This window comes from Schistocerca americana, chromosome 4, assembly GCF_021461395.2.
Source record: "Schistocerca americana isolate TAMUIC-IGC-003095 chromosome 4, iqSchAmer2.1, whole genome shotgun sequence".
NCBI classification, from domain to species: Eukaryota; Metazoa; Arthropoda; class Insecta; order Orthoptera; family Acrididae; genus Schistocerca; species Schistocerca americana.
In genome coordinates, this window is record NC_060122.1 from 95,405,483 (window position 1) to 95,549,661 (window position 144,179).

At 41.0% G+C, this 144,179-nt stretch overlaps 2 protein-coding genes across 2 annotated transcripts; one reads left to right on the forward strand and one right to left on the reverse strand.

The window, feature by feature from the left end:
- The first annotated feature begins 17,686 nt into the window (after positions 1-17,686).
- LOC124613277 (tubulin alpha-8 chain-like) lies at positions 17,687-83,325 on the forward strand. Its single transcript, XM_047141971.1, has 6 exons — positions 17,687-17,899; positions 21,246-21,480; positions 50,422-50,723; positions 56,586-57,113; positions 82,606-82,917; positions 83,000-83,325. Exons 1-5 carry the CDS (start codon positions 17,687-17,689, stop codon positions 82,894-82,896), a joined length of 1,569 nt encoding a protein of 522 aa, XP_046997927.1. The 3' UTR covers positions 82,897-82,917; positions 83,000-83,325.
- Positions 83,326-131,748: 48,423 nt separating this feature from the next.
- Positions 131,749-133,280, reverse strand: LOC124612913 (TBC1 domain family member 7). Its single transcript, XM_047141402.1, has one exon. The coding sequence runs from the start codon at positions 133,154-133,156 to the stop codon at positions 132,236-132,238; it is 921 nt and encodes a 306-aa protein (XP_046997358.1). The 5' UTR covers positions 133,157-133,280; the 3' UTR covers positions 131,749-132,235.
- Between the last annotated feature and the right edge of the window lie 10,899 nt (positions 133,281-144,179).

A 144,179-nucleotide genomic window follows, 5' to 3' on the forward strand; every position in this document is an offset into this window, starting at 1 on the left:
CGACTGACCAATTTTGATGTAGCACGGCGTGTAGTTTGAAGGAAGTTTGTGCGCCAAGCAATCTCCTTTTCTCACGAAAAGCAGATTGCTGTTTGATCTTATTTACTTACAACAGCGGTCCCTTAGGTATGAAAAGCTTCAAAAACTTGGGCTCAGGGCTATCAGCAATACGACCAAGTAACTAACAGAGTCGTATTTTAAACCTTAAAGAACAACAACTTCCTCCAAATTGTAATACGTCACCAACTGGTGCAGAAGCTGATCAATCAAGGAGGCAGCAACCAAAATTCAGGTACCAGTTACGACTTAAAGTAAAAAATCTCAATCAAAAATCAATCTCTCTCTCTCCAAACACACGTATAAATATTCATATTACTAAGATAAAAGTCATTTTATATGTCCTAACGGAAACATTCGTCGTACGTTCCACACTGATTTCTGCGGTTATTTGACGCTGCGTTGCTAGTCTGTTAGCAATGGCAAAGCTACGCAAACGCCGCTACTATCAGTCGTAAAGTCAAGGCCGTCGGCCACTGCGTTGTCCGTGGTGAGAGGTAATGCCTGAAATTTGGTACTCTCGGCACACTCTCGACACTACAGATTTCGTTTTATGGAATTCCCTAACGATTTCCGAAATGGAATGTCCCACGCGTGTAGCTCCAACTACCATTCTACGTCCAAAGTCTGTTATTTCCGTCGTGCGACCATAATCACGTCGGAAACCTCTTCACGTGAATCACCCAAGTACAAATGACAGCTCCGCCAATACAGTGTCCTTTTATACGTTGTGAGCGCGATACTGCCGTCATCCATGCATGTGTATAACTCTATCCCATGACTTTTGTCGCTACAGTGCAGATGAAATACTGAAAATCAAATTTTTGTTGTCGTTGGAGGCCATTAGATAGGCGACCGTTTAGGAAAACAAATAAAAGACCAGGTGCCCTAGAGAGACTTGAAGCAACAGTGAATCACTGTGACAGTGTAACCCTGCTATTCCTCAGACAAGATCGCTAAGGCACGCCTGTGCGGCGTCGTTCGAGTTTGAAGTAGCTGGTTACAAACCTGGCGGAATTTTTACTGCCAGCGCTGTGTAGTTGTTCTGTGCGTTCTCATATTTGCGCTCACGAGGATTAATCATATTCTTAACCCTATGAAAAGAACCGCTGGAAAGATGTTATAGCCCATACTGGTTTGCTTACGACGAATATACAGGATGGTCGGAAATTCCCGTTGGAAACTTCTAGGACTTGTAGAGGGGAGTGAGTACGTAATATTTTGAATAGGAACACATGTCCGGAAACGTACCGGTTTCGTGCTACAGCCGTTTGAAAACATGTTTGCTAGGTAGGTTTGCAACAGTATAGTCATAGTGACAGGTGCTTACGTCAGATCGGCTGATCTCATTTGACATCCTATCCTACCTCACTGACCCGGTTGAGCCTCATTCACGCGTCTGTCTGTGTTGGAGCAACATGGTTGAGTACAAGTTTGCAGAAAACACCGACATGATCTTCCTGAATGGCGAAGCTCACGGCAATCAAAGAGCTGCTCGTCGCCTTTATCAAGATAGATCTCCACAACCTGAGACTACATCACGTACCCTTTCCGCCACAATCACCCAGCGGCTTCGAAAAAGGGTATCTTCACCAGCAGCAGGCGTGACTGGCGCTCCACGGAGGCACCACTAGAGATGGGCAAAACTGTTCTTTTCAGAGATCGGATCATAACTGTTCACTCCCTGAAATGAACTAGCTCTTTTTCATGACTCACCACTCATTCACAATAGAAAATAAATGGAAGGCACATTGCCCTTTAAACTTGGTTTATTCCAGTACTATACCTGTATTTTGATCTTATTAGATCCTATTTTGAAGTAACACAGATAATGAGTAAGCATTTTGTATTGTTTATTGAAAGTTCCACGATATGACAAAGTTTTTGATTATTGATTTATTTTGCACTATCGTGGTTTTTTGGGTGATCGAAAAATGTTGTAACTTGAGATTTGCATTAAAAATATATTTGGCTATAAAGTATTAAAATTTCATTAACTTCGTACAAATACATCGCAAGCCATATATTTTTAAAGTGAACGTTTCCTTCCGAAGACGCCTAAAATCGCAAAATCCGTACCAGAATAAGAAAAAATATATATAAATTTGGCTGTAAGAGTAAAGTGCTGCATATAGCCTTACGCAGAATAAAACAAGGAAAGTATTGGTGTATCACATTTTGCGATACGTTTATCGGTTCACTCGTGATTAAAGCGTAAATTCGAGTGTCCATAATAAAAATCCTATAGTAAGAGGAGTCGCCAGGAACCTAATCTGATCAGTTTAAACAAATAAAAATAAAATAAAAACAAATGATGTAAACATAACATAATAATGTAATATACATAGCGGTATTACTACGAAGAACAATATCCAGTAGAGACGAACTCCGATGCAGTGGCGCTGAGTCAAGCAGGTCGAGCCGCGAGCTGTATTACTGCGTGAGCTAAGACCGCAAAGACCAGAGTGACACCTGAGTTTCTTTCCTCAACGCTCTGGCTAGAGTCGAGAATGGTGGGATGAGCGTTGAGCAGGCGAGTTCCGAGGGTGGGGGGAGCGGTGAACGGCCACCAGTCACCCGCTCCGAGACAAATCGTCCGTTCTCTTGCGAGCAGGTTGTTGCAAGTAGTTCTTATGTTCTCCGCTAGGAGGCTCTCTGTCCTGTTGCTCGCATCAACTGCCCAGAGAGCAAGACGTGCGACTGAAACGATCGCCGACGGAGTGCGATGCTAAGTTAAGCTGTGCCAGACACTGCACGCGGCAGAGGAAGCACAGAGATGGCACGGCATATGTGAAACACAAAATCCAATGGGGCACTGCACAATGCAGGCAGCCAAGATAGAAGCAGGGCAGAGGCCGGCGCTGGCTGTGTTGTGTGGCGTGTAGTGTGCTCAGCAGAGGCCCCGCTGATATGCTCCGTCTCTCTATCTCTCTCTCTCTCTCTCTCTCTCTCTCTCTCTCTCAGCTGCGAGAAACGTTTGGAGCTACCGTTCTTTTTTTCTGAATCACTGATTGTTCACTCCTTTGAAAGATTCAACTCTATGAATCAGTTCAGGAGCGGATCCCCCATCTCTAGGCCCCACACGCCCGGACTGGAAGAGGCGTTAGTGCATCACGTTAATGAGAACCCGTCAACAATTACACGAGCAGTCTCATTGCCTATTAATGAGTGGAACTGTAAAACAAGTGATTTACTGGATCGCGCCCAGTCAACTACTTGTAAACATGGTTGCATTAGCAAGACGTTTTCAAATGGTTGTAGCACGGAAATGGTACGTTTCTGAACATGGGTTCCTATTCAAAATATTATGTACTCACTCGCCACTACAAGTCCTAGAAGTTTGCAACGGGAATTTCCGACCCCAATCTGCATACTAGTATAATCCACAACAGAATTGTGAGCATAGCTGTTTGCTGGCGCATGTAATCGATTTCCAGGTTAAATAATTAGAACTATGGTCGTACAGATTATAGCACTATAACAAATTATTGACTCTGATATATGAAATGAATGCTCATCCTTACAAGTCAACCGTATCTACTTTAATTCCCTGGAAGATGTCAGTTTAGACCTTACGTCAATCAGCTCCAGTATTCGTAAATGTGTACGACAAACACTGGATTGTGTCATAGCGTGGCAATATGACAACAAAGAGCAAATGCTTTCTTTACTAACGATGATAATTTACTACAGTATCAAACAGAATCATCTGGTAAAGATCATGATGGCGACACTTTCAGTCACACGATCTTCTAAATACTACTACCATATACTGTGTGCGCCATGACCTGGATAGCCCAGAGCCATGGAGTGTTAAGAAGCATGAGATCCGGCGACGACAAGCAACATGCATAGCGCTACTCTGCACACCAAAAACGTGTAGTTAGCGGTGTACATGTCGTACAGTATCAGCCGAGATGTCTATAAAAATGCGAGATGCGGCTGGTACAGTTCCCAAGCTTGACAGCTGCATGGAAGATTGTGATAATGCAACGCTAGCCTGGAGGGTTATCATAATACATGAATGAATTTGATATCGTTTTAAGTATAACTACGACGTGTATTTTGGTGAAACAATACGCATAATCTACACTCGGGTGCTCAGTCCGCGTTTATGAACCCTCTGCAGCAGTGCTAAACGGCTCAGAATATATTATTTTCTATACGAGCACTCACCAGAACACACGTTTATGCAATCGATTTCCACGTTAAATAATTAAAATCATAGACAGATGGACAATATTCTACACATGTCAAACACATTTAGTCGATTATCCAGAAAGATAAGAAAAATTATGCGTAAAGATTCCAAATGACAGCACTTTCGCTCATAACCTCTAATAGTGGTTGTAATTACACTGTTTTACGTGAATACCACGATGCTGTGTGTAGAGTGGATGCGGTTTTATTATCTGTAGTCATGACATTCCGTTAAAAGATACCCATGCCACTTCGTAGCAAGAAAGTGATTGCTCAAGGTTTAAAATAATAATAATAATAATAATAATATCGTATGACGGTAAAAATTGTAATACCAGATGGCTACAGAAGACCACAAGTATGCAGGCAGATACAGCTATTAAACGATCCTGGCGATTCAGCTGCGAGAGCCATGATCTCCCGTTCAACATGGTAGCGTGGAGGGTACACAAAACAGAAATAGGGCTGACAGCAGCAGGACTCGTGTGTGTCTCTCTCTCTCCAGAGTGCGTTAATTCACATCCAAAACACTACATTGTATATGAGTCGAAAGCAGTAAGTTTCCCACTACTAATACCACCGGAGAGAACTATCGCAAAAAGTGTAAATGTACGACAAATGGGATTACAAATCAGATAAACACCGAACAATAGTATTAGCAGCTAATCCGAGTCATGTAGGTAAAGAGAATGCTACCCATGTTGTCCACAAAGTTCTCATAATTTCATCTATAGCAACATACATATGCAATCGGTATTCTTGATTTTTCGCTTCCGAATTATTTTTTTACGTTTGTAAATATATGACTTGCGAGTAACATGTACTGCGTGGGGAATGCCATAATATTCACACAACTAGTGGAAGCATGTCTCTCAAGAATGCACCATGGTTCCACTGCTAGGGCATAAGTGTTATCACTCCCTCTCTCATATATCGACTCATTACAGTCCCTCTCGACCAGTTATCCGATCTCTTTTGTCTTCCTCTCTAAGCATATCTATAACGCCATGTCCATCCATCAGCCGCGCGGGGTAGCCGCGCGGTCTGGTGGCCTTGCCACAGTTCGCGCGGTTCCCCCCGTCGGAGGTTCGAGTCCTCCCTCGGGCATGGGTGTGTGTTGTCTTTAGCGTAAGTTAGATGAAGTTAGATTAAGTAGTGTGTAAGCCTAGGGACCGATGGCCTCAACAGTTTCATCTCATTTAATTTATTAAAAAAAATCATCCATCGATCTGTATAAATAACAAAATCCATACACTTTTTTCGAAGGGGTTTATGAGGAGCCCTCTCCCTCAACCTTCAGTGCAGTTCTCCATCAGTTTCGAGGCAGATGGTGCTGTGATTATAATAGATCACTCATCTGTGCAACTATCTAGGAAAGTGTACAGGAGATCTCTCCAGACACTTTGATCTAGTGCTTATGTCACATATTGACTACACTCTAAGTGTAAATGCACGTATCATGTTTGACCATATCATATCTGGATTTTTTACCGAAATTTTGACATTGTCAACATTTATCCTTTTTTTCATATGTAAATGTACAAGACTGTACATGCTCTTATCGCTTACATAACCAGGCGTGGCTTGCTATGTTTCTATACCACACGAATTTCATGCAGAGTCCAAATCTGGCCAGGGATCGACTTATTCCTCCAATGGTCAACTTTAAGCGCCAAAGCCAACGCTAAAACACACATACACACATATACACATGGATTGGAAAGGTACCATCGGAGGCAGCATCCGCCCTAACACAGGAGGATTCATTTTTTGGACATTCCTCTGAATCATATGTGGGTGGAATCATACGGAACATCATCCAAGCATTTTTTTATGAAGATGGATCCATCAAAGACCATCCAAGCCTGAGCACACGTGTATCAAAAATGGTTCAAATGGCTCTGAGCACTATGGGACTCAACTGCTGAGGTCATTAGTCCCCTAGAACTTAGAACTAGTTAAACCTAACTAACCTAAGGACATCACAAATATCCATGCCCGAGGCAGGATTCGAACCTGCGACCGTAGCGGTCTTGCGGTTCCAGACTGCAGCGCCTTTAACCGCACGGCCACTTCGGCCGGCCACACGTGTATCCGACCCGAACAATATACCCACATGTGGCACATACTGGATCCACACTTCATAACATTCCCAGATGTATTGCATTGTGAACCCACCATTAGCAATATCGAACACATCACGCAGGCAGATCCACCTTTAAAATGCAACTCTAAACACGTCTCCGGCGACCCCACTCTCCCCACGGACCCTGGCGCCTCCCTCCCCCCCCCCTCCCCCTGTCACCCCTGCCATCGACACCCCCACCCCCCCTCCCGCCACTGATCACTGATGGGAACCAACACACGAAATAGCATAACTGTCCTCTGTGTGTGTGTGTGTGTGTGTGTGTGTGTGTGAGGACACGGTAATGTTATTTTATTCTTAATACTGTAGCATTCTTCACCCAGTACACGTTAGTCGCAAGTCTCACGTATTGGAAAGTCACACGCGAGGAGCAAGCATGCAATTGGGCCATTGTTGCCAAACTGCAGCACAGTACATTATTGAGAGAAGTTATGCGAAATGCAGAGAGGAAAATAACGTACTGCACAGAACTACACAATTATGCGCATATATACATGGCATAGACAAAGAATAAGATATGGAATATGTAATGTAGGGACCAAATTTTGGTTTGTGGTATGAGTTATCCGAAATTCTGTTTAAGCTGCAGATTCTTCGATGCACGTCGGTAGGAACCGAACAGTTAGTGTAGTTTAACTGAGTTTTCTGTTTATCCTATTACAAATTAAGGAGGGTCTACTGTACGATGTCAGTGAGTAAATTTTAAATCAATTATTCATAAGAGTACCTGGGAGTAACAATTTACAGGGATAAGAAATGCATAGGTTGGATAAAAAGTGTTGGCAACACTGTCATAACGATGTGCGGCAAATGGCGCGCCGCGCTGTCTGCAGCAGATAGTAAATCAGTTGAAGTAGTGCAGTGTTTGAGTCAGTTGCAGTGGTGTATACTGTATGAAACTGCAAGAGTCCAGTTCAAGCATCCTAACAGAAGGTCACTGCACCCTACTACTATAATTTCTTGCGACATCACGTTCGTCCCACACTGATAAGGAGAAGAAAGCGACGGCACCTTCTGACACAGCATCCCATCATCCTTCATGTCAATGAACGAAGCCACAAGGCGAACACCGAGCAGGTGCTGTAGCGTACGTTTGGGTGAGAGATACCGGAACTTCCACCGCATTCACCCGATATGAGTCCGTGAGATAACGACCTGGTCGCCAAAATGAAGGAACCTCTTCGTCGCACACGCTACAGCACAAGAGATGACAACATCCGTGACACAGGGCGGTCCGTGCGAGTCATCGACAGAAAATGACGCTCTGACGAACTACGCGTGGGGAATGGTGATCGAGATGCGGAGCGATTGTATTGAGGACACGTAAGACGCTAAACATCTGTCAGCAAAGTCTGGTATGAATTATAACAGTGTTGCCACTATTTTTTATCCAACCCACGTATAAAGATACATCAGATAGTCTCAGATACGTAAAGCAGGTTTGTTGGTGGGAAACCGGTCAAATGCAGTCGTTCTACAAAGGAGGCTGCTCCCGCAGGCACACAGGCGACTAATCTTAGATAGTTATCAAGAATGTAGGACATATACCAAATAGAAATATTGTCAAAGAAATGCTGGAAAATGTGAACAGGCAGATGGTTGAAGGTAGACGCCGATTACCCGACGAAAGCACTGAGACGTTTAAGTACTCATTCTTCCCACGCTCCGTTAGTGATTGAAACGCGAAGAAGAGTATCTAATTTGGAGAGATGAATCTTTGACGCAGTGTGGTAGAATTGACAGCCATAGTCTAATCGAGATCGAATTATCCCACGGTACATGGTGAGTAAAACACTCTGGTGCGCTTCCCACCAGACACGAGTGAGTGATCTGATTACATTTAAACCTTCTTCACACTTGGTAACGGTGGATCGGATGTGGGGCGCCCAGCAACCAACAGTTATATCTTGGATGTGATATCTGAATATATTCGCAGCACACGCACAGGCCGGACGATCCATTTGTTGTGGGTACCTTCCCACTCTGGTATCCTCTATAATGATGAAGTTGATGCATTAGCCAAACAAGCGGCAACTTTAGGCACCGTCCTGGATCTGCACCTTCCTTACACAGACTACTTACGTGAAGTCAAGGATAACGCAAGACAACAATGGCAGGACATGTGGAACGTGTCTCAACAGACAAAAGGCGGTTATTACGCAGTGCTACAACCTCGGATTCCTTCATAGCCGTGGTTCATGAGGACACATCTGGACCGATCCACGATTTCTACCATCATAAGACTCCGCTTCAATCATGCCTCTTTCCCACAACATCTACATCGGATCAACGTTTACAGTTCACCAGCATGTGAGTGTGATCCTGAGTCGGAAGCTGATGTCAACCACATCTTATTTATGTGCCCCAAATTTGACCGTTAACGGTTGGTCTTTCAGAAGACATTGCTGAGTATGGGCTACCATATTCCTCAATCAGCTTCTTCTCTTTTGTGTACTAAAGACGTTCGTCTATATAAAGTGATAGTTAACTTCATCAAGAGTACTGGTTACAATCTGTAGGTTTTAATGGTGTACGTAAATTATAAATATACCTTGCTGATGAAGATATTTCAGAATTGGTGTGAATTGTAAGCCAAGACACTTTTAATTATTTTCCAATTCAATTCAATTCAATTTTTAAAACATTATGTACAAAACTGTAACAGTTACGCCTTTTATTCTCGTAAATATGCATTTCTGTATTTGTTTATTCAATTATGTGTACATTGTAACTATGTGTTGCCGATGGCTAAATTGAGTACACACTCAAAGGCCAAATAAACAAAAAACAAAAAACGCGAAGAAACACTAACATGTGTTACCACGCTAAGTACCCTCTTCCATGCACTTCATAGTGCTTTGAAGAGTATGTACGTAGCTGTAGCTGACGATGTAGAGTTAGAGGGCCAAAATATGTCAAAAAACGTACAGCAAAATTCCCAGAGTAATCCGTGTCCATCTTTGTGCCTGCTTCATGGTCGTGACTTGGCGCATCCCTGTATCAAACTCTAGTAAAACGTTACAGGATACCTGACTAAGCCGCCATGTTGTCTAGACCAGAATTTCAAACGTTGTTGGAAGCGACTTCTTCACACTGGTATACTAAACTGTTACCACGAGCAGCAAATAGGTTTATAACTACAGAAAGTAAACCGGAAGTCTTTTTCTTCTTTCTAAATGGTTTCTGGCCTACAAGCCATCCATGCATTTCTTAGTAATTTAGGAATTTTGTTGGGCGTAAAAAGTTAAGGTTACATTTTCACCAACTTATGCTTTTAAAAATAATATACCATTTTGAAGAAGGAGATCGGTCATATTTAATGGATAATGTTTGGTGATATCTGCTTCACTGTTGTAAGAAATAAGTTTGTTGCTTTGCCCTAACTGTGTGGAGCAAGGCCTTGTAGGGAATGTATCTCTGTATTTGCTCATAATGTATTTAGTACCCTTCTTCTCATTGACGCTTTCCTCTGATATACAATGTAGTCTTCAGGTCTGATGATAATCTAAATGTGCCTTTTATTAGCGAGTGGTTTCCCTAAGTCAGTGACCATTTCATTATATTTTATTTTAGCATACACTGCATCCACACAAATTTTACCATCTCCCGGTTTTGGTTTCTTAGTAGTTTCCATAATGTCTGCTAACAGTGGGTCAGTTTGCTTGAGGAGAGGTGGAGGCCTGAAAGCTTAAAGCAAGCTTCTACATTTCTAGCACTTTTATTTTCACAAGTCCGTCTTGATCACATATTTCTTTACACTTTATGACCGGTTTCGGCTAACCACCATCTTCAGATCTGTTCTAAACATAAATATTGTGTAAGCGACCAGGTTCAATTAATTAAGATTAAATCTATACAAGTCTTAGTGATGCATGAAATATAAAATATTTATAGCCATGTATGGCAGTCATACATACCGTTAAAGTATTCTGATATATATCATCGTCAAGTTAAACATGTGCGTGCTAATACTCAGACTGCGTCAATATTTACACAAAAACCTAATGCCAGCAGAGGGCACTTTAGCCAGAGTACACAGTAAATCATTGTCGCCAATATATAGATTAAAATGCGGTATTCATTGTCTTAAGTTAAAAATTTTCCCCCTTTTTCTAAACGAGCGTCTGTCTTTAAAAAACATATACTGATATACTATATGTGAAATTAGACCCATACTTCAAATACATAAAAAGTACAAATAATATACAATACAGCCCTTAGCCTGGTTGGGTAACACACAACTTTTATGAATGACAGTATAAAAAGTATAAAATAAAAAATCACAAAATCTTCTATCCTAGGCCGCGCGGGATTAGCCGAGCGGTCTTAGGCGCTGCAGTTATGGACTGTGCTGCTGGTCCCGGCGGAGGTTCGAGTCCTCCCTCAGGCATGGGTGTGTGTGTTTGTCCTTAGGATAACTTGGGTTAAGTAGTGTGTAAGCTTAGGAACTGATGACCTTTGCAGTTAAGGCCCATAATTTTTGCATAATGTCTGATAGGATAACAGCAATCAGTGATTTTATAATGTTACTTATAATTCGTCTTGATTGCCAATTTTTTTATTCATATGACCAGTTTCGGTTCATTCAGAACCATCTTCAGATCTGATATTTCAGTCACAGGAGTAACCCGTCCAAATCCAGCAACTTTCACATGCTTTCACGTGACGCAGCATGTGAAAGTTGCTGGATTTGGACGGGTTACTCCTGTAACTGAAATATCAGATCTGAAGATGGTTCTGAATGAACCGGAACCGGTCATATGAATAAAAAATTTGGAATCAAGACGCATTATAAGTACAATTATAAGTCGCATAAGATTTCACATACTTTTTTTTCTGTCATCAGATCAGTTAACAGTGAACGAAATCATAATACAATTAATACATTAGTGGCCCGTAATTAAAAATAGAAAACTGATAATCGATATTATATTAGAGTGCAGTATCGATTGCGAATATGTCGTGGCTTCTCTGCGTGACTTCCTTGTTTTCCTGTGGTTGAGCTCACGGAGGACGGTCCAGTCTCCTCGTCGCCGGCGGCCGGCACACGCCAATCCGCTGGCGAATTGGAAGTATAACTTTTTTGGACCTTAGTTTAACTAACAGAGATGGAAGACATAAATTTAGCATATTTAGGAAGGCAGCGGCCGCTGACACTATTATAAATGCAAGGTCCTGTCACCCCAGTAAGCATAAACGGGCATACTTCAGAGCTATGTTTAGCACGATGCTAAAACTGCCGCTTACCCCTGATGGAGAGATAGAGGAATTAAGTGTGATTAAACAAGTAGCCAGGGCAAATGGATATAAAGATCGTGACGTAATGAAACTTTATTGTAAACTAATATCAAAAATATGTGACAGGAAGAAGCCAATAGAACCAGAGGGCAAGAAGTTTGTGGTTATGTCATACAATGGTGCGTTTTCTGACAGAACTGCGCAGGCCTTCGGAAAAACTAAAATAAAAATTGGGTTTCAAACGAAATGTACAGTTTGTTTTTTAGCTACATTCGATAGGACGTATAGATAGTAATATGAAAGTTTTGCATAGGGCGCGCCAAAAGGACAGTTAATGAACCTGCTCGAAGAAATGGAGATTAATGTGTACAGGAAACGACAACGGGAATTACTGCTGAATGAGCAGAACGAGTTTAACCTGAATGCTTACTCTGATATATTCAGAGACCTTCTAGTTTGAGTAGCGTCGAGCACCCCAGCGGAGCTCGACCACAGGAAAACAAGGAAGTCATGCAGACAAGCCACGACATATTCGCCGTCGATACTGCACTCTAATATGATATCGATTATCAATTTTCAATTTTTAGTTAAGGGTCACTAATGTAATAATTGTATTATGTTTTCGTTCACTGTAAACTGATCTTAGGTTAGAAGATTTTGTGATTTTTTATTTTTTATTTTATACTTTTTATACTGACATTCATACAAGTTGTATGTTACCCAACCAGGCTAAGGGCTGTATTGTATATTATTTGTACTTTTTATGTATTTGAAGTATGAGTCTAATTTCACATATGGTATATCAGTATATGTTTTTAATGGCAGACGCTCGTTTAGCCAAGGGGAAAAATTTTTCACTTAAGACAATGCATATCGCATTTTAATCTTTGTATTGGGGACACTAGTTTACTATGTTCTCTGGCTGAAGTGCCCTCTGGTGGCATTAGATTATTGTAAAAATACTGACGCAGTCTGAGTATTAGCATGCACATGTTTAACTTGGCGATGATTTATATCAGGATACGTTAACGGTATATATGACTGCCATACATGGCTATAAATATTTTATATTTCATGCATCACTAAGACTTGTATAGATTTAATATTAATTAATTGAACCTGGTCGCTTACACAATATATTTACAACAGATCTGAAGATGGTGATAAGCCGAAACCGGTCATGAAGGGTAAAGGAATATATGATCAAGACGAACTTGTGACAATAAAAGTGCTAAAAATAAAATGATCACGGATTCATACACAGGCTTTATGTCTTCAGTTGATAAACTTCTACATTTCGTCATAATAAAAATATTTTTATTGTACTGTTCTGTGTGTAATGCAAACGTACAGGTGCACTTGTAAGCCGAGATGGGAAATAGGAAAGCACAACTCACTCTGGAAACATCCGTGTACACTTCTACATACTCGACGAAGTTATCATTAAGACAGTTGGTTGCTACCTACTTCATTCCCGCCAATGTTCTCGACGGCAAGTAGAAAAACTTGGCTCCTACAGCAATGCGGGAATTGAAGGGCAGGAACTCTTGTTCTTACTTTGTCATCAGAAGTAAGGACGAACCAAGATAGTGACCATTCGAGATATGCCAACGTATCCATATTGAGCATAAATCATGGTGAAAGGTGCGGACCCTCCCGCCGGAGGTTCGAGTCCTCCCTCGGGCATGGGTGTGTGTGTTGTTCTTAGCCTAAGTTAGCTTAAGTAGTGTGTAAGGCTATTGACCGATGACCTCAGCAGTTTAGGAGTTCACACACATTTAAACATTTTTTACTTGCAAAAAACAGGCGGACAAACAACGACAGGAACTCGAAATTGTTACCTTCACGAGCAAGGGTGACCGCTTGTATGATGGGGATAAAGTTAAACCATATCGTCAACAACTGATGTTAGCCCCCAATAATGTCTTATATCAAATTCCTCTTATCCTCAGTCATTTTCCTGGCCTAAATGTTACCCAACATGGGAAAAATGTCAAAAATAGTGCTGAATGTGAATATGCTTTGATTTTACAGGGTAATCATAGTTGCCGTAACTTACGAGGAGTAAAATTCCATAGATCTTTGCACTAGGGCAAGAGACACGTAAATCTACTGTAGAGAGAATGTTTTATGTACAAGCCAACCTATAATAAAAAACCAAACTATAATAAACAGAAGACATTTATTTCGGTATTCAGTAGGCGACGCGCCTATTAACTTATATTGAAAAGCAATGTGTTTCACCGCTGTAATATTCGCTGACTAACAACAATCTACGTTGTCCATAGAAATTCTAGTTAAGACAAAAGCACGTCAGTCGTGCGGTTCCAAATTTTCGGCTTCACGTCTCACCGCCCACATCAAAATTTTTCAGCCTTCTAAATTTTACAGATAGCAGTACAAGTTTCTCCAACATGGTAAGAAGTTTTTTACTAATGTAATTGCTGTGCGGTGCGCTTCATTATGTATAATGAGCAAAACTTTAGCGAAATCTCGAGATGTGTCTTACTCATACATCCCCACCAACCAAACAAAGACCTTTATCGCCATTAATGGTAAGAATACACCCTGAAATCGTTTCAGGCAGCCCTGTTTCACATCATGATGTATATTTTTATGAAGGTAAAATTTTATTTACGGCAGCGGCGGCGTAGGAAGTTGATGTTGGCAACGACCGGCCATGAAGTAAATAATTAATGCTGTTCCTGCTCTATGGTTGACATGTTCTTGTATGTAAGCTTGTCCGCTCAGGAAATTAATTGTCCTCGTAAAGCGAACATTTTACAAGCAAACATTTGCATTAGTATGAACGTCGCGTAATTCCCATCATTCAACGGCCGTTGCCAACATCAGCACACTACGCCGTCGCTCCCGTAAGCAAAATTTAACCTTCATGACTTTAACAGTGAGACTTACAATTGAAGATCGGCTTCGAATTCAGCCTCACAGTTTTCTGTGTAGCTCCAAAATCGTCAATTTGACAGTTGAGCTCGCAGATACATAAGGTTTTTTTCACCTTAAGTAATCAGAATACGCATTTCTGATTAGTACTTCGTCGTGGTCTGAACCGTAATACTAAAATTAGAATTTCCAAATATAATTAACTGTTCTGACAACAATCAAAAGTACTTTTTATGTGAACTACACAAAATTGTATGTGGTGTATCTGAAACTGTTCGTAACATTAAACTTTTTGTTTTGGGTGCCATTCCGTCTCCAAACAATGGGACTGTCGTTCGCAGTAGTTCGTCATATTAAACTGAATGTAGGTAATCTTGTAATGCAACCGTCTAACAACCAGCCATATTTATGGAACCGTGTACCAATTTTCGGTATGAGCAACGTAGTGTCATTGCAATTTGGATGCAACAAACCGAAGTTACTGAATTTCTTATTAAAACGATACCGGTAACCTATAATGTTACGTTCGTCCATGCGCTATTACTTTACAACGCAAACCGAAATTCCTCGCGCAAGCTGTTAACAGTGTTTAGGTTAATTTTAATTATTCGATATTTATCAAAAGCCTCTAACCGTGTAACTAATGATTTAAATAATAAAACTATGCACCAGTGATGTTTTTTATGCATCTCATGACGTGTAACAGTAATTTATTCCCAGTTTCAAATGCAACACCCACGCAGGCTTCACACACAGTAACAATGTAAATATTGTACTTGAAAATAGGAATTAGTTCCCGAAACGTGTTGCGCCACGTATATAAAAATGTAACTAGTTGAGCGTTTTATTATTTAAATCATCAGCGTTTAGATGGTTGCACTTTATGAGCGAAAACAGAACAGTGTTGTTTGCACTCATTCTGAGCAAACAGTCTCGCAACGTTTCCGATTTTCACTTTGTGTACAGCTGATCGAATTCCTGACAACGAACACAACCGAGACCATCACTTGTAGCATAATGTCGACAAGGTCAGTTGTCAAACTACAGTACCGGCAAACAATTCATATGTATCTGCAACTGGTGGAAACTAGTTCGTATATTATCCAGTAGAGGTCATGCTACAGCACTTATTTATCATTGCCGATTTTCCTTCCGTTTTGAGTAATGTTCAAGTATAGCGTCAGACGCTACGAATTAATGATCTTGGCGTGTGCTCGCTGCCTGGACATCCGGAACCGAATCATCTGTCAATCACGTCGGGAAGATCACTGACAACTCAGATATAAAAATCTTTTTCTAAATGTTCAAATGTGTGTGAACTCCTAAGGGCCACACTCATGCACGCGGGAGGACTCGAACTTCCGGCGTGAGCGGCCGCACAATCCGTGACATAGCGCCTCAAACCACGCGGCAACTCCTCGCGACATCTTTTTCTACCTCAAAGTATTTGCTGCTTCGAAAATGTAATAGGATGTAACCTAAAACTGAAACATTCGGTGCCTGAAGTAAGCTAGCTATTACCTTTTGGGTTCAAAGGTTATTTCAAAACCAATGCTTTAATTTTAGCTGCAAGCGGATGTTTGTTGTTAAGTTATTTAGTATTCGTGTTTTTGGAAAAAAAAGTGTGAACTAAGACTTTTTCTGGAAGAATAAAACAACAATCGATGTGTTAAAATAGTGCCCCGTTTGACACCATATGGTCCTACTTTCTGTATTGACAACTTGTGAAATGGATTACCAAAATCAGGTGGCACTTGATGTGGACAGAGTGTAAGTCCTGAGAGTGTTACCGACGTGTACTTCAGTACACCGAAGAGGCTCAGAAAGAATTTTGATGTACTACGTTATAACAGGGACAATCTTTCAAGATCCTTGGTTTTCCCAGTTGTATCTTCACGAACCACTTGCCAAACGATTTCACTATCTGTGACTCAGAGGTTCATGAAATCTTGAGGACACTGAAGCATATGAGACCTATTCGAGCTAAAGAATCCCTTGTCTATTCTGATTTCCTTGAATATACTGCAAGCAATCCATTGCATGTACCCTTGTTGTCAAGAATGTCCATGACTCTCTCCTTCGCCTACAGGGCCTAGAAATGTGAGCTGTGGTTAAGCGCAGCCGAGAAGGCTCCTGTGACGCTTTGCACCCTCCCTTCACATGCACTGCCCTCAGGGCTGAGACAACAGGTACACTATCATTAGGATGAGGTGTCCCTAGAACTGAGCAACAACAAGCATCGGGTAGTGAATACAATAGCGACAAGCACAGATGCTGCCAAACATTCACAAGAACTTGGTAATATGTGAATATCGCCCATATTGCAATGATTTGACAATTTCTCGTATATTGTCTATGACACTGCTCCGTAGCCTTCCTGTATCACAATGACATCATCGTCTGAGAGGCAAGACTTTCACCGTGTTACCAGACATGACACAAGTAAGATAGGGCTGCCGAACCCCTTCTTGATTGTTGTGACAGACTGATCTGCAGCATAGCCAGGGTGTAACTTAGGCCAGAATGTGGCAGTGTGGTTCTGAATTGTTACAAAACAAGAAATATCCATATCCAACAACGGCGCTGATATTGATGTTGAACATCTTCACTTATTACTTTTTCACAATCGGTATCATCATACAGCCACAGAGACGAGATCAAGTCATTCTAACTGACCGCTGGATTGGATAATGTCCTCTGACACACGATTGCTTCCTCCAGGCCCATTTGAAAGAGTGTATCCTCTTCATTTATGAGGGAGCAGCTACGTTTTGATTGGTGACGAGGCATTTATTGAGGGTGTGTAGAGAGTGGAAGAAAGCATTCGGCAGCTTTTCATTTATTTGAGTGCATGTGTACAGTGGGAGAATACGTTTACTTTGATTATGAGAAGGCAACCCATGCATTGGTTGGGGACTAATATTTTATTTTGAATGCGCCTTTTTTCTTCTCATACCACAGGTGTTGACAGGAACAGTTAGTATTTTCCTGAGACTGCTTAATACAAACCATTTTCAAAATTTTTCAGTTCTATCTTTAGACACATTTTCGAAGAGCTTCATATGCTCCTCTATTTTTTTAAAGTTTCTTGCTGTCGTGAATTTCGTTCTCTTTGATTTATTTGCTTTATATTTAAATACTACGATGCCAGTCACAACCACCACGCGCTCTCTTAAACCAAATGATAACAACAAATTAGCTATTCTCAAAAGGCTAGCAAACTGTGCAGAATTAGTACATGCAATGACATTCGCATTGGCAGAAAGTGCCAGCCCAAGAGTGTCACTGACTGACCACAATCCCACAGGGGCTCTAACTGTCAAATACCAATGTACTCAAAAGTCTAGCTGCCCCTCAGTCAGTTTATGTTAATAAATGCATTTCTATTCTAAGAGTGTTTTTAAGAGGAGTCTTTAATTTTGTCAAATTAAAATAAATTTTAAAATACACATATGTGCCCGTTGTTCCGCCAATTTATCAGTGAAATTCTGCATTTGTAAACAATCGATGACTGTTGGTTAATGAATCGAAAACTGCAGCGCCACAGATCGCTGAAGAGACAATATCGATACTGTCTAACAGACAATTACGATTAGCTGATTCGCAAGAATCATGCATGCAGACTTTTCAAACAGAAGTTGCTGTTTTGTCGTATGTTCTTACCTTATTCATGATCGAAGTGCAGGTGTGGAGTTTAAATGAAGTTACAGTAGCACAGTGGAATACAAATGTATGGACACCTTACAAGAGGAATATGGTACTTGCAGTATCCGTATATCAAAAGCAATATTGATTAATTAATCCATATCTCTGCCACGAGCGCTTCCATTCTGCTTTGTTTTAATCACTTCATTCACACTCCATACCTCAAGCAGGAAAGAACGCACGACAACATAACTTCTGTTTTGAAAGTATGGTTCTAAAAGTACTGCAGTCGTTAAGGTATATTGCTTCAAGAAAATGTTTTAACATTTTGCCAAGTAATCTACATCTGTTCTCGGCAAACGACTGGGGAGTGCATGGTTGAGAGTACGTCCCACTGTACCAGTTATCAGTTTCTTCCCGTTCCATTCTCGTATTGATCGCAGGAAGAACGATTGTTTACATGCCTTCGTCTGTGCTGTAATTAATCTAAGCTTGTCATCACGATCCCTATGAGTGCGATACGCAAGGGTGTAGTATATTCCCAGAGCCCTCAATGAAGCCGTTCTTGAAACTTTGTTAGTGAAATTTCTCGGAAAAGTTGGCTTCTATCTTCAAGAGTCTGCCAGTTCAGTTTCTTCAGCATCTCTGTGATACTTCCTCAAGGGTCAAACAAACATGTGACCGTTCGTGTTACCCTTGTTTGTATAAGTTCAATATTCCCTGTTAGTCTTATTTGGTACGGGACTCACACATTTGGGCAATATTCTATAATGGGTTGCAGAGAGATTTGTAAGCAATCTCTTTTGTAGACTGCATTTCTCCAGCATTCTAGCAATAAAGCGACGACTACCACTCAGCTTATGTGAACGTTCCATTTCATATCCCTACAAAGTCTCACACTCTGTATTTGTATGAACTGACAGATTCCAGCGATGACTCACTGATACTATATTCATAGGATCCTACGCTTTTTTCGTTTTGTGAAGTGCACAATTTTACTTTTATGGACATTTAAAACAAGTTGTCAATCTTTGCATCACTTTGAAATCATATCAAGATCTGACTGAATATTAATGCTTCTTTCAGGCAGTACTTCATTATAGATAACTGCATTATCTGCGAAAGGTCTGGGATTATTATTATATTATCCACAACGTCTTGATTATACAACACGAACAGCAAAAGCCCCAACACGCTTGCCATCGGTACATTCGAATTTACATCTAAATCTGAGGATCACTCTCCATCCAAGATAATGTGCTGCATCCTCCCTGATAAAAATCTTCAATCCTGTGACAAATTTCGCTTGATGCCCCATATGATCGTACTTTTGAAAACACACGAAGATGTGGTATTGAGTCAAATGCTTTTTCGGAAATCAAGAAATAGTGCATCTGCCTGACTGCCTTAATCCAAGACTTACAGGACGTCATGTGAGAAAAGTGTGAGCTGCGTTCTGCATGAGCGATGTTTTCGGAAACCGTGCTGCTTGGGTGGAGTACATCATTCTAATCGAAACACTACATCTGTGACTCTTATGAATCTGTTGGTCGTAGTTGTCTGTTACACGGCGTTGTTTCTTCAGCGACTTGTTCTTCAGAATCGGTCATACGTTTGTGCGGTCAGGTCCACAAACGAGGGCGAAACTTTGACGTCAACGTGGCATGTCGATAACGTCATCGGGCAAACCCTCCGGTTTGTGTCGTAAACCGTAGTTAGCGTGTTCCCCCCCCCCTTTTTAATGGGTGTGGAGCGTGTGGCACCCCAACTCCAGGGTTTTACCCGCCTGCCTCCCTGGTTGCTCCAGAGGCCCAGTGTCCTTTTAGACTTGTCAGAGTACTGGAGGAGCTCCACTGCTGCGTTTGTTTTTACCTCCTTATTTTACGACATTTTAAACCAGCATCCCGACCATGTACCAGTATTTACGGATGGCTCTAAACAGGGGGACTCTGTTGGTTGTGCTGTTGTTTTCCCTGATCGAGTCGTCACGTTACAGCTTCCTGCGGCGTTTACCATTTTTGATGCCGAATTGTTTGCGATCTTGCGGGCATTGGAGCAGATGAGATGTGTTCCCAGTCTTAAGTTTCTCATCTGTTCTGACTCACTGAGTGCCCTTCAGACCATGCAACACTTGTACCCAGCGGATACGGTCGTCCAGAACATCCATGATGGCCTACTCCACCTGCAACGGCAGGGGAAGGAGGTTTCTTTCTGCTGGGTGCCGGGGCACGTGGGTATTAGGGGAAACGAACTGGCGGATGTGGCTGCCAAAGATGCATGTTCCCTCCCTCACGTTGTTGAATGTGCCGTCCCCCTCCATGCTGTTACCTCCCTCCTGCGTTTTCGTGTTACGCGTCAGTGGGAAGAGGAGTGGCTGGCAGTCGGTGAACATAAGCTGCGTCTGGTCAAGGCCACCACGCGGCCATGGCGTACGTCCTACCAGTCATGCAGGCGGGATGAGGTTCTCCTCACTCGCCTCCGCATCGGGCACAGTCCCTTAACGAACGGTTTTTTACTCCGGTGGGAGGACCCCCCAATCTGCAATGCTTGTGGCGTCCAGATTACTGTCCGCCACATTTTACTTGACTGTCCTTTATTGTCTGACTAGAGGGCGGTGGTTCCTTGCCACCGGATTTGCCCTCTATCTTGCAAGACGACGCAACGGCTGTGGTTAAGGCCTTACGGTTTTGTGTCCTGTCCAATTTGTTGCCTCGGATTTTAGGGAGAGGATTTTAATGTGCTGCTGGGTGACTGGTTCACCCAGGTTTTAGGTAAGAGGTCCGCCAGTCACGATTACCTACTTGTTTCACTTCGATTTCTGTTCTCTTTTCCTTGTGTTTCCTTTCCTTTTTAGTGCGTTTCTTCTCCTCTTGTCTTGCCTCAGTATGTGAGGATTTGGAACTGCGTCAGATCTGTGTCTTTTAGCCGTTCCCCTTGTTCGCTGTCCTTCTTCGTCCATTCACCGCAAGTGTTACTGTTTCTATGCGTTTGGGCGCTGATGACCACGCTGTTTAGCGCCCGGAAACCTCGAAGCACATACACACACATTAACGGGAAGGCGCTGTGTTCGCAGCGGGAGTGCGTGTCGGTGCACATCGGGCAGGCCGGCGTGCAGATCGGCAGCGCGTGCTGGGAGCTGTACTGCCTGGAGCACGGCATACAGCCCAACGGCCGCATCCCCTCCGACAAGGTGGCCATCGACACCGAGTGCTACACCACCTTCTTCTCGCAGACCGAGGCGGGCAAGATCTCGCCACGCGCGCTCATGATAGACCTCGAGCCCACCACCATTGGTAAGTCTGCCTCTGTCATGATGCTTCGAAATCTTTAATACATGAATACATTGTGACGAATCATAGAGCTGATTCAGCTGTCATTATTTAGAAAAGCACCTGGTATTCGACTCGCGCAGTATACATGGTGGTCCATTGATAGAGACCGGGCCAAATATCTCACGAAAGAAGCGTCAAACGAAAAAACTACAAAGAACGAGACTTGTCTAGCTTGAAGGGGGAAACAAGATGGCGCTATGGTTGGCCCGCTAGATGTCGCTGCCATAGGTCAAAAGGATATCAACTGCTTTTTTTTAGTAGGAACCCCCATTTTACCACATATTCGTGTATTACGAAAAATATATGAATGTTTTAGTTGGACCACTTTCTTCGCTTTGTGATAGATGGCGCTATAATAGTCACAAACGTATAAGTACGTGGTATCACGTAATATTCTGCCAGTGCGGACGGTATTTGCTTCGTGATATATTGTTGTTGTGGTCTTCAGTCCTGAGACTGGTTTGATGCAGCTCTCCATGCTACTCTATCGTGTGCAAGCTTCTTCATCTCCCAGTACCTACTGCAACCTACATCCTTCTGAATCTGCTTAGTGTATTCATCTCTTGGTCTCCCTCTACGATTTTTACCCTCCACGCTGCCCTCCAATGATAATTTGTGATCCCTTGATGCCTCAGAACATGTCCTACCAACCGATCCCTTCTTTTAGCCTCAAGTTGTGCCACAAACTTCTCCCCGATCCTATTCAATACCTCCTCATTAGTTATATGATCTACCCACCTAATCTTCAGCATTCTTCTGTAGCACCACATTTCGAAAGCTTCTATTCTCTTCTTGCCCATACTAGTTATCGTCCATGTTTCACTTCCATACATGGCTATACTCCATACAAATACTTTCAGAAACGATTTCCTGACATTTAAATCTATACTCGATGTTAACAAATTTCTCTTCTTCAGAAACGCTTTCCTTGCCATTGCAAGTCTACATTTTATATCCTCTCTACTTCGACCATCATCAGTTATTTTGCTCCCCAAACAGCAAAGCTCCTTTACTACTTTAAGTGTCTAATTTCCTAATCTAATTCCTTCAGCATCACCCGACTTAATTCGACTACATTCCATTATCCTCGCTTTGCTTTTCTTGATGTTCATCTTATATCCTCCTTTCAAGACACTATCCATTCCATTCAACTGCTCTTCCAAGTCTCTGACAGAATTACAATGTCATCGGCGAACCTCAAAGTTTTTATTTCTTCCCCATGGATTTTAATACTTACTCCGAATTTTTCTTTTGTTTCCTTTACTGCTTGCTCAATATACGTGATATATTACCCGTGTTAAAATGGACCGCTTACCAATTGCGGAAAAGGTCGATATCGTGTTGATGTATGGCTATTGCGATCAAAATGCCCAACGGGCGTGAGCTATGTATGCTGCTCGGTATCCAACGGCATCATCCAAGTGTCCGGACCGTTCGCCGGATAGTTACGTTATTTAAGGAAACAGGAAGTTTTCAGCCACATGTGAAATGTCAACCACGACCTGCAACAAATCGGGATGCCCAAGTAGGTGTTTTAGCTGCTGTCGCGGCTAATCCGCACATCATTAGCGGACAAATTGCGCGAGCATCGGGAATCTCAAAAACGTCGGTGTTGAGAATGCTACATCAACATCGATTGCACTAGTACCATATTTCTATGCACCAGGAATTGTATGGAGACGACTTTGAACGTCGTGTACAGTTCTGCCACTGGGCACAAGAGAAATTACGGGACGATGACAGACTTTTCGCACGCGTCCTATTTAACGACGAAGCGTCATTCACCAACAGCGGTAACGTAAACCGGCATAATATGCACTATTGGGCAACGGAAAATCCACTATGGCTGCCACAAGTGGGACATCAGCGACCTTGACGGGTTAATGTATGGTGCGGCATTATGGGAGGAAGGATAATTGGCCCCCATTTTATCACAATCCAAATAGTGCAATGTATGCTGATTTCCTACGTAACGTTCTTCCGATGTTACTACAAGATGTTTCACTGCATGACAGAATGGCGATGTACTTCCAACATGATGGATGTTCGGTACATAGCTCGCGTGCGGTTGAAGCGGTATTGAATAGCATATTTCATGACAGGTGAATTGTTCGTCGAAGCACCATACCATGACCCGCACGTTCACCGAAACTGACGTCCCCGGATTTCTTTCTGTGGGGAAAGTTGAAGGATATTTGCTATCGTGACCCACCGACAACGCCTGACAACATGCGTCAGCGCATTGTCAATGCATGTGCGAACATTACGGGAGGCGAACAACTCGCTGTTGAGAGGAATGTCGTTACACGTATTGCCAAATGAATTGAGGTTGACGGACATCATTTTGAGCATTTATTGCATTAATGTGGTATTTACATGTAATAACGCTGTAACAGCATGCGTTCTGAGAAATGCTAAGTTCACAAAGGTACATGTATCACATTGGGACAACCGAAGTAAAATGTTGCAAACTTACCTACGTTCTGTATCGTAATTTATAAAACCTACTTGTTACCAACTGTTCGTCTAAAATTGTCAGCCATATGTTTGTGACTATTACAGCGCCATCTATCACAAAGCGAAAAAAGTAGTCCAACTAAAACATTCATATTTCTTTACGTACTACACGAATATTTAATAAAAAAAGTTGGGGTTCCTATTTTAAAAAGCGCAATTGATATCCGTTCGACACGTGGCAGCGCCATCTATCGGGCCAACCATAACGCTATCTGGTTTCCCCCTTCAAGCTAGACAAGTTTCGTACTTTGTAGTTTTTTCGTTTGATTCTTATTTCGTGAGATATTTGGCCCGGTCACGATCAATGGACCACCCTGTATATGGCAGTAGTTCCCAACCTTTCTTAAACCACTAACCCTGAGTGCAGTCGGACATTAGCTAGTACCCCTGCCCTCCCCCCCCCCCCTCCCCGCCCCCCGTTTCCGCACCCCTCCCCCGTATTATCACCATCTTTAGCACCTAACTTAACTGTAGAATGAAACGCTTTTCTTAGAACACTTTTATTTTTAAAATGAAGAAAGATGAATGATGTTTATGATGTTTAGTTTGTGTGTGTGTGTGTGTGTGTGTGTGTGTGTGTGTGTGTGTGTGTGTGTTTGAGAATGAATGACGAAGGAATTCGAGGTGCATCGCAAGTGCTACCCATAACTCCCTCTCAGAAAAGAAAGCTAACTATTGACAGTGAGGCTACACACTTGTTACGCAAAATGCTGCCCCTGCATTACTCCTCTCCATTGCGGTACTTGCTTGACCTGCAGATGCAACCCCATTTAAAATCGATGTTAAATCCCATAGTGCTCAGAGCCCATTTAAAATCAAACAAGTTCAAATGTGTGCACTATACTTACTGTTCGTAAATCGCTCGATTGCTGCATTCCGTACATCTGAACTGGCAGAAATTGAAAGATTTCAGGCTGTTAATGCTTTGTGTCTGAGTACAATCACAAATAGTAGTAATAATAATAATGCTGTGTATAGCACTATAATAGCCCTTAATGTTGTTACTGCTGTGTCATGCTGTCAATCAATTGATTTATCTGTTTCGAAGCGAGTAATGACGCAATTTCTGGACTACTGCAGGTACTTTCAACACATTGGAGAAGACATATCCGTGAGATATTTAACATTTGTTACGTATATGTCTCAGTTTCATTATTATCGATGTAGAGGACGAAGCACAGCATATAAGTGTAGTGGATGGACTACGTGAGGAATCTGTAACCTCCATCGCATAAATGCTACTAACTAAGAAAAATTTATTATTGATAACTTTGTAATCAGTATTGGTAACGTCCATGCAGCAGTGGATACACCGGTTCCCGTGAAATCACCGAAGTTACGCGCTGTCGGGCGTGGTTGGCACTTGGATGGGTGACCATTCAGGCCGCCATGCGCTGTTGACATTTCTCGGGGTGCACTCAGCCTCGTGATGCCAATTGAGGAACTACTCGACCGAATAGTAGCGGCTTCGGTCAAGAACACCATCATAACGACCGGGAGAGCGGTGTGCTGACCCCATGCCCCTCCTACCCGCATCCTCCACTGCGGATGACACGGCGGTCGGATGGTCCCGGTAGGCCACTCGTGGCCTGAAGACTGAGTGCTATGTAATCAGTATTAGTCTTACAAAATTGTGTAAATAGTAATGATCTTTTGAATACAATTTAGCTTCGAGACTGAAACACAATCTAATCGTTTGATTTTTACCCGTCAGAAAATTTCTTTGCAACTCAGGGGGTAATTACTCCAAGGTTGGAAAAGTTTCTGTTGTTGTTGTGGTCCTCAGTCCGAAGACTGGTCAGATGGAACTCTCCATTCTTCTCTATCCTGTGCAAACATATTCATCTCCAGTTAATTACTGCAACCAACATCCTTATGAATTTGCTTACTGTTTTCCTCAGTGGTCACCCTCTACGATTATTACCCCATAAACTTCCCTCCAGTACTAAATAGCTAATCTTTTGATGTCCCAGAATGTGTCCTATCGACAGATCTCTTCTTTCGGTCAAGTTGAGCCACAAATTTCTTTTCTACCCAATTCTGTTCAGTACCTCCTCATTACTTATACGATCTATTCAGCATTCTTCTGCAGCACCATATTTCGAAAGCTTCTATTCTCTTATTGTCTAAACTGTTTATCATCAATGTTTCACTTCCGTACACGGCTACTCTCCATACAAATACCTGCAGAAAAGAGTTCGTAACACTTAAATCTGTATTCGATGTTAACAAATTTCTCTCCTTCAGAAACTCTTTTCTTGCCATTGCCAGTCTACATTTTGTATCCTCTCTACTTCGACCATCATATTGCTCCCCAAACAGCAAAACTCATCCACTACTTTAAGTGTCTCATTTCCTAATCTAATTCCCTCAACATCACCTGATTTAATTCTACTACATTTCATCATCCTTTTTTTTGCTTTTGTTGATGCACATCTTATAACAACCTTTCAAGTCCTATCTCACGCCCTTCTCAACCGCTGGTTCCCTTTTACGTCGTCTGGCTTCTGCGTACGTCGTAAATAGCCTTTCGGTCCCTAATTTTGCTCCTGCTATCTTCATAATTTCAAAGAGAGTGTCCTAGTCAACATTACCAAAAGCTTTCTCTAAGTCTGCAAAAGCTATAAACGCAGAGTTTGCCTTTCCTTAACCTATCTTCTAAGAGAAATCGTAGGGTCAGTATTACCTTGCGTATTCCTGCATTTCTTCGTACTCCACACTGATCTTCCCCATGGTCGCCTTCTACTAGTTTCTCCATTCTTCTATAAAAAATTCGTGTTAGTATTTTGCAACCATGACTTATTAAACTGATAGTTCGGTAATATTAACAGCTTTCAGCACCTGCTTTCTTTGGAATTGGAATTATTAGATTCTTCTTAAAGTTTGAGGTTATTTCTCCTGTCTCATACGTCTTGCACACCAGATGGAAGAGTCTTGTCATGGCTGGCTCTCCCAAGGCTATCAGTAGCTCTAACGGAATGTCATCTATCCCCAGAGCCTTGTTTGACTTAGGTCTTTGAGTGCTCTGCCAAATTCTTCTAGCAATATCATATCTCTCATCTCCTCTTCATCTTCGTCCTCTTCCATTTCTGCAATATTGCCTTCAAGTTCACCTCCTTTGTACAGACCCTCTAGACACTCATTTCACCTTTCGGCTTTCCCTTCTTTGCTTAGGACCCATCTGAGCTCTTGACATTCATACGGCTGATTCTCCAAAGGCCTCTTTAATTTTCCTGTAGGCGGTAGCTATCTTCCCCCTAGTGAAATATGTTTCTAAATCCTTATTTATATGTTACTTAATAAAACTGGAAGTCATAAGAGTATACGTTAGGTGATTTTTATATTTTTTGCGCTCTTTGCATTTTGATCGTATAAATTTTTGGAGCGTTGTATGAAATTTTACTGCAAACAAAAGTCGTTTTTCTTGCGAAAAAGTTTTATTAAGTCGCAAATGGTTATGAACTTGAACTTGTCCATCAGTTCACACAGTCTGTCAATCGATCAACTTGTTCCTTGTTGCAACCTGTTGCCCGCTTCAAACTCGTGGATTCAGCTGTCCTCAGTCTTCATCTATTTTCATAAAATCATAGTAAAAGTGTTCTCCGGATTTCATTTTGTCTTATTGTACCGATGCTTCATTTTTAGTTGCTCTGCATATTTGAATAGACTTAAGAACTAATCTGCACTCGAAGGCACAAGCTGGCAATCTAAATTTTTATCATGTTAGTACAGTACTATTTCCTGAATCAAATTTTCAGTCTGCAGCCGAGTGTCCACTGATATGAAATTTCCTTGCAGATTCAAACTTTGCGCAGAACCGAAACTCGAACTTGGGGCTTTTGCCTTTTGGATGCAAATGCTCTAGCTTTCTTCCAGGAGTGAAAGTGCCGCAAGTTTCGCAGGAGAACTTCTGTGAGGTTTGGAAGGTAGGAGATGAGGCACTAGTAGAAGTAAAGCTGTGAGGACGGGTTGTGAGTCGTGCTTGGCCACCTCAGTCGGTAGAGCATTTGCGCGCGAAAGGTAGAAGTCCGAGTTGGTCTCCATCCGGCACAAGGTTTTAAGCTTCCAGGAAGTTTCGCTACTATTTCCTGTTCCTCATTGACTGGTTTTGGAAAAACTTTTTATTTCCTGAAACAAGTTACATGGCCATCTCTTTGTTACCCTATAATGCTTTAAGCTTATTACATAATGTACTTCTTGGAACTAAATATTTCTCACTCGCATCCCTGATTGTCATTTCTAGACTTCCGACTTTCCTTCGGCTTCCTTCATGTTTTTCTCATTCAGTTTATGTCTTGATTCTTTCAGTTTTGCCTATTGAAGAAAAAAACCTTAAAAGTTTTTATGCTCTTTGTTTTATTGCTTTTTCAATAGAACCAGAGAGTACCGCTTTGTTAGTCTAACATTCCCATTGTTGTTACTTGGGATAGACGTTGTCACAGCCTACAATATAGACAAAATACGCAGCAAAAGAAACAGTAAAAATGTAAAATTACATACCTGCAAACAACACAACATTCCAACTTTTCTGCATGCACCGAAAAGCTCGTTGTGATCGGATAAGTTGTTGCCTCTCCAAAACGCACTGTTGCTTCGGTTCAAAATCGCTTGAGTGATCCTGCTCCTCCACAGTTCACACTGCAGTGTCGCGACAGAGTTTAGAAATAGCTCTTGTCCAAGATAACCTCTGTCCAGTACTACCTGACTTTCCGCTAGTGCCGAATCCTTAGATCATAGACGAAACAGACCACAAATGACACCATTATATTGAAACCAACATCTCGATCTGTTGACGGATGGATTTTTTGCATCGGATTGTGGAGCAAATGTTTATTATTCTTTACTGTAATGTTTTCAGTTAAGATTTTCTCATTATATCGGCGGAGTCTTCTGCAGCGTTCACTTAAACAGTTCAATAAATATGTGTAAGTAATATTTTGTTCCATAGGTAAAGTGGTTTTAAAAATATCAAGAATTTCTAGGTTAGCATAAACTGTAGACTGAAGCTAAGGAGTGATAGACGTTATCGAGAAGCTGTGGATGTTCTTCTGGTTAAGAATATGTATTTGTGTACAAATGTTCTGAATTTATTCAGAACGGTCGTTAAATATCGGTTTCATAAATAATTCGTGCAAAAATTTGTTAAGTGTTAATTTCTTAGACGTTTTTTTGTTCACAACGCGAACATAGTAGCTTGTTACAAAATCAACAGCATTGGTAACGGTTTACGCAATGATGACGGACGAAGAAATGTTTCGAACCATGGCTAGAAAAGAGAGCATACACGGAAGAAAACTGCCACCAATTTTTATTATCCTCCAACATCTGACAGTTAAAATAGAAAGCCACCTTTTCGGAGAAATATACAAACGTAAGGTGCATATTATCTGTACTCTTATCAATACAAATCTAAAGGAAATTATGATGCACAAGTTTTAATCGTATACTTTCATTTTGTTTGAAACTACATTTAACTAAAGTTTGATTTGGTTTGCATGGAAATTGGCGAAAAGTATCACGGCTCGTTTTGTCCGTATGCTTAGCTGGGTGGTAACGTGCTTGCCTTCCGTGCAAGAGGGCCCGGGTTCGATTCCCGGGCGGGGTTGGAGATTTTCTCCGCTGGTGGACTGAGTGCTTGTTGTCCTCATCATCATTTCATCCCAATCACCGGCGCTTAGTTCGCCCAGTGTGGCTTCGAATGAAATAAGACTCGCACTTGGCGGCCTAACTTCCCAGAATAGTGGCCTCCCGGCCAGCGATGCCATACGCTCATTTCCATTTGGTGAAAAGGAGCTGCTGTTAAAGTATCAGAGCATTAATAATAGTGAAAAATCTTTAAACAACTTCTGTATCATAATGTGGTATATACATACCTGTAGACGCTAATAGCAATTCGTTTAATAGAGCAAACATCTTAGATTTACATTGATCCTGACATCCAAAACGCGATGAATGATGACAATTTTGAGGTGACACGACATAAATATTAACTTACTCACAGTTTGCTTAATAATCAGTTTCTTCTCATGTATTCTGCTTTTTGTCTTAGTACTGCTTCAGTATATGCGCTGAATCTAGTACCATTAATAAAATGTAGCACCAGTTTTGTGTAAAAATAAGATGTGACGGCTGGAGACATACACCATTCCTTATAATAACATAGAGAAAATAAAAGTTTTACACATGTATTCTAGCAACTGATGAATATCTTCCACCCTGTGTGAATTAAAAACCTGATGTGGCAGAGAAAAGGACTCTAACGTAGAAAGATCATTCTGAAGCTACCAGAAGTAAGAGCAGAAAGAATTGTAAATGAAATTCCTCCAGTTTCGCTATTAAGTGACCGGAGGTTAAAGCCGTAACGATCGCATTAATATTGAGAATTTGATGCGCACTCAACAGAGACCGCGGTTCTTCCGTTACATGTTGCTGTTGGCAATTCATTGTCGTTGGTCGTAGCCAACCGGGTGATGGTATACAGTAGCCAATAAAAATCGCTGAACCTTACGATTTCTTTCGTCGGAAGATACAAATTCATTAATTTTTTTATGTGAAGAGTAATTAGAGTAATATCCTTTAATGCTAGTTTGTTAATATTCACAGTCTTGTCTTCCCGAATCTGTCGCGATTTCCGAAGTTGTGGTTAGGTTGGGACTTAATACAATAATTTAAATTCCTGAGAGTGAAGGCAGTTGTTGTTCCGTAATAATTCCCACACAGCGCTGTGTGTGACACCCATTCCACGTGCAACTAATCGATGCTTGATGAAGGCTTGTTATCCACTTCAGTAAGCACTGTTGTTATGCTCCTCGCCGGCCGCGGTGGCCGAGCGGTTCTAGGCGCTCAGTCCGGAACCGCGCGACGGCTACGGTCGCAGGTTCGAATCCTGCCTCGGGTATGGATGTGTGTGATGTTCTTAGGTTAGTTAGGTTTAAGTAGTTCTGAGTTCTAGGGGACTTATGACCACAGCAGTTGAGTCCCATAGTGCTCAGAGCCATTTGAACCATTTTGTTATGCTTCTCGATCATAGTATTGTAGAGAACTTACCCAGTTTACCTAAATGTTGGAACAGTTTTGGGAAGATGGTGTGCGTCTGAGATCTCTTACGTGGGTACTTGACCCAATACAACCTGTCAGAGTCTCTACACACGGTAAATCATACCTGCTAATTTCGCAACCAAATACGACCTCATTTTACTGGGGCTGGTATAGTGTATACTTGACGTAAACACAAACTGCAGTGATTTTTAAATTATAGGTAAGAAAAAAATATTATCTGTCTTTTGCAACTGCATTTATATTATTTCTGTACCAACATGTCTTCCCTAATTGGGTCAGGTACCTTCTGCGATTTTATATATCCTGTCCTTTATGTGTGCTCATTGGCACTTGCGTAAGCACTAGATGAAGCACAATGTAAAGTTTTCAGACAACATCATGTCACACTATAGCATTCGCTGCAAATAATCCTGCTGCGCCTTCTGCAAATATTAAACCATATGCAGAATGCAATCTTAAAGCCCTTAAATTAGACTCCTCTATATGGGGAAAACGACACACTTCAGTACTGCAAACGGATCATCCACAGCCATTAACCTGTCACTTTGCTCTCCTACGCTACCTCATACTGCCCTTCGGGAACTGGCGGGGAAATTGCACTCTGGTGACCATTTTTCCATTTGGATTAACCTGCCACATACTTCAGCAATGGTCACCAACCTACATAAATGGATGTTAAACAAAGCCAGCTGGACGCTTCATATTCCAGCATCAACTACCGTCGCCTGCAGGGCTGCTGATGTCTCTGCCCCGAAGTCGCCTGTTAAACTGGGGGTCGGCCAGTCCCAGACCGTATTGGAGTAAATGGTGGCATTGAGCCATGCAAGGGACAGGTTGGCGGCACTGTGAAAACTCTATCGCAGTCCATCTCTGACATCGCATGCTCGGCTACAAGTTCGGGACGTTATCAGAAAGATAAATCTTCGAAGCACTTTATATCGTCAGCAGAAGTGTGGGAGTCGAATATGAGAGGGTCGAAGGGAAATTTTATGCGTACACTGTAGTGCCAGCACAGGCCAAAGGTATTCCAATCATTACACCGGAAGCTGAAGCCCAATGGCGAAATACTTCAAACAAATCACATCTAATGCCAGTCACTACCTCACATTCCAACGCAGACGAATATAAGCTGATAAGCGTTATCTCTAGCTCGTAACACAACACTAGCACCAGATAAAGTGCGCTACGATATGTTGGAAATTTGAATACTGAATAGAAAAATTATCTCATCATGCTTTTTAACAGACTCTGACCTGAAGAACAATATTCTGATTCGTGGAGGGAAGTAATCCTGTCCCTATCCTGAAAGCCAAGGAGGATCACACCAGCCAAAGCAGTCATCGCAGTGTAGCACTTAGCAGTGGTATGGTGGAGACATTGGAACGAATAGTCAACAGCCGATTAATATGGACTCTAGAAACCAGAAAACTTATCAATCGCCTTCAGTGTGCTTTTCGCACTCAGCAACCTAGTATACCTGGGACCAGGAATACACGAGGCTTTTTTCCATAGACAGCATTTGATAACAGTTTTTGCTATTGAAAAGGCCTATGACACTACATGGGAAAACAATATCGGGACTTCTTCCCATTGTAGTGCGACCCTTTCCTTCAGGACGGCATCTTACGTTCAGAATTGGCACTGCACTTTCAAACTGACGTACCGAGGAGAACGGTGTCCCTCAGGGGACTGTGTTAAATGCTATACTTTTTTACAACAGCCATTAACAGTATAATGTCGGCAGTCAGGAGCCCTGTCCGAGTCTCTCCCTTTGTGGATGATTTTGGAATCTTTTGTTCGTATTTTAGTACGTGCCTTAGCTGCAGATAATTGGAGGTCAGATAGGTCCTCCCTGTTGTTATTTTCCAAGCGTTTGTTTGGTCATGGCTGGGCGGTGACTGTGTCTGCACCACCATCTTGTCTCAAGACCTTGGACTACAGTCAGCGTGTAGGCGTGAGACTGCCGACAGGAGCCTTCAGGGCAACCTTGTACCCACCCTCTATACTGAAGCCGGAGTGCCACCAGCAGATCCTTATAGTGAGACAACTGCGACATGCTTATAAGATACGGTCAGTCTCCGGCCTTTACTCTTCTTGTGCGACCATCGGCAGAGCTAAAGTATGTAAAATCGCAGAGGAGCAACAATACTGAGATTAGAGCAAAGCGTTTTAACGCTGGTCTGGAACAAGAATCCACCCCGGTTAGCAGTAAGGTGAATGGTATTTTTAAAGTTGACGAAGCATAAGAAATCTTGAACACTAATTTTATTTTTAAAGCAGTCTTTTATGGCTTTTTAGATGAGCACCGAAATTTAATACACTATTGGCCATTAAAATTAGTACACCCAGAAGAAATCCAGATGATTCATTGGACAAATATATTACACTAGAACTGACATGTGATTACATTTTCACGCAGTTTGAGTGCATAGATCCTGAGAAATCAGTACCCAGAACAACCACCTCTGGCCGTAAGAACGGCGTTGATACGCCTGCGCATTGAATCAGAGCGAGCTTGGATGGCCTGTACAGGTACAGTTGCCCATATAGCCTGAACATGATACCACAGTTCATAAAGAGTAGTGGCTGGCGTATTGTGAGAATCCAGTTGCTCGGACACCATTGACCAGACGTTTTCAAATGGTGAGAGATCTGGAGAATGTGCTGGCCAGGGCAGCAGACGAACATTTTCTGTATCCAGAAAGGCCCGTACAGGACCTGCAACATGGGGTCGTGCATTATCCTGCTGAAATGTAGGGTTTCGCAGGGATCGAATGAAGGGTAGACCACGGGGCGTAGCACATCTGAAATGTAACGGCCACTGTTCAAAGTGCCCTCAATGCGAACAAGAGGTGACCGAGACGTGTAACCAATGGCACCCATGCCATCACGCCGGGTGATACGCCAGTATGGCGATGACGAATACACGTTTCCAATGCGCCTTCACAGCGAAGTCGCCAAACACGGCTGCGACCACCATGATGCTGTAAACAGAACCTGGATTCATCCGAAAAAATGACGTTTTGCCATTGGTGCACCCAGGTTCGTCGTTGAGTACACCATCGCAGGTGCTCCTGTCTGTGATGCAGCGTCAAGGGTAACCGCAGCCATGGTCTCCGAGCTGATAGTCCATGCTGCTGCAAACGTCGTCGAACTGTTCGTGCAGATGGTTGTCGTCTTGCAAATGTCCCCATCTGTTGACTCACGGCTCGAGACGTGGCTGCACAATCCGTTACAGCCATGCGGATAAGATGCCTGTCATCTCGACTGCTAGTGATACGAGGCCGTTGGGATCCAGCACGGCGTTCCGTATTACCCTCCTGAGCCCACCGATTCCATATTCTGCTAACAGTCATTGGATCTCGACCAACGCGAGCAGCAATGTCGCGATACGATAAACCGGAATCGCGATAGGCTACAATCCGACCTTTATCAAATTCGGAAACGTGATGGTACGCATTTCTCCTCCTCACACGAGGCATCACAACAACGTTTCACCATGCAACGCCGGTCAACTGCTGTTAGTGTATGAAAAATCGGCTGAAAACTTTCCTCATGGCAGCACGTTGTAGGTGTCGCCACCGGCGCCAACCTTGTGTGAATGCTCTGAAAAGCTAATCATTTGCATATCACAGCATCGTCTTCCTGTCGGTTAAATTTCGCTTCTGTAGCACGTCATCTTCGTGGTGTAGCAATTTTAATGCGTAATTATTTACACTGATTGGTCTAATTACGACCTTACTGTCGGTTGCTCTGTCTTCCCTGACAGTGTCGTTAAGATTCCACTTCAGATGAATTTACGGCCTTTGCCACATAGTTCAGTGCAGTCCTAAAGACAACGAAGTAATGACGTTCAATCGACAGTTTATTTTCTTGTCTGCTCTGAGTCCCTAGACCTCTACAGTCAACTCAGTAAATGTATCTAGCCCTGCGTGATACGAAACATGCAATGCGCCCTCCACATATGGTGGGGTGCGATTTCGTATGCCAGCAGAAACACTCTCGTGATTATCCCAAGCACACTGAGTGCAAATTTGTATGTCAATCTGGTGATTCGACCATTTGCACTGCCGTTCATGAAGTGCGTTCCAGGGGGTGTTTTCCAACAGGATAACGCTCGCCCACATCCCATTGCTGTTACCTAATGTGGTCTACAGAGTGTCGATACGTTCCCTGGCCTGCTCCGTCAGTCCTTCCATCGAGCACATGTGGGACATAATCGGACGACGACTCCTACGGCATCTGCAGAAAGCATTAACAGACTCTGTATTGACTGATGGAACTCCATCCCGTTAACTGACATCTGGCACTTGCACAACACAGCCCATGCACGTTACCACGCTCGCATTCAGTATTCTGGCGGTTACACTGGATTTATTGTACCAGCACTTCACATTTGCAATGGCTTATTTCGCACTTACTGATCTTGCAATGCTAATCACTTATATATGTTACCTAGACAAATGTATTCCCGAAGTTTCATTGTTTTATATTAATTATTTTTTAATGTGGCGATTTTTTCCCGTCATTGTGTATCCTCAATATTAATGAAAATTCGGTATATTAGAATTTCGTAATTTTTATGAAATTCACATCACATACTGTTGGAGTAACATTTTGAGTAGGAAGTCATATCCAGAAACAGTACAGGAATAAACAAGTAAAATCCCGTATTCCGCGCCCCCGCGTCTGCTGGATGAAAGAGCGATAGTAATTTGTTTTATCTCTGGGTATTGTTACATTTTTGAGCACCACCAGTTCATCGGCGTACCGTACGGACGATATTTATAATGCTATTTTGTCGAAAACTGACATTTTGAGACTCGTGGCTGTAATACTGTAAAGTTTGTAAATGAAACAGCAATCAGCCATAAGTATGGTTTAACAAGGTTTATTTGGATCAAACCATGACCAGTTTCGGATTTCTTACAAATTCATCTTCAGTTGGTTCTTACATGTTTCGTTGTTTTCTTGCTCGTGCCTCATTTTGTATCTGTTCATAATTTTGTGACTGATCTAGATTCCATCCTTATCTTCACGTTCACATGCTTGTGATGATGTTGTTCTGCGTATTCTGTAATGCGATTAGGAAAAATTATTCTGTTCAATTCATTCTACCGTGTAGAGGGTGACCCAAAAGTCCTCTAACATTTGAAAATTCAGTACTGCACAGAATAATGTAGGTAGAGAGGTAAAAACTGCCACACTTGCTTGAAATGACATGGAGTTTTATTGAAACAAAGTGCACAAAACGGCCTAGAGGTTTGATGCAAAAGGAATATTAGCATAACAATCAATTTTTAGCAAAGACGAAGTTCATTATGTCGGCGTTCATTGATCAACAATACCTGTAGTCGAGGATCAATGTGAAGATGGTGGTGGTGGTGGTTAGTGTTTAACGTCCCGTCGACAACGAGGTCATTAGAGACGGAGCGCATGCTCGGGTTAGGGAAGGATTGGGAAGGAAATCGGCCGTGCCCTTTCTAAGGAACCATCCCGGCATTTGCCTGAAACGATTTAGGGAAATCACGGAAAACCTAAATCAGGATGGCTGGAGACGGGATTGAACCGTCGTCCTCCCGAATGCGAGTCCAGTGTGATCAATGTGAAGAGCATTGTACAGTAGGTACGGCGAGAAATTGCCGTCGGATATCGTCTTTTAGCATTGCTAATGAGGTAGGACGATTGCGCTAGGCATGCGACTTCAGGTAAATCGTCAACCAATAATCACACGGATTGAGGCCTGGGGACTTGGCAGTGGCGGATCAGCACTCGATCCTCACCAATCGATGTGCGCAAGAAACCTTTCACACATGTAGCAATATGGGGTGGAGTGCCATCCCTCATAATACACTCCTGGAAATTGAAATAAGAACACCGTGAATTCATTGTCCCAGGAAGGGGAAACTTTATTGACACATTCCTGGGGTCAGATACATCACATTATCACACTGACAGAACCACAGGCACATAGACACAGGCAACAGAGCATGCACAATGTCGGCACTAGTACAGTGTATATCCACCTTTCGCAGCAATGCAGGCTGCTATTCTCCCATGGAGACGATCGTAGAGATGCTGGATGTAGTCCTGTGGAACGGCTAGCCATGCCATTTCCACCTGGCGCCTCAGTTGGACCAGCGTTCGTGCTGGACGTGCAGACCGCGTGAGACGACGCTTCATCCAGTCCCAAACATGCTCAATGGGGGACAGATCCGGAGATCTTGCTGGCCAGGGTAGTCGACTTACACTTTCTAGAGCACGTTGGGTGGCACGGGATACATGCGGACGTGCATTGTCCTGTTGGAACAGCAAGTTCCCTTGCCGGTCTAGGAATGGTAGAACGATGGGTTCGATGACGGTTTGGATGTACCGTGCACTATTCAGTGTCCCCTCGACGATCACCAGTGGTGTACGGCCAGTGTAGGAGATCGCTCCCCACACCATGATGCCGGGTGTTGGCCCTGTGTGCCTCGGTCGTATGCAGTCCTGATTGTGGCGCTCACCTGCACGGCGCCAAACACGCATACGACCATCATTGGCACCAAGGCAGAAGCGACTCTCATCGCTGAAGACGACACGTCTCCATTCGTCCCTCCATTCACGCCTGTCGCGACACCACTGGAGGCGGGCTGCACGATGTTGGGGCGTGAGCGGAAGACGGCCTAACGGTGTGCGGGACCGTAGCCCAGCTTCATGAAGACGGTTGCGAATGGTCCTCGCCGATACCCCAGGAGCAACAGTGTCCCTAATTTGCTGGGAAGTGGTGGTGCGGTCCCCTACGGCACTGCGTAGGATCCTACGGTCTTGGCGTGCATCCGTGCGTCGCTGCGGTCCGGTCCCAGGTCGACGGGCACGTGCACCTTCCGCCGACCACTGGCGACAACATCGATGTACTGTGGAGACCTCACGCCCCACGTGTTGAGCAATTCGGCGGTACGTCCACCCGGCCTCCCGCATGCCCACCATACGCCCTCGCTCAAAGTCCGTCAACTGCACATACGGTTCACGTCCACGCTGTCGCGGCATGCTACCAGTGTTAAAGACTGCGACGGAGGTCCGTATGCCACGGCAAACTGGCTGACACTGACGGCGGCGGTGCACAAATGCTGCGCAGCTAGCGCCATTCGACGGCCAACACCGCGGTTCCTAGTGTGTCCACTGTGCCGTGCGTGTGATCATTGCTTGTACAGCCCTCTCGCAGTGTCCGGAGCAAGTATGGTGGGTCTGACACACCGGTGTCAATGTGTTCTTTTTTCCATTTCCAGGAGTGTAGTTGAACCTTCCAACACCTGTTTAGCAGCTAGGCTAGCGATGATGCGATTCTGTAACTTCTCGTGGCACCTGGCACCTGACGCTGACAGTTTGAAAGGCTGCAAACCGAATTTCCTCGAAGAAAAGTAGTCCGATCGCAACTGATATGGTAAATCCACACCATACCGTGACTTTCTCGTCAGGCATTGGGGTTACCAAGACAGTTATAGGATTTTAGGTAGTCCAGATTATGCTGTTGTGAGTGTTGGTGTCCAGCGCCATCTGTTGGCCGGTTTCTGCACTCGTTTTCGTTTCAATAAATACCCATGTAATTTCAGGCGCAAGTGTCAAGACCTCTCTGTCTATATTACTCCGTGAGTTAGCGCATCTTCAAACGTTAGGGTCACGCTGTACAATGGTACACTGGTCATATACCAGGACTCTTTTGAAGAGATAACCCACAGCAGAAAAAATAGAGCATAGCATCGAATAAGATGTCCAAACAGATGTTTCAGAATTTCGAATGACTACAGTTTTCGCTTCGAAAAATTTTCTCTGTGTGGGACGGTGTCGTTCAAGGCTCAGATGTCTTCTTCTCTAAAGATACTCACATATTTCTCCGGTTTTTACAGAGAGGAACACATCACAATCTTCGGGCACCGGCATTTCTGGCATAGATGCTTCTCGTCTTTAACACGATAGTTCAAAATGGTTCAAATGGCTCTGAGCACTATGGGACTTAACATCTGTGGTCATCAGTCCCCTAGAACTTAGAACTACCTAAACCTAACTAACCTAAGGACATCACACACATCCATGCCCGAGGCAGGATTCGAACCTGCGACCGCAGCAGCCGCGCGGAACACGATAGTTCGATTTTTTTACATACAGGTGTGTCATTTTCATCTTCCTTTATACTAGTACCTGCCTCAACGGAAAACATAAAACTTTAGTTGAAAATAAAACTTTGGTTAAAAAGTAGGGAGTAATCAAGTAACTGGAAATGCGGAAAACTGATTTGGCAACATTTCGTTCTTACGACAGAGACGATAAAGCCCGACGTTTTCTGTTTCTCTTAGCTCACTCATAGTTATTCAAGTAACAAAGACTTCACTGCTGTTCCTTATCTCCGGTTCACACGAGTAGCAAAAGAGCTCAAGTTCCTTCTTTCTCTCACGCAGGTCGGGGCGTCTGTTTACTCAAACAATTCGCGTGCAGCGTCCGAGTGGCACATACTTCCCATGCGCAGCTAGTTCTTTTCCATCATGGCTGCTGTTCTACGTTTGTTCAAACATAATAATATTTTCTTCAGGATGTTCACACTGTGTTGTCACTAGCTTTACGTCGTCATACTATTTTTTGCCAAAACACTGCTCATTGTCAGGCCAGTGCTCATAGTAAAGTTCTCTGTCACTATTCCTTTGTCTTGGGATCTATTACTCCTGGGATTTTCAAGTACGCGTCGTGGCCACTATACAGGACAAAGGTCTCTTTCGCAGGAATAAATATCTTTCTAGATATCCGAGATGCGTAATGAGTCCTAGCTCAATCCATAGATAACCGATTCGAGTCAGATCGTGTAGGAAATGTTTATCGCAGTAATTCAACTCTGTAAGGAGAAAAGAAGAAATGACGACGACGTGCAGTTCCTGATCACCATACTCGACTGTACTCTCGTTGCTTCATTTCTAAACCTGTCTGCTAGAGAGATGATTAGAGCAACATGTGCTTATCTAGCAGACTGGACGTGAAGACTACCAACAGCCGAAGTGAATCACTGAAATGTGTTTAATTTACATACTTCCACCCTCTAACATTTCGTGACATGTGTCATGACAACTTTGTTCACGCACGGACAATATTTGCACATCAAAAGCGAGGCAGCTAAGCCACATATAACAGGCCCCATATAGCCCTCTCTTTAACAAGCTGGGTACTATTACACGGTATCGCAGTGCATTTGCTAACTTATAAGGTTTATGGGTGAGAACAAAAACTTGTTTCAGAAGAAATGCATAATCTATCTAGTGAACCCAAAAGAGAGGAATGGTCTTTGCTGTGAACACATCCTAAACTGTTATTCAATAACACGTGCTTGTGAACACATCCTAAACTGTTATTCAATAACACGTGCTTGTGAACACATCCGAAACTGCTATTCAGAAACACCTGCAAGCGCTTGTGACTTACATCTTCCGTAGGTTCCCCGAACAGCTAAAAGCTATTATACAGTATGTTCCGGCTTTCAAATGCACACTGTAGTTTTCAACCTAGCAAACATCTTCTGTTTTCTGCAGTAGTTCATCAGGAAAGAAGGAAGGAGGGAAGATGGTTTTACGCCTAGCAGACGACAAAGTTATTAGGGACGGAGCACAAGCTCTGTTTGAGGAGGAAATCGTCCGTCGCCTCCTCAAAGGGACCATCCGCAATTTGTCTTAATTAGTTTAGGGAAACCATGGAAAACCTAAATCTTGATGGCCGGCCGGAATTCGAACCGCTGACCTCCCGATTGCAAATCCAGTGTCTTGGACATCACGCTCGGTAGAAGTGTTTCAGTTGCACTTAATAATGTATCTGATTTGCCACTGATTTCAGTGTATGACACCCTATAAATCCAGAATGAATTGTCGCTCTGCAGCGGAGTGTGCGCTGATGTGAAACTTCCTGGTAGATTGGAACTGTGCTGGGCAGGGGCTCGAACCTAGGACCTTTACCTTTCACTGGCAAGTGCTTTATCGACTGAGCTATCCACAATCTGTCCTCACATAGGTCCCAGGTTCGAGTGCCGGTCAGGCGCATTGTTTTAATCCTATAACTGTTCTTACAAGATTACTTCAGTTCCACTTGGGAGTGATATAGTATTTGCCACTTGAGAGTAACATAGTATTTGTAACTTACTAAAATGTGTTTCATGTAAGGAAAGCGGCCCATGTCAATATGATTCAAACCAGTTTATATGGTCCAGTCATCTCGATTTGAGTTTGCCGTGGTTCACCTCAGATCATTTCAGATGAATGTTGTGTTGGTTCCTAGCACGAGACCGTAATTGAAATGTCCACCTTCCTCACTCATTTTTGAAATATGTCAAGTTAAGTAAAGTCTCATGTAATTGGTTGTTATATTCTTTATTGCAATTTCACATACACTGTTGCTCGTTAGAATGGAAAATAAGTCCCGAGTTACCAAAAACTGAGAAACAAAATTTTTGCTTTTAATCTCCACTTTCACCGAATTTTCTGGCTGCCCTTGCCCTGAACGGTTTATCTCTAGATTTCTACTGCCGTGCCCAGTTCCCATAGACCTCCATGCCCTGAGAAAACTGACTCCTGTACTGAAAATGACGGTTGAAGTTGCTAAAGGAAGGAAGGAAGATTGGTTTTAACGTCCCGGTTGGTGTTGTTGGAACAGATGTAATATGTCACTGTCTCTATGATGATGCCGTCTGCTCAGGGTGCTTATTTTCTCCCAGCGCTTTAGGTGTAACTTATTCTTTCGTCAATAACATGCGCACTGCGATTAATCTAGGGAGCACTGTGCCACGAGTGTTCGCTGATATACTATCTGTTAAAAATATTCGGTCCCAATACACTCGCTGCTAACCATTTTCTAGTACATTTTGAGGAATCTTTGTTGTAATTATGTTCTATATCGCCCAAAATGGAATTACTTCCTCTTTTGTTTGCAAGATACCATATTTCGTCCGCCCTTGGTACCATAAAGTATGCGCATAAGGTTTCTTACGACTTACAAAATAGAACATTATCTTCTTTTCGATTTGTACGTCCTTTGTACCTGGAGTTGAGGAGACGTTATAAATAACTTCCATTTCATTCAATATATCTAGACTTTGACTCTGTTATTGGTTCGATAGTTCTTGTCGGCTGTGTGTTCAGAAGTTCCTGACGATGTTGTCACAGTACCGTTCCAGCATAGTACCGTTCCAGTTTTTTTGACATTTTACCAGCTTCAAGCCCACCAATATGTCTTCTCAGATCTTCAGTCTTGGTCATCAACCGCTGTTCTCATGGTGACGTAGGTCTGTCGGCATTTTTCCTTGATAAAGCTCCTTATATCAAAACAGGGTGCAAATCCCTTTAGCTGTTGCTGATTCTCGGATATGAAGGGATTAGCTCTCAGTTCATTATAATTATTCAACAGCTGTTCTATTTTTTTGAAAATACACATATAGCCCAGGTACTCACAAGTCATTTCGCGAATCTTTTACTTCGAATTCAGTCACTATCCTAATCATTTGTTTGCAGATCTACTACGAGCTTTCCCGTTTCTGTCTTGTCAAACGTCTCATTTAATTCAGACATGATTGTTTGGTTCTCAGTGATGATTTCTTCATCTTCTGTTCTGATATGAAATGTGCTCGTCTGGCTGAAGATTTCTTTCCACTTCCCGCTAATAACGTCTTGTCAGGTATTATATCGGTGCTCAGATTGAACCTCAACTGAACGGCACCACGTTGATCTGTCACGTACAATTATTTGTGTTTGTTGTATTTAGGTATTTATGAAGAATTCAAAGTTGCGCTATGAATCGGAGCCACGTTCTACTGTTGATCCCACTATTACTGCCTAAGCAAGCCGTTTCAAACATCTGCTGAATGCATGAATTTATTTATTTATTTATTGTTTTCTTGAAAGGTTCATTAGTCTTTCGATTTTGTTTGATACAATCCCCCACGACTTCCCCTCCTTTGACAACCTCTTCATTTCAGAGCAGCATCCATCTTACATCGTCAATTATTTGTTGGATGTATTCCAGTCCCCTTCTTCCCCTACAGGTTTTACCCTCTAAAACTCAATCTAGTGCCATGGAAGCTATGCCCTGATGTCTTAACACATATCTAATGCTCCTATCTGTTCTCGTTAACGTTTCTCAAACATTACTTTCGTATCTCATTTTGTGGAGAAACTTGTTATTTCTCATTCTATCAGTCCACCTAATTTCAGCACCCTTGTTCTCTGATTTTCTCACTCGCTTCCATACATCGCTGCAATAAAGACTTCATTTTCATCAATTTCATTCTCAAATTAAGGCCAATGCTTGGTTCTAACTTTTTTTATCGAGGAATGTTGTTTTCTCTTATGCTAGTCTGCTTCTTATTTCCTTATGTCCTTATTTCTTCTGACGTAGCTATTTTGCTTCCAAAGTAGTACATTATCCCCAATTTTGATGTTAAATTTGTCGTTAAGCTCATTCCTGCAGCTCCCCAATATTTTCGTCTTCCTTCGGTTTATCTTTGATTCATATTCTTTTCTCAGTTTCTCCATTTCAAAAAGTCCTGTAAGTCATTTCTTCTCTTTCACTGAGGATAGCAAAGTCATCAGCGAATCGTAACAATGATATTCTTTCATCTTGATTTTTAGTCGCAACTCCCTTTTAGTCACTCGTTGTTTCTTCTATATACAGACTGAACAGATGAGGAAATAGACGGCACCGTTACCTTGCGCCCTTTTTAATCTGAGCACTTCTCTCTAGGTCTTCCAATCTTATTGTTCCGTCTTGGTTTTTGGACAAACTGTGATAAGGGACAACCAAATGAAAACGAGAGAATGGGGACAAAAGTAAGTAAACTGCTTATTATTTCAAAAGTAATCGCCATAACTGTTAATATATTTATCCCACTGGGGACAAGCTGGTCAGTGCCTCAATGATAAAATGTCTGCGATTGCCTACGAAACCATCATTGTACCCAGACGTGCATCACGAATGTCTTTCTTCAGGGCTCCAAAATTATAGAAATGGGATGGGGAAGGATTGGGACGTATGCAGGCTTCCCAGCGAAACGTCTGCAGCGTACTCGCAACAGCCTTGGCAACATGTGTGAAGAAGCTTCGTTTTCACTTTGCCGCCACTGATATAACTTCTGTCTCTCGTCTTCTTCCAGTATCCATTGTCGAATGCTTCTTTTTAGGTCGAAAAACCCTATAAAAGAGGTCTTCGTGTTTCAGTTATGTATTGTTTCCACTGTCAAAAGTAGAATCAGAACTGTCTCTGACGTGTCTTCATCTTTTATAAAGCTAAAGTGATCTTCATCTAACAAGATGCATGAGCTGCGAAGCTGATTGCGCGATAATTCTCACATTTATCAAACCTTGCTGTATTTGACATTTTGTGGATGATATTATTCCGAAAATCCAATGGCATTTATCCAGTCTCATGGATTCTACGCATTAAGCTGAAAAATCGTTTGGTTATCACTTTCCTCAATCATTTTACAAATTCTGCAGGGACGTTATCTATACCTTCTGCAAGGATATACCATCTCCAATGCCCGGTTCAGTATTCTAAATGTGTTATTTCGATCACTATCTAACATACTGCATTGGTGGGTGTCTTCTGTATCCCTTGGAGTTTTGACAGGTCATACCTTGGACGAACCATCAAGACAGTGGAAGACTGGCGTTTTTTTTCGGGAGGGGGAGGGGGGGGGGAGGGGGGGAAGCAGTCTTCTGACTGATTTGATGTGGCCCACCACAAATTTCCCTCCTGTGCCAACCTCATTATCTCAGAGCAGAACTTGCAACCTACGTCCTCAATTATTTGCTAGATGTATTCCAGTCTGTTTTCCTCTACAGTTTTTGTCCTCTACAGCTCCCTCTAGTACCACGGAAGTCATTCCCTCATGCCTTAACAGATGTCCTATCATCCTGTCCTTTCTCCTTGTCAGTGTTTTGCACATATTCCTTTCCTTTCCGATTCTGCGCAGAACCTCCTCATTCCTTACCTTATCAGTGCACCTAATTTTCAACATTCGTCTGTAGCACCACATCTCAAACACTTCGATTCTTTTCAGTTCCGGTTTTCCCACAGTTCATGTTTCACTTCCATACAATGCTGTACTCCAGACGTACATTCTCAGAAACTTCTTCCTCAAATTAAGGCCTATGATTGATACTAGTAGACTTCTCTTGACGAGGAATGCCCTTTTCGCCATTGCTGGTCTGCTTTTGATGTCCTCTTTGCTCCGTCCGTCATTGGTAATTTTACAGCTTAGGTAGCAGAATTTCTTAACTTCATCTACTTTGTGTCATTAATCCTGATGTTAAGTTTTCTCGCTGTTGTCATTTCTGCTACTTTCGTCTTTCTTCGATTTACTCTCAACCATATTTTGTACTCATTAGATTGTTCACTCCATTCAACATCACGTAATTCTGCTTCACTTTCACTCAGGATAACAATCTCATCAGCGAATCGTATCGTTGATATCCTTTCACCTTTCCACTCCTGAACCTTTCTTTTATTTCTATCATTGCTTCTTGGATGTACAGATTGAACGTAGGGGCGAAAGACTACATCCCTGTCTTACACCCTTTTTAATCCGAGCATTCCTTTCTTGGCCCTCCACTCTTATTATTCCGTCTTGGTTCCTGTACATATTGTATATTACCTTTCTCTCCCTAGAGCTTACCCCTATTTTTCTCAGAATTTCGAACATCTTGCTCCATTTTACACTGTCGAAAGCTTTTTCCACGTCGACAAATCCTATGAACGTGTCTTGATTTTTCTTTAGTCTTGCTTCGGTTATCAACCGCAACGTCAGAGTTGCCTCTCTGGTGCCTTTACCTTTCCTAAACCCAAACTAATCGTCATTTAGCACATCCTCAGTTTTCTTTTCCATTCTTCTGGATATGATTGTCAGCAACTTGGATGCATGAGCTATTAAGCTGATTGTGCGATAATTCTCGCACTTTTCAGCTCTTTTGCAGTCTTCGGAATTGTGTGGATGATATTTTTCCGAAAGTCAGATGGTATATCGCCAGACTCATACATTCCACACACCAACGTGAATAGTTGTTTTATTCCCACTTCCCCAATGATTTTAGAAATTCTGATGGGTTATTATCCATCCCTTCTGCCTTATTTGATCTTAAGTCCTCCAAAGCTCTTTTAAATTCTGATTCTAATACTGGATCCCCTGTCTCTTCTAAATCGACTCCTGTTTCTTCTTCTATCACATCAGACAAATCTTCCCCATCATAGAGGCTTTCAGTGTGTTCTTTTCACCTATCTCCTATCTGCTCTCTCCTCTGCATTTAACAGCAGAATTCCCGTTGGACTCGTAATGTTACCACCCTTGCTTTTAATGTCACTGAAGGTGTTTTTGATTTTCCTGTATGCTGAGTCTGTCCTTCCGACAATCATTTATTTTTCGATTTCTTCATTTTTTCATACCGCCATTTCGTTTTAGCTTCCCTGCACTTCCCATTTATTTCATTCCTCAGCGACTTGTATTTCTGTATTCTTGAGTTCCCCAGAACGTTTTTGTTCTTTCTCCTTTCATCGATCAACTGAAGTATTTCTTCTGTTACCCATGGTTTCTTTACAGTTATCTTCTTTTTACCTATTTTTGTCTTTCCAATTTCTGTGATGGCTCTTTTTGGAAATGTCAATTCCTCTTCAACTGTATTGCCTAATGAGTTATTCCTTATTACTGTAACTAAAGCCTTAGAGAACTTCAAGCGTATCTCGTCATTCCTTAGTACACCCATATCCCACTTAATTGCGTATTGATTCTTCCTTATTAATGTCTTAAACTTCAGCCTACTCTTCATCACTACTATATTGTGACCTGCTCCTGGGTACGCTTTACAATCCAGTATCTGAATTCGGAATCTGTCTGACCATGATGTAATCTGATTGAAACCTTCTCGTGTCACCCTGCCTTTTCCAAGTATACCTCCAACTCTTGTAATTCTTGAACAGAGTAGTCGCTATTATTAGCTGAAATTTATTACAGAACTCAATTAGTCTTTCTCTTCTCTCATTCCTTTTGCCAAGCTTATATTCTCCTGAAACCTTTTCTTCTACTCCTTCCCCTAAAAATACATGCCAGTCCCCCATGACTACTAGATTTTCATCTCCCTTTACGCACTGTTTTACCCTTTCAATATCCTCATATGCTTTCTCTACAGATGTACCGAGCGTAAATGTCACATAAGCTTACTAGAGCCGATCAAATTTGCTATTGTATGACATTGCCTTGGCACTGATCATCCTATGGAATATAACAGCACAGAGATATTGGTAAACACTTCCAGATATTGGGATAGTGTTAGTAAGGAAACAGTTGAGATTAAATTAGCGAGTGGCCTTACAAATAGAGGTGGAGGTTTTTGCCTAAATTCTGTTGAGACATCTGCTCTCTCACTGATCAAATAATAGAGGGACACTGTTAATGCTACCAAACCGAATGGTAATTTATATGTTATCGATAATCCCTGCGCTGGTCATCTTTGGTTGTGTGGTGGCGCTAGTGTTTACAGTCTGTGCGCGCGTGCGTGTGTGTTGTTTTTATGCACATTCCCCACATATCGAGGTTTTAAATATCTTTGCTGATCTATTCTGATCTGATCTGATTCCCCACATATCGAGGTTTTAAATCTCTTTGCTGATCTATCTCGTTGCATTTGCGCCTTGGAAATGGCAGGCTGTGCAGCTGTCGAAATATCGGTGGTTGTCGACGACATCACCCGATCTCAGTCCCGTAGATTGTTTGAGCATCGTAAATTACGATTGCAGTGGGCACAGGATGAAAGAGACTGGACAATAGATCAATGGAAATGTGTCGCCTGGTCGGACGAATCACGTCCCTTGTTTCACCAGGTCGATGGTCGCGTCCAAACACTCCGTCTCCCAGGCCATCGACGCACCCCGGTGAGGACAGTATAATACTATGGAGGACTTTCACCTGGGCTCCCATAGGACATGTGAACCATTCCATACAACCCTTTCTTCTACTTTCTTTCCCTTTTTGCAGTTATTTCTTCAGTTTTGGACGCCTTCTTGACAATTTTATTTTGTTTATTATTATTATTATTATTGTGTTTCGCTTATGGGTCAGCTAGTAATTATTGTAAGATGCATTTATCACTCTGATATTTGATCATTTTTCTTTTGACTCTGCTTCTTTTTGTCTACATGCTATGCCTAACGTAGTTCATTTGCCCATTTTTCACAAGTTGGCCATTTCACATACCAATGTACCGTGACAGCTATGGACTACATGAACATTATTGCTGACCACTTGCGCCCCTTCATGCTCCATGTCTCCGCCGACGGTACTGTTCGTATCACAAGGCCACAATCGTGCTACAGTGGTTTGAGGAACATGAGAGCGTGATACTGAACTCACGGTGATGTTTTGACCACCAAATTTGCCTGATCTGCACGTGATGGATACATGTTGGACGATATCAGATGCCGGCTTAGCGCTCACACATCAGCGGCCTGTAATTTACGGGAACTGCACGACCTATGCATAGACATCGGGTGCAACATATCTCCGGAAGCCGTTCAGGGACATTTCGAACCCGCGACACCCAGGATCGCTGCTGGGTTGCGCTCCAAAGGTGGGTCAAAAAGCTATTAGCCATGTAATCATAATGTTTTGGCGTTCTCTCCCTCCCTCTCTCTCTCGTTCTCTCTTCCTCTCTCCCCTTATTTCTCTCTCTCTCTCTATGTGTGTGTGTGTGTGTGTGTGTGTGTGTGTCAGATGTCGACCTTAGTCGTAGTGTAATTTGCGTAATATTCCGTTTTCGATCTTCATATTAAGAATCTGGCTGAATAAATATCTGGGGACAAATGAAAAAATAAAAATATTATCCCCCGCCCCTTCCTCGACCCATAACACACTACTAGCCATTAAAATTGCTACACCAATAAGAAATGCAGATGATAAACGGGTATTCATTGGACAAATATAGTATACTATAACTGACATATGATTACATTTACACGCAATTTGGGTGCATAGATCCTGACAGTACCCAGAACAACCACCTCTGGCCGTAAGAACGGCCTTGATACGCCTGGGCATTTAGTCAAACAGAGCTGGGATGGCAGCTTCAACACGATACCATAGTTCATCAAGAGTAGTGACTGGCGTATTGTGACGCGCCAGTTGCTCGGCCACCATTGACCAGAAGTTTTCAGTTGGTGAGAGATCTGGAGAATGTGCTGGCCAGGGCAGCAATCGAACATTTTCTATATCCAGAAAGGCCCGTACAGGACCTGCAACATGCGGTCGTGCATTATCCTGCTGAAATATAGGGTTTCGCAAGGGTCGAATGAAGGGTAGAGGCACGGGTCGTAACACATCTGAAATGTAATGTCCACAGTTCAAAGTGCCGTCAATGCGAACAAGAGGTGACCGAGACGTGTAACCAATGACACCCCATACCATCACGCCGGGTGATACGCAGGTACAGCGATAACGAATACACGCTTCCAATGTGCGTTCACTGCTATGTCGCGATCATCATGATCCTGTAAACAGAACCTGGATTCATCCGAAAAAATGACGTTCTGCCATTTGTGCACCCAGGTTCGTCGCTGAGTATACCATCGAAGGCACTCCTGTCTGTGATGCAGTGTCAAGGGTAACCACAGCCATGGTCTCGGAGCTGATAGTCCATGCTGCTGCAAACGTCGTCGAACTGTTCGTGCAGATGGTTGTTGTCTTGCAAACGCCCCAATCTGTTGACTCAGGGATCGAGACGTGGCTGCACGATCCGTTACAGCCATGCGGATAAGACGCCTGTCATCTCGACTGCTAGTGATACGAGGCCGTTGGAATCCAGCACGGCGTTCCGTATTACCCTCCTGAACCCACCGATTCCATATTCTGCTAACAGTCATTGGATCTCGACCAACGCGAGCAGCAATGTCGCGATACGATGAACCGCAATCGCGATAGGCTACAATCCGACCTTTATCAAAGTCGGAAACGTGATGGTACGCATTTCTCCTCCTTACACGAGGCATCACAACAACTTTTCACCAGGCAACGCCGGTCAACTGCTCTTTGTGTATTAGAAATCGGTTGGAAAGTCTCCTCATGTCAGCACGTTGTAGGTGTCACCACCGGCGCCAGTCTTGTGTGACTGCTCTGAAAAGCTAATCATTTGCATATCACAGCATCCTCTTCCTGTTGGTTAAATTTCGCGTCTGTAGCACGTCGTCTTCCTGGTGTAGCAATTTTAATGGCCAGCAGTGTATTTTGAAAAATGGAGCTAGTTGGACATCTTCTTAGTCGTTTTTGTAATTTAACGTGCGCAGACGAGGTGCGGACGGGCAGCCACCGCGACCTGTACCACCCGCAGTCGCTGGTGGCCGGCAAGGAGGATGCGGCCAACAACTACGCGCGCGGCCGCCACTCGATCGGCGGCGAGATGATCGACACGGTGCTGGACCGCGTGCGCAAGGTGGTCGACGGCTGCGAGAGCCTGCAGGGCTTCCTGCTCTTCCACTCGTTCGGCGGCGGCACCGGCTCCGGCTTCACCTCGCTCGTCATGGAGAAGCTCTCCGAGGAGTTCTCCAAGAAGAGCAAGCTCGAGTTCGCCGTCTACCCTGCGCCACAGGTACGGCTTCCTTCTCCAGCGAGAGCATCTACATCTACATACATACTCCGCAATCCACCATACGGTGCGTGGCGGAGGGTACCTCGTACCACAACTAGCATCTTCTCTCCCTTTTCCACTCCCAAACAGAACGAGGGAAAATGACTGCCTATATGCCTCTGTACCAGCCCTAATCTCTCTTATCTTATCTTTGTGGTCTTTCTGCGAAATGTAAGTTGGCAGCAGTAAAATTGTACTGCAGTCAGCCTCAAATGCTGATTCTCTAAATTTCCTCAGTAGGGATTCACGAAAAGAACGCCTCCTTTCCCCTAGAGACTCCCACTCGAGTTCCTGAAGCATTTCCGTAACACTCGCGTGATGATCAAACCTACCAGTAACAAATCTAGCAGCCCGCCTCTGAATTGCTTCTATGTCCTCCCTCAATCCGACCTGATAGGGATCCCAAACGCTCGAACAGTACTCAAGAATAGGTCGCACCAGCGTTCTATAAGCGGTCTCCTTTACAGATGAACCACTTCTTCCCAAAATTCTACCAATGAACCGAAGTCGACCATCCGCCTTCCCCACAACTGCCATTACGTGCTTGTCCCACTTCATATCGCTCTGCAATGTTACGCCCAAATATTTAATCAACGTGACTGTGTCAAGCGCTACACTACTAATGGAGTTTTCAGACTTTACGGGATTCTTTTTCCTATTCGTCTGCATTAATTTACATTTATCTATATTTAGAGTTAGCTGCCATGCTTTACACCAATCACAAATCCTGTTCAAGTCATCTTGTGTCCTCCTACAGTCACTCAACGACGACACCTTCCCGTACACCACAGCATCATCAGCAAACAGCCACACATTGCTATCCACCCTGTCCAAAAGATCGATTATCTAGATAGAAAACAACAGCGGACCTACCACACTTCCCTGGGGCACTCCAGACGATACCCTCACCTCCGATGAACACTCACCATCGAGGACAACGTACTGGGTTCTATTACTTAAGAAGTCAGTGGTGGAATGCGTCTCGTTTACTGATAACACAGCAGTCCGTAGACTATGTGGGAACTCTTGTTCGTATTTAGGTAAGGTAAACCTTTCAGTTTTTTTGTACTTATATTTATTTGATTCGTTATGCAGGTTCCAAGCAGTCAACCAGCAGGGATTTGCTATTTAGAAACCCCTCTGTAGCCGAGGTCGCTGAAGTACGCTTGTGCGGCTCTGCTCGACTCAGAGGTAGTTGGTTCGAATCCTAATAGCAGAAAGAATTTTCATCCGCAATATTTGGCCGGCAGCGGGTGGAGAGGCAATGGCAGGAAACCTATCAAAGTCACCAATTAAAGACTGACATGGGAAGTTGTAACACGATCGGCCCCGGCAATCGTCGACAATGTTAACTTTCTCTGAAGGGTTTAGCCTGACCGTGACTGTATATGATGACAAGGAATCAGACTGTACTTTCGTAATGGCGAAATAAGCGAAACAGTTACAACAACAAAGCAAACTGGTTTTTAACTGACGTTCTACAAATACGAAAATAAACTATATATATATATATATATATATATATATATATATATATATATATATATATATATATATATGCGGTCGCCAGCCTAATTAGGCAATGCGGTATCAAGTTTTATGGCAAAGTGGAAATAAACCCCTAAGAAAACTAACCTCACTTGATACACTAACTAATCTCTTCTAACACAGTTACTCTCAATATTATACAGTAACTCTCCCTAGCAAACAACACAACAGTTAACCCTTATGCAGAACACAGAATGACCAATAAAGGAAAAGTAGTACACACCGTCTCACAATAACACTTGCTGTTGACAAAAACTACTAAAAATTGTTCAAATGGTTCTGAGCACTATGGGACTTAACATCTGAGGTCACCGGTTCCCTAGAACTTCGAACTACTTAAACCAAACTAACCTAAGGACATCACACACATCCATGCCCGATGCAGGATTCGAACCTGCGAACGCAGCGGTCGCGCGGTTCCAGACTGAAGCGCCTTGAACCGCTCAGCCACACTGGCCGGCACACAAAAACTACTATCTAATGTAATGAACAAATGTAGAAGTGCAGAATATGAACCTACTAAAAAAGTCTAACTGGCAATAGTATGAACTACTATTGTTTTAATTAACTATCACAAAAAATATCATGATTTCAAACAGTACTTATTACTATGGTCTTCAGAAACTTGCACATGAAGTTACTCTATACAAATGGGTAGTACTGTTATTATTTATAAGTTTTGGTGCAGAATAAATGATTGTACTGATTGCTACACTTGCTCAGAAGGAACCTCTACTTTCATTTATCACACTAGTTAAGTAGCTTATAGGGTCCCTTAAACTGGTATGGTTTGAAGAACCATAATCAGTTGTAAATACTAACACACAAAATTAAGAAAATGGCAAATATAACTTCTTGGAGTTGTAAATGTAACCAAATATGGCCAGTTATGATACCAAAGTCGATAGGCCACTTTACATTCCATCCGAGGCTAATTTACATGTTCGCAAGCTCTTCTAGCCTCAATTTATACCTTTACAATAACCACAAGAAGCTGACCAAGGCTGCCGTTGACCACTCAGTATCACAGTCAGAGCTCGATTTGCCACTCATCGCCGGCCAATGTGACCGAGCGGTTCTAGGCGCTTCAGTCCGGAACCGCGCGACTGCTACGGTCGCAGGTTCGAACCCTGCCTCGGGCATGGGTGTCTGTGATGTCCTTAGATTAGTTAGGTTTAGGAAGTTCTAAGTTCTAGGGGACTGATTACCTCAGACGTTAATTACCATAGTGCTCAGAGCCATTTGAACCATTTGCCACTCACCACAAAGGAATCAAGCGGCTCGCGCGCCAGGTCCACCTCTTCCAGTCCCACCAAATTACTTCTGTAGCGGCAGGGCTTTACTACAGGTTATACATTTAGTTTCGCTACTTATGGAGCAGTAAAATATACAGAGTTTTTACAAATTATTACACACACAGACTATTACATAGAAAAACCAAGAGGTACAGTTACAATACAATTTCTTAAAATTCCAAAATAATTAACATAATAACCAAAGATCTTGACTACGCAGATATACTAGTGTACAATGTCAGCAGAGAACTTATACACAAAATACATAAATTATTGGTGTTACAAAGTGCGTGACCTCTAACGCTAAGAACCGCACGAAAATGCGCTTAGAATATAAATCGCTCATCCCAAAAACACTTGTATCAGCCATTTGCATACAAAGTTACGCTTCTTACAATGGGAGACATTTGAATGGTCAGCAATTCAAGGTCTTAACACAGGACCTTTGGTAACACGAAGAAACAAAATATCGATGTAATAGGACCAAAACCACATATTACTACATTTCTCTCTGCTTAAAATAAATACGCTATCTGAACAACCAACTTTTTCTCCTGGTTTGATAGTATTGCGCAGCTACTCAATCTCCAAAGTGAAAGTCTGGGATTTCGGTGAAGTGGTCAACGCAAAGTGGAACAGAAAATATGCTGAAGTAACTAAAACTACTTTTTAACATTCAACTTTCGTATTCAACCGGTCCAGTACGAAGCGCCTTACTAATTACATTTTCAAATGATGATATTGGTATGTCAGGGTCATAATGTGCCTTCTGCCAAGCGAATTGTAACGTAAGCTTATACTTTGGTGCAGCTGGTGACGTTGATTGCATAGCACAGAGTGAAGTCTGGTGACGAAATGACGATGGTGCATCTTTATCTGCGGTTTTCCGCATGTAGAGCTCATATTGCCTAAAGAAGTATGCATCAAGAGATTGGAAACATTTTGCTGCCTTCAATTTCCTATTGCATCAATATTTTGTTTCTTCGCATTGCCAAAGTTCCTCTCTTCATCCAAATGTCTCTCGCAGTAACACGCGCAGTTTTACAACAGAATGGCTCATAACACTGTTTTTTGGATGAGTGGTTTATATTCTAAGCGTATTTCGGTGCAGTTTTGAGCGTGTGAGCATCTGACACTGCCACTGTAGATGGTGATTTGTCCGTAGTGTGAGGACATTGTCGGCGTTATTCGAGAGGAGTAGGGTATGTGCCGTCAGCGGTTTTCACCTTCTCCCTTCTCTCATCATCATACAACACAAATATGACACCACACGTATACTCACATCCATTACAGTCAGCATTTTTAACAGATACGGGAATACTCAAGAGACAGCTTTCATACGTGGAAAGGAAAAGGTCCATTGTGCGCAGAGGAAGAAAATCCTTTCCGAGCTGGAGGCTAACTAAACCTTCCCCTAGGGTTTTCACAGTGAAGAATTCCATACAACTCTTTCTTCCACTTTTTGTACCATTTTACAGTTATTTCTTCAGTTTTGGGTACCTTCTTGACACTTTTTATCTCACTGACATTTATTCATTTTCGACTCTACCTCTTTTCGTCAACACGCTATGCCTAATGTAGTTCGTCTGTCCTTTTTGCACACGTTGGCCATTTCACATATTGCATAGCCCTAAAAGTCACACTGGTCCACGCACTTTCTGTCGTATGTTCGTTTCTTCATGATCTTACATGACATTCACGTAAAACGAAAATTTTGTCATTGACTTCGAATCAAAAATATTAAATATATTCCTCGTTCATCAGGCGCTGTTCATCCGTCTTATGTTATTCTGCTTTTACTATTATTGTCATTATTGATATTATTAACAGACTTTTGCTTATTCAGAATTAAACACGTCATATATTTGATGCTTCTTTTAATTTATTCGTTCTTAAACAGTGATCATCGTCCTATCTTGCCGCCGTGATTTGTTCAATAATAGCAACAAAAGATGACACCACCAAACGTAGAATTTTGAAGATTGGACAGCAGCTCTTTCATCAAGATGTAAATTACATAAAAGCAGAGAAAGCTAAGTAAGTCTTATTGAAGGGTGAATAGGAAACTTACGATTCATGATCGGGGAATAAAAACGTCTGCAGGAAAGAAGTAGAGAACCAACAATGAGTTCCAAGGTCATCAGTCCCCTATAACTTGGAACAACTTAAACCTAACTAACCTAAGGACATCACACACATCCACGCCCGAGACAGGATTCGAACCTGCGACCGTAGCGGTCGCGCGGTTCCAGACTGAAGCGCCAAGAACCGCTCAAGTCTGATTGCACTTACCCAAAAGCAAATCAGTTCTATGTTACAGATTTCCCCTCCAAACATTAGAAATTTGCGTTGTTCTGTGGCAGTTGAGGTTCATGATGTTGTTTGACTTTTGTAAGTGTTGATGGATCTAGAAATCTTGTCATGGGAAAGCTGATTAGACAACTGTGACGATTTGCTGTGGTAACTACGGTACGTCGCATGTAGCGATTACTACCAGTCGCCTTGTAATCATTGTAGTGATCTAGATACATGCAAAAAATTATTCGATTTACTGAAACAGACATACTAATTGCGGTCATATACCTACATGACTCCTAATACAATTCGTAGCAAAGTAGTTCGAATTTCTTTCCAGTATTATAGTGTGTTCAGTTACATCAAGTCTTTTCGCATATTATTGTTCTTTTGTACTTAGACATGTTGTACAGGAAGTACTAAGAAAGTTTTGTTGGTAACCACTGTTAATTATACTATTTCAAACCTATTTCTTCTGTATACAGTTCATCTCTTCATCCTTTGAAACAGCTGATCAAATTATTATTTCCAAACGTTCTGGCCGCTGCCAGCAACTTAAATAACTCATTGTTCAACTCGAAATTTTCGGTTTGGGCTGTCCCACTGGATTTTCAGCATACGTTCACAGTTCATACACTCTTCGCACCGCCTACGCAACCGCGTGCTTAGGACTTCTGTAACACAGGTATCTACGGCGGTGGTGGAGCCGTATAACGCGGTGCTGACGACGCACGGCACCATGGAACACTCGGACTGCGCCTTCATGGTGGACAACGAGGCCATCTACGACATCTGCCGTTCGCGACTGGGCATCGGCAGGCCGCGCTACATCAACCTGAACCGCCTGGTGAGCCAGGTGGTATCCTCCATCACGGCGTCGTTGCGCTTCGACGGTGCCCTCAATGTCGACCTGACCGAGTTCCAGACCAACCTAGTGCCCTTCCCGCGCATTCACTTCCCTCTGGCCGCGTACGCGCCCGTCGTGTCCGCGGACAAGGCCTACCACGAGGGCATGTCCGTCGCGGAGATCACGGCCGCCTGCTTCGAGCCGAGCAACCAGATGGTCAAATGCGACCCGCGGGCAGGCAAGTACATGGCCTGCTGCATGCTGTACCGCGGCGACGTCGTACCCAAGGACGTGAACGCCGCCATCGCCACAATCAAGAACAAGCGCGGCGTCCGCTTCGTCGATTGGTGCCCCACTGGATTCAAGGTAAGCCACCGGTCATGCCAGAATATCTCTTCCTGTACACAGATCTCGCAGGTTATACGCACTATAAATGTATATGTTTTTCGTTCCTCATCATGTGTGAACCAGTTCGCTCGTTTAGTGACTCTAATGTTCAAAAACGTTTGATTTTGTTTTTTTACTTTATTGGCCTCGCGGTACGGTACAGCCACATCAGAATTACGGGGTTGCCTTTACATTGAAGAAATTATTCGTTCATTACCACAAATTGATACTTAAAACACAGGTTTCATTGACAGTAACGGTACAGTCACAATATCACAGTCTTAAGAGAACTTCAAAATGCACCTCATAATTCTTCAGTACCTCAGATTCCACTTCTTTTCACACTGCTTTTTCCAGATGATTCTCTAAAACTTCAGTCTACTCTTCTTTCTTTATCATTACTAAACAGTGTTCTAAGTCTGTATCTGTCCTGGATATGCCGTAAATCCAATATCTGATTTTGCAATGTCTCTGACCATGATGTGGTCCAGCTGGAATCTCCCCTTGTCTCCTGGCCTTTTCCACACATCACTCCTTCTCTTGTGATTTTTGAACAGTTGTTCACTATTACTAGCTTAAATTTATTGCAGAACTAAATTAAACTTTCTGCTCCTCATTCCTAGAATTGAGTCAATATTCTCTCATAACTCTTTCTATTCCTCCCTCTACTACAGCATTTCAGGCACCCCACAAGCTTACTAAATTTCATCTCCCTTTGCATTCAGAAGTCCACCTCCATAGCTGTGTGGTCAGTGTACATGGTTGCCATGTGGGAGACTCGGGTTCGATTCCCAGTACTGGCAAGGGGGGTTGGGGTTATTTTGGGGGAGGAGACCAGACAGCAAGGTCATCGGTCTCATCGGATTAGGGAAGGATGTTGGCTGTGCCCTTTCAAAGGAACCGTCCCGGCATTTGCCTGGAGCAATCTAGGGAAATCATGGAAAACCTAAATCAGGATGGCCAGACGTGGGATTGAACCGTCGTCCTCCCAAATGCGAGTCCAGTGTGCTAACCACTGCGCCACCTCGCTCAGTGTACTGGCAAGGATTTCTTCTTGGTGGGAGGAATGGTACGGGGTGCAATGAACCTTGTGATGTCAATTGAAGAGCTACTTGAATGAGAAGTAGTGGCTCCACAGTACGGAAAGTCAGCAAAATGAACAAGGGGGTGGTGTGCTTGACCCTCTATACTATGGCATCTCTTGGGACTTCAGGGCCTGCATGAGTAGCTTGTTTACATAAAGAATTACACATTCAATATACTCACATACTTTCATCTTCTGCTTGCACTACCAGCATGTCTTCTTGAACTGTCATTGTTGGTGTTGGTTTGATGTTGAGTCTTTTGAGAATAATTTTACCTCTAAACTGTTCACAACAACTTATTCTGTCCTATTCCTGTTACACCATTTTTGTCAGACCATAAATTCTTATCTTCTTTTCACTGACACACTATATATCTAACTGTGCCTTTTATTTTCCTTTTCAGATTTTCTAGCTTTCGTACCACATACAGACTTCTGACATTCGACATTCCTACTCAAAGGAGCTACCTTTTCATTCGTTATTCAGCCTTTTTCTCATTGTTACCATCCCCTTGGCAGTATTCTCCTGCATATCTAAAATTCCTGAATCTTTTGCCAATGGAGATATATTGTGACACTCTTCTACATCTATGTCTACATCAATATTCCACAATCCATCTCACGACATGTGGTGGAGGGTACCCCATACCACTATTAGTCCTTTCTTATTCTGTTCCACTTGCAAATAGAACGAAGGAAAAATGACTGTCTATATCACTCCATATGAGCCCTAATTTCCCATAGCTTATATTTGTGGTAATTATGCAGAATATGTGTCGGAGGCAACAGAATCATTCTGCTGTCAGCGTCAAATGACAGTTCTCTAAATTTTCTCAATAGTGTTTCTTGAAAAGAATGTTGCCTTCCCTCCAGGGATTCCCTTTGAGTTCCAAAGCAACTCCGTAACACTTGCACATTGTTCGAACCTACCACTAACAAATCTAGCAGACTGCCTCTGAATTGCTTAGACATCTTCCTTCAATCTGACCTGGTACTGGCCCCAAGCACTCTAGCACTATGCAAGAATGGGTTGCCCTAGTGTCCTATATATGGTCTCCTTTGCAGATGAACCACACTTTCCTAGAATTTTTGCAATAAACCAAAGTCATCCATTCAACTTTCCTACTACAATCCTCACATGCTCATTCCATTTCATATTCCTTTGTAACATTATGCCCACGTAGTTCATCGATGTGACTGTGTCAAGCAGGACACTACTAATGCTGTATCTGAACATTACAGCTTTGGTTTTCCTACTCATCCACACTAACTAACATTTTTCTACATTTAGAGCTCTCTGCCATTTATCATACCAACTAAAAATTTTGTCTAAATCATCTTGTATTCTTTGACAATTATTCAATGATGACAACTTACTGTACACTGCACACCACAGCATCATCAGCAAACAACTGCAGATTGCTGCCCACCTTGTCCACAAAAACATTTATTTATACAGACAATACACCTGGTGATATCCTTGTCTCTGATTAACATTTGCTGTAAAGGACAACATACTGGGTCTATAACTTAAGAAGTCTTTGAGCCACTCACATATCTGCAAACCTGTTCCATATGCTTGTATCTTCTTTAACAGCCCGTAATGCAGCACCATGTCAAAAATTTTGTGGAAATCTAGAAATATGGAATCTGTCTGTTGTCCTTCATCCATAGTTTGCAATATATCATGTGAGAAAAGGATAAAGTTGAGTTTTGCATGACTGATGCTCCTGAAAGCATAATGATTCGTGGACATAAGCTTCTCAGTCTCAAGAAAATTTATTTTATTTCAACATAAAATATGTTTAAGGGTTCTGCAGTAAACCAATGTTAGGGATATTGGTCTGTAATTTTGGCACTCTGGTCTTTTAGCTTTCTTATACAAAGGAGTCACTTGTGCTTTTGTCCATTCACTTGGGACTTTGCACTGGGCAAGGCGTTCGCAGTAAAAAAAAGCTAAGTAAGGGGCCAATGCCATGGAGTACTCTATGAAAAACTGAAAAAAACCAAATTGGGATTCCACCTGGGTCTGATGACTTATTTGGTTTCAAGTCCTTCAGTTGTTTCTCTATGCTAGGGGTGCTTAGTACTATGTTGTCCATACGAGAATCTGTCCAATGGCAGCTTCTAAACCTCATTATTAAATCACGGTGGGTCTTTTCCATCCTTAATCCACTTACTAGGCACATAATTACAATCTTCTTAAACTTTTCCCATAATTCCTCTCTGTTCATTTTACTGCAACTAAGTGATGTCAGTTCACTATCTAAGTAAGATGCTAACAACTGCTTATCTGCTCTTTCTAGTAGAAATACTCTTCTAGCATTCTTGACTGATTTAATAACTTTAGTAACCATAGTTGCTATAATGACATCATGGTCGCTAATCCCTGTTTCTATACTGATGTTGTCGATAATCTCCAGCCCATTTGTAGCTGCAAGATCTACGATATTTCGATTACATATGGACTGCTGAACTAGCTGCTCCAGACAGTTTTCAGGAAATATGTTCAAAAGTACTTCGGATGACTGTCTGTCTCTACCCGCTGCAATGAATCCATAGACATCCCAGTCTATACACAGACCACATTTCCTGTGGATACATATTGAGTATCTTTAGTGCAATGGTTTACATAACCTTCTGCATCCTCACGCTGTTGATCATTGCTGTTTCTTCCACCTTTCATGGGCAGTTCCCCACCCTAGGTGCAAGAGGGTGCCCTGACCATCTGTCTGCTCTTGTCCTGTTTGACATGGCTGTTGGCAGAATGATGATGATTCTCTATACTGGAAATCTTCATTGCTATTGCTGTTGATTTTTATTTAAAATTTAAGCAGTGGCTGGGATAGAATATGGGACTCAGGGTGCTTCAATTACTAGTCAGAGAAACTGCACCTAGATGTCCACTAAGAAAAAAAATTTCCTTGCTGTCAATGAGAATGATGGAAAGAAACAACACTCCCCCATACATACACACTCACATAGCTCGAGTTATCAGACCTATGCTCACGGTTGTAGTGTTAAGTGAAAACTGATAGTGGTGAGGGCTCACTTCTGTTTTATATTGTGTAAATTATGGCATTGTCGAAGTTGTGAGGGTTTTTTACTATTATAGTTTTTAAATAAATTTTGTACCACATGTTCTTCAAATTTTCATGTGATTGCTTTCCAAATGCTATATTTCTATAAATTTCAATTTTATGGATGTTATAGTAAAGTGACGTACTAAATACTGATGTAAACAAATTATGATTAAAATTTTTTTATTATTATAGTAAAACATTTTATTATTATTATTAAAATTAAAGAACTCTGTGGCATGTTATAAGTGTGGGTGACCACAAGTAATATATCCAGGAAGAGGGAAGGGGAGTGGCAGACAGTAACAAGCTTTGACCCCCAATAATGTAACCCTGGATCGACCCCTGGACAACAAGTAGGCAATGAAGTATAGAATGTCCACACCTCATCACAGAATGAAGCAGGATCAGCAACATCCACCTTACTGCAGATGCATGCCAGTAGGGGCAGTAATATGTTATACAGGACATTCATCTTGGCTTCCATATAACCTTTAGTAGTAATGGGAGGTAACATGACATCTGTGAATTATGTGAACATTATCATAGGCCACTTGCATCACTTCACGTCTTGCCCAGTGATGATGGCATCTGTCACAAGGACAGAATCATGCTACAGTGGTTTGAGCAGCATGATAGTAAACTTAATTTGATATCTTGAGTACCAGCTTTGCCTAATCTGCACTAATGGAACACTTCTGGGCTGGTATCCCTGCCCACAAATCACACTGAACAGCACAGCTGAGTGTCAGCCAGGGGCCCTGGGTTTGATTCCTGACTGGGTCAGAGATTTTATCCACTTGGGAACTGGGTGCTGTGTTGTCCTTATCAATTTTTCATCTAAAATGCACAGATCACTGAAGTGGTGTCAAATAAAAAGACTTGCACTAGGCAGCCAAGCAACCCCAGATGGGGTCTCCCAGCCAGTAATGCCATAGAATCATTTCACTTCATTTGAATTCTAAAGATAGACCAACACATTTGTAGTGATTTGGCTCATCATTGTGAATGTTGCGGTAGTGGATATCACAGCAGGAAATTCAGTTGATGTGGAATGGACATCACTAAAAAGATATTAGAAGTTGGGCAGAGAAGAATAAGTACAAGGAGGGTAACTGTATAGAGAACCTTGTGTAATAGAAATGTTTCAATTGATTGATGAAAGAAGTAATAACAAAAATATTCAGAGAAAGACAGCCACTTAGGATTGAGGTAAATAGGAAATAAAGAGAATCAAAGGGGAAAAGGCAGCAGGAAAAATGCGAAGAAATTGAAACAGAAATGGATTGGAAAGGCTGTTTCAGCATTTACGTAAGAAAAAAAACAACCATCAGTGAAACTAAAATCAGAGCCAAAAAAAGCAGACAGGTAGAAAAAAGTACATTGAGGTCCTCTATGAGGTGAAGGAACTGTCTGATGAACGGATAGAAGAAAAAATATTGAGTCAACACGGAAGACATAGAGCATCCAGTATCAGAGTCAAATTTTGACACAGTTTTTGAAAATTTTCAATCAAAAAAGTCCGAAGGCTTGGGTAATTTTACTCTGGAATTTCTAAAACACAGGGGAAAGTTGCAACCAGATGACTACTCAAGTTGATTTCTACAGTAAATGAGTCTGGAGACTTACCACGAAAGCTTCAGAAAAATATCATCCACACACTCCTGAAGATAATAAGGGAGTCATGAGTTCCCACATAATCAGCTTAACAGATCATGCATCAAAGATGTTGAGAAGAATAATACACAGAAGAGTGGGAACATACTGCTCAATGTTGATCAATCCGTATTTAGGAAAGTTAAAGACAAAAGACATGTAGTTCTGCCATTGTGCTTATAATAAAAGCAAGACTTCAGAAAAATCATGGCACATTTATAGGATTAGTGGTCTCACAACAAGTGTTCAATAATGTAAAATGGTTCGATGTTCAAAATTCTGAGAATAGTAGGTGTGAGCTATAGTAAACAACACATAAAATACAATGTGTACAAGAACCAAGAGAGAAAAATAAGAATAGAAGGTCAAGAACACTGACAATATGTACATCAAAGAAGCAATAACGGAAATATACACAGTTAAGTATGTGTGACAGCTAGGAGATGACATATCCATCCCAGCTTATGTTTTGTATGCTGTGGAAGAGATTTTTCTACAAATTAATTCAGTTTTGTAATCAGCCAAATATTGGAACACGTGAGGCAATACTGACCTTACGACTTATCTTGGAAGAAAGATTAAGGAAAGGCAAACCTACATTTCTAGCATTTGTAGACTTTGAGAAAGCATTTGACAATGTTGACTGGAATACTCCCTTTCAAATTCTAAAGATGGCAGGGGTAAAATACAGGGAGCGAAAGGCTATTTACAATTTGCACAGAAACCAGATGGCAGTTATAAGAGTCGAGGGGCATGAAAGGGAAGCAGTGGTTGGGAAGGGAGTGAGACAGGGTTGTAGCCTCTCCCCAATGTTATTCAATCTGTATATTGAGCAAGCAGTAAAGGAAACAAAAGAAAAATTCGAGTATGTATTAAAATCCATGGAGAAGAAATAAAAACTTTAAGGTTCGACGATGACATTGTAATTCTGTCAGAGACAGCAAAGGACTTGGAAGAGCAGTTGAATGGAATGGATAGCGTCTTGAAAGGAGGATATAAGATGAATATCAACAAAAGCAAAACGAGGATAATGGAATGTAGTTGAATTAAGTCGGGTGATGCTGAGGGAATTAGATTAGGAAATGGGACACTTAAAGTAGTAAAGGAGTTTTGCTATTTGGGGAGCAAAATAACTGATGATGGTCGAAGTAGAGAAGATATAAAATGTAGACTGGCAATGGCAAGGAAAGCGTTTCTGAAGAAGAGAAATTTGTTAACATCGAGTATTGATTTAAGTGTCAGGAATTCGTTTCTGAAAGTATTCGTATGGAGTGTAGCCATGTATGGAAGTGAAACGTGGACGATAAATAGTTTAGACAAGAAGAGAATAGCAGCTTTCGAAATGTGGTGCTACACAAGAATGCTGAAGATTAGATGGGTAGATCACATAACTAATGAGGAGGTATTGAATAGAATTGGGGAGAAGAGGAGTTTGTGGCACAACTTGACGAGAAGAAGGGACCGGTTGGTAGGACATGTTCTGAGGCATCAAGTGATTACAAATTTAGCATTGGAGGGCAGCGTGGAGGGTAAAAATCGTAGAGGGAGACCAAGAGATGAATACACTAAGCAGATTCAGAAGGATGTAGGTTGCAGTAGGTACTGGGAGATGAAGAAACTTGCACGGGATAGGGTAGCATGGAGAGCTGCATCAAACCAGTCTCAGGACTGAAGACCGCAACAACAACAACAACATAATCAGCCAGTATAATGCATGAGTGAGACTTATTCAGGAACCTGGAAGGCTCATTGGCAGGGACTGATTACACACTGTTCGTAATTATAAGCAGAGTTTTCATAAACTTGGACCAAATTTGATGTTTGACCTTGAACTTTGGTGATAGTGATCTTCACATTACATCATACTCCCCTCCCCTTCTTGCACCTTAGTCATAGGTGTATTGATTGAATGAATACAGAATGATGCAAGAGGTACTAGTGTAACCTACAGTGTATGACACAATGTGTGCTTATATTGTTTGGTGATTCAATACATATCTGTTTCAATGATAAAGTTTTCCTCATCAAAGAAACGAGCAGTTAATTTCCTCACACTGCACGGTGTGTGTGGCAGGTAGCAGTGTGGTTCCAGTGGGGATGGCACACACCACTCTGACACGCGCAGTGACAACAAGCCCAGTGGGCCTTAATGTGAGGGTGACACAATGCTGCACCGGCAACTGCAGTGGGAGTGGCACTGCACTGCAGTCAATTGGTGTGGTGGGGTGTGCTGTGGTATGGGGGCAGGGAAAGTGGTAATGTGTGAGTGCATAGGCAGGTAACATATCGTGGGTAGCGCACTGTGCACTCCACCTGCATGATGTACTGTGCAACGTCCTGTCTCAGTGCTGTGGGTATAAGGTGCTGTTGCCCTGCTTTGGTAGGCTGGGCCACACACCACCACGGGCGCATGCACCAACATTGTGGTGGTGGTGACCGCTCTCTTGACACCATTGGCGCAGCAATGCTGGCTGGTGATTTGGGCATGGTGGATGAGGATGGGTCAGGTGACAGCGACAGGGTGGCGGGCATCGGCAGCAGCTCTGCTGGAGTGGATGATGGCGGTGTGAACAGCAGGGCAGCTCTTACCCTGGGGTTCCACAGCCTGCCACTTGGGCTAACATTGTTGGCCAAGTTGCCATCACTGTCGCTCGGTGCCTCATAATTCTCAATGGGCCAGTGGTGTGCAAGGTCTTTGTGGGTCAAGGGTGTATGCCAGCCTCAGACGATCAGTGGAGATTGTGATGGTGGCACCTTGGAGACACGTGGAGAGCACCTTGGTATTGTGTGAGAGTATGAGGTGCAGGCCCAGATATTGTCGATGGAGTAGCAGTTGGCATGCATCCACCCTGAGCATCACGTGAGTACGTATGCCGAGGTTCTGGTATGGCTGGTGCTTGCCGTGTTGCCTGGTGGGAGGCAGTGCATGCAGCTGTATAATCGAGTTGTGGAGTTGCTGCATGAAGCCCAAAATGCAGGTTGTGGTCAGCAGGGTGTGTGGCTTGATGAGGTCACCTGGGACAGTGAGCGGCTGCTCATAAATGAGCTTGGCTGCAGATGTGCCCATATCAACTTTGTGTGCTACCCGTAAACCTAAGATGACTATAGGCAAAACGGCAGACCAAGTTTCAGGGTGGGTTTAAGTGTAACTTTTGAAGACATGTGAAACTGCTTCATCATGCCACTGGCAGCAGGGTGGTAGCACCACCATGTCCTAAAGTGCACATGTATGCTGCCAGTTTCTGCTATGATCGTAAGTGAACAAGACAGGAACTGCTATCCACGGTCCCTGGTGACATGGTGGAAGCACCCAAAATGTGAGCCCCGCATGTTTATAAAGGCCTAGGTCACTTTGCCTATGATTATGTCGGATAGCGGACAGCTTCTTCCCAACTGATGAATCTGTCGATGACAGTAAAGAGAGACTGGTAGCCATTGGATGATGGCGGGGGAACGTACAACATCCTTATGCATGTGCAAGAAGTGATGATCCACTGAGCGGAAAGAGACAATAGTCATGCTCGTGCCTGCCATCTTTTGAACCCTGGCACAGGATGCAGGTGTGGGCCCAGTTGGTGCAGTTGCACTGGGTACTGGGCCAAATGAAACACTCCTTAATGAGCACAGCAGATGCATGGACACTAGGTTGAGCCAGGCCATGCAGGTATTTGAAGGCCTCCCTTCCAAAGTCCTGGGGGAAGGGAGAGCCAAACTGCGCTTCAAGGGGGCACCAATGTCAAACCAGACAGGTTTGTGGATGCCTGGTATCCCTCACCGTTGCAGGCCATATTTTCATCATTGCACAATTGCAGGAGCTCAGGTTGTATGTTTTGATGCCAGCCAACTACTGCACATCTGTAGTGAACTGTACAATATATTCTTGCTGTGGGAACTGATGGGGTGATATCTGCATGCCCTCCTTGCAACTGACACCTTTTGTCAGTAAAAACTGTAAAGTGGTGCTCCTCCACAAACAGGAAGAAGTACTTAAATGCCTCATACACAGCTAGGAGCTCTCATTCGTATGTTTCACAATGCTGCTGTGGTTCTGTGAGCTTTGCTGAGAGAAATGCCAGAGGCTGCCAAGTCTCCTTGATGTGTTGCTGCAGGATTGTTCCTATGGCAGAATGGCTGGTGCTGATAATAGTTGCAAGTGAGGTGTTTGGGTAGCGTTAGGCTCGGTGGGTGGTTTGTAAGGAATCATAATACAAATTGCTCGAAGCTGTATGACATTTATACCATTCAGGAAACAAGCCTGTTGCCTTTTGTGCAATTGCCCTGGAGTGTGGCCATGAGTGGCTCTTGCATGCTCCCAGCTTTCTTCAGTTGGCACCTAAAGAAATTCACCATTCTGAGGTACCTGCAGCATTCCTTGTATGTAGTGGGATACGGGAACTTAAATACAGCCCAGACCTCTCACCGAGGGGGTAGGAGCCTGCAGACAGTAGTCTGTGCCCCCAAGAAGTCAGTCTCTGGAACACTGAAAACACACTTCTCGAGGTTGATAATGATACCTGCCTTCTTGAGGCAAGATAATACCTCCAGGAGACAACAACAGTGATCTGAGAGGTTGTGTGGTAAATCAGGATATTATCCAAGTAGGTGCAATGTACCAAAATGCAGAGGAAGACATTGTCAAGGGAAGCCCTGCCACATCTGGGCAGCATTTCAGAGCCAGAATGGCATGAAAACACTCTTGAAGAGGCCAAAAGATGTAATAATGGCCATCTTTCCCATGTCCTTGGGGGCAACCTGTTCTGCGTAAATGCTTTTGTGCAGTTCACTTTGCTAAAAATGGTTACATGACACAGGTCTGAAATGACCTTAACTAGGACAGGTCACAAGGGTCAGCACACAAGACTGCAGAGTGGAGGGGGTTTGCCCAGTGACAGCAATATTACTGACAGTTTCAATTATAAGAAAAATTTAATTTATACAGATTTTGATCAGTTACTATATGGGCCCAAATTAAGCAATTTTTTTTAGTGACAAAGAAACAACAAGAAATGTACAGGCTCACATCATATTATTTAATAAATGGGCCACAACAGTCACTTAATTACCGATTATCCAACAAAGATTTAACTCAAGTTGATATTGCCTGGAACTTTAGTGCAAACACTAATTCAAATAAGGTAAAATATTTTTAAAAATGGGCTACATGATTCATAGAATTACTAATTAGCCACATGAAATCTGTCCAGAACCATTTAAATAAAATTTTGTATTTAAAAAAAAATGCATCACAGCACCCATTCAAATTATTAACTACTAAGCAAATAGGCCTAGTTGGCCAACACGAAAATTCATCAAGAACCGTTTGAATGAAAATTTTGTATTTAAGAAAATTTTGTATTTAAGAAAATTCCATCACAGCACTCTTTCAAATTTAATTATGAAGTGCAAACTAGGCCCAAAATTTTACTCTTACCAATCATACAAATAAAATGAAATGTGTTTCAGAAATGACACACAAATTCAATAAAATTATTAGTTGCAGTTTTACAGCTTTGTTTTTCGACTCTTGGCAGACCAACAGGAGATCACTTGGCTGTTCCAGACATTGGCATCTTCGCAGCTGAGATAGTGACTGTTAGACTTGCAGTCAACCATGACAGTGGTAAACTGCAGGAAATGCTAGCCTGTTAAATCAGAGATGGCTTATGCCAACAGATTGTACTGAGCTTCAACAGACTAAAATTCTAAATTAACAGTTTGTAAATTACAAGACCAAACAATTTCAAGTTGAGGGAATAAAGGCCAATTCAGCTCAAAGGAACCATAATTACGTTCCTTGATTAGTTAATATGAGCAGCACCTTTACAGTAATTAGCAGTCTTCAGAATTAAAGTCATACTACGAGGAATGAGAAATTTTAAACAAGCTCAGGTGAATACATTCATCTCTGAATGTTAACAATGGCTACAAAACTTGGTGTTGTAATATCAGGCTTATAAGAGACTGCAAGCAGCCTCATAGTCACCATCATATAACATTTCCACCATAAATAATAGTCCACTCTCAAAAACATTGCCTGTATCAAGAGCCAGCTCATTATGGCACTATGTGAATCCTTATCCTCAAGCTCTACTGGGCCTTCAAAAGGAGTACCAAAAGTTTGCACTTACACACACAAAACATGCTCTTATCAGCCAGATGTCTCACTGTATTCAAAAGCTGGAACTGGCCACCTGTGATCCAGGGAAGTCTTGGATGGAAAGGCAGAACATGAAGGCTGTCAGTCCTCCCTCCTGTCTGCCAGTGATATTGGCATACAAACAAAAGCTAACACAAAGGCTGCAACTGACTGAAAGCAGCACAGTGTGTCACCCTGGCTCAGTGCATGTGATCTCCCGCATTGGCTGAAACTCCAGAAAGGACCTTCCTTCACAGTGCAGAACACATCTGCCAGCGGTCTCACTTACTTTGCCACTTTTCGTGCCTTCCACATCCTCTTTCAAGCTGCTACAACCTCCTTTCCAGCTGAACTCCAACAAAGAACCCAAACAAACTAGTGAACAGAACCTTCATTTGACTGCCAGTTAAAGGTCAATGCCACAGCTGCTAAAAAGTGGAACAGAGTAATGATCAGGCACCATCCTAGAATTTAGAGCCTGAACGTCCCTCAACAGGGACCACATACCACCTGTTTTTTGGTCAGAGGCCCATGGGCTCTTGGAGGAGCAGGGCAAGACTGCAGTGATCAGTGTCTTGATCTCAGCCCACACAGCTCTCCGTTTGTCTGATGGAAGGGGGTGGGGCCAGCAACAAACTGGCTGTCCCTGCCTCATGGCAAGAGGGGAAATGTGGCAAGGAGGTCATTGAAAGGTCCAGATAGGAGAGCTGTTTGATGGAGCAAAGGGTAGTGAAGCAGGATTGACACAGGATGGAATTGTGGGAGGTGGCAGTTTGCCAGCTCAAAGAGGAGTCTGCAGTGGAAAATAAAATTGGTCGGCACCAAGGATGGGTCCATAATGTCACATGTTAAAAGTATGTGGGAAATCTCCATCAAGGCCTAGGTTGATGGATCTGGGTAGAAGCAGTAGGTTGTGATTTCTGAACTGTTGGCTGCAGTGAAGAATAGTGGAGAAGTTCGATGGCAGCCAGTAGAGGATAATGACTGGTGGGAATAGATGGTAAGGTCAAAAAAAAGGAGGAAGGGTGCTGAGGAGTGTGTTTTATCAAGATAACACACAAACAGGCCCCGTGAAATCATGGAGCAGCTGGGCACACGTGTTGCTGGTTGCTGTCAGTGTTTGGGGCCCACGCACACAGTGCACAGTAGTTTTCAGCAACTTCATTGAAACACTCATGATTACCATCAATATTCATCAGCCCCACTTGTTCCCAATCCATCATCTACTACTCAGGAGAGGGTGGGCAGTGCATGGTGTGGAACGGGTGTGCACACTCCAGGGCCATGGTGAGTATGCCCACCTTACTGATAATTGTAGCAATTATCTCTGCCATATCTGTGGTGGATTCGTGGCCCCTAGGCTGCAGTAGATGATGCAGGCTGTATGAGTGGGATGGTCAGGCAAGTGAGCATTGTCATGCTGCATGATGGCGATGATGGTGCAAGGGTCGAAGGCCTAAAAAACACTGTCAATAGTGGCAGCCATTGTGGTGTCGGCACTAAGAAAATCTTGCACAGGTAATGCTGTGTGTACTGCAGCTTGCAAATGAGCACACCAAGTTGCAATCAGCAATCTGTTGGGAACCATTGCTGGCTTGGCCAGTGTGCAGAGGTGCAGGAGGAACTGCATATCCGAACACTCCCCTGATGAGAACAACATGCTCGTGGGCTATAACATTGATGCGGCAAGGTACTCTGTTAGCCAGGCTTGCAGGCCCTGAATTTGCCAGATTGCGAGTGGTTGGTGATAATGTCAGGTTCAGTCTGTGCAACAGGAAATGCAAACTGCATTGCATCATTTGATATAGACAAGCCTGCCAGTATTGCCTCTGCAGAAGGTAACCACAGTCATGGATCACCTATGTTGAATGGAGGCAAGTATATAGCAGCATGGGAATGCTTAGGGATGAGAGGGGCTGTGTGTGTCTGAGAAGGGACAGCTTCTGTGAACAATCTCAGGGAAGCCCGGAAGCCATCCATGTGTGCCTGCAGGTTGGATGGGGGGGCTGGGGAGGGTGGGGGGGGGGGGGGAGGGGGTTGTGCTGTCAATAGGGACTGAAACCACTTGGAACAGTGTTCCAGTATAGTTTTTCACCATGACACACTGCTCTCTTCATTAGCATTGGCCAGGTGGAGAGTTTGGGAAAGCTGTGCGATGCTTGTGACCCAGTGTGGCAAGTGGTAGCTGGGTAATTGAGAAGCATGACACTGACAACTGCTTGGTGCAGTCAGCCATGAATAGGTGCAGGCAAGAAGGGGAAAAGAGGGGGGGGGAGGTTTGGAGGGCAGCCTGGGTTACCTGTGTGGGAAATACATTCCTCACTGTCTTGATACACATGATCTCAACTTGGGCTGCGCTCTGGTGCACACAGGACTCTGGGTCTGCAGAATGAAATATTACTGTGACAAAGAAATGATTCCTTTACTGGAAATGGACACAACTGTATATAACATACTAATGCCCTCCCCCCCTCTCTCTGTCCATCTCCTCCTCCTCCCCCCTTGCTGTCCTCCTCCCCCATTCCAAAAAATTTCTCTCCATCTCCTCCTCACCACTCTCTCTGTCCATCTACTCCTTCCCCTTCTCTCTGTCTGGTTTCTTCACCTCCCCCCCTCTGTCCATGTCCTCAATTGGGAAATGAAGTCCTTAAAATGAATGTGTAAATTGGCTGGGACCATTAATATAAGGGGTACAGAAAAGACGTCTCCAGCTGCTGTATCTTGAGGATAGTACCTTAAATGACAGTTTTCTCATGTTTTTCATCTGTGAACAGGTAGCACTACAAAGTTTCAGATGATTCAGATTCCACAGTACATTAGTATTCTCATAATAAGTCGATAAGCGATAAATACAACATTCATCTTTCCTCCAAAAACTGAATGTAGCAAAGAAAACAAAACAGCACATTGTTGTGTACACAGTTTTTATTTGAAATTATGTATAAGCAGATATGTGGAAGAAACAATCTGTCTAAAGGTTTAAATGCCCTGATATCTAATTTAAAACCCATGAGAAAGAAAGTGCTGTGCTATGGAAATGTGTAATTTCGTTTCCTGTGCTGAGAAAATGTGTGGAGACATTTTCTTTCTTGCAATTGGTTTTAACAAAAAATCTGTACATTGTTGTTTAAAAAATACAGGATTTTTCAAAATAGAATATATGTACTTTGAACATACAAATTTATTAAACTGTAAGACATACTTTGAAACTTGGGACACATATTTACAAATCTCTCAAGTTTAGATTACAGACATTCATTATGTCCTCCACCAGCAATAAGAACATCACATCAATCCTTGAATTCTTCACATACTCCATCATTACTGTTATGGCAGTATGGATCCAGTTCTTCAAATCTTCTAGGCCCCATGATAGTGTTGGTACAAAAGGAAGAAGAAGTCACAAGGCATCAAATCCAGTGACCATGGAAGCAAGCTGAGGAGTGTTAAGTCACAGGCTGTTTGATGGTCAGTCTAATGGTTCAGTAGAGTTTCCTTCAGATATTCCCATATTTTCTGAAGTCAGCGAGCGGGTGCCCCATCTTGTTGAACAATGAAAAAATGAAGTTGTCCTTGTGCTGCCTTTGAAACAACCAGGTTTGTAATGCAGGAAGATACTCATGACCATTAACCATCTTTCCATCAAAGAAGAATGGGAAAAGATGGGTTGTATAGCATACTAAACGCATTGACTTTGGGTTAGTGTCGTACGTGTTCAGTGTGTGCATGACAGTTCTGTAGTCCCCAGATTTGAGCTTTTTTCCCCAAAAACAAAGGTGTACAGTCGCTTCATCACTGAACTTGATGCTTTGTGCAAAAGTGAAAAGTGTTGTCATTATCAATAGCATTCTGAAACTCGTCAGAAAATGCCACATGTTTGTATTTGTCATTATGACATAGAGCCTGTAAAAACTGTAACTTTTAAAGCTTCATAACCAAGCAACATCTCAAAACATGCCAAATTTTCAGTTGTAACTCCTGTCTCACACGACAAGTTGATTTTGTAGTACTAAGTTGGAAATCTGTTTTATTTCGTGCAACATTTTCTTTGGAAACTGGAGGGCAGGCAAGTCTCTTTCCTTTACATACCCATCCTGTTTTTACAAACTGTTGATACCATCTGCAAATGTTCCATCTGTTCGGAATTACACTTCACAAACTTGGGAACACAAAATGATTTCTCCCACAAAGTAGCCATTTTGCAACAAGTAAAGCTAACAAAGCAAACAGAAGGCAATCAGCATTTAGTGGCAATGAATATTCCTCCAGTAACCAGACAGTGACACAGCAATACATAGTTTTCACAGCATAATACTTTGTAATATGTATATTTGTATATAGTGATGGGAGATTTCAATGCACAGGTAGGCAAAGACAGAAGGGATTTGAACAAGTATTGGGATGTTTTGGATATGGAAGGGGAAAGACTCCTAGATTTGTGCCAGTGGAATGGAATGAAAATAGCGAACAGCTGATTTATGAAGAGAGAAAGTCATGTTATCACCAGATACAGTTGGGATGGAAGAACCAAGAGTGTAATTGATTATATTCTAGTAGATAGGGAATGGGGAAAGATAGTAACAAATGTGAAGGTAATTCCAAGTGTGAGTGCAGATGGAGACCATAGATTACTGGCAGGACAATGGAAAATGAATCAGTTTGTGAAAAACAGACAACAGAAGAAAGTGATGAGGATACGGGATTGGAAACTGAAGGAGAGTGAAAGTACTGAGGAGTACAGAGAATTAATAACACAAAAATTTTCAAAAGAAGTTTTCTGTGATGTAGAAAAAGAATAGAGTTTATTCAAAGACACTTTAGTCGAAGCAGCATAAAAAGTATGTGGTAGAATATCTGGAAAGGAAAAAGTAAGACAGACAAGTTGGTAGGATGATACCACAATCCAAGCAGTTAGAAGAAAAAATGGATTGTGGAGAAAGTAGTGGAAAACTAAAAGATATATAGAGGAAAAGAAGAAATGCAAAGAAATAGTGGAAACAACAAAGAAAAAGTCATGGGAAGAGTTTACCAAAATATTTGAAGAAGATGTGTAGAGCAATAAGAAAATGTTCTATAAAATGATGAAAAATAAAAGAAAGGTTTCTGAAGTACCAGTAAAGATGGAAACAGAGAATGGTACTGTGATTGAAGATCCAGGGAATATTAAAGATCTCTGGAAAGAACATTTTAAGAAACTATTAAACACTGAGGAGCAGATACATGAGGAAACAACAAATAATGGAGAAACTGAGAGAAGTTGCATGGGAAGAAATGGAAATAGCTGGGAAGAAGATGAATGGGGGGAAGGCCCAGGACCTGATTAAGTATCAATGGTTGTGATGAGAGCAGCAGGTCCAGTGGAAATGCAGTGGCTGTACAGAGTATTGTCATGTGTGTGGAGACGATTGGAGGAGACATTATTCCCATCTTCAAAAAAGGCAATAAAAGACTTTGTAAGAACTACAGAGGAATAACCCTTATGAGTCATACAGCCAAGATTTTTTAAAGAAATTTACCAAATTGAATAAGTGAAAAGACAGAAAAGAAGCTGAGTGAAGAACAGCATGGGTTTATGAAAGGAAGAAGCACGATCAACCTGATATTTTCTACCTATCAACTGGTAGAAAAAAGTTGGGAGTATAACAAAAGGGTGGTAATGGTTTTTATATACATCAAAAAGACATGTGACTCAGTTAACAGGGAAAGAATCTGGGAAGAAATGAAGAAGACAGGTATAGAAGGTAGATACATTAATGTAATACAGACAATGTACAGAGGACACAATTGTAGAATTAGAACACCATTGGGAAACTCTGAATACTTCAAAATAAGACAAGGACTTAAACAAGGAAGTATTCTATCTCCTGCACTTTTTAATGTTGTGATGGAGGGAATGAATAGGACAGTTAAAGATATACTAACAGAAAAATACAGATGATTTTTGCGGATGATATCGTAATATGGACGATAAAGAGGTAGATGTACAGTTACAACTTGATCTATGGAAGGAAGTAATGAAAAGGTATGGATTAAAAATAAATAAAGATAAGAGTGAAGTAATGGTATTTGGAAGAGGCAAAGGGATCAATGAGAATATTGGTTCAAATGACTCTGAGCACTACGGGACTTAACTTCTGAGGTCATCAGTCGCCTAGAACTCAGAACTACTTAAACCTAACTAACCTAAGGACATCACACACATCCATGCCCGAGCCAGGATTCGAACCTGCGACTGTAGTGCTCGCGCGGTTTCAGGCTGTAACGCCTAGAACCGCTCGACCACCCTGACCGACAACGAGAATATTACTTTGAATGGAGAACCCCTCAAAGTGGTAGACAGTTTCACTTATTTAGAGATTAAGATGGTACGGGCATGTTAAGAGGATGCATGGCCAGAGACTTCCCAAAATTGTGGAAGAACTAAAGATGGATCAAAAAGACCTAGACAGCACCCAAGAACACAGTGGAAAACAGGAGTGAGAATATCAGTGCAAAGGAGAAATGTGACCTGGCAGCAAGTGGAGGAAGAAAAGTGGTGGGAGGACTGAGCCAGTGGAGAGGTCTCGTCAGCACGTAGACCTGGCAATAGCTGGAGCAGGATCCGGATACAACAACAACAATACTTTGTAATACATATACTCTTTTTGAAACACCCGTTATGTAGTCAGTGTCCATCTGAATGTTAGTGTGGAGTATCATGTAACAATATGACATAAAATGGTCAGAACTATTCATGATTTTCGCTAACATTGTTTCATGTACTTACGTATACTTAAAAAGTGTACAGCCAATGTTTGAATGCTTATTAGAGCATCAGGTAAAAATCTGAATAACTTTTCTAGATTTTTGCTAACATCATTTCCCCAATATGTCTCATTTATTTATTCATTTACCATATATATTTAAAAAATATGTAGCCTATGTCCACCCAGAAATTTATTAGAGTACCTTGTAAAAATAAGAAATAAATGGGTGAAAAACTTCTCAAGATTTTTATTTCCAATGTTTCCCATTTATGTATTACATACATATTTATGTACGATATACATTAAAAGATATGTAGCTTATGTTCATATAAATGTTTCTTAGAGAATTGTCTAAAAATTTGAAGTAAATCAGCCAAGAACTTTTTGGGCTTTCTGATAATGTTTGCTCTTTATGTACTACCTATACATACACAGAGCCTATATCTGTCCAAATTTTTATGAGAGCATTGTGTAAAATTTTCAAATAAATTGGTCAACAACTTTTTTGAGATTTTTGCTAACAACATTTCCCTTTTATGTATTACATATATACAGGGCTATTACAAATAATTGAAGCGATTTCATAAATTCACTGTAGCTCCATTCATTGACATATGGTCATGAGACACTACAGATACATAGAAAAACTCATAAAGTTTTGTTTGACTGAAGCCGCACTTCAGGTTTCTGTCGCCAGAGCACTCGAGAGCACAGTGAGACAAAATTGCGACAGGAGCTGAGAAAGCGTATGTCGTGCTTGAAATGCACTCACATCAGTCAGTCATAACAGTGCAACGACACTTCAGGACGAAGTTCAACAAAGATCCACCAACTGCTAACTCCATTCGGTGATGGTATGCGCAGTTTAAAGCTTCTGGATACCTCTGTACGGGGAAATCAACGGGTCGGCCTGCAGTGAGCGAAGAAACGGTTGAACGCATGCGGGCAAGTTTCACGCGTAGCCCACGGAAGTCGACGAATAAAGCAAGCAGGGAGCTAAAAGTACCACAGCCGACGGTTTGGAAAATCTTACGGAAAAGGCTAAAGCAGAAGCCTTACCGTTTACAATTGCTACAAGCCCTGACACCCAATGACAAAGTCAAACGCTTTGAATTTTTGGCGCGGTTGCAACAGCTCATGGAAGAGGATGCATTCAGTGCGAAACTTGTTTTCAGTGATGAAGCAACATTTTTTCTTTATGGTGAAGTGAACAGACACAATGTGCGAATCTGGGCGGTAGAGAATCCTCACGCATTCGTGCAGCAAATTCGCAATTCACCAAAAGTTAACGTGTTTTGTGCAATCTCACGGTTTAAAGTTTACAACCCCTTTTTCTTCTGCAAAAAAAACGTTACAGGACATGTGTATCTGGACATGCTGGAAAATTGGCTCATGCCACAACTGGAGACCGACAGTGCCGACTTCATCTTTCAACAGGATGGTGCTCCACCGCACTTCCATCATGATGTTCAGCATTTCTTAAACAGGAGATTGGAAAACCGATGGATCGGTCGTGGTGGAGATCATGATCAGCAATTCATGTCATGGCAGGCTCTCCCGACTTAACTCCATGCGATTTCTTTCTGTGGGGTTATGTGAAAGATTCAGTGTTTAAACCTCCTCTACCAAGAAAAGTGCCAGAACTGCAAGCTCGAATCAACGATGCTTTCGAACTCATTGATGGGGACATGCTGCGCTGAGTGTGGGAGGAACTTGATTATCGGCTTGATGTCTGCCGAATCACTAAAGGGGCACATATCGAACATTTGTGAATGCCTAAAAAAACTTTTGGAGTTTTTGTATGTGTGTGCAAAGCATTGTGAAAATATCTCAAATAATAAAGTTATTGTAGAGCTGTGAAATCGCTTCAATCATTTGTAATAACCCTGTATTTATATACCATACATATTTAAATAGTATGTTGCTGAAAGTTTCTTGCAGCGTAGTGCAAATACAGGAAAAAATCAGAAAAGAAATTTTCAAAATTTTTTATTAGCTATGTTAAATGGTAACTTATTATACTAGCATAGATATAGATTTTTTTATACATCAAATAAATGCAAATATCTTAAGTAAATCAATAAAGAATTTTACCAACCACATATATTTCTTAAAGAGCAGCATATGTCCGACTGCATTTTTATTAGAATAATGTGTAAAAAAGTTAAGTAATTTCAAGATTTTTGTTAACAACCTTTCCCTTTTATGTAATGTAGATATATTTATATACCATATGTATTTAAAAATGTGTAGCCTATGTCTGTCCAAACATTTATTATAGTATCATGTAAAAATCTGAAGTAAATGACTCAAGAACTTTTCAAGGTTTTTAGTAACAGTGTTAAACTACAACTTGTCTTATAACTTTTTGAGGTTTTTGGTAAAAATATTAAACTAGAACTTGTCTTTATATAGTAGTATAGAAAGTAGGTTTACATAGGATAAAGTATTAACTTGATCTGTACACAAAAAACACTACTATTATTCACATGGTACTGGATCTGGTGTGCATACCAAAGTGAAACTAAATACTTGCTTGAAGATGTCCATATAACCGTATGCGTGGTTATATGGGGTTGCCTGTACTTGTCTTAAAGAGGGCAGATGCCAAACCACAAGTAACTCAGGTTGGGTGACACACAGTTGCTGCTCACAGTTTGAGGCACTGTTTATTACAGACAAACCCATTGATAAGGCACTAAGCAATCTATAGCTTGTGAACAAGCTTGTAGTGATCTATGTACTGTATGATAAATACACCAACAAATAGTTACAATCAGACTGGTCACAAGCATTATTATCATGAAAACAAAACTCTATCATGCACTCGTAATACTAAAGGAGGTGGACAAAGTGACCATGGATGAATTTACACTAAGCTTAATCATGCACAACACAAGCAATACAATTAAATATTCTCACTACAGAGGTGAGGAAAATGGCACACCATCTGCGAGGGTACATTTACAGACTAATACTGTAACATATGAGACACACAGTAGACAGACAGATAAAAGGACAAGCCATGTATGAATTTACTCTATAATAATTACAATGTGAGCAAGGCAATATGATTAAATCCTCTCACTAACATGGAGAAGGAAATGACTGATTAGTACTGTAAGGACAGTGCACATGCGCATTCCTTTGATAATCTGAGTGGCAAGACCGACAGGGTCCGTCAGACCTTAGGCATTAATATTTGGGATTCTGTGAAGCAGAGAGCTGCAAAAATGAAGCTGCTTGGCAGTGCATAAGGATCAATCACAAAACTTGGTCTTTAAGCACTCTGCCACTCTCTCTTGATAATGGGGACTGATGACCATAGCAGTCTGGTCCCTTTACTCCCACAAACCAACCAACCATCTTGATAATGCTTCCATATGTCAGCAATTACAGTTTGGCCCAAGCGGGCAGTTCTGACTCACCAGCACTGTCTTCACTTCACTCTTACCTATCTGGATCATTGTTATGGCAAACTGTCAAATGTTCATTCTTCTAATTCAAATTGCTCTGGAATTAGGATTCAGTAAATATTATCTTGTTTGAACAAAGATGCGAGTCACCCAGCATCGATGTGGAAAGTGCCTTTCTGTAAAAATCCCAAACTGCAGCAAAGAAATGCATGGCAAAGAGAGATTCCAACTCTTGGGTCCACTTTTGCTCGTGTCCCAATCTGACATTGAGCAACATGTCATCTGCTGCTGAATGTTGCAATAGACAGACGGCAGTTACATACACACAGTAGTGCATCGCCACAATGTGGTACCAACTTCTATTCCCGAGCTGAATTTGTTAACTGCCTTATCTACGGAGAATGCCATACAAAGCCTCACAAATGAAGTTCTGGCAGAACTAGACAAGATAAATTATCCTGCTGAAATATTTTATGTTCTTCCCAAAGCTTTTGATTGTGTTGAGAACAAAACTTTACTTGGCTAAGTAAAATGTTAATGGCATTTATGACATCCTTACTGCCATGGACAGAGATCTTACTTTGATTACAGAAAATAATGTGTCACATTTGCAGACTGTATTACAGGAAGCAAACTATCCTCAAAGTGGGAAACGTAACATGTGGAGTCACACAAGAGTTGGTATTGGATCTGCTCTCATTATTAACATACATAAATAGTTTTCAAATGACTTTAAAGTAATGTTTGCTGGTGTCACAAGTATACTAATCAAGGGTCCAAAATCAGGTTTACTAAACAGTCTCGATGGTAAGTGAATAGGCTTCTGACTTGATAACACCAAACAGTTTGTCTTAACCTAAGATAGACTTATTATGCAGTTTCATACATGTAAAGAAGTCCCACTAGTATCAGGAATATGACTTAATGATCACACAGAAAATCAAACAGTTTTATGGGCACAACTGGACTACACATTAAAAGTTAATCATCATATGCATGAATTACTCAAGGAGCTCATTTTGGCACATTTAGGTGTTAGAATCATCTCTGAATGAATGTGCAGACCTGTATACAAGGGTGTTGATTTAATTTACATATTTTCAGTCCCTGTGCTTTTATAAAATAAACCTATGGCTAATGCAGCTTAAATAAGCGTTTATTCAACTGTAAGTGTACCGGTACTGTGTAAAGTGGATAACTGAACAACTTGCAGAGGCCACTTTAATGAGCTTGGAACTCTTCCACTAACTTTCTGGTACATCTACTCTGTAATGGTTTTTGTTGCCAATTGTAAAATCAAATGCAGCTGAACTATGATTTTCACAATCACAAAACAGGACACACAAATAATTTTCATGTGGACATTGCTTCCTTGACTATGGTTCAAAGTGGATTTGTGTGTTCTGGTGCAAAGGCATTCAGTAGGTTCCCATGTAACATAAAACAAGGAATTAGGAGTCCCTGATAATTCAAAACAAAATTAAAATCGCACCTCATGGACCATTCTTACAAATTATCTAGATTGAAGAATTGGAAATTCCTTTAGCTAAAGGCAGTTGGAATTGTTTCTATAGCTGCATGAGAGATAGTAGTTTATTGTAAATAGGTATCTGTTACACACGTATGTAACTATTCACTTTTGAAGGTATGAAAGTAATCAGATAAGTGCGAAGCTACCAGTAGAAGATTAACAACAGCTATTTGATGTAACTGAAGCAGCTATTTACAGACTGGCATATTTTCTTACAATTTATTAAGTTAAATTTATCTGGCACAAACACATTTAGTATTAAGAAATATAATGATAATTTATTCGTAATACCTTGACAGATTTAGAAACTTAAGAGATGCTTCTCTTTTGTAAATGTATCTTTTGACTCATTTGATATCCCTTAAGGTCCCCTTGATGTGATCTGTGTGAAGAGATGAATGAATTAATGAGATCTCATAACCTTTTATACTTTATTTTGACTTTCATTTCAATCAGTATCATATTCAATGTTGATCACACAACATATTTACTTCTATGTTGTAAACTGTACTTTTAATAGAATCACAACCCGAGAAATCTTTGCTCATTTGTTGGATATGATGTTGCCATATCTTTTATTTCCACTTCATCAAGCTAAATAAGAAAACATACCATGTCTTGTGTTTTTCAAGTTAGCCAAAGTATTTTTGGGTATCCAACCAGGTTCACAGTTCCATTTTTATGCAAAGTACAGCATGTCTCGCTAAGTAGTTCATAAGTTTGCAGTTTTATACAGTTGTACTTTGGTGATATGAAGCTTGCCCCATATATTATCCTTTAGCAAACTGCATGGGTTTACTCAAAGTTCAGTAAGACTTTCATTGGTAAATCTCCACATATCCCACCTCAACTCAGTTCATTACCAAACCCGCTACACTATGTCTGGTGTACATCTGCAATGTAGATTATTGTTCTGATTTCAGTAACCATAACTGGTAATGACTGTGTGAAAATTCTTTCTTCATGAATCCCTGAGGTTAAAACCAAAAAGTGTCAAGTGATGTGAACAAGGTAGTGATGCAACTGACACAGATCAGTGTATTCACCAACTTGGTAATCGATTACTGACAGACCATTGACTTTATTAAGGTATTGAGGCAGTGTGCAAACTTGTTGAAATGTTACATCCTCATCTACGTGTGTGATTAAACAGTTTTTCAGATCTGTGATTTATTGCAATAAATTTAGATGCAACTGCTACATAAAGTCATTATTGAAACACAAAATATTTTCCAGCTCTGTGAGTCATCACAATAAATTTGTATACAGCTTCAAAGTTAAGTCATTATTGAAGCATCTTATATTTTTGTATTGTTGGTGAGACCATTAACCTGCTTGGTCACCCAAAATTATATCACCTATACACTCATTTACTCCTGATCTTAAATAATTTGTCTTAATGCTCTCTGGTACTGCATTAGTTTCAAAAATTAACCATCCACATTGCAGTACATCATACATTTAGATTGGAATGGTATACTGTCCTGTACTTGGCAAACCAGTGTTCTACAATGAGAGAAATAAAGCTTTACAAGCAATAATGAAAACTGTCTCTAACTTTACATCATAGCAATTGAATTCAAATTTTGTCATTGTATTCTTCATTTTTATGTTCACCATATTGTTATCCTATTTTTGTGGCCATATTTATATTAATTGCCTGGGATCACAATGAAGTCTTTTTACATCATTTTCCTCCAGTAACACGCACAAAATGAAAAACTCTAAAACCTTGTAAACGTCAATGATTAGGTCACAATATGAATGATTAATTTTACTCAAAAGGACTCATTAATAAATATACTTTTGTTTGCTTTGCAAGGTTGGAATAAACTACCAGCCCCCAACTGAAGTGCCTGGTGGGGATTTGGCTAAAGTGCATCGTGCAGTGTCAATGCTAAGCAACACAACAGCCATTCAAGAAGCATGGGAGAAACTTGACAGAAAATTTGACTTGATGTACGAAAAACGTGCCTTTGTACATTGGTACACACGAGAGGGTATGGAAGAAATGGAATTCTCTGAAGCCCGTGAAGACCTGGCTGCTCTTGAAAAGGACTATGAAGAGATTGCAGTTGACACTGAACCCACACCTGTTGACAGTGAATACTAACTTTTCCACATAAAAAGTATGGTAAGTGCAAGAAATAGTGAAATAATGCATTATAATTTTGTGAATACACCCAAGTTCTCTCATATTGATGTCCTTGTTACAGATGCTGCAAAGAGATTCTGACAAATATAATCAGAGTGTACAAACAAAAGAAATGTGGGCTTTACACAAAGATCTGTGCGTGCTTCCATCATACTGCATCACGTTAGGTGTAATAGCACAATATCACAGGCTGTCTAGATCTGCAAGCATTCCACCCATACTTTCTCCCAGATTTACTGAAGGTCTTATTCCTGTATGCCATTAGTCATGTTTGGCTCATTTACCTTTTTCTTGTACTTATACTGTGGAGAGGTGAGACGGAATAAAAACTTTTATCTACATTTTTTGGCAGAAGGTTGAAAAGAAACTGTGTTTTTGAGTGGTGATTTTGTGTCCTCTTTTTTCATATTAAATCATTAAAGTATATTTGACTTGTAAATTTTGTGTTTTGTGAAATACGATAACTATTTTAGCTATTATATCTGCTGCATATGCCCTTGACAGCATAATAGTAGATCCAGTAAATAACAGCCAGAGTGAAAGTCCAGCACAGCTCTGACATGAAAGAAGTACAACATGCCTTTTTCCAGCTAACATTAAGAACACAGAAAAGAAGAATTGTTCTAATTATTGCACTAAATCTCTCACTGAAAATAGTAAAGAACTCAAACATGATGACACTTGACCCTGAGTTTTTTAAAAGGGACCTATATCTTAAATGGAAAAATTTAGAGAGACAAAACAGTTTAATTTCCTTTACAACCACCATATCCGAAGGGGAATGTTATTCTCAAATAATTTATTACATTATACATTATCCCTGCATGTGATGGCAGTATTCTGCTGCACTGACTGACAATCTAATGTGCAAGTTGTGTGTGTCATTGCACCATTGTTTTATAATACCCAATGTCAGTACATGGTTCAATGTCAGATTCTTGAAAGTGGTTCAAGAATCTGACATTGAACCATTTATTGTCACTGGGCACTGAACCGCTTTCTTTGAGTCCAGCCACTTAATCCATGAGCCATGTCTCATCATCAACAGGCTATTTGTGACCATATCATTGCTCTTGTGGAAGAAGGGAATTTGACTGCACCAGAGTCTGGGGCACAGTCATCTTGCAGTGACTGTTCGTCTGTGGGAGTTTGGGACTAGATTAGCTCCCATGGGCTTGAGATGTTTCATGGGAGAGATGGTCGAATTTTTGCTGCCCTGTTGTAACATAACCTTATTTACCTGTTCTAATATGCCTCTGGTAGCTGTGCTTCTGTAAAATCTGGCTCAAAAGTGATTGTCAAAAGTAAGCTATTTTAAATGATATGGCTCCACACCAGGTTTACAGTCCAAAACACTTTAATTGCTCTTTGATGTTAAATAACTAGTGCCTTATGACCAGATTGTCTCTCATCTAACATAACTTATGCACAGATAAATTGTTAATTACATGCTGCACTCAGTTGATATCCTTTTGTAATCATGATTTTTCGAGTGCAGTAACCTAACACAGACATACTGCTTCACAAGAATTAATGTGTGGCAAGTAAATCATTAACACATTCACCAATTGCACTGTCCTTCCAAGTAAATAGTCATATCAAAATGAAAATGATGTGCAGAGTAAGTATAATTTGGAGATAACATCACAGTTTACAGTTTGATCCTATTGTCGCCTACTATTATCAGTGTAGATGATCATTATTGAAGTCTGACAAAGTCCATAATAATACTTACACATTTACTGTCCAATTAATCTTCAGAAACACTAACTAAATTGCAGAATGATCTCTCGGATATGAAATTCAGATAAAACTTGGCACATTATACTAGATGTAATTTTTGCCAACTTGTCTGCATACATCGTGCAGTAATTTTGGTCACAGGTCTTGCTCATATTGTAACCTTCTGCAGACTGACTGAAATGGCTTCCAACAGCCTCTCTTCTACAAAATTACAATAATTAGAACTACATTTATCTATTGTTGTTGACTGCAGTTTTACAAGATACAATTAAAAATTTGTTTCTGAACGAATGAATAGTAAAGGAAGATTCTTCTAAATGTATACTTTTAGAGAGAACAGTAACTTTTATTGAATTATGCTGACTAGTTTGCGAATATTCTATTTCAGGAACAATGTTTTAACTGTGAATGCTAATTGCTTTGAAAGTAAATGAGTGTAAAAGTTGCTGACATATTTCCAACATTAGCGGTGTGGATACTTCATTTATTTATAAGTACTTTTTATTTACTTTATCAGCAAGTACTTTATCATAACAATCGGTTATATGTTTACACATGAATAATGATAATGAACTTCTACATAATTGGTATTTGTAATTAGCACAGTTTTAGGTAACCTAATTATACTTATGAGTTCTAATTAACCAAAAGAACATAACAGATAACAGAGTTAAGTTGCCTAAGCCCTGAGTTAATATTCAAGATGTTTGGTACTGTGCCCATGTCATAAAAATAACACTATTGAAGATATATGAAAAAAAAATTGGACAAAAGAAAAATACAAAGGGGAAAAGATTACACCTACCTTGTTACACAGTATATTCATATTATTTGTAATGTTGTCAATATGACAATTATTATTCTGAGGAATTTTTTGTTCCTAGCAGGCTCAGTCTTACAAAACAGAAGTTAGCTAAGATGCAACAGCAGTTTGTTGCTGAATGGAATGAGGTTTCTCCTCTTGACTGACCTCCCATGCCAGATCTCAGCCCCATTGAAAATGTATGGGCATAGATGAAACAGATCATGCAAAGCAACTGGCCTCATCCCACACCAAGAACCCACAGTAAACTTTGAAAGGTTACCTTAACAGCCTGGGAGGATGTGGCAGAAAATGAGATATTTATTGCTCATCTTATAGAGATAAAAATTCAGTCTTCAAATCTAACACTGGTTGCTGTATCCCTTGCAATAATGGAATGGAAGAAATTTCATTGTAGGGACTCCTTTCCTTGCAGAATGAAGATGGTCGTAGCTGTGGAATAGAATATTAGGCAGTAAAAAAAAAAAAACATGCTGTTGCTCTTTTGAGAGAAAAAATATTATTATGAACTAAGAAGTGTGCATTCTGTAATTTTCGTATTTCTATAGATTAAACAAATTACTTCAGTAAAACAAAAACACGATTAGCAAAAGTAGGATACAATCTGAAACCTGCAGTTGTGCAGTTGCCTTTTAGTCTGTCGACTACGTCACCAAACTACAAAGTCTCCATATGAAATGCTATGATATTCACGTATTTCTTACTTTCATTCCACACTTGACTTCATGTCATGACTTCAAGTGCCTTTTCCACATCTGAAATCCAATGAATGACAAGGGTAGAGTTTCTTGGGTGTTTTTATGGGATGCATGCTTTGGAGTGCCAATTACACTCACAATTACAACTGTTCTTAACTTTTATGAGCTATACTGTACATTCTGTAACGTGATGGGCTCTGGAGTAACATGGAGAGTAATTGAAATTTTGGCCACCACACTTTTGTACAGTGAAACATATGTTCAGCTGCATTTTAAATCACATGATGCTTTTAAAATGCACTGAGAACATTTTACTGTTCGCTTCAAAATTGAAAGCACATCTGTATGAGTATACTGCTTTCAGTACCTGCTTCAGTCATTGAAAGCACAGCTGTTTCTTTTAGTGACTTATACACTGTGCTTCTTGGATTTAAATATTTAATGAGGGCCAGAATTTTCCATCAAATGCAATACAATTACTAGCCAATTTCTGAAGATTCACATGAAGTATGAACAGTTTTCAGATATCCTACATGTGATGATTGAGTCCCAAGAATATACTCGATCTTCTGTCAGGTGCTCCAGTCATCTCATAAACACAAAATATATTTTTAGTAGTGGCTGTTGCTCTGTTTCTGCTCTCTCTCTCTCTCCTTTTTGTGTGTGTGTGTGTGTGTGTGTGTGTGTGTGTGTGTGTGTCTGAACTCACTGAACTACCAGTAGACCAATGATTATGAAAAGATAAAAACCGTCAAATGCCAAATGCAGTTTCTCAAGACAGTGGTGATCCACATTCAAACCAACTTTTAAAATCACAACAGTGTCTCAGAAATTAAGTATGCTCAAGGCTTTCAGAGATCCTAGTAACTAAAATTACAACAGTCAACAAAAGTTAATTCTTTTAGCTTTACCTTTATCACATCACTAACATGATAAATGATTAAAACTTCATTCATTCAGTCACTTGTTAGTGGGCCTACCACCTTTTACAGAGTCATTACTGCTACGTGGTGTTGCTGTTACACAATCTGCCGCTCACCGCTGTGTCTTCTGCCAACAGCCAACACTGTGTTCTGTTGCTGTGTTCTGCCAACAGCCAACACTGCAATTGATTATTCAGGCTTTGCAAAGGCACACTATTACTTGGTTTCTCCTTTTGCAACACTTTGTTGTATCTTACCTGCCTGCTGAGTAATATTTCTGTTTTTTCAATGATTGTGTTGAGCAAGAATAGGTAATCAACAAATGAATACAAGATTTCAGTTGCTTATCAACCTGTTGCAACTGCACTATTTTAAGTTAAATACAAAATTGAGATGTTACTCTTGTAGCTGAATTGAAGATACGAAATTTTGGAACTTTATTTTGCTAATTACTTTATTTGAAAATTGTAGTCTTTACTGTTATTATTCTCACACAGAGCTTTCTTGTCATAAATGTTCTTATGTTAATTACACATGTCTATGTCTCTTCTGTATAAAAAAAAAAAACACCTTCTGTTTATTTCATACATTCTTCAAAAAAATTCACTTTCCCTGTGCCGTTAATTAAAAAATTCTGCTGTTCAGTGTTCCATGGAATTCTTTCTGAAGGAGTCCATATTTATTGCCTTTGGTCACTTCATTGCCCTTTGTTGAGTAATGTAGCAACTGCTCTCCACACACTGCTCTGCTGTGGCACTCACAGAGCCTTCTTTGTCTAGTCATAATATTTTTTCCAGCCAGAATCCATAGCAACATATTAATAACATAACAAAATTAATTATAGAATCTAGTTTTTGGTCTTCATACATACATACATTCATCACTCATTCTCAGATAAAAGTTAAAAGGATGGTAAATTTCATGTAATATTCTGACACCTTGATGAAAAATGCTAATCTTTATGCTTTTGTGGCATTTGATGAAATAAAAGGTAGTCCTTATGTTTTCAGTGCCGCTGAACATAGAAATGGTCATTAATACATGAGTTTGACTATAGCTTCCGAAGAGATTTCAGCTTTTCTTAATTATCCTTAAAAGCAAATACCAGTTTTCATATTACTGCGGCTCCTTGAAGTATAGGTGGCACAACTGCTTTGCCTGCCATTTGAATAGCATTGCCAGTCATTTTCTGAAAATGAGCTAACATCGAATCACTCTCCTTTTCTTGGTACTTTTCTGGATCTTAATGAAGGTCTCCCCTCATGTTCACTGCTTACTACGCCACAGTTTTTGGGCAAAACATCGAAGTGTGAATGCAAGAGAGAGCTATATTGTACAGTGTACATCTCAGTCCCTCATAGCATTACATAATTTCGATTATGTTCTTAAATTAGATTAATACTTGTTTCATAAATCACGAATACAACACTTCAAAATGACGTGGAACATGTTAATTTTAAAAAATGTTTCTTTACATGACCTTTGTACTTGTGAGGAAAGTGGTGAACACTAGAAATAATAAGTAAGAACATTACTGAGATATTCATCCTTGAATATATCCACAGATCAATGAAAACTCTCCCTTTTTGAGACAATGAAATGTCTTGTGCAATACAAATATGCTTCCTGTCTTCATAAGGCTAAGTTTCACATAAATAGCAGAGAGTAGAACTTTGCCTGATTTATAAATAGTCATAATGTAAATTGTGTCACCAATTACACTGTCCCAATTTTTTATATAATCACAGAGCTACTCCTGCTTTATTGTAGATGTTAATTTAAAACCAAATTACTTACATTTTGGTCTGCAGTGGAAACCAGGACTTCGATAGCCTTGTGCAATTTACAAGCACTGCTGGCAACATAAAATCGTCATGGCTCAGAATCTCACACTATTATATCAAAAAAACTGTATCTTAGAGCTATCAGCTCAGTATTTCACTCTTTCTTTTCATTCGAAAAGAAACTAATCAACTTGGTTGCAAAATTCATGATGCAATGAGACTTCTGCTAACTATATTCACCATTAGACATTTTGCCAGCTGCCATATTAATGCAGTACATCAAGGTTCAGGGTATGTTGAAGTGAAATGGTAATTGGAGAAACTGTTTCATTTTAATTATTGTCAGTATTTTTATTAAAGGAAGAAAAATGAATTCTCTCACTCCTCAGATCACAATTATTGCTCTGAAACTTTGGACTTACTTATCGCATGAAACTTTTACAATTTAATGGCAGCTGAACACTCTGTTAATTATTTGGCAAAAAAATTGTTACTCAGTTGAACAAATTGAACAACATTAGGGTTTGTTGTCATGTTTAAATAACACTACTGTCTCAGATCATTAGAATGATAATAATTACATTTTTATATATATGGTGTCTGTTCTTTCGGACACTTGAAAATTTGGGTCTGGCGGGAGGTGTTCTAGGTTAGTCTATGCAGTTGCAATGACCACTGTGTCCAGATGGTGCAGTGGTCAGCGCATCTGCCTAGTAAGTAGGAGATCTGGATTTGAATCCCAGTCCAGCACAAATATTCAGTTTTCCCCATTGATTTAAATCCGTGTCCACTGGCAGTGAATGGCGTTAATTACTTTGTGTCTTAAGTTATATTTTCGTTGTCCACCAGACAAAAAGAAATATTATGTACTCACAGTTATGTGACACATCAAATTCAAATCACTGTAATTGCAAAAATAAAATATGAATTTCACAAATAAAATTTGTGTAATGTCATTTAGAAGAGAGAGCAGATAAAAACTCATTACATTTCATGAGACACACATTACCTCCTCCAAAATTATAAGACAACGTTATTACAGACAACGAAGGCTGCTGTCTCTAAGATGAGTGTTAACGGGTATGACATGTGTATTATTCTGTATGCTTAAATGTTGTACTCTTATTTTCAGTGATGTGGTGAAAGATCTTTGCTGTGTAGCAACTACATCTGTGAGTAAACATGGTGGAAGCAGTTCAGCTGGTCCTTGTCAGATGTCATTCAGGGTAACAAGGAAAGAAAAACAGGCATTAGTATCACCTTATTGGTATAAATACATTGTAAATTAATGGCAGTTTTATCAAATAAAGTAACACAGAAGTGTTACCCCAGATCTCTCTCTCTCTCTCTCTCTCTCTCTCTCTCTCTCTCTCTCTCTCTCTCCCCCCCCCCCCCCCCTCCCTACTGCTTTCAGATGAATAGAATATGATTGACACATTGTTGTTAAATCACTACGTAATGTCCGCTCACACTATATCTCTCTTGCAGACTGGTTCATTACATTAATTACAAAACTGCCTCTAATGCCAAGAATTTTGTGCTCAGTAGCTTATGCTGCCACTTGGGTAGTCAGCTCTACTTTCGGCCACAGTTTAGTTGTGGCCATTCATTTGAGTGGGCAGTTAGATAGTTGGTAAAATGCAAAAGATACAGTAGAGCCAGCATATAGCATTACTACTTTCACAAATGCTCCTATCTCTGACATGGTAGGATACAATTTCTTGAGCTTGCTGAGTGAGTCATTGTCATCTTGTAGAATCAGGTGTACTGCCAGTGGTCTCCATCTTTCCAGCATGATACACTGATGCTGTAACTTGGCATCTTTATTAGGTGTTTCCTGAGTCTGGCTGCTTTGCTGACTGAGTCCTGTATTTATACCTTGGTGGTGCCTGGTGTTCACTATGGCATCCATGCCTGCTGTGGCTGTTTCTTGTGGTGGTATGCATCTCCAAGCATTACTTATTCTGCCCACATCCATTGTGGCTATCTTCCTCTGTCGCACTCATCCCAAGGCTCTCCATATTAGATCTTTGCTCACCAGGCACGTTCATAGCACTGTTGTGACACTGTAGACATTTCATAAGCTGTTCACGACTACTGTCGCTATCTGTCACAGCCACATCATCCTCCTGACATCTGTATTCAGTACATGCCTGCAAGGTACACCTGCTGCAGCATCAGGCTGCTGTTGGTGTTGTGTATTATGTCCATGCACACTGCAGCAATCTCTTGTGATGGGAGCCAGTGTCTCATGTTCTGTATTATGTCTGCTCACAAGTTGTGTGGTTCTGAGGTTTCAGGTGACTGATAGTGTTCCCTATTTTATCTGTGACCACTGTGGCTGTCTCCTGAGTAGGTAGTTTCCACCTCATACTCGTATGAGTTCTGATCCTCTTAATTATGCTCCTTGTCAGCAGATTTCACGCAATACTGAGCTGGTACCCTGTGCTTCCCAGTGATCAGGTCAGGTTGTCCACAATCTTTATTTCAATAGATTTGTTGATGGCACTATCCCAGGATCTGGGGGTTTGAGCCAGGATCCTGGTTTTGTCATAATTCATAGTGTGTTCTAGGCAAAGTTCTGCTACTTTTAGTGGTCTGGTATGTCTTCAGTGTTCCTTACGTCTTATGTCTGGTGGTTTGACCAATGTATGGCCTACTGATTCATGAGGTGTATGATACACACCAGGTTTTCTTAACCCCATACTGCCCTTGACATTCCAAGGAAGAGGCTCATCTTTGTCACTCCTAGAAACCTATCATTTCCAGCTTCATCAGCTCTGTGGACCAAGTAGTCAACATTCTACCATCAAGTGTTGCTTAAGAGATTCGAAGAGATGCATGCAAGGCACTAACCACAATCAGGTCATCCAAAATGAACATTTCAAGAGATGAAAAAATGGTCCTCATTGTGGGAAGATAATAACTTAGTGGTCTTACTGGCAGGCATGGGAACTTCTGCTGTCATGCTACAGAAGACCAGAAGATGACTATGACCAGAAGATCTGTCAACTTTTAGAGGACACTGCTTACATTCCACTCGAGAATGACGCCATGGATAGTGGACAGGGAAACCCAGGCTCTTCTTAAGAAAACAGGATGGCTTCAGAAATCTGTCAAGCTACTGAAATCTAAGACACCAGTACCATCCAGACTACATGATTTACACAAGATCCATGAAGGGGTGTACTCTGCTTTGCCCATTCTTGGGCCATATCGGTGCAGCCACCTACCCTACAGCCACCTATCTTAAGATGATGTTAGCACCATACATGAGAAGGTGCATCCACCACATACATAACTCTTCAAGACTTCATGGAAGATCTTAGAAACTTGTGAATCTTGAACACAGACACGATCAGCTATGATGTTGCACATCTATTCACCAGGGTACATCACCAGGACACAATCGATTTGATCACTGAGAGATCTGAAGGAGCTCTGTTGTGTCTTTTCAAGCATATTTTATCACCAGCTTACTTCCTATGTGGAGGCCAATTCTACGAGCAGACTGAAGGAGTGGCGATGGGTAGCTCCTTATCTCAGTAGTGACAAATCCGTTTGTAGTGAAATTCAAGGATGAGGCCCTTACAACTGCTGCCTGCCAGCCGACATGTTTCTTCAGATATTTTGATGATAAGTTCATCTGGCTACATGGACAGAAAAGACTGAATGAGTTGCTGGACCATCTGAACTCTAGACATTCCACAATTGTGTCCATCATGGAACTAGAGAATGGTGGTCAACTCCTGGTCCTGGATGTTCTGGTGAAGAGGAAGTCAGATGGCACATTTGGCCACATAGAGGTAGACCAAGAGATGAATACACTAAGTAGATTCAGAAGGATGCAGGTTGCAGTAGTTACTCAGAGATGAAGAAGCTTGCACAGGATAGAGTAGCATGGAGAGCTGCACCAAACCAGACTCTGGACTGAAGACCACAACAACAAAAAATGAATAAGAAAGCAACACACACTGACTTATATCTACAGGCTCACAGCTGCCTCCGCCCAGCATGGGACCGATGACCTCACTGTTTAGTCCCTTTGCTCTGAACAACCCACCAACCAACAAAAGAACATAGTGCTCAGAACACTTTTATATTGACCCAAAACACTCTCTGACCCAACAGTTTTACAGCCGAGTTAGGACATTTACAAGTGTTCATGGACAATGGATATTCAACCAGACACACTTGCAAAGTGTTACATCCCACCAGATGACCTGATGCAATGGAAGAAGAGCAAGATGAAGAGACCCAGAAGGTAGCCTTTCTACCATATGCAGGGTCTATCTCCACTAAGATCAGCAGAATCCTAAAAAAAAAAACCACAAAATCAAAAGTGTGTTATGCCCACCCACTAATAGCAGGGTGTTCCTTGGAATGCTTACGAATGATCTGAGTTTAAGAAAATCTGCTATTTACCATATACATTGTGAATGCAGTACATATTACGTCAGTCAAAAGCCAGAATAGTAGACATAAGATGTAAGGAACACCAAAGACATACCAGACCATGACAGGTCTTTAAATCGGCAATACCAAAACATTGCCTGGAACTTGAACACACTATGAATTACGACAGAGCCAGGGCCGAGGTTCTGGGATAGTGTCATCAACGAATCTATTGAAATCAAGATGGTGGAGAACCTCATCAACTGGGGTGCAGGATAGCAGATCAGTATGCCGTGGAATTAGGCTTTGGAACTACTACAGAGACACAAGAAAAATCTTCCTTTCTCTGGTAATGAATTTCAGGCAACCAGAGGCATAATTAATGGGATTGTACCTCATACGGAGTACCAGAAAAACAAATACCTCCTAGGGAGATGGCCATAGTGGTCATGGACAAGACAGAACGATGTCAAACCACATGAAATCCACAGCACCACTCAATCTAGGAGCAGACATAATACAGAACACCAGACAGTGGCTACCACGAGAGATTGCAGCAGTATAGCATGTGCACACATAATATGCAACTTCAACAGCAGCCTGATACCGCAGGAAGTGCACCTCACAGGCGCATACCAAATTCAGAATGTCACGAGGATGACATGGTTATGAGAGAAAGCTGCAGCAGTCACAAACAGCATATGGAACGTCTACAGCATCACAAAAGTGCAAGGAATGCGGCTGGTGGGGGCAGATCTGATACGGAAAGCCATGGGATGAACGCCACTACAGAAGACAGCCAAACTGGGTGTGGTTGGAGGAGGGTATGTCCAGAAACAGGTGCCACCACAAGAAACAGCCAAATTATGAATGGGCATAGGCAGAGGATGTATACTAGCAACATGTACTACCCTGTTGCAGACTTCTGTATGGAGGACACAGTTGTCATAGAGGCCCCTTATCAGTTAGAGGGCCCGCACAACAGACAAGCAAGGTAGGCGACACCTATCGTGTTAGTCGAGAAGCCAAATGGTGCTTTACGCATCTGTGGCGATTTTAAGGTCATGGTAAATTCTCAGTCCATCATCGATGCATATCTTGTCCAATCGGTGGATGACATACTCACACGTCTCGTGGACTCCACCGTTTCCGCCAAAATTGATTTGCGCAATGTTTATTTGCAGCTGCCATTGGACGAGGAATCGCAGTAGATCCTAATCATCAATATCCTGTGAGGCCTTTTCCGGTACAACCACTTCCCATTTGGCATTTCCAGTGCCCGTGCCATTTTCCAACATTACTTGGAACACCCCACAAGTCAGGTGCCCGGTGTGGCAAATTATCTGGATGATGTCATCATTGGTGGCTTGTCTGTGGTGGACCTTGCAGACAAGCTGGATAGACTGTTTCAGGTTTTTTCTGAGGCCAACCTGTGCTACTGGAAAGAAAAGTGTGACTTTTTTCTGCGCAAGTTCAGTTATCTCGGGTTCTCGATTGATGCCTGTGGCCTACATACCTCTAAGGAATATGTTGAGGTGATTCAAAAGCTGCCTCCTCCCACCAATGTGAAGCAACTGCAATCCGTCCTTGGTCAAATTAACTATTATCGGCATTTTATACCCCACGCCGCTGAGATTTCAGTGTCCCTGCCGGGTTGTTGTGCAAGGGTGTGCATTGGGTTTGGGACGCGGCGTGTGAGCAGGCTTTCACAAGTCTCGAGTCAGCTCTGTCCCACCCTCCTTTTATGGCCGTTTATGATCCTTTCCCACCCCTCATCATCGTTGCCGATGCATCGGACTACAGCCTGGGTGTGGTCCTCTCGCAAGTGGTCAACGGCATTGAGAGGCCACTGGCTTTCGCATCCAAAAAACTGACCGACGTTCAAACCAAATACAACCAAATTGAAAAGGAAGCTTTGGTGCTGGTTTTCATGCTGACAAAATTTTGTATATCATCAGCATTTCACTCTGCAGACTGACCACAAACCTTTGGTTTGTTTGTTTCACCCAGGTGCTGCAGTGCCCACCCAAACAGCACACCACCTCCAGCGTTGGGCACTCTTCCTGGTGACATTCGACTTTGATATTGTCAATCACACCTCTGAATGGCACACAAATGCCAATTTCCATTCCCAGATGTGAGGTCCAGAGTGGACTGTGAGTTTGACACCTGCCCTTTTATTTGTTTCCATGTGGATTCAAATGTGGACACAGTGCTGGATGCCGATGTGGTCTGGGGGGTCACTGCTCAGGATCAAATATTACAAGCTCTCTGCCACCAAATCGCTGCAGGTTGGCCGGCCAGCCATCGTGGCATCTGCGATGCGGGAATCCAGGATTTTTGGAATCATCGGCACAGTCTCTTTTTCTGCAGTGGCATCATACTTTTGCATAATGATTCACAAATTCTCTGGGTGGTCATACCACATGCATTGCACTGCCGTGTCCTCGACCTCCTCCATGCTGGCCATTGGGGAATTATCCTCAACAAACAGCTGGCCCACCGACACCTTTATTGGTGTGGATCAGATAAAGACATTGCCTCCCTCATGTCGGCCTGCACCACGTGCCAAACACGTCACATGGCACCCCCATGCCAGTATTTTTCATGGCCAGATGCAGCTGCTCTGTGGGAACATCTCCACTTGGATTTCGCAGGGCCATTTCATGGTTCCCAGTGGCTCATCCTGATTGACTCCAGGTCGGGATACCCTTACGTATCCTGCATGATGAACACCACTTCTGCTGAGACTATCCAAATTCTCCAGTACCTCTTTGCTGTCAAGAGACTCCCCAGAATAATCATTATGGATAATGGCCCACAGTTTACTTCGACTGAGTTTAGGCAATTCTGTGCTGCCAATGGGATTTCCCTCATCCACATCACCCCGTTTTACCCCGCATCCAATGGCCATGCTGAACGAGGTCTGGGTGCGGATCTTCTCTCATCATGGGTGCACTAGGCACCTGCCGCCATCACCAAGCTCTGCAGCCGGGCGATGGTGTCTCTCTGGTGGGCAGTCGGTTCCGCCGCCTGCTGGCATCTCCACCAGCTTAGCCCCCATTTGGTGGACCATGATGACTCCCCGGGGGAGTTGCCAGTGCCTGTCTCCAGCTGCCCTGTGATGGAACCTCTGTTTCCGCTTCTGTTTCCATTACAGCCTCAACCACTGTCTCCACCACTCGCTGCCCTTGCTGCATCATCGCCTCCAGCCCCTGCTGGCCACAAACCTATGGACATCGACCAGGACACCCCTACTCCTATGGATGTTTGTGGCGCTATGTATTCGTTTTCCAGGGGGAGAAGTGTCATAGCGGCCCCTTATCAGTTAGAGGGCCCACACAACAGACAAGCTAGGTGGGCTGCCGACCTCACTTCAAGAGTTCAGATTAAAATATCGCCAGTAAATGTAAACATCAACAGACCTTCCACATAAACATGGCACCACTTCGTGAAAAGCCACATGACAGAGATCCACCAATTGGAACTAATGTGACTACGTGTAGCAGTCTGCTGACTCAGTGTTGTAAGCACGCCAGCAGAGTCAACCCGGCAGTGTGTACCTCGAGCTAGGACAGCCCCTGTCAGAACCTATACCAGCTCTAGCCTAGTACGCACTCATCGTAGCCTTCAGTAGAAAGTTGTATCTTGTTGGGTGTAATGCCATTTTGTAGTTGTGTAGTATAGTATTTTGGTTATTATTTCTTTCCATTGTCTTGTACTCTTATCTGGCTTTTGTCACCACCAGAATAGTTGTGTTTCTTCTTGTTCTTGCAGTTGGAAATTAGTGCATGCCAAGAAGGTGTTTCAGTTAAATAAAGTGTGTTCAAACTTGATTGTTAGTTCTTTCCTGCCAACCGCAGGACACTACAAAGGCAATAAGTATCACTAGTGTACAGAAACAACTAAAGGTGCTGAAAGTAAGTAAGTTGCTGGATCCTGATGGAATGCCAAATAGGTTTTACAACAAGTGCCCTACAGCATTGGTCCCTTACTTAGCTTGTCTTTATTGCAAATCTCTCGCCCAGCATAAAGTCCCACGCAACTGGAAAAAAACACGTATGACTCCTGTGTATAAGAATAGTAAAAGAACGGACCCACAAAATTATAGATCAGTGTCTATAACATCAGTCTGCTGGAGGATCATTGAACATATTCTCAGTATGAATATAATCAATTTACTTGAGAGGGGAAAGCTTCTGTCCAAAATCAGCACATTTTTAGAAATCACCACTCATGTGAACCTCAACTTGTCCTTTTCTTATGAGATCCTGCGAACCATGGATGAAGGGCAACAGGCAGATTCCAGCATTTGACACAGTGCCACACTGCTGACTGTTAATGAATGTTTAAGCATACAGAATAGTTTCCCGGGTATGTAAATGGCTTGAGGACTTCTTATGTAACAGTAATGTTGCCCTCAATGGAGGCGTTCAAAAGAGATAAGAGTATCGTCAGGAGTGCACCATGGAAGATTGACAGGACCACTGTCATTTTCTGTATACATAAATGATCTGCCAGACAGGGTAAATAGGAGTCTGCAGCTGTTTGCTGCTGATGCTGTGGTGTATGGAAAGGTGTCGTCACTGAGTGACTGTAGAAGGATACAAGATGACACAAACAAAATTTGTGGTTGATGTGATGAATGACAGCTAGCTCTAAATGTAGAAAAATACAAGTTAATGCAGATGAGTTCGAAAAACAAACCCATAATGTTTGAATACAATATTAGTAGTGTGCTGCTTGACACACTCACATCAATTAAATATCTCGGCACAACATTGCAAAGCAAGATCAATGGAATGAGCATGTAAGGACTATAGTAAAGAAGGTGAATGGTCGATTATGTTTAGTTGGAAAAATTTTAGGAAAGAGTGGCTTATCTGTAAATGATGATGATGATGATGATGATTGGTTTGTGGGGCACTCAACTGTGTGGTTTTCAGTGCCCATACAAATTCCCAACCTTTGCTGAGCCCAATCTCACCATCTTTATGAATGATGATGAAATGATGAGGACAACACAAACACACAGTCATCTCGAGGTAGGTGAAAATCCCTGACCCAGCCGGGAATCGAACCCAGGACCTCATGCTCAGGAAGCGAGAATGCGACCGCGAGACCACGAGCTGTGGACATCTGTAAATGGCACCGCGTACAGGACACTAGTGTGATCCACTGATGAGTACTGTTCAAGTGTTTAGGATCTGCACCAGGTTAGATTAAATGAAGACATTGAAGCAGTTCAAAGATAGACTGCTAGATTTGTTACCAGCAAGTTAGAACAACACACAAGCAAGTATCACAGAGGTACTTTGAGAACTCAAATGGGAATCACTGGAGGGAAGGTGACATTCTTTTTGAGGAGCACTATTGAGAACATTTAGAAAACTGGCATTCGAGGCTGAATATATAATTATTCTACTGCTGCCAATGTCCGTTTTGTGTAAGAACTATGAACATAGGATTGGAGAGATGCATGTAGACAGTTGTGTTTCCCTTGCTCTGTTTGTGAGGAAAGGAATTGGAAATGACTAGTAGTGGTGCAGGGTACCCTCTGCCATGCACCATATGGTGGCTTGTGGGGTATGTATGTAGATGCAGATGCAGAAGCAATCTGCTGAATTACAGACACACATCACTGACATTGATTTGCAGTACGATTTTGGAACATTCACTGTGTTCAAACATTATGTGTTATCTCAAAGAAAATGACCTATTGAGACATAGTCAACATGGATCAGAAAATATCGCTCATGAAGGAATAAGTGCTGACAACAGGGGATTTCAAACTGATTCCATAATTCTAGATTTCCATAAGGCTTTTGATACCATTCCTCTTCTATTCAAACTGCATGCCTATGGGATATCATTTCAGTTGTGTGAATGGATTCATGTTTTTCTGTCAGAAAGGCCACAACTCATAGTGACTGATGAAAAGTCATTGAGTAAAAGAGAATTGATATTCAGCATTCCCCAGGAAGGTGTTATGGACCCTGTTATGGACCCTCTGCTGCTCCTAATCTATATATATTATTCGGGAGACAACCTGAGCAGCCTGCTTAGATTGTCTGCTGATGTGCTCTCGTTTCCAGTCTTGTACAGTCATCATCAAATTAAAAACAAATGAGAATGATTTCGACAAGATATCTGTATGGTGTAAAAAAAAGGGCAATTGACCCTAAATAATTAAAAGTGTAAGGTCATCCACATAAGTACTAAAAGGTTGGCAGCCCTGCAGTCAGGTGACGGCGCAAGTTTTGGTGTCCTCTTAAAGATAAGTCATTTATGTATTAGTGTGCCTTTTAAGTGTACCATTAAAGGTTTCATTTTTCTTTATGTAATATAGCAGAAAATGCAAAAAGATCGTACAGTCGGATTTTCTGTTTACGTATTGCCGCACCAAATCTATAGAATTTCGTTTAGTTGTTCTTTGCTCTCTCCAGCAATTTAACTGTAGCGTACCTCTTCATTATTTAACTAGCATTTCCGGACAGTAGCGTAAAGTTTAAGTTGTTGTTTCAGAAACTTTTAACTGTTGTTTTTGTTTGCACACAGTTGCGTATAGCCAAATTTGTGGAACCACATTTTCGTGTTTATCTGTAATTTAACTGACTTAGTCTTAATAAACTGTTATGTTTATCATGAGTGGAAAGTGCTTGACTTGCCGTAGAATTGTTAGGTTGTGGCTTTGGTGTGATGGGTGCTGTAGTTTTTTCCATGTGGGTGACTGTAGTGGTGTGGGAATAGGGAAAGTAAATGAGACTCATCAGTGGTTTTGTAGGATTTGTAGTAGAGATAGGAAGATACTAGAACAGGAGGGGAAAATTGCTGCCCTTCAGGCTGAGTTAGACAAGGCCAGGGGAGATCTTGACAGGTTAAGGAGGGAGAAGGGTAAAGAGAGGTGGGAAGTGGCAACAGGCAACAGGAGGAACAGGCCTAGCTAGAACTTTATCTGACAGCTTCGTGGTGAATGTGGAAAATAGATTTGACCTGTTGCTTCAGTTAGAAAATGGTGAGCCTCAAGCAGTTGCAGGTGTAGGCAGGCCACAACAAACTTTCAGCAGCAAATTGAAAAGTAAGAAAGTAGGGAAATCAATAAAGAGAAAGAAAGTGTTGTTGCTAGGTAGTTCCCATGGAAGAGGTGTTGGCCAACTTTTGCAAGATGAACTAGGATCAGAATACCAGGTCACCAATTTTTTTAAACCTAGTGCTGGTCTGGAGCAGGTGACAGAGGATTTAGGATCACTTTGCAAAGATTTCACTAAGGAAGACACCATGGTTATAGTGGGTGGGGCAGGTAATAGTATTGACAGAGATTGTGGGTACAGTGTAGAGTGTGACCTTGCAAAGATTGCATCAGCATCGAAGCATACTAGTGTTGACTTTGTATCTGTTCTTGGGCACCATTTGAACTCTTCTGTGAAGAGAGTTAATTTGGAGTTGGAACGGTTGCTTATGTCGGGTGCAGGGTCACACATTGGTGTGGTTCCTGTTGATTCTCTCTATAGGTGGGATTATACTAGGCATGGCCTTCACCTCAACAGGAAGGGGAAGGGTAAACTGGCTGGGAAAATAGCAGGAAAGTTAAAGGGGGGAGGCACTGTCATGGGTGATAAAATACCATTGGTTATAGGGTTCAGAAAACACCCTTTTTTAGGATAGTGATGACAGAAAAAAAAAGCAAATTTTAAGAGAGATTAGGACTGAGACAAACCTTCAGTTTGAGAAAGAAACCAAAAAACATAATTCTAGCCTATTACATCAGCATAAACAGCCATTGGTTAAGAATTTTCAACAGTCAGCAGATATTTTAACTCTGCCCAATTTTAACTCAGTCAATGTGAAATGTCAGCTATCTTTATTGCATCAAAATATTCAAGGACTGAGAAATAAAATTAATGAATTAATTATCTGCATAGACAAATTAGGGTCTTCAAACCCAGCTGACATAATCTGCCTCTCTGGACATCGTGTGACCACTGGTATAGAACTTTTAAGTGTTACAGGGTTTAGGTTAGCATCTCACTTTTGTCGATCAGTGAGGAGTTGCCACATTCATCAGGAAAAATTACCAAGGTTAGAGCAAAGTCTACAAAGAAGCCATGGATTACTCAAGGAATAGGGGTATCCTGTAAAACAAAAAGAAAACTGTATCTGTCAATCTGAAACAGTTCCGATGTTGATGCTATAGCACATTACAAGAAATACTGCAAAATATTAAAGACTGTAATATGGACATCAAAGCAAATATATCACAAGGAAAAGATAGTCATATCAAGATAACAAAATAAAGACAATGTGGGATATAGTGAAGGAGGAGACTGGTAGAACCAGACATGAAGAGGGACAAATAGCATTAAGAGTAAATGATACATTGGTGACAGATGTGTATAGTGTTGCAGAACTTTTTAACAAACATTTCATAACTGTTACTGAAAAAATGGAGTTGTCAAGATCTGTAGATGCTGCTATGAAATGTCTCAGACCAGACATTTCAAGTAACTTCCATAATATGAATTTGACCCTCTTGTCACTAAACTTTGAAAGAACACACTACACGCAGTTCAGAACTTGTAAGGGGTGTCCCACAAGTGTATGCCTAATATATGGTGACAAGCAGATAGAAGAAGTGGACAGTGTTAAATTCTTGGGATTACAGCTTGATAATAAATTCAACTGGGAAAAGCACACCACAGAACTGCTGAAGCATCTTAACAAATCTTTATTTTCAATGCGAATTGTGTCAAACACAGTGGATATAAAAATGAAAAAGCTGGCATACTATGCTTACTTTCATTCCATAATGTCATATGGGATTATTTTTTGGGGTAATTCATCAAGCCAAGCTAAAGTTTTCTGGGCACAAAAACGTGCAGTAAGAGTTATGTGTAGTGTGAACTCAAGAACATCCTGCAGAAGTCTATTTAGGGGACTAAGGATACTAACTACTGCTTCCCAATATATTTATTCTTTAATGAAATTTGTCATTAAAAATATATCACTTTTTCAAACCAACAGCTCAATTCATGGAATCAATACTACAAATAAGAATAATCTTCACAAGGATTTAAAGTCACTTAATCTTGTACAAAAAAGTGTACATTATTCAGGAACACACACTTTCAATAACTTGTCAGCAGCCATAAAAAGCTTAACAATCAATGAAATTCAGTTTAAGAGAAGCCTAAAGGATTTATAGGTGGCCAACTCCTTCTACTCCATTGATGAACTATCTGATTTTTTTTTTTTGTGTGTGTGTGTGTGTGTGTGTGTGTGTGTGTGTGTGTGTGTGTGTGTGTATTTAAGTACAATATAACTTCTGCACAATTTCAGTGCAGTAATGTGTTCATTGTAAATAGGTGTGTGTGTGTGTAAGTACAATCTAACTTTTGCGCCATTTCAGTGCAGCAATGTGTTCATTGAAAATAAGTATTATAGAAGTTGTATTACATGTTTGTTACCTTATAAATAAATAAATAAACTTTTTTATTTTAAATTCAGTGCATTAGTATTTGTAAAATAATTCTTTCATATAGTGTTCATTAAAAAATGACGATCATTCCACTTTGATTTGATTGAGTTGTAAATATTTGTCATGTATTATTGTTTTTCTGACATGTTCTACATCCTGGAGGACCTCCTCACTACGGATCAATTGGAACAAAAGTAAATCTAATCTAATCCTAATCTATTAAATCTGGGTTACACTGGAAACCACATGTATCGAGATACCTAGGGATCACAATTACGAACTTAAATTGGTATGATCACGTAGATAATTTTGTGTGGGAATGAACTAAAGACTGAATTTTATTGGCAGACTCAGGAAATGTAAAAAAATTCACTAATGAAACTGTCTATACTACGGTTATCCTTCCTCTGCTAGAGTACTGTAACGTGGTACGGGATCATTGCCAAATAGGATTAATGGAGGGCATTGTAAAAGTTCAAAGAAGGGTAGCTCATCTTGTACTGTTATGAAATAGGGGAGAGAGCATCACAGATATGATACACTAGCAGGGGTGGCAATCATTACAACAAAGGCATTTTTCCTTGCAACCAGATCTTTTCACGAAACTCCGATCTAAAAATTTCTCTTCCGAATGTGAAAATATTCTGGTGGTAACCACATACATAGAGAGAAATGAACAACATGTCAGAGCTCACATGGAAAGATTTAAGTATTTTTCCCATGCACTGATCAAGAGAGGGTTGGCAGAGAAATATTGTGAATGTGGTTTGGTGAATCATCTGTCAGGCAGTAGTCACGTAGATGTGTATGTAGGTGGGGAGCACCATCCATATGTATGTTAACAATAAAGGAATTCTCCTGGACTGAAATCTTATATGTAATTATAGTTGCAAAACTAAAAATATAGAATTGTAATATATTTTGGAGGGTTCTCATAATCTTCATTAAGATATAATTGAAGGTTGTCTACCCCTCCCCTCCCCAGGTTAATTAGTACAAGTAAGTTTCACATTGCCTTAATGACTGTGGCTGAGCAAGATGATCTAGTAGTTGATTTTATTTATATATTTTTTCATGCTGTAGTTCATATCTACAGTGATACTGTGTAAGTAAAATGTAATGTATCTCATATTTATGATGCAGAAGCATGTACATCTTAAAGATAAATTAAATATTATTGTCAAACTACACACAAGATTAACAAAGTAAAAATATCACTATTTTAGATTCCAATAAAATTGAAACAATATTTACATATATTTAATATTTCTTTAGATTTATTCTGGTTTTACTTGTTATAACATGTAAATGGAACAATTCCACCCGTGGGCAGCTTCAGCTGATTGTTCTTTCCAAAGCACCTGATACATTTGTCTTCCTCAGCAGAGCAGATCCCACTCCCGTCATTTTACTTTAGGCAAAGCATGTATCTAAGTAACAACATGCCAGCTCAATATTACTTCACCATGTTTTCTGGGGCCTCAACAATCCCTTTTCATTTTCTACTCTGACTTCCGTGTTCTCCAACTATGTTCTGGGTCTTCCCTTCTACTACTATCAGGTCTCCTTGACAATGAAGCAACCATTAATCCATTCTTTAGCATCCTAACTATGCCACCAGACAAATGTATTCGTCTCTCATTTATTACCCCCACGATTTTGAGATGCTAGTACAGTATCTGTTCTTCTGTCTTCTTTTCTGATATTTGATTCCTGGAAGCAATTATCCATAATTGGTCCAAAAATCCTTCTTTTAAAATGTAGGTATTTTTCCTTCATTTTTCTTTCTGAAAGTTTGGGTATCACATCCATACAGCAACACTGCCACGATAGCTGACATGTAGAGGCCAAATTTGAAGTTTAATGAGATTGAGCCTTTTCTCAGAATGTCCAGCTGCATTAACAGCTGCTGAGCATTAATTAAATTCTATTTTGTTTTCGTTCTCCTTGCTATTAAAGCTCTCTAGACATTTAAAATACACAGTTTTCATCAAGGAGAAATTTTCTTCAACCAAGGGAGTATTTGTTTAGTCTGTTTCACTAATTACAAGGTATTCTGATTTTTCTTCACTAACATGGAGACCAACTTTTAATGATACTTTTGTAGTCCATTCATCCATTCTGGTGCTACTGATCCATCCAGGGCCAAGTCAGGACTGGTACAGTGCTTCTCCAAATACATGGAGAACCAAGTATAATTGTATATAGACATTTGTTATGAGGTTTCCACTCCCAAAAGGTATTTTAAAGTTTTAAAGCTACTGCCAGCTCCCCCACCCCCTCCTGAAGAAGAATCCATGCACTCCTTCTCTCTGCATCTAGTGTACATCACATGTTAAAATATGAGAACATTTTCAAAGTGTTTGTAAATTGTGTAACTGATGAAGGATTTAACAACCAGCCCAGTATTTACCTTGGTGAATGTAGAAAACTACAGAAAAATCACATTCAGGCTTGCCTATGCACCAGTCACCTTCATTAATCTGATGTGCAGATTTGATTTGGGACTGGTGTGTCTCCCTGTGGCTCATAAATGGGCACTTTAATGTGCTTGGCTATCCAGATGGGTCCACTTTCATAGTAATTACGCATATGAGTATTTATGTGGGTTATTTCCCTTGAGTTGCTTATTAGATCCACATCTCCATCAGCAAATTCAGTGATTTTAGCTCCCTTGAGATGAATCAATACGTTATTTGTTTTCATTAAGTTTCTGCCAGCAAATGAAGCAGGCAAGGGGAATAAGACATAAAAATTTAGATTGAAAGAAAGTGCAAAATGGCTGGGCAGAAATGGATGAAGGACATGTGATAGATATTTTGTCCATTACTAACTATGTCACATCATATTTTAGTGATATATGTAATGTTGACTTATTGTAACTTATATCTGATTGATTTTTTTAAATATATGAATATACGTATTGACACAAATGTAACATGAAAGTATGCCATGTTTTACATGATCGCTTTATAATGTGTATGTATTAAATACTGCTTTGGTCCGATGGGAGAAATGTAAACTTTGTAAATTTTACTGAGAAAGATGGGAGAGATGAAAATGACATGCAGTGTACGGATCAACCAATGCAAAAAAGGAGGATAGAACATTCCTGAATACCTATATAGACAGCAAATGTAATTGGTCAACCTACTTTCTTCATCTTTTTAAATGTCTTATCTCAGCAATATTTGCATGAAAAATTATTGCTTCTGTGGCTGAAGTAGATACCATTAAGGCTCCTCACTTTGGCTACTGCCATTCATTAATGTCACATACTGTTATTGGGGAACCAAAAACATATTTCACTGTGCTAAAAGAAAACACTATCCGAACAATGAGTGGTGTCATCATAGGCACTCTTGCAGGCATTTGTTCCGAAAGTTTGGGATCCTTACAACCTTCCTTGTTGACTTTTGTCTGTAAAAAGACAACAGCAAATATTGTAACTACAAAACAAGAACCATAAACAGTATGTACATTGAATTTAAAAGTCTAAATTTGGTTCAAAACAGAGTTTATTTTGCCAGCATTAAGCTGTTTAGTGCCCTCCCACCACATATCAAACGTCTTCATAAAAAATTCTTTTTGAACAGTTGATGAATTTATGAAAGAAAATGAATGCTATTACTAAACTTACAATAGTTTTACAAATACTTTTAATTAATCTTACTTTGAGCACTATCATAGACATTCAAAAATTTGGTTTTTGGTATTCATGTATTTACTTACTGACTGTAATATCTAGCTTAACTTTGCTTCACTATAACAAAACAAACACGATTTATGGCACACAGTACTTTATACAGCAGCACGTAAGATGCAAAGAAGTACAGGTTGTGCATAGCACTGATACTGGACTACAGCAATACATATTACAGAATAGGCCAAGCTCTCATTTGCAATTGTTGAAATAATACTGTTCCTTTGGTCACTCACCAGAGCATGTCAGGATGCCTGTGAACTGTATGGATGCGTGATCTCTGAAATCACGTCATGAGTGAAGGTACACTGCTCCTCCCTTCTAGGGCATGGGAAAACCACATACGAACATAAAAATGCTAGGCACAGAAAACTACTTGGTACAGAAAAAATGGATGGTAGAGAAAAAAAAGCACTGGTACCGAAAAGTACTGGTGCTAAAAAGTGCTGGTACTGAAAAACCGCCGATTCCGTGGATTTAAAAAAAAAGAAAAAAAGGAAAATAAGCACTGATCTCACAATGCACTGACATTACAAGTCACAGAAAACACCAATGATGGCATTGCCATCCATTTCATCACCCAACGATGGTGATGGCTGCCTCAGCAGTGGCGGGAAGTCATCAGCAAGTGGTGGTGGTGGTGGTGGGGGGGGGGGGGGGGGGGGGGGAGTGATAGGAGGGTGGACTGGCGCACTGCCCTGTCATGAGAGACCACAGGGCAGGACCTGGGACAGCATCTCCATAGTGATGTCCTCATCAAGGTCAGCGGTCGGTGCCAGAGGTGTCAGGGGAGGGGAAGGGGGGGGGGGGGGCAACATTGGAGATGACAGCCACACAGGACACAGCAACAGAGGCAGCAGCAGCTGCAGCAACAGGTGCAGTGAAGGCTGCGCTGGTGACAGCAGTTGAGGAGTGGGAGCGAAGGCAGGAACTCCAGACAGTGATCTGCCAGGCAGCAGCAGACTACACACAGGTGCTAGCCCTGGCAATGCTCGATGATAGTAGGAACTAGTTTGGCCAACAGCCGAAAAAATTAGCCCACATAGGTGCACCCAGCTGAAACAGCCATGGAGCAGCAAAACATTATGAACCCAAAAAATGGTCTGGCAGCTTCATGGGACCTGCCAGATACATACTTCTGTATCTGAGTTTTAAACATTTGGACCATGCATCTGGCCTCACCATTAGATTGAGGATGAAATGGAGGAGCTGCGAGATGGTGAACACTACTAGCCTGAAAAAAAGATGCAAATTCTTGAAAAACAAGCCGGAGGGCATTATTGGTAATCATGGTACATGGAAGTTCCCCAATTGCAAACATTGTGGCTGCTGCGTATGTGGATGAACAGTGCATGCACCACATAGGGAAACTTGGAATAGGCGTCCACTACAATGAGCCAATACCGATTTAGGAAGGATCCAGCAAAATTGACATGAAGACACTCCCACAGGTCTGCGGCCTGTGGGGGCCACCCGTTGCTGAACACAGTGATTGCAAGTCACGACAAGCTGCATAATGTCCCCACCAATCACCAGCCAATGCACGTGCCAGTGGGCCAAAGCTTTGCTGTGAGAGGTCTGCAGTCCTGTATGGGTGGAAGGAAATGAGAATCACAACCCAGGGAGCAGCATCCTCTGGAAAAAAAAATGCTGTCATTCACAGAAAAGTGGTGTTGGAGGGAGAAATAATTAAGCAAGGGATTTGAGGCATGGCCCAGGGGTTTTTTCTGGCCAACCATGTTGCACAAGAGAGGATCGGATGAAGTGCAGGATCAATGGCAATGGCCAATGCTACCGTAGCAATAGTGTTGGGAAACCATTGACCACATTCTGGTTCTCAGTATCAAAATAGAAACAAAGCAACTTGGCCTGAACAAGCGCTGGGTCTGGAATGATCGGGAGGTAAGATAAGGCATCAGCATTAGAGTGTTGTGTTGTGAGCTGGTAATGGATCTGATAATGATAACAGAAGAGGAAGAGAGTCCACTGTTGCAAACGGCACACTGCCTTTTCTGGCACAAAAGCTGGAAAGTTAAAAAGAACAACCAACAGCTTGTCATATGTGATTAAATGGAACTTAGAACCATGCAAGAAGATGTGAAATTTCTTGACGGCAAACACAGTCACTAGGGCCTACCTTTCAATTTGAGAATACCGCTGCTGAGTGGGAGTTTAGGTCTTTGAAGTGTAAGCAATGGGTCATTCACATCCGTCCGTGTGTTTGTATGTCAATGCTGCACCAAGACCTTGCTGAGAGGCATCTGTAGCCAACACAAGATACTGACCTGGATGAAAAGTGGACAGACATGGGGACAATTGAAGCTAATATTTAAGCAAAGCAGACACTCAACCACAAGCTGGGGACCAGAAAAAGGCACATTTCTACACAAAAGCACATGCTGCGGCTGAGCAACAGTGGATGCATCTGGTAAAAACTTATGGTAGTACACAACTTTACCTAGAAATGCCTGCAGTTCCTTAACAGAGGTCCGTCATGGCAAAGCTGCAGTTGCGTCAACATCATGACACAATGGCTTGACCCCTACATGAGAAATCTCAAAATCTAGGCACTCAATAGACAGCTGAAAATATTGAGATTTGGCAAGATTGCATTTGAGACCTGCAGACTGCAAAACAGAAAACAATGATCGGAGATAACAAAAATTGGAGATTTCTAAGGTGTATTTGGTAGTAGAGCCTGAAAGAATGATAGCGTCAAGGTAATTGAGGCAGCCAGGCACAGTGGCTGTCAGCTGTTCTAAAAATGCTGAAAAATTGTGGGTGCACTAGTGACATGAAAGGCAAGTACTGATATTGGTACAGGCCAAAAGGTGAATCAACAACGAGAAGGTGCCTAGTGGCCTCATCTGAGAGGAGCTGGAGGAACACTTCCAACAAATCAATCTTGGAAAAGTAGTGGCTGCCTAAAAATTTTGCGACCAACTCTTCAGAGTGGGGCAAAGAGTGTGTATCTATCACAGCACTGAAGTCACAGCAGAAACAATGCTTACCCTATGGTTTCTTAACCCTTTAACTGCTCTGGACGTGTTAACGCGTGTGCCTTTGTACCTATTCCTGTGCACTCTGAACGTGTTTATGCGCACCGCCAGTCCTTCTACCTGGTACTCTGAACGTGTCTACACGTAGGCACGTTCAGAGTACCAGGTAGAAGGACTGGTGGTGCACATAAACACGTTCAGAGCACACAGGGACACGTACAAAGGCGCACGCATTAACACGTCCAGAGCAGTTAAAGGGTTAACAATGACCAGTGGTGTAGCCCATTCACTGTGATGAATGGTATCGAGCAACATCAAATGGTTTAATTCGCCCTTGACATTGTCGCACAATGTGACAGGCACCTGCTGCACCCAATGTAGGCTCTTTCAGGGTAATAAGAGCCTGAAAGCCAGTAGCACAACTGAGCCCAGGGGAAGTTGGAGATGAAAACTCAGAGCAGAGGGATATTGCTGATACAGAACTTGATATGACTGCCAATGGAGAAACCAGAAGAGTTAAACGAATCTAACCTGAACAGGTAGGTGGTATGGGAATGAGCCACAACAAGGAAGGTGAGAGAGTGAACAACAGCTTTGTAAGATACAGGAGCAGAGAACTGACCTAGGATCATAATCTGCTGTTTATTGTAACTAACAAACTTCCCTGAAGCCCGTGTGAGGGGAGAGGAGCCCAAGTCAATGTACATTTATGCATTTACTAAAGTCACTGCAGCTCCTGTGGCCTCTTGCATTTTTAGTGGTTTATTGAACAAATGCAAATCAATAAACAATTTGTTCAGGCAGACAGTCATTGTAAAGATGCAGTTTATGTCCATTGGTGCCACTGTGTCTGCCATGTTTGAAGAGGAGTTACACACCGAAGCAATGTGGCTTTTTGGTCAACACTTGTTGCAAACAGCCCAATTCTTAGGGCATGCAGCATGCTCGTGTTAGACGAAGCAGCATGGGTGAGGTGGATGAAGCAGTAGAGGTAAGATGGAAGGGAGGCAAGTGGCCGCTGTTGTGATGTGGCCTGTTGCTACTGTGGCCATAATCAACACTGCCCCATGGGATGGTGTATCGGAGGTTGTACTACTGCAATGGCTTCCCTGTCATCCTAACAATTGCGGTAAGCCCAACAATGATTGACTGAATAACTCTCAGCCACGCAGCAATCTGATCGCCTGCGGGCTGTGACACTTCAAAGGAATGTGCTACATTGAGCACATCCGTGAGCATCGGATTCCCACATCGAAGTGCTTTTTCGCAGACTTCCTTAGCCGGGGCCATACGAATAATAACATCACACACCATGTGATCAGCGTAGGATTCATGACAGGTGCTAGCGACAAATTCACAATGACAGCTCAATGTATAATTCTGCAGCCTAGACTGATTTGGTCACTTCTGACAATGGTAAAATTCCACACGCATCACGGTGACATGTTCTGTGACATTAAGAGGTTGAGAGAAGCTCGTAGATTTCATCAAATGATAAGCTGGCCAGTTCTAAAATGGTTCAAATGGCTCTGAGCACTAAGGGACTTAACATCTTAGGTCATCAGTGGTCAGCTGGCTTGTTCTGGCAAAGGCACAAGTTTGCCCAAAAACTGTTAAATGTGCAGCTAAACCCAGGAAAGAAAGAAAGCTCTACACAGGTTTGCATCACCCACATGAAAAAACTTGGAAATAGTGGCATAACTATGTCTCACAGGAGGCTATATGGCACAGCCAGCGAAGATGTGAGCACTGTGCAGATTTGTGTAACATTGCAGAATGCAAAAAACTGAGCCCCACAATTTGTGTACATTGTTCTGGTGGTTGCCTAGAACAATTGTTGCTGCCCTGAGTATGCTAGACAAGAAGCTATTAAACAGATTATTCATACGGAGGTATGGGGATAAAAGTCACGTAAATGTGACAGCAGTATGCCTAGTAGATCTATGCAACTGTGACATTATCACCTGCAGGTATGCACACTTGCCTGGATGTTCCACTGACTCAGCTGGCAAAGGATCCTGCATTACTTGCTGCTGCTTCAAAGGCAGCTAGTCAGCTGTCTCAGTACCAGAGAAGAGAACAGCTGCATCACTATCCCTGTTCAGAGGGATGTTACATAGGGAATGTTTCTGGATCTACACAGCATGACATGTATAAAAACTTTTGGGTACCAAACTAGCACAGCGTGACTCCAGTCAGCAACAATCCTTCCCCACTGCAAATACATCAGATCACTGAAAGAGGACAAATTAATGATAATTTTCAAACAAAAGCACGGAAATAATATTATTAATGATACAACAAGTCAACCCAGCTGTGCACCTACCATTGCCAACACAGTACAGCATTATAAAAACCTAATCATGAATTCACATGCAGCATCTGCCAGTACTAATAACAAGACTCATTAACATTGTTATACAGTGGAATGTTTTTGCATTAAAGTGAAACAAAGACCATCTACTTAAAATTGTTAGAACATTAAATATAGAAGCCAATTCAGAAATTTGGATACAACCAAGTGAACATATCACATTTCCAAGAGATAGTATGATAAGAAAATATTGGAGGGATGGATGTGGGGGCAGTGCCATCCTATAAAAATAGTACAGAATTTTCACCTGTACAATTAAATCTTCAAAACACTGTGGTAGAGGCAAGGTGGGCTATTCTGCATATGAGGGATGGCCATTTGGCTATCTTAGTGATTTGTAGGGCTCTTAACAAGTACATAGCAAAAGAACAAATAAGAGAAATAATTAATGCTGTGGACCACATAAAGGTAATAGTCAGGGACATAAATGCCCATTACCCCACTTGGGACTTAAATGGTAAAGAATGAATTGGAAGGTAAATCACAGAAGAGATAAAATGTTTGAATGATTAATAGTACTTAACAACAGGACATTAACGAGAATTAACAAACCTGACCAACGCAGCAGCACTGTAGATGTCAGTTTTGCATCTGCTAATTTTGCACTACAAGTTAGCTGGGAAATATTACAAGAGCCACTGAGGTGTGACCAGCTCCTGATACCGATAAATCTCTGAAAACCACCAGTACAGGAGTAAACATCTCTCCACAGTATAAGTGGAATACAGGAAAAGCAAAGTGAACAGAATAAATGGAGTGCTGATGGAGAAACTGAAATAGTTTAAGGAAAGTGGGGATGAGAGTTAACTATGCCACATACATAATATTGAAAGGGCAGCCAAAACCTCGGTACCACAAAACAAGCCCTTCTATGGCTCTGCTAGGCACGTCTAGTCTAGTGGGATGAGGAATGTGATATGGTAGCCAAGGAGAGGAGACACACTCTCAAAGTCTACAAACAACAAGCAGTGGAAGGAAATTTTCTTAATTTAAACTGCATCTGGGCAAGGACAACATCTGTACAAAAATAAAATGTTTGAATGACGGTGGAACTTATGTAATAGCCTATCTACACAGTCCTCCACAAAATTAATTGGATTAAGATCAACAGGATAAGACGCATTAATACAGTAATGGGAAAAATACAGTCAACATCCAAAAACCTATTAGAAAATATTTTATGCAACCTAACCCTGGACAAAGCAGAGCAGTGAAAAACTGAGCAAATGGTAGACTGTCAGGCAACACATCTACTAAATGGAAACTTCTCTCTGTTGTAAATAAACTGAACAATAGCCCACAGCAAGAATACAGTTCTGGGGCCAGATAACATTTATTAGCCACTCTTCAACACATATTGGAGAGGGGACAGATTCACCTATTAAACATCTTTAAAAAAAAGAAAAATATGGATCAACCTAATCCACATCCCAGAAATGAAAATGGATAATGTGCCCGAATGTGCTTTGTCATACAGGGCATTTACTCTTCAATCTTGTGTGCATAATACAAGGGGTGTTCGAAAAGAAATGAGCTAGAGTCTGGAATGAGCAAACCAGTGACAGGAGGGTAATATCATGGCGTGTGTAATGGGGTGTAGTTCCGACCAGAGCGTGGAAGTTCGCAGCTCGTCGTTAGAGGGCATACGTGCACATCACTTGACTATACAGAGATAGCAGCAGCACGCATCAATCGTCCAATGCTGCCAGTCGCATTGCAAAAAAAAAGTGCATGGGAGGCATCAACAGAAGAGCAAAGAAGTGTTGTTTGTTTTCTGACAGCGGAAGGAGTAAGAGGAGCAGACAATGATCGATGAATGTCACAAGTGTATGGCAAACACTGCAAGACCCTTGAAAGGGTGTAGGCATGGTACAAGCGCTTCGGGGAAGGACAGGTGTTGTTAGCTGATGATGCACGGTCTGGAGCAGCACACTGCACTACTGATGACATCATCCAGCTGGTGGATGCACTCATTACCAAGGACCAACAAGTGACAGTGAAAGTCATAGCCGCCGTGGTTGGATTGAGTATCAGAAGTGTTCACACCATCATGAAGGAACGACTGCACATGCGTAAAGTGTGTGCCCAATGGGTGCCCCACAGACTTCAATCACACCAGGAAGCATGTCGAATGACCAACTGTCTTGCTCATCTGCAGCGCTATGCTCAGGAAGGGAATGCGTTCCTGGCACGAGTGGTGGCTGGAGATGAGTCATGGTGTCATCACTTCAAACCAGAATCAAAATGACAAAGTCTCCAGTGGTAGCATCCAGGGTCACCACCACCAAAAAAAGCCATCGTCATCCACAAGAGTGCAGGAAAGGTCATGCTGACGTTCTTCTTTGACCAAGATGACCCACTTCTGATTCACTTCCTGCAGCATGGGACAACAGTGAATGCCCAGCGTTACTTGCAAACCTGGCCACCCTTCGCCAAGCGATCAAATCAAAATGACCAGGCAATCTCATCCATAGGGCCATTCTGCTCTACGACAATGCAAAGCCTTATACAGCCAACACAGTCGTGGCAGTCCTGCAGAAATTCAAATGGGAGGTTCTCAGTTACCCCCCATACAGTCCTGACCTCTCTCCCTGTGATTACGCCATTTTTGGTCCCCTTAAAAAGAGTCTGAGGGGCTGCACCTCGGACGACTAAGTTCAGCTGTACGTGCGGAACTGGTTAACATCGCAGCCCCGGGAATTTTATGACACAGCCATTCACAGCTTTGTGTCACAGTGGGACAAGTGTCTCAACAGCCAGGGTCAATACTTCTAATGTACAGGTACTGGTTTCTGTAATTATGCCTCTGGCTCGTTTCTTTCTGAACACCCCTTATACATTGGAATGGATAATTAAACACAAATTAGAATGGTTGGTTGAGAATTGTAGAATATTGCCCCTAAGACTAAGCAGTTTTAGAAAGGGTAAAAGCACAACTGAAACACTGGTATCATTAGTCACTGATATACACCTGGGTGACAGAAGTAATGGGATAGCAATATGCACAAATACAGATGGTGGTAATTCTGCATACACAAGGTATAAATGGGCAGCGCATTGGCGAGCTGCCATTTTTACTTAGGTGATTGATGTGAAAAGGCTTCCAATGCGATTATGGCTGCACAGTGTGAATTAACAGAGTCTGAACAGTGAATGGCAGTTAATGCTAGAAACATGGGACATTCCATTTCGGAAACATTTAGAGAGTTCTATAATCCAAGATACACAGTGTCAAGAATGTGCTGAGAATTCCAAATTTCAGACATTATCTCTGACCATGGACAGTGCAATGGCCGACGGCCTTCACTAACAACCGAGAGCAGCAGCGTTTGCGTAGAGTTGTTGGTGCTAACGGACAAGCAACACTGCGTGCAATAACAGTGTATCTGTTAGGACACTGTGGTGTAATTTGTCATTAACAGGCTATGGCAGCAGACTTCCGACAGGAACGCTTTTGCTAACAGCATGACCTCACCTGCAGCGCCTCTCTTGGCCTCATGACCATATCGGTTGGACACTAGATGAGTGGAAAACTGTGAGCTGGTCAGATGAGTCCCAATTACAGTGGGTAAGAGCTGATGATAGGGTTTGAGTGTGGTGCAGACCCCACAAAGCCATAGACCCAAGCTACTGACAAGGCACTGAGCAAACTAGTGGTGGCTCCATAATGGTGTGTTTTGCGTTGAAACGGAATGTAAATAAAGCCATAATTGACAATGATCATTGACTGGAAATGGTTATGTTTGGCTACTTGGAGACCATTTCCATTCATCAATTTCATGTCCCAAAACAATAATGGAATTTTTATGGATTACAATGCGCCATGTCACTAGGCCACAATTGCAACTGTTTGCGATTGGTTTAGAGAACATTCTTGACAATTCGATCAAATGATTTGGTCACCCAGACCACCTGACATGAATCCCATCTAACATTTATGGGACATAATTGAGATGTCAGTTTGTGCACAAAATCCAGCACTGGCAACACTTTCATATTTATGAACAGCTGTAGAGGCAGCATGGTTCAGTATTTCTGTAGAGGACTTCCAGTGATTTGTTGAGTCCATTCCAAATCAAGTTGTTGCACTACACCATGCAAAACAATGTCCAACACAATATTAAGAGGTGTCCCATGACTTTTGTCATTTCAGTGTACAACTCATACTCAGTGACAATCAATATTTGCTTGCAGTGTATACAGACACCACAAACACTCATGATAGGGTTCTTATGCTCATGCTGATGAGCAAGTTAAAGAATGATGACATTCTGCTGCCTTTCATTCACAGACTACACTAACTGTTAACCAACAAAGGCCTGACTATTGAAAGGAACAAAAAAAACAGTAAGGCCAAGGAGAACACGTGAAAGGTATCATAAGGCACGGTGTTATTGCCATTGGTGTTCAAAGTATTTACATCACTCCTACTTTCAACGCACCACCCAAGTGTACAAGTACTGCAATATGCAGATAATTTATGTGCTTACACACATAGAGAAAGTTTTACTGAGTGTCAGCAGCAGATGGATTATGCTATGACAGGGTTTAATGAATGGCTGAATGAGAACTGCCTCAACATCATCTCATAAAATAGTTGTGTGCATGTACAAGAAACGTAGGCAAATGAAATAAGAAACATAAGATTAGAAACTTTTATATTCAAGGTCAAAAGGGTGGTCAAGTACTTAGGGCTTTACAGCGATCAAAAGCTAACAAGGTCACATCAAATTAAACATGTAAGTAAAAAAAAATGTGACCATGCCACAGATATACAGTGTGGTTACAATTTAACTTGCTCTACTTGAGCCAGTGTAGGTAGAATACTATCTAACATATTGGTACCTAGTTTTATACGAATGATGTTCAGATTGTGCACTACAGGATTTGTGTCTTTAATTATGTTAGTGTCATGACTTGCTGTTTGGCACCAGTACTAGTATGGCACAACAGAGTTGATACCGAAGCATCATTGTGCACTACAGTTGCAGAATGTCAACATGGGCCTGGACAAAGTGAGCAGGGCTTTACTCATAAAGCTGTATTATCCAAACAACTACTGCTGCTCTTCATTGGTATCAATGCATTAAAGAAACACGGAAAGGTCCTCTTTCTACACCGGACTTCAGGAACGTGACTCGGACATTCAAATTAAATGGAGATTTGGGAAATGCTCCTGAGAGAGGCCAACACCCAATTGTACCACAGATTGTTGAAGATGTTACTGTTGCCATGGCTGAGAATGCTGGATGCACTGTGTGAGCTTCAGAAGAAGGAAGGGTTTAACGTCCCGTCAATGTCGAGGTCATTAGAGACGGTGCAGACTTCAAGCAGTGCACAAGCTGCGCCATGACAGCTAACATTACATGGTCCACCATTGTTTTGGGCAGCAATAGAGCAAACTCTAGAGCGGTTCCTGGGTGCAAATAGTCATCACACTGCGCAATATTTGTAAGCTGGAATGTAAACATGGTACACAATTAACAAGTGTTGAGAATTAAAATGTGTTTATTTCACTGATTTATTCATTATTTCTCTTCAGCACATCCTTACAAATGCTTCCATTAAGTTTCACTGTTCTAGGATCATTTGTTTTTCATGGGGGCCTTTTCATGTAGCAAAAGTTTAATTACAACCACCCTGTACTTTGCGCTGTGACAGGCATTTGTTAAGAAGAAGAGCCAAGAAACTGCGTTAACATGTAACACACTCTAATGAGACTTTACATGGGCTATGGATACAAAATAGCCTGGTACCACTATAAAGCAAGCAGAGTCCATATTGGAGCATTCAAACTGATCCCCAACTAAGGCTTCGACAGAGGAAACAAATAAAATGCCAATAGAACTATGCAGGAAATACATTACCACCAAATTCATGTCAAAATGTTTCCAGTTCTTAAATGACAGTTTATTAACGAAGATCAGAGAACTCAAAATAAATTGTTATGCAGGCAGGTACCAGTTTCACAAAAAACTACCGATCTTAGCAGATTTTTCCTTTGATGCTTTGCCTTTCGGTGAATATGTTGTCACTTTCCCCAATTTAAACTCAATCAGGACACTCTACACAAACACCTTAGTGGATACGAATATCAAGACACACCTTCCATTCATCCAAGGTACGCTGAATATGAAAATTTTAGCTGACAACCTAGCAGCATGGCCATCATCAAGGCAAATTTATTCAGATACATCTAAACGCAAAGACAGGGTAGGAAGTGATTTGTAGAGGGGAAAGGCTAATTGAGGAATCAAATTTAAGCTCCCTGAAATAGCATCCAAACTCACTGCAGAACTTACAGCAATTTTAGTGTGACTTAAATATGCAAAAGAAGTTCAAGAAAAAACAGTAATAATTTTCTTATATTCACACACAGCCTTGATGCTGTTGAACTGCTATTAAATCAACAATACCAAAAATTGACAAATCTATCACATTATAGAAAGATCAGGAGGTTTCCCAGCTAAATAAAGTTATGTGTTTTGAGTGAAAGTGTACAACGAAATAAAGGAAAATGAAAAAGTAGATACTCTGTGCAAGAAAGCTGTATACACTGGTTCAGTGAAATATTATAAAGTGCCATCTTTATAAAGTGCCATTCTTTATACCATAAGGACTGTAATCAGGGACTGATGTAATGAAAACCTCCAATGGTCTTACAAAATTAAAGCTAGACACTATGCTGCAGTGGTAACTAATCTCCCATCATATCCTTGGTACCATAATTGCAGATACAGCTGAAACTTTATAATGACAATTGCATGAATTCAGTTCAATCAGTATCTCTGCTTTCTCAACACGACCATATTGTCTTCATGTGAATGTGGCAGTGAGGAAGATGTTAATCACATCTTCTTGGGCTGCCAAGAAACTATAAAACTAACACAGTGTCCTCTGGAAGTGATTTACCAATAAACATTAAAATTCTTTTGCCTATAGAAGACATAAACCTGTACAAGTTGCTGTATGATTTTATACAAGAGGGTCAAATATGTAAAAAGGAAAAGAGAAGTTTTTTAATTTTCTTTAGATTATACGAGGGTTGAATGAAAAGTAATGCTTCCAGCTTCGTTAATTGGGTTTGTATGGGAATATTTTAATATATCAAATGCAGAAATAATCCTTAGAATGTGATCTTTAATTACCAATATCCACTTTTCCACATAATCACCAGCCACTTGGATACATTTTTGCTAACAATAAACAAGTTTTCTGAAGCCATCATGGAAGAAGTCGACACACTGTTTCCACAACCACAGTCTCACAGTACTCTCAATGTCTTCATCAGAAGCACAGTGATGACCCCGCAGATCGTCTTTCATTATCGGGAACAGATGGAAGTCAGATGGTGCTAAATCTGGACTGTATGGAGGATGCAATATGGTGGTGGAGATTCATTTCATTTCAGGAGTCAGTATCCGGGGTACCCATCATGCACAGATCTTCTGATAGCCAAGCAAAGCAATAAAGTGACCCACTCGTTCTTGTGAAACGTCGACTGTGCTTGCAATTTCTCTCTGAGTGGTATGCTGATTGTCCTGAATAAACCTGTCAACATTTTTCTTGTGAAACTCGGTGACTGCTGTCACAGGACGTCCAACTCTTTGTTTATCACACAGGTCAGATGTTCCCGCCTCATCATCTTTAAAGTTACTCACCCAATGACGCACAGTACTCACATCAACACAATTATGATAAGCTCTCTGGTGAATCTCCTTTGGGGTGACACCTTCTGCTGTCAAGAATTCAATGACTACACGTTACTTAAAGCGCACTGACTGACCGTCTGTGCAGGGTTCCATACTGTAACAACACAACCGTTCAATGCTAAAGCTTCCTGCCAACTGGAGCTGTAAAGAAGAGACTACAGAACAAGCCAGTACCTGCCGCATACCAATGCTGCCAACTGTTGAAGAGTTACAAAGTGGAGGCATTACTTTTCAGTCAACACTCGTTAATTTTCTTCAATCGTTGATTTTAAGTTCAGTTTCAAAGGATGTAACCAATAACTGTTTTTTTATTGTTCTGAGGTAGACCATATGGCTTCTGTCTAAATGCCATTAATAAATTTAAAAAAAATAGTTGGATGGAGTAACATACATATGAGAGAGCTAAAATGTGAGACAATGGAAGCACTGTTTTGGAGTTCAGAGGCAAGCAGAATGAAAAAATTGCCAAAGCTTATCACAATGGCACTGCTGTAATGAATTTACCAAATTTTAAGAAGAAAAACCTATTCTGAAACTGCAGGTAGAGCAGACTCAAGAGAGAAGATAGTGAGAGTCAATACTCCAGACTGAAGATTTAGTTAGTTGGTTCGTTAGAGGGAGGGCACCAAACAGAGAGGTTGCTGGTCCCATAGGATAAGGGAAGGATGGAGAAGGAAGTTGGCTATGTCCTTTCAAAGAAACCATCCCAGCATTTGCTTGAAGCAATTTAGGGAAATCACGGAAAACCTTACTTGGGATGACTGGACACTAGTTTGAACCATTGTCATCCTGAATACGAGTCCAGTGGGTTAACCATTGTGCCACATCGCTTGGTGAAGATTTAGTAAAAAGATTCACGCAGAAGACATCAAGAGGTCGAAGATCACAAGACGTTGGAAATATGAGGATTGTAGGCAGTTTTCAAATGGCTCAAAAGGCTCTGAGCACTATGGGACTTAACATCTAAGGTCATCAGTCCCCTAGAACTTAGAACTACTTAAACCTAACTAACCTAAGGACATCACACACATCCATGCCTGAGGCAGGATTCGAACCTGCGACCGCAGTGGTCGCACAGATCCAGACTGGAGTGCCTAGAACCGCTTGGCCAACCGGCCGGCGTAGGCAGTTTTCACCACAAGAATGTGAATATGTAGTGTGTCAGCAGACACTTTGTGCAAAGGAGATAATGGTGTTGTTTTGTATAAGAGAAAGAGTGAGTATGTTAACTACAGTGAAGATGTACACCATATAGCTGAAAGTCTCTGGTTATTGATTTTTGTGTTTCAGAAAACGGACAGTGAACTTACCAACTATAGCTAAAAACCATTTATTGTGAAGACAAAAGTACTTACTAAATATGACAGAGAAGTATTAAAAAAAGGCATCATGTTACTCGATTCAACCTTTATTCAGGCATCCATTGTTGTGCTCAAAGAATGGTGTGAATCTGTTTGTTAGTAAGAGCAGTAAATTCTCTTCTTGTTACGGCGTAAGCTGTTGTCAACACACTGGTCAGCAAAGACGTAGGTGCAGGATCAAGCATGCCTATCACAAGGGAGGCCAGAGACACACCGACAAGCAATGCACCACCAATGCCCTCTCAACAGCAAGTGATCACACTTCCCTGGACAGCCATTTTTCAACCTATGAATATATGTTTACATCGTAACTGAATAAATAGTGGTAGACTTTATATAGATGTTATAGGAAAGTTCTTGTAGAATAAGAGGACCATTCACCAAAAAGCAGAGCATTTAGTTGTTCATAAGCAAACGAAAAGCAAACGTGCTAACCTTCAGAGTGCTATCTGAAAGAAGCTGCAAAAATATTCAGTCAGATCTTGATAAGATTTCACAATGGTGCAAAGATAGGCAACTTGCTTCAAATGTTCAGAAATACAAAATTTTGCACTTCACAAAATGAAAAAACATAGTCCTTATGACCATAATATCAACGAGTCACAGTTGGAATCAACCAACTCATACAAATACCTGAGTGTAACACTTTCTAGGGATATGAAATTGAATGATCATATAGTTTCAGTCACAGGTAAAGCAGGTGGTAGACTTTTGTTTACTAGTGGAACACTGGTGAAGTGCAATCAATCTACAAAGAAGATTGCTCCCAAATCACTCGTATGAGCGGTTCTAGAATATTGCTCACATGTGCGGGACATGTACCAGATAGGAGTAACAGGGGATATAGAACATATACAGAGAATAGTCACAGGTTTATTTAATCCATGGGAGATAATGAAGGAACTGAACTGGAAGACTCTTGAAGATAGATGCAAACTATCCAAAGAAAGTTTATTAGCAAAGTTTCAAGAACAGGCTTTAAATTATTATTCTAGGAACATACTACAGCCTCATACCTATCCCTTGCATATGGATTGTGAGGAAAGATTAGAATAATTACTGCATGCACAGAGGCATTCAAACAATCATGGTGGTTTGCATAGTATAGACGTAGACGTAGATGTTAATCTTTGTCGAGGTAGGGTAAAATACACACAGATACAACTTGACAGTGACATTCACGCCAACATATATTAACATAAACTGCAGTTGACATATATGCATCCATACACAGCAGCATTATGTTTGCAACACACTTTTCATGTTACTGTTTCTGGACTCCAGCGGTTACCATGTAGTGGCATGCACTCTCTCTCTCTCTCTCTCTCTCTCTCTCTGTGTGTGTGTGTGTGTGTGTGTGTGTGTGTGTGGCGGGGGGTGGGGGGGGGGGGGGCAGGGGGAGGTGCTCCACACTTCTGCTTTAAACCAAAAGTACAGAAAGTATCTACAGATAGATAACTGCACAAACATTGAAATAGAGGCAGTTACTCAGAATAATACTAATAAAACCTAAACATATTCACTTTTAGATTAAAACATAGACTCACAGTCGAATATTTGCCAGCTGCAACGAACTCAAGCAAAAGAATTCAGTTCTCTTGCAGAAGTGTAAATTGTATCAAAATAACTATCAGGATTTGTAATTGGAGACCAGCTTAACAGTGCCATTCTCACCAACACATACTGATGAAAACTGCAGTTGACAAATAAACATTTGTACCTAACAGTAGTAAGTTTGCAGCAGACATTTCTTGTTACTGTTTCTGTCTGGTCAACACTTTTATATCCATACTGTTTAATAGAGTCAATAAATTTGTAACAACTTACACAGTCTTAACGTATGGAAAGTTCTGGTTGATAATTAAGAATTATTTAGGAATAAAGGAAATAACTCACTGAAAGGCAGAAGTACTATGTCATCGATAGGGACACAAACAAAAGTTACAGAGCTTGGCTAGCTTTAGGAGCACACTTCATTTTTCTAGCTTGCAAGAAAAAAAATTTTTTATCAAAAAATTGTATAAATATTATTGTAATTTTGCATTTGTATCTGTTTTGTGTAAGTATGGCTTTGTGCGGGCTTTTGTCATCAGTTATCAGCAAGGGCAGACATGAAGACTTAGCCATGCAAAGTTTAGCAAAGGCATTTGTTTAGGACTGATCTATTGTGACAAAACAGTAGCAGGTATGTGGGTACTAATTTGAGTGTGGTCAGTTGACAGTGACAGTTAGTAATCAATCAGTCATTCATAAATATCCTAGTTTGTGTTTGAACAGCAGATTGTTGGGATTAACTATAAACATTTCACACAAATACAAGGATGTAGAAGTGTAAATAACTTGAGGAAAGACAGATCCCTGTAGGAAAATGAAGGCAGTATTATGAGAGGAAAGAGGAAATGAATGAAGAGTAGAAGCAATATTAATGCAGCAGTAATAGTCATATATTACCAGAAATTTGAAGCAGAAGTAACTTTCCTTCCTTCTTCCAGCTGATGGGGAACAAACATAAACACCACTCATGGATTCAACATTAAGCTGGTTTCTACTGGCTGACAGTTGCCTATAAGAAGCAGATCTACGATTGTGGGGCATGTGATCAACACGTCACCAGCCTGTTCAGCTGTTATTGCTGGTAGATGAATCCTGGTGGTGCTGTGGCTTCTTTATTCCAGCAGCTCCTCATTTGGCCTCACAAGGTTGAGTTGGTCCTTTTTCAAACCTACCTGCCTCCAAATATTGGAGGTGGCACTTGGAATCAAACCTAGGTCCTTCCACACGAAGAACAGAGCAGCAACACTAAGTTACCTGCTATAGAGGCAGTCAGTGGAAAATAACTCTTAGTATTAGTTAAGCTGGTCGCTGGAAGTCCCAAACTGAGTAAAAATAAATGTCAAAGTAATTAATGAGCATATACAGCATCCACGGTAACATTAATAAGAATGTAGTGAGTTTTGTCCTGTCAAAATAAGCAGACATTGTCCTGGCTACTAGGTTGTTTAATATAGCATACCACATGGATCTATACTTGAGCCCATTTCATTTATGATATACATAAAATGTCTGATAGCAAATAAATACTGGCAAAATACTATTTACTTTATGACAACTGTCTGAGTTAGGGGCAATAAAATCTATTCAGAAGTCTTTGACAGATATTTTAAGCAGTATCTGGAAATGGTTCAACAAAAATAAGCTGACTGTGAATGGGTAAAAAACTTGCAGGATAAGCTCACACAGAATTTTAGTCAGTCACTCTACCCATGCGCTATTGAATTATATTAGATTAGATTTAGTTTTCGTTCCACAGACCTAAAAATGAGGTGATTCTCATGGGTGTGGAACATGTCACAAAGAATAACACACAACATTTGAATACAATACTTACTATCCCAATCATTTGTCAGGAGATTGTCAAAATGGGTGAATATATTACAGTAAACTGGAACTGCTAATAATTTCAGAATTAATACACTGTCAGAATCAAACATTGTTATGCACTTTTAATAAATTTATCATACACAAATTATCTAATATTGACTGTTGTGACTATGTGCTGTCAGAACTGAAATCTAACAGACATTTTTACTTAAGCTAGTCAAACAGTCCCTGTTGAGATATTCATCTATAGAGTAGAAGGAATTCCCTATCAAAAAGTCTTTCAAGCTCTGTTTAAACCAAGCTTTATCTGAAACCAAGTTTTTAATGGTTGCTGGTAATTTATTGGAAATATATTTCTGAATATTGGACTCCTTTTTGGAACAAGATATGTTATTTTACGTCTTTATGTAAATTTTTGTTATTCCCAGTACTGACACTATGTACTGAGGTATTCACTGGAAATAGAGATATATTACTTGCAACAAATTTCATTAAGGAATAAATATACCGAAAGCAGTGGTTAGAATACAAAGTTCCTTGAACAAATATCTACATGATGTTCTTGAATTTACACAACAAATGATTCTTAACACACTTTTACACGCTAAAAACTTTTGCTTGGTTTGATGAGTTATTTGACGAGTTACTCCAGAATGTGATCCCGTATGAAACAGAATGAAAGCAAGCAAAGTATGCACTTTTTTTTTAAATATATTTATATCTCCTACACCTGACATCATTCTCACTGCAAATACAGACTTGTTTAGGTGCTTCAGCAATTCTGTGGTATGCTCTTCCCAACTGAATTTATTATCGAGTTCTAATTCCAGAAATTTAGCACTGTCAACATTTTCAATCTGCATGCCTCCATATGTTATATAAATGCTAGAAGGAAATCTCTTACAGGTTCTGAACTGCATATAGAGGGTCTTTTCAGAGGATAACGACAATGAATTATCTTTAAACCATATATTAATGTCAGTGAAAATTTGATTAGCAGCTATTTCTAAATCTGTACTTGACTTGCTACTTATTGCAATGTTTGTATCATTTGCAAGCAAAACAAACTAAGCATCTGGCAATGTAACAGATGAGAGATCATTAATGTACACAAGAAAAAGCAACGGACCCATGATGGAACCTTGAGGACCACCACATGTAATTAATTCCCAGTCAGATGAAGACTGACTGGTTACTGCACAGGTATTACGCAATGACACCCTTTATTTTCTGTTTGTTAGATAAGACTCAAATTGTTTCACAGCACTGCCAGTGACACCATAAGGTTCCAATTTACTTAAGAGAGCCGGCCAGTGTGGCCGAGCGGTTCTAGGCGCTTCAGTCTGGAACCGCGCGACCGCTACGGTCGCAGGTTCGAATCCTGCCTCAGGTATGGATGTGTGTGATGTCCTTAGGTTAGTTAGGTTTAAGTAGTTCTAAGTTGTAGGGGACTGATGACCTCAGAAGTTAAGTCCCATAGTGCTAAGAGCGATTTGAACTTAAGAGAATGCTGTGGTTCACACAGTCAAAGTCTTTTGACAGGTCACAGAAAATGCCAGTAGCCTCTAATTTATTATCTCATGAACTGATTACATTCTCACTGTAAGTGTAAATAGCTTGCTCTGTATCAGAACCCTTAAGAAATCCAAACTGTGACTTGGGCGATATGTTACTTGCAGTCAGATGTTTAAGGAGATGCTTGAACACCACCTTTCCAAATATTTTTGAAAAAGCCAGCAAAACTGAAACTGGTCGATAGTTGATGGTATCTCTTTATCCCCATTCTTGTACAAAGGCTTAACTTCAGCATGGTTTAGTCAGTCTGGAAATGTTCCGCTGATAAGAGATTGATTACACAAATAACGTAAGACAGAACTCAACTCGCATGAGCACTCTTTGATTAATTTTGTTGGTATGTTACCTATACCTACCAGGATACATAGATTTTACGATGAATGGTACTTCTTTGGTTGATGTGAGTGTTGATCCCATTTTACTGAAGTTATTTTAAAAGACTGGTCTTAGATATTCCATTGCGCTGTTCACCAAACCTGATAATCCCAAAAGCTGTCAGTCACAGAAATAAAGTACTTGTTTAAGAGGTTTGCAACACTACATGCACTTGTTACCAACATCTCATTTATTTTTAGAGCTATCTGTTACACTTTCTTTTTGGCCCAACTTCACTATATCACATGCAGTTTTTATTTTGTTGCCTTATGTAATTATCTTTTTCTCGTCATAAAACTGCTTCAATTTCTGGATTACTTGCTTCAATATTTTGAAGTTCTTTGTAATGCATTACAATGCTAATATCAGAGATGCTCCTAGATACTAGATACAGTCTCCTTTTTGTCCCATATATCTTTGTTCCTTGTGTAATCCATGGTTTATTTTTTGACTACTGTTTTATTTTGAGTTGTCATTATTGGAAAACAATTTTGAAAAGTGGAAGTAATTTTATTAATTAATGTTTGGTATAGTCCATTTGAGTCAGAAGTATTGTAAACAACTATCCAGTTCACGTGTTCAAGCAATCTCCAAAAATTCTTAATTTTTGACTGATTTCTTACCCTCCTGTACTCAGATTTAATAGATTCTTTTACCCTGACAAGTTTCAACATTTAACACAACATGCTACATGTTATGATCAGATAGCCCATTTACTATTGGTTTTGTGATATGACTTTTTCCCTAGATTTGTCTACAAAGATATTATCAATAGCAGTCTCAGGGCATTTACATATCCAAGTTGCAAAGTTCACAGTATCACCAGCAACCACTATTTCCTTGTTTTTTACTGTGAGATGGGACAACAGAGCTTCTGGAGTATTTACGAAGAGGTTAAAGTTTCTTGAAGGTGCCCTGTATACACTTACTGTTATAAAGGATTTCTTATGAAGTACTACTTCTGTTGCACAAGCTTATTTCTCCAAATTTTGTCTAGGGGAGTAAGAAGCTAACTTGAATCTTGTAACATTTAACATAGCTATACTAGTGTCCACATAATGTCTAGAGAGGCAGATTATATCAACTGGTTTGCTCAACTCCAATTCTTCAATACAAACAAGCAACTCATTAAGCTTATCCCTCAGTCCTCAAATATTCTGGTGCAACAAGGATAACTGATTTTGTGCACTGGCTGAATTACAACTGAGAACATAATTTTTCTGCCAATTTTTTAGTATCTCTAGTTACAATCACAGGCTATCTGCACGAATTGTGTATATTAAAATTTGCTTTCTGGATGCCTGCTTTATCAATGTGAATGTCATTTTCAGCCTGCCTTTGAACATCTTTTGTTTCTGCCCCCCGCACCGGAAAAAAAGCTGTTCTGCCAGTTGTAACCACTGGTACTTTAACACTTGTGATAGTGCCCCTCTAAGTTATTTGCTATTAGCCGAGACAGTTTTCCCTCCCTGTTCCTGTTAAGGTGAAGGCCATGCCTAGTATAGTCCCACCTGCTGATAGAGTCAACAGGAACCACACCGATATGAGATGCCATACCTGATCCAAGCAGCTGTTCCGCCTCTGAATAAACTCTCCTAACAGAAGAGTTTAGATGATGCCGGTCATGGCGCCTCAGAACAGATACAAGCCCCACATCAGTATGTCTCACTGCAGAAGCTATTTTTTCTAGGTCACTCTCATTTGAATAATTAGGGTTCCTGTCTACGCTGGTGCGCACCCCACCGTTACCAAGGTGTCTTCCTTTTTGAAGTCTTTGCAAATGGAACCTACATCCTCTTTCACCTGATCCAGACTTGCACTAGATTTAAAAAAAAACTTGTGACCTGGTAAACTGACCCTATTTCATCCTGCAACAGTTGGCCAACACCTCTATCATATGAACTACCTAACAACAAAAATTCCTTCTTCTTCACAACTTTTTCTGACTTCTTACTTTGCAAACATGTTCTGAAAGTTTGTTGTGTTGTCCTGTCTACTCCTACATCTACTTGTGGCTCATCAGTTTCCAACTGTGAGCGCAGATCAACCCTGTTTTTCGCATTCGCGACAACACTGCCTGAGAAATCCTATTCCTATTTCTTCTATAACCTGTTATCACTTCCCACCTCTCTCTTCCCCCCCCCCCCCCATCCTTTCCAGACCTTGTTTCCCTTTATCTAGTTCCTCCTGAGGTACAGAAATCTTCTCCTCCTGTTCCACAATCTTCCTGTCTCAGCAGTGAATCCTACACAACCAAAGAGCCTTGTTTATTTTCCCAATTCCCATGCCACTGCAGCCACCCACATGCAAGAAACTGCAACGACCCTCACACCACACCTCGGAACTAACAATTCTATGGCAAGTCGTACATTTCTCACTCATGCCAAACAAATTTTAGCTTTAATCTAAGTTAAATAAGAATAACTTCCTAGACTACTCAATTAATATATTAAATTTCTTAGAAAGTTTAAGCCTAAAATTTGGATACTAATTCATAACTTCTGGAATAACAAAAATGATTAAACCTCTATTTTCATGTGAGGAAACAAAAAGTAAACAAAGAACTGAGTCTACACTACAAAAAATTTTCACTTATTTCAGAACTTTTCACTTCTGCTAATTACTAGAGAATCAAATGGATAGCGTGTAAGAAAATGAAACAGAAAATGAGAAATAATGTGCACACCATTAGATGTATTGCTGAATATATATTTGGCAGATGTAGCTGCACAAAAATACCAAGAAAATATTTACAGTTTCTTAATCATGGAAACTACAGTTCTTTTTTGGTGTTAACAGTGCACATTCATACCTTCAAGTTTATGGGTGGACACACAACATACTGCAATCACCACCATCCACAGAAATTTGTCCTGGGTGGTAGACGGGAAAGGGGGAGAGGGGGACACAGACTGTGAGGTTCTAAAATTCACATATTTGATATTGCGGGAGTTGCCAGATGAACATCTGTGAATGCACAGTGAAGTGCAACACTATTCTGTAGTGATGAGCTCAGACAATCTTCTTTACTCTTTGATTTTTATTACTGTTCTTTGTACTGACTTAGATTTCTCAGTTGATTCGTGTTTGAGCTAAAAAAGTAAAAAGTTATTGCCTGACTGCTTCACTGGATATCTTTAGGAGACAGAGATAAGCCGTAGTTAGCTACAGCTCTACACCAGCATGTCGAAGGCCACTGGCAGCCTCTGGGCTGCTTCTCCCACAAGCTTACATCGTCACTAGTTAAATGGAACACTTATGACAGGGAATTGATGGCAGTTTGCGAAGCTGTGACACACTTCCAGCCACAAGTGGAAGCCATTCATGGTTTTCACAGACTACAATCCAATTTACTTTACTTTCAGTGGGAACAAGGACGGATGATTATCGCGACAATTTAGACAACTTGAATTCATTGCCCAATTCACAACAAACCCGTAGCATATAAAAGGAGCTGAGAACATCATGGCAGATTTCCTGGCTCAGTTGGAATCGATCTCTCATGCTATTGACTACAAGGACTTAGTTGCTTCACAAGAGACGGACGAACAACACCCCAAATTCCATCGCGATAGTACATCCGTGTTATTACTGGCAAACGTTTCCAAGTTTGGAGTGACATATCACAGGGAAAACAGGGAAACCAGGTGCTGGCTCATCTACGAAAAAAGCCAGCATCAAACTGATGACAGACAGATATGTGTGGCCCAGTATAAAGAAGGCCTGCCATAGTTGAGCAAAAATATGCTTAGACTGTCAGAGGGCCAAGGTTGGATGACACGTGCACAAAGCAGTAGGAGGCTTCCCACTTACAATGCAACGTTTCACAAATGTGCACCAGGATAACATGAGACCTCTATTGCCATTGGAAGGATAGAGTTACGTCCTCACTGCAATGGACCACATCACCAGTTGAGCAGAGGTGATTCCATTATTGGACATTTCCACAGAAACAATGGCACTGATATTTCTTTTAGTCATTGATTGCACATTTTGGCAGACCTACACGTCACCACAGACCAGGGGCATCAATTCGAATCAATGCTGTTTTCCGAATTGTGCAATCTCTACAGTTTCCAACATCATCATACCACAACTTACCACCCAACTAGCAATGGAGTGCTGGAACACTGGCATAGGCATTAAAAGTTGGGTTAATGTGCCACGCACAATCGTGATCGTCAGCTTTGCCACTGGTTTTGTTGGGCCTTTGTACAGCATTAAGAGGCGGATTTAGGAGCATCCACTGCAGAATTGGTTAATTGTGAACCCTTACGACTGTCTGCAGAAATCAATGCTGATCATACCAGAGCACAAGAAACCAAGTTGCCTTATATACTGCAAATGGTGTGCAAGCACATGGCCACACTTCGCACATCTGCTGTCTCGAGATATGGAGTGGTAACTAAATTTGTCCACAAAGATCTACAGTCATGTATACATGTGATGCTGTGGACGGACACTGTCGAGTCGCTGCTACAGCCCCCACATTCTAGGCCCAACGGAGTGCTCTCCCAGGACGAACATATATTGCATACAGATCAAAATGGGAAGAGCCAAGTTGTATCACTGGAACGGGTCAAACCTAAGTGTCACCTTTCACATTGCTGGGCACAGATGACACCGTTTCAGTGCCACAAGAGGAACTGGCACCGTCACTGCCAACACTGGAGGCTAAAGAAGTTCAAACAACGCCTTCAGTACACACGAGAGATGGTGCTGAGTGAAATATAAATACCCCTTCATTTCCGGAGCTTCTTTACCGGGGGTGGGGGCCTTATGGGAGTCGCCAGCAGAACATCTTTGCATGTACAGTGAAGTGCAGCATTATTTTGTGCTGACTGGTGCAAGGACAATCTTCTTTACTCTTTGATTTTTATTACTATTCTTTGCATTGACTTAGATCTTTCAGTTGACTAGTGTTTGAGCTAAAAAACAAAAAAAAAGTTATTGTCTAAATACTTCGTTGGATCTCGTTAGCAGACAGAGATAAGCTTTAGTTGGCTAAAATATAAATGAGATGGTCAGTTTAGAGATGTGTCATGCACAACAATTATATTTTATAGGTGACACAAAAACCATGTCTGATACAACTGATAGTTATCCAATCAGTCCTACAACTGCATGAAAGTCTTGTACTGACTAAAAAAACTTTGTACTCTAGATCCCTCTTGCCACTCCTCCCTGCCCCCTTCCTCCCATTGACTAAAGCAACTTTAAAACTGTTTTGAATAATTTAACTGTGATATATGAAGAGTACTTCCAGATTATCAACTGGAAATGTGCATGAATCTGAACATTTTCTCCATCGAATTGACTGATAAAGTAGTGTAATTAAATGTCAATAAATATTAAAAAAATACTGTCATAAGTGAATACAAAATCAAGTAAGAGATAATTATGAACTATTTCATTGTAACATAACACACGAGAATGCCTGGTATCAAAATCAGGGAATTGGCTCATTCAATAAATTTACAAAGTTATGTATTTTGCTGTAAAACAAGCATTTAATGCAGTGAGCTGATGTTAAATTGGATAACCAGCCTTGCAACAAGGAGGTACTGCAAAGGCAGTGTCAATCATATGACAAACTTTTTGACATTTATAACAAAACAGACATAACGTTTGAATATTACCATATCCAAACAACGAACATTTACATTTATATTGATGGGCACCATTACTCTTATTATTCAGTTTATATGGCGGCAGCAGAAGCTTCGCAAATTTGACAAGATTCTTTTATCAATTTACGAGAAAAGCACACTAAATCAATATCAGTTTGAAATTGACAATATGAAATTTAAAAAGTGTTCTCCATCTATGTAATATGTGTCATTTCTAAATAAATACTTATAAACATTGTATGAAGCCCTCTCAAAAACTACACGCAAAAAATGAGTTCGTTTCCGAGGAAGGAAAAAAGTGTACGGCAATTTCCATCAAGCACAACTGTCTCACCGTTAAAACAGATCACTTCTGTCTGTTGGTGGTAAGATGAGTTTTGCCACCCTCTGCACTTATAACGGTGTTAAGACTACTACCGTATTGTTGCCACATTTCTATGGCTTGGTTAACTATAACTTCGGAAACTTCTTCCGATATATTCTTTAAACAAGATGCAATGTTGTCTGTCGTCGCACATTTCAGCAAAGCTCTCTTGAGTGTTACCAGTAATAACACAGCAACGAAAACAAGTATTTTACACGAACCACCGATCAGTTTGTCCCATATTTTTCCCAATGATGATTCGCTTATCACACCTGCGAAACAACAACAAAGCCAATTATCCAGTGGAATTGTATTAAACGCACACAAATCTTGCAAATGACAATAAATTTCTTCGTCTTCTTTTTCCAAAACTGATTTCGTATATTTTATCAGCGTCGGTATGTCATCACGAAACTTCACAACACTTTCAAAGAAGCCCTTCGACAACCAATAAATGTCAACATCGTCGTCAAAAACTACTGACAGCGAATGAGAAATCGCACATAAGTTTCTGTTCACAGCCGTATTTAATTGGTTTTGATATAAAGTTAATCTCCCAGTTTGAAGCAGCCACATCAGCAAAAATAGTTCTGGTTTTGGAGTTGCGTCATTCACTATTTGCATTAAACGCAAAGCATGCAACAAATCCTTATATTCCTCTTTACGCTGCTCCATTACGAACTTGTGAGAATCGACATGAATAGGAATAACATCCAGAAGTACTTTCCATACTAAATTTCTGTATATTCCCGGCACAGTAAAACGTATACAAAACTGTCGCAGTTTCATTTTGTCCAGAGGCTTATCTTTCAACAGAATCTCTAGAGATTTTTTCTCCTCGACACTTCTAAAACCTACTTTTTCGTAATATGACGATCTAAAATTACGTTCATCGCTTGCCATTGCACTTGTAAATAACGCAAATCAAATCCGCACTCTCTGAAAACACTGTTGACATACAGCGCCGGTTTGTTTACATTATACACTGCAAAGATTTGCACCATGAAGGTGTCATACTTCGACCATAGATTTATGGTCGAAGGTGTCATAGGTATCTGCAACCACTGGTTGAAAGATCCATGGAGAGATCATTGAGAGAGAGATATTTCTACTCTATATAAGATGGGAGAGCGCAAAAACACATTCGGCTTAAAAAGATATGTCCACATCAGTGAGGTCAATACGCAGTACTCAATACTCGGCATTGAGCTCACTGGTCCACACGGTTACTCTTTCCGTGTGTGCAGTTGCAGACGCGCGGGAATAAAAGCGCATGCACGAAAATTGCGGATAGAATGAATGCATGCAGGCGCGTTCTCATGTGCAGATGTTGACTCATTGCTCAAGCATCACCTCTTTGCCGGAGACTCTTCTACTTAGTTTATTGTGATAAAAAAGGCGACTGTGACTAAAAAGTTATCTAAATAACAGAGGTACGAGCAATACGAAGTGAAAGGGGGCACGGCCGACTTCCTTCCCTAATCCGATGAGACCGATGACCTCGCTGTTTGGTCTCCTCCCTCAAACAACCAACCAATACGAAGTGACGGCGAAGCTTTGTTTGCAAATATCACGAAGTCACAGGGAGATTTTTAGATTTTCTATTTCGGAAACTGTACCAAAGAGGCTGACAATAACATTCCGTTAGCTGTTACCGGCGACTTCCTACCATCTTGAACTATTTATTACTCATTTCAAAATAAAACATTTCAGGAGTATACCTTAAATTGTGAAACACTTAACAGAGGTTCTTAGTCGTTATTTGAAGGTTAATTGGCTTTCAATACTTCATTTGTATTTCATTTTATAAAAAGTTGTTTACACAAATTTAATTATAGTGGTTATATATAACAAACCTCCTGAGACTCGACAAATTCAGGAATGTCCCCACTAGAGCGAAGGCTGTATCTTCCAATTTTGTATTTATGCATCATCATTGTTCTGCTCTTCAGTTTCTAGTAGTTCGTTGGGAAGCTATACATACCGCTCTTTTCTTTTGTTTTGATGCCAGGTTCCTCAATTGTTGCGCTTTCAAACTACCATAGCATGAATATTCGATCATAGTTTTCATATACACATTACATAAATTTGTATGTTTCTTCTCATCTTATTTGCTACTTTGAGATGTCTTATTCTCTGCAGTAATATGATTGGAGGCTTTTTATCTAATACTTGACACTCAGGACATAATATCTCAAACTTTTGTCCAAACAATCTTTCCAAGTGGCGTTCATTATGACTTCTTTTTGTCTGTAATCTACTTCCTATACACTGACAGTGGAAAAGCTAGTCCACAGCCTCTGACCTATTTATCGTAACATATCCCTCCACCTAATTACAGCTTCTCATCTTGCCTGATTGATAGTCCATTTAAATTCATTTTCACTCTCTCTTACTGCTCAATCGAACCATATCCCCTGATTTCTAAAAACAGAGGAATTAGGTCCTTGGTTGGAAGATAATTTAACATTTAGTTTTAATAATCTCCCTTTGATCCATTGCTAAGTACTCCACACTGGATAATGGTGGTAGCTTCACATCCAACTAGTCAGTGGTTTGGCTAACAAGACAGTATTAAGTCTTTGGATATTCTGATTAACTTACATCTGCTATAGATAAATACAGAAGACACTACTTTCCATGTACTGAATAACTTTCTTAGAAGAAATATCGATATTCATTACTTATTCTACTCCCAGTGCTAGTGTTGATTGGATCAGAGGTTGTTTTATTCTGTCTCATCCTTATTTGACCTTTATATCTCGTTACATTGTACTATTTTTGTTCCACCACAATCCATTTCCCAAATACTATCTTGGACCTGTATACATGTGTGGGTGTTAAATACTCACAATCTCGTATAGCCACTGATAAATGATAAAGTATCTTGATATTCTGAATCTGTCTCATACTTTCAAACCAACCCTATTCACCCATCTATCATATAATTCTTTCCAAGTCCTTATCATTTCCTTAATTTTGGGTTTTCTAGTAGATTTTGCTCTAGAATTTCATTCTGATTTTGTTCCACTTCCTCCAGACATATAAACATTTTCGCATCATTCATTTGTAGGACTAAGTGTCTCAAGTTATTTTCATACTCTTGGACTAATTCTTCATCTGGTGGCTTTTTTGTCCTTGGCTCTTCAGTTCCTCTGCCTTATCGTCTGCCTGCTAATGTTGAAACATCTGCAGTTTTCCTCATTATCGTCGTCATCTCCCATTTCGACCTCTTCCTCCTTCCTTGTATAAAAAATGCCAGTTTCTTCGTGTTTATCCTATTCTACATTTTCACTAATTCAGTTGATATTGTAACTATTTCATTGTAGGTGGCCACACGAGGTAATATTTCCCTCTGGTAGTCTTCCTTCCATTCATCAGTCAATTCCTACTTGAAACCTAGCCCATCTGAACCCTCTTCATCTCCATCATCACTCTTTGTCTCCTCTTCATCCCTATCTTCTTCATCTATTAACTGTTGACTTTGTATCCTTCTACCATAGCTGCTTTTATACCCTTCAACCTTCTCCTCCTTATATTCCAGAATCTGTCATATCAGTTGCCTCACTCTCCTAGTTTTTTCATCACTTCTCTTAGGCACTGCTCTTTCATTCTAGCATATTGTCAACGTTAATTACACTTTCTTCCTGAGATCCTTTTTTCAACATATCATTTACAACCTCATGACTGACTTCCTTCTCCTCTTCCCCTATCATCAAACAAAAATTCAATAGTACCTCCTCTCTTCTCTTATTAAGTGGATCAAGTTCCCCCTTATTCTTTTCGAATGAGTCATCTAATTGTGTCTCAGCTTCCTTATTTTCTTCAGTGCTTGTCATGCTAACTTCCAGACAACTTTCCTCAGCAGTTTCATTAACCATTAATTATGACTTGTGTACTTCATTCTGATCTATTCTCCTTTCTAAAAATTATTCCATTCCATCTTGGTGTGATGGTACAGCTACCTTATATTGCTACTATTTAAGAACCAGTCTTTGGTTGAAGTCAAAGACTTCTACACTAAGAATCAAAACCATTTGCAGCTTCTACTCGATTTTACACTGGTCTTAATGCTGAGAAACAGATTAAAGAGAGTCATGATGATTCCAGCATGAAGCCCCATCAGAAACCGAATTGTCCTAGTGAAAGGACATAGTTACACTGATAAGTACTTATTTCCACAGGCCTGATGGTGTGGTTCTTGGTGTAACAGTACCAGACTGTGTGCTGCTTGCTCCTATTTTGCTCCCCTAGCAAATTTCCTGGAGAATCTATTCAAGTTAAGGGTTAAGAATATTCAAGTATTGAGTGAAATGAACGTCAGCAGTCCCTGAAACCAATTCTGAACACTGTATTCGCCATTAATTGACGAAACAGTTCAGAAACAATGCATTACACTATTACTGGCTGCTGTTAATTGATGTCCCTGTAAACCTCTGAAGTTACTGTCCTTTTCCAAACTACATTGCAAAAAACTACTAACAGGTTTATGGATGGGACTTTTCCCAAACAGCCTGTATATGATAATGAGATTTCGCTAGTGTTTCTATCTGGATTCTCTCACTCTCAGAGCTAACATATCACTGATGTTGGTAGATGATGAAAGCAGATTGGACCATATCTCTGGAGTCCAAGATGAGTTTTGGCAGCCTGCTGGAGCCCAAGATGAATGTAGACAGCCCTCCGAAGTCTCTGCAGCAGCCCAAGGTCATTTACATAGTAAGATGCAGCTATCACTGTCAACTGTCCATCTGCACCTCCTCAGCAGTTGTGTCACTAGCAGTGAAGAGAGTGTCACTTCCTCCAAGCCTCACCCCTTCGTGGAACGCTCCCATTGATTTTGTTTTTTTGGCCTTCTGTTTCTCTTATATATTTTACCTTCACTTGGTTCCAGAAATAGTTTACATTCTGTATTTATAATTTTAATAATTTAATAATAATTTTGATTTAATAATTTTATCATAATAATTTAAAATAATAATAAATAAATGATAATAAATATAATAATAACAATAATTTAAAATTAGTCTTTCTGTAATTATTAAATTTAACATTATAAGTACTTCTTAGTTGCTTTAGAAATACGCTTTTTGAAATTACCTTGCTACCTTACCACCAATAATAAACTTCTTACTTGTTCCCAGGTCTACTCAGCCCTCCCTGCCCTGGTCCACACGTCACAGCAACTAAGGCATCCATTTTTAGCCCATTTACATCTTATCGTGCAAAATTAATAAAATTTTCAAAAAAATTTCTTTTCAGCACGAAACATGACCATTACAGGAATATTACCTTTCTTTCAATGCTTCAACTATCTCTTAACAGTGATGGACAGGGTTACACATTGGCCAGAGGCAGTTCCACTGAAGGACATCTCTGCAAAAAGTGTTGCCAGTACTCTACTACCATCATGGAGTGCATGTTTCAGAGGGCTTTTACTGTAGGATTGCAGATTCCATTGGTGCTCAAAATACCTGAACTCTAACATAGCTGAGGATCTCAATTGTAAACAATGATAAGGAATAAAAGTGGTAAGTGATGTGCTTTATTCATATTATTGACACTTTAAGGATAGACCAAGAAATGGCAACTCTATGTCTAATAATTTCAGATACTCGCTAATGTCAACTTTGTCAGGATGTATAAGTGTAAACTATGGTAAGTGCGAGAAACATAGTTGCTGGTAGTAGTAATGTGTGTTGCGTTTATGGTACGAAAATGCTTTTCAGAGGCGATTTTTACCAATTTGAAGATAATGTGGCCTACTATAACTGAGGTAAATAACCTGAATATGTAAATGCATTTCTAAAATTGTTGCTAATTGCACAAACGTGAATATTTATTTAAACAAGTAAACAATATTAAATCGTGTCCCTTACCGGTATTTACATGAAGTTTGATGGTAGAAATGTTAAGGGCCATCTTCGATATTGTTTTCACACTGTGGTAGGTGGCTTCCCAAAATTAATTTTATACTGTGCTGAATCACAGATTAATTTTTGAGGTTAATGTACTTTATTATTGAAAAAATTAAGAATATAAATCTTCTTATCAAAAATTGAAACAGTTTGAACCTTTTAATTTTGTATTTTTGTAAGGTTTCACAGTAATGTTTTTTACTTTGTGCAGTAAGTAAATAGGGGTCAGTCAATACTGACCCATGTTAAATGCATTCAGTTTTCAAGTAAACAGTGCAAAGTATCCATTAATGAATTTTAACAACAAAATTGTTTGTTGAATTTACCGTTTTAAAAATGTGTCTTTACATGGAACGATAACTAGTTTGGACAAGAAGAGAATAGAAGCTTTCGAAATGTGGTGCTACAGAAGAATGCTGAAGATAAGGTGGGTAGATCACGTAACTAATGAGGAGGTATTGAATAGGATTGGGGAGAAGTTTGTGGCACAACTTGACTAGAAGAAGGGATCGGTTGGTAGGACATGTTTTAAGGCATCAAGGGATCACAAATTTAGCATTGGAGGGCAGCGTGGAGGGTAAAAATCGTAGAGGGAGACGAAGAGATGAATACACTAAGCAGATTCAGAAGGATGTAGGTTGCAGTAGGTACTGGGAGATGAAGAAGCTTGCACAGGATAGAGTAGCATGGAGAGCTGCATCAAACCAGTCTCAGGACTGAAGACCACAACAACAACAACTTTCAATAGATCTGGAAACAATAACTTAACTGAATAAAAAAAACACATTCCATGTACTTGAAATACCTTATGAGATTTTTTGAAATTTTACTCTGTAATGTTTTGAAACAGCTGGCTTGTCCATTGTCACTGTCTACATCCGAAGTCTCCATATGTGTGCCCATATGAAAAAAATATAATCACCAATGGCAAATTTGAATCAAGCAATTATTTCATGAATTATTGTGTTTTATTGCTTTATCGAGTTAAGCTACTGATGTATGTGATACTGTAACACCAATTTAATGCTGATAAATCATGTGACTGTGCCAAACATTACCACTGTAATGTAAACACCTTTGTCACAGCATAAAATTTTCTTCTTATTGTCAGAGTCCCCAACCACATTCACAAAGCTTTACGAAAATCGTTCAGCTTTAGTTCTAATCGAGATTGGTACTCTTCACCCAGCTTCACTGAATCAGTCAGCTCATTACAAAAGTGGTTAAATGATAATGACTGATTTGGGTAGGATATTTTACGTTTTTTTATAAACTGGATCATGTTCCTTTCAACTGTGGGCAACCAGCCACTGTACTGTTCCATATGATTGCCCAGTGGAAATACTTATGGCTGATCGATTTGCATTCACAGGAAGGTAGTAAAGAAGTAGTTGTAGGTTTATGCATGTATGGATCACTTTTGCAATGATACTGGACAATTGTGATTCTATAAAGCCAGAGTTCGCAACTGAGTGAGGAACAGTAAACTTATTTAAGGTCTGGATGTAGTTTACCAAAAGGCATTCAGCAGATCTTGAGACAATAACTGTGTTACTCGTTTCTCTTCTGCTAGTAAAATACATTCTACCCATCTCAATTATATGCATACATAAATTTTAGTCATTGCAGTACATATGTATGATCTCGCTATTACACTCATCCCCAATTGCTCATGTAGCAAATAAGATTTTATAGCAGATTGTCTTGTGTTATAATTTTCTCTTGCTTTGAATTTTTCGATTAATGGCAACAAATTAGTGCTGAAGGTATTCATAATGTTGGATAATAGCGTTTCAGAAGAATCAGGTTCAGGTGAAATAAAACATGATTCTGGACTACCACAACAAGCATTCATTACGTCATCTCAAATATCAAGACGAAATAAGATGGAGAGTTGTGTATCTTGTCATACTAAAGATTCGCAAGAATCAGAACCATAAACTTTGGAAGAGACGATGCAATCTTAGGCCTTGAAGAAATCGATTCATGTAATTAAAGAGAAATTAAAATCACATGCAGAAAATCAAACTTCAATGAGCGATCCTGCCATCAAGCAAAAGACTATTGATGCCAAGAGGATCTTTAAAACAAAAAGAGACTTATAAGGGCAAATAACTCGCTATAAAGCTAGACTGGTAGTGCACAAACCAAAGGTTTGGACTGTGAAGAAACACGTGCACTAATGATATGACACATTTCACTCACATATTTGTTTAATATAGTTGTTAAATACGATTTGAATATTGATAATTTTGATGTAGTTACAGCTTTTTTGCAGGGTCACTTGAAAGGGGAAATTCACATTAAAATTCCCATGGTTCACAATATGACGAAAACAGCAAAAGCCAAAAGCATTAAATGACTTAAGATAGCAATCTACAGACTTAGACAGGAAAGTTGCTGTGGTAACATCAAACTGGATAAAGTTCTGCTGCATCTAAATTTCAGCAGGTGCAATGTGCAACATAAAATTGCATTTAAAGAAAAACTAAAGGAACAATTGGAACTAGACGACCTTGGAGAAGACCTAGTTGCCTAGGGGTCCAAGTAACAAGAGTAGATAGGCGTGAACGTTTATGGATGGATCAAACCCATTATATAAATCAGCTTTTTGAAAAAAGCATACAAATTGCCGTCTTGTATCCACACTGCTAGACAATAACAAAGTATTAAGCCATGAAATGATCCCAAAGAGAGAGAGGAAATTGAATGAAGTCAGAATGTCCCATGCAGAGAAGCCATAGGCAGCCTAATGTATGTATAATTAGGTACTAGACCAGATCTTCCACATGCAGTTGGAGTGTTGAGCTAGCCTAGTCACAACCTAGGAATACCTAAATGGCAAGCTGAATAACGAATCTTGCGATATCTAAAGGGAACTAAAGATTTCAAAATACAATTTCCTAACCTTGGGAACCATGGCAATGCAGGATACACTGACACAGACCTGGCTTGGGACACTTCTGATCCAAAATCGACCACTAGCTTCCTGTTTATGTCACAAGGCGCATCAATTTTGTGCAACAGAAAAAAAGAAAAAGAAAAGAAAAACAAACAACAGTAGCTCTCTTGATGACAGAAGCAGAGTACATGAGATTAACTTCCACTCATCAGTAAGCACTTCGGCTGTAACCTCTACAAAGGGAAATATTCCCTTTACCAAAAGAGAGCCTGAATAACTAGCTGAGTAATAACAAGCATGAAGTTAATAAGTCAAAGAGAAGTGGATGTAAGGGCTGCACTAAACATATTGATACCATTCATCATTTCATCAGAGAAAAAACATTCAAATGAAGTAACAGTGGATCAGATATCATCAACTAACCTCAGAATTTGGACTGTAGGGACGAAGTACAGAGAGGCATTGCTTCCAATGGGGGAGCTGCAAATTACAAATTAGGATCCAATCAAGACTAGAAAATCATTCTAGATGCCTTTCCTACAGCTTTTGCCATGGGCAACTTTTTTTTGTAGATATTCTGTGCTTTTACATTTTGTAGTTGTTCATGTTAGATTCGTTCAGTATGAAAACATCCCTTTTCTTCAGTTTCGAAATGTAACCATTTTTATTTCATGATTAAGAAATAACACTTATGTTTCTTTGATAATTTTAGGGTATTATGCATACATACCTTTGCATCCTTGACCTCTCTGAAGTCTCTCCCTTTTCCATTACGACTGGACTGTAATATTCACTAGCTGCTGGAATAACAATAGTGTTGTGCTAGAGTCCATATTGTCTCACTGCAAGTCTTCCATAAGCTCAATGTGCTCTGATAGTAAGCTGAGGACAATCTGAGATGGAGCTGCAAATTTCACAGTTTGTAAACACATGCGGTACAATCACAGTTGCAGGCAGTGAAGTCATGGGTATCTTGCATCGTTTGGTGGCGTGTGAAGACACCTAGTTGGATATGGCGAGCCCTCTATAGTAGTGCCTTGTGGCGAATGGTTTAAACGTCTCTTCTGCGAAGATGAGTGTTATGTGACAGTCCGTGTGTGGTCGACAAACACATCATCGATAACTCATTCTTCCACCCCCCGCCCCTTCCCCTCCAAAATTGCATATCCCATCATCACATAGTGTGGATGGTGGATGAAGGCAACAGTGTGGGGGAGGTTTGTGCCATGGTGCAGTTGAAGGAGTTGGCTGTGGCGCGATGACAGATGGGCTCAACCAATCAGCATCCTGACATTTGCCTTGCAGACCACTGTGAACATCTGCCAAGGAGCAGAGGTAGGACGTCCATCCAACAGCACAAGTGTGTGCTGTATTGACACTGCTGTGAACGCCGAAAGCTGTATGGCTGATGCAGACTCCATGCACATGACACACTGCTGTGAACATAGACAGATTAGACAGATATTGTGGCTGCTGCAGAGGCTGCAGAGGAGGCAGTGCTTGTGTAGGTAGGCAGGGATCGAACTCCAAGAGAAAGTCGTCTCACGACTCATGTACCCAGACATTAGCTGCCTGCAGGTGCTGTCCTAGGGCAGCGGTCTAGGATGCAGCAGCATTTCTGAAACATGAAAATCTACAACAGGATCACAGGTATCACGAAAACGCAAGTGATTTTGATGCTTTTGGTTGGCACATGTTTTGCTGAAAATGTTATAACGAGCTCAGCCAGTAATCTGAGTGACAGTGCCAAATTCCAAGCTGAGGGCTTTGTTGTGTACATAGTTCCGCGTAGTCAGCGTGTACACAACTTTCCCACTAGAGCGCGCCCTGCTAAGCACAACAGCGCAGATGCAGAGCTCGTCCGTCTCCGCACTACAAGATGGCGCTGTCTTAGAGACGGACCAAATTCTGCTTCCACCGATCCGCGTATTAATATGTAATGCAGCCAATGAGATTGCTGCTAACATAGAACCTTTCCTCCTCGCGGATCACACTCACGCAGTGATACCTGAATGCACGAGGTATTATAACGAGTGTACAGACCTCCGATTAGTCAGTCTGCATTAGTCTGTAGTCAAGTTTCAGTCTGCGCCTAATAAGATTATCATATTCCTGTACATAGCCATGAAGAGAAATGTATAGACACTTTGTCAAGTATCAGAGATTTGTGAGAATAAGATTAACGTACCCAGACCAAAGGAACTTCAGATTGGCAATTGTAAATAGCATCCAGAACGAAGTTATTTTTATGCTTGTTATTATTTTAATAAATGTGTGTGAAAATTAATCAAGTTCTGTTTAAAGTTGGTCACTGTCAATCTGCTACTCTAAGCGTGCAAGTGGCATTTCTATCGTCTGACCTAATGGCAGAAGATAAACACGCCATGATAAGACCACGATACATACTGCTGACACTCGCCTACTTCGTTAGAGCGACAAGTCAAATAATCTGATGGTGTGTGTACCGAAGGTCTTACAGTATGCACACCACAGGCTTCTTAGAGACATGATAGAAAATTTCATTCTTCGTTGCAAAGCTGGCGTTGGAAGGAGGCTGTTGAGGGTAAACAGACATAGCAGAGTACATGATGACGACCATTTATAATTCTGCTGGTGGAGAATAGTGGAAAGGCAGAGTGCAATAGATGGTGAGAAACAACTACAAAGCAATGTCCCTTGAGTGCAAAGCAAAAGAAAAGAAAAACAAACAACAGTAGCTCTCTTGATGACAGAAGCAGAGTACATGAGATTAACTTCCACTCATCAGTAAGCACTTCGGCTGTAACCTCTACAAAGGGAAATATTCCCTTTACCAAAAGAGAGCCTGAATAACTAGCTGAGTAATAACAAGCATGAAGTTAATAAGTCAAAGAGAAGTGGATGTAAGGGCTGCACTAAACATATTGATACCATTCATCATTTCATCAGAGAAAAAACATTCAAATGAAGTAACAGTGGATCAGATATCATCAACTAACCTCAGAATTTGGACTGTAGGGACGAAGTACAGAGAGGCATTGCTTCCAATGGGGGAGCTGCAAATTACAAATTAGGATCCAATCAAGACTAGAAAATCATTCTAGATGCCTTTCCTACAGCTTTTGCC

Bases quoted from the DNA above. Each gene is read 5' to 3' on its own strand.
- LOC124612913 (XM_047141402.1), bottom strand. From the start codon at position 133,156: ATGGCAAGCGATGAACGTAATTTTAGATCGTCATATTACGAAAAAGTA.
- LOC124613277 (XM_047141971.1), top strand. From the start codon at position 17,687: ATGCCAGTCACAACCACCACGCGCTCTCTTAAACCAAATGATAACAAC. The intron at 17,900-21,245 runs GTCAGTTTATGT...ATTAACGGGAAG, and splicing joins AAAAGTCTAGCTGCCCCTCA to GCGCTGTGTTCGCAGCGGGA. The intron at 57,114-82,605 runs GTAAGCCACCGG...TTGCTTTGCAAG, and splicing joins GGTGCCCCACTGGATTCAAG to GTTGGAATAAACTACCAGCC.